Below are 144,179 nucleotides of genomic sequence, written 5' to 3'. Positions count from 1 at the left end.
TTCAAACTGAGCAAGGCAGGGAACATGAGCTAACTGTTTTTATCTCCATTATTTGATGAGGAAATTGAGGATAAGGCTGAACCATAACTATTAAGTTTAAATCCTATCCCAGGTTGAGCTGAATCCTGAGGTCACGCTCTACCTAGTCAGATAGCCTGCTCTTTTATTAGTATGGTGAATGATCACTAGTAATTATTGTACTTTCTTCAAAAGAAAATGAAATCTTTGTTTTTGAGTCAAAGGAATAAGATGCTATTTAATGTTTACCATTTCATGAATTAATTGCATGTTTTGAAATAGTGCACTATAATTTCCTAAAACATTCTTTCACTTCCATAGGACGCCTCTCCATCTGGCCTGTACCATCGGCCATGCTGACATGGTAGATTATCTTGTAGAGATGAAATGCAAGCTTGACCTCTATGATGGAGACTATAGGACTCCTCTAATGAAGGTGTGTGGTAGCAGCTGTGTCTGCCTGAGATGGATTTGATTTAATTACTTAGAATGAAAATTTATTACAATTAAATGTACCTAATTAGTTGTAGCATGCTTGCTTTAATTCCCAGAATTTACACTCTGTTTCTTGGGATACTACTGACAGGCTGTACAATACCAGGAAGAGGCATGTGTAACTACTCTTTTAGAACATGGTGCTAATCCAGATCTTACGGATAAGTTTGGCAATACTGCCCTCCACTATGCTGTTGCTGGTGAGAACACGTCAATAGTAGAGAAGCTGATTTTATACCATGCAAATATTGAAGCAAGAAACAAGGTACATAAACATTATTTATAAAGTATTTGAAATTTTAAAACATATATGTATATATAAATTTTTTAGCTACAAAACATTTATTTACATATTTATTCATATATGTAATAAATAATAAATACTGAATTCTATCATCAAGTCATATACCATGGAAACAACTCCAAAGCCAGGGCAGGGAGGACTAGAGAACGATGAAGCCCACGGAAAGGGCAGAGCTCTGTTTCCCAGCCACTCTTCCACCCCAGAAGGAGAATATTCCCATTAGTGTTTGGGAGTGGATGGTGGGCTCAGAGCCCACAAAGGCTTGAAGGCCTGAGGGGAGTGAGGTGATGATGGAGGCTGGGTGGTGTGCAGGGACTTAGGAAATGGGTGCTGCTGGGAAGGGGTGGGAGACCATGACCCAGTGGGGTAACTTGGGTGAGTGTGAGTGGGAGGAGAAAGCAGCAGGTTGCAGGCCCCGGGCCCTCCAGGCCCCAAGGTTCTGAAGATGAGAGCAAGGGGATCGGGTCATGACATCCTCCAGGGGCATCTACTTGTGCTCATAGCCACTCTGCCTGCCATGTCCCACACTGGGGTCTCCCATTTCACAGAGTAGTTCCTGCTTAGCATTGTGTAGGTCCTCAGGGGGTAGTAGCTGTGCATGGGGAGTCAAGGGGGACTGCACTCACTCTTCCATTTGTTATTTCTTTGACATGTCTTACCTCCTACCACTGCCCTTAAGGAAGCACTGTTGATTGACATAGATAGGGTCAATTTTTCATAAATAGAATCTCGAGCATTCCCTGAATGAAAATACTTTGAAATAACTTCATTGTCTAAGATTTCACTTTATTTTTATTTTTTAATTTTTTTTCTTGAGCTTAATTTTTGGAAATACATTTTTTTTTAGGGACTGTAAAGAAAGAAAGCAGGAAGAAAGCACATATGCAGACTTATAAGAAGAGAAGCATGTTCTTCACATAGCAGGAATTTTTCTGTCTTGACTTCTAGTAGTAGTTCTAATTTTACATGGAATATGCCTTATTCTGCTCTAAGACCATGATTTAGTTATAGGGATAGGGAAGTGATCTATGTTTCTAAGATTCAGTTGATATTAATACTAGTCTTTGATACATTTTCATTCTTAAATGCAGCAATTATCTACAATTGATTATAGTTATAAAGTTTTTGTTGCCCCAAGTGTTGGTTTTCTTCAAGTTTTGAAAGAGGCCGGCTTTGGCTAACAGTGCTGTAAACTGTCAAGTTAGTTATTCAAAGTTTTAAGATTTCACTTTAATGAACATTTTTTAAAGAAAGATCTTATGTATTTGAGAGAGAACGTGAGAGTGAACACACATGAGTAGGGAGGAAGGGCATAGGGAGAGGGAAAAGTAGGGGAGTCTGATGCAGGGCTGGATCCCAGGACCCTAAGAACAGGACCTGAACCAAAGGCAGACACTTAACTGACTGATCCACCCAGATGCCTCACAGCTGCTCTTTTAATTCAGAGTCCCATCTCCTTAGTGACCCATTTGGAGCAAGAGCACTTTATGTTGACATCTGGGATCCTGATACCATTGATAGAAGAGAATCAAGCATGTTGGTATAACCTGGAGAAAAGCTTCACCTTTACTGGAAAGCTCTCAACAGTGTATCCCTGAAACTCTAATTCTGAAATGTTAATAGTTGCCATGAAAGTATTGTAAAATGGGGATAAGCAAATTTAAACCGATTTCTTTTGCGCTAGAGATAATGTGCAGTTCTGTAATATTTCTCAAACATCGAGGATCATTGAATCTTTCTATTGAGGCACAATCCTCACCTTCCAGGAAGTATATGTTCTTTGGAATATAATTTAAGAAACACTACTCCAGAGATAATCATTTAGGCTGTTAACTCAGTAAAAATACTTTTAAGCTTTTATGGCTATGTTTTAGAGTTTGGAGATACAGAGATAAAATATAGTCCCTTCCCTCAAGAAGCTCTTGGTTTCGATGGGTGCAATAAAATAAGTGGAGTATACAGTGGTAAATGCTGTGATAGAAGCCGAGATTCTTGGAACCGGTCAATGTTTGAAGTAAGATTTGGAGAATGACTACAGTTAATCTGTTGAAGAGGTGGAGGAGGGCTATTTAACTTAATTTATTTTATTATTTTCAAAAATATTTTTTTATTTGAGAGAGTGAGAGTGGGAGAGAGATGTGAGCAGAGGGGTGGGGAAGAGGGAGAAGGAGAAGCTGACTCCCCACTGAGCAGGGAGCCTGACATGAGGCTGGATCCCAGAACCCTGGGCTCGGGACCTGAGCTGAAGGCAGACCCTCAGATTGAGCCGCCCAGGTCCCCTGAGGAGGGCTATTGCCAAGAGAAGGAGCAGCTGGTGAAAGAGGGGTGTGGGGGTGGGGGTGGGTGGAAAGGTAGGGGCGGTGGGAGGGGGTGGGGAAGACTGAAGGCTTGGGAAGGTGGGGGGTTGAGAGTACTTATGTATGTGTTCAAGGTTAGAGGATCCTTTATAGGTTTTAAAATTCAGTATGGAAATATGTAATTTTGTAAATTATAAATTGGTTTTACACTTTTACAGGTCCAATTCACACCGTTTTTACTTGCTGTAAATGAAAACAACCACAAAATGGTGGAATTGTTAATTAGAGAAAAAGCAGATGTACATGTGGTTGATAAGTTTAAAAGGTACAGTAGTTGTTTTTTTTTTTTAACCTTATATTGTTCTAGGGTGGTAATAATTAAGTCAGAAAGATTAACTTAATAAGAAGAGGATTAATTTATAATTACATAGTGAAAAATGTCGACATGTCATCAGTTAGGCAGAAATCAATTATTCTGATGGGGCAACATGAAGAACAGTATACACGAAATTTATATTCTTTCATATTATTGACTGATGTGATCTGCAGTCTTTTTTTTTCTGCCATATGACTTTATGTTAGCTAAAAGGGTTTCATATTAGTTTTATTATAAAGTGTGGACTCCTTTTATTCTATGACACAATATTAAACTTCTTAACCCTTTTATAGTATTTTTTAGAAACTTCTACTTCATATACATTTTCCTTAAAAGATGCATATTAAACATAAATAGGAGTTGTTTTATCTTTTGGATGACTCCTTGCTTTAAATTTTTTTGTAAAGAATACTGATGTTATATGACCCCTAAGTGATTATTAATTACTATTACCAGATAGGGTGAGCTTATCATCCTTTTTCATCATATATATATATATAAATTTTCCATTGGTAAGGGTAGAAGGATGAAATATAACTCTAATCGAATAGATTTTTCTTTTTGTGAGGACAAATCATAGGTTGCTGATAAAGAGAAAAGAGATGGACTTTAGATAGACACAAGACTAGGTTTAATTCCTTTCCTACTTGCTGGGTATGTGACTCTGGAAACATTACTTATCATCATCAGATACGTTCTCTGATATGAAAAGGAGGATAATATATCCTTAAAGGGTTGTTGTGTGTAAATAATATCATATATATATATATATATATGTATATAGTATTTAATTTAGTGCCTAACCATGCTTATTTTAGTACCATTAACTGAAACTATGACTCTTTTATTACTGTTAGTATGAATGCTCTTATTTTAAGCCTGATAGTAGATTTTTTGTTTTTTTAATTTTAAAGATTTTTTTTTTTGAGAGAGAGAGAGAGAGGGAGCGAGCATGAGCAGGGGAAGGGGTTAGAGCAGGGAACCAGATGTGGGGCTCACATCTAGGACCCCAATTTCATGACTGAGCTGAAGGCAGACGTTTAAATGACTGAGCCACCCAAACACCCTTGCAAGTAACTTTTTTTAAAAAAGATTTTATTTATTTATTTGACAGAGATCACAAGTAGCCAGAGAGGCAGGAAGAGGGAGGGAAGGCAGGCTCCACACTGAGCAGAGAGACCAATGTGGGGCTCAATCCCAGGACCCTAAGATCATGACCTGAGCTGAAGGCAGAGGCTTAACCCACTGAGCCACCCAGGCACCCCTGCAAATAACTTTTTATACAGACCTGTCCTCTAGAAGGCTTGGAAGTACACTGAATCAGCTTATGGGGAATTCTTTTTTAAAATCTTCACTGATTCAGTTAAGTGACCTCAGCATAGTTTATTGTTCATCAAATGACTTTAAACTAGTAACTTCTACTATCATACCCAGGTGGGACAAGAGGCTTATTTTTTGTCTTTTAATTTTAGCCATGGAGGTAATTTACAAAAATAAACACTTGAATTTGCAATGGTCAATTCTGTACTGACAGGAAAGATATTAACCTGGTAAAGTATATGAAATTTGCTGTTTAGATAACCCTAAGTTCCTAAGGGTGAAGTTATGTCTCTGTTATTTTAGAACAGCCCTCATGCTTGCTGCACCTTCTAAATCTCCAGATATAGTCAGGCTTCTTCTTCAGCAAGGTGTTAATACCTCTTCTCGAGATGAACGTGGATGGACGGCAGGAGACTATGCTCTTTTTGATGGATCTGATGGGTAAGTGTTTACATTAAAATGTTAGTTATTACTAAAGTGAAGTTTAAAATAATTGACCTCTTAGTTCTTATGTAACAGATGGGAATTCATAGTTTGATTCCGGCAATTTTGGGGCTGCAGTGAGTTAGCCCATGTCACTTGCCAGAAACCAAGACAAAGGCTAGACTAATCAGCATTAGAAATGAGTGCAGGATTTTTTTTTTTTAATCTCAGAACTATTGAGACCTTTATCTTTAGGGATCCTAACTCTATCTGTTTCATTCCAAGGATAACTGTTATGCATGGGGTACAAAGAATGTTACATTTGTGTGTTTATTCCTTCTTGCCTCCCTCCCTTCCTCCCTCTCCTCCCTCCCTCTCCTCCTTTCCTTTCTTTGTAGATTTCATTGATAATTATTTCAGAGAGGGGCAGAGTAGAGACAGAGGAAGAAGCAGATTCCCTGCTGAGCAGGGAGCCTGATGTGGGGCTCAATCCCAGGACCCCAAGACTGTGACCCGAGCTGAATGCAGATGCTTAACCAAGTGCCAAGTGAGCCACCTAGGTGTCCCAACATCACCTCCCCCCACCCCGCCCAACTAGTTACTTGGGTCCTGAGATGCTCAGTTTAGTAGAAAATCCTATCCTTTCCCTTGACGGTTATCTCCTTTCCCCTTTGAATTTTCCAAGAACCTAAGGAGTTCCCTAAGACCAAAGAGACGATCCTCTTTCTCAAGTCATTTGGAAGGAAAAAAGGACATTCTTATCATTCCCTTGTTTCATTTGATTCTATTGCTGCAATATTGCTGTGTGGTGCCTTGGTGACTGAGTTGGTCAAGCGACTGTCTTTGGCTCATGTCATGATCCTGAGGTCCCAGGATTGAGTCCTGCAGGTGGGTTCACTGCTCAGAGGGGAGTCTGCTTCTCCTTCTGACGCCCCACTCTCTCATGTTCTCTCTCTCCCTCTCTCATTCTCTCTCTCAAATAAATAAATAAATAAATAAATATCTTTAAAAGAGATAGAAAGTAAAAAAAGAATTAATTTTTTGAAAGAGAGAGAGAGCAAGAGCATGAGCATGAGCAGAGGGAGGGTTTGAGTAGGGAGCCAGACATGGGGCTTAATTCCAGGACCCCAAGATCATGACAGAGCTGAAGGCAGACACTTAAAGGACTGAGCCACCCAGGCACCCCTGCAAATTACTTTTTATACAAACCTATCCTCCAGAAGGCAATTTTTTTCCCTGCAGTCTGGTTATGATTGACCTTTGCTCCCAGGAAGACCTTGCTGATCCGCATTCTCCAGTCTTCATGGTGACCCACAATGAGACTTCAAAGTTACAACATCTTTTAGTTTATGACATATGCTTATATGCTCAGCTGCTATTCCAAGGCACCAGCACCCTGTTCTGGCCGCCAGGCCCCCTGGCTTTAGCCACACACACCCTTCCCTTCACACTCAAAAGCCTTACATGAAGCCCATATGTTAGTGCAGACCTTCATAATGAAGTACCGCTTGAGGATTTTCCTTGTCTATCCTGCTAGCAGATGATAGTTGGGACCCTTCTAAGCTGTTAAAGAGGTTCAAATAATGCTACAGGAAGAGCCTGGACTTTCCTTTCTCCTTTGTTACTAGGCCTGTATCTCAAGCCTGATTAAAATCCCGCAGAGTGCCTTTTCTTATGAGGTGATGAAAGGCCTCATACTGACCTTCCCAGAGTGGTGGGCATCACCTTTCCCGAGAGGCCATGTTTAGGTATAATATTTCATTAAATCCTCTTAACAACATTGTGAAATAAGGCAGTAAGATGCCTGTTTTATAGAGGAAGACTTGGAGACAGAGAGAAGTGGCTCCTCCAAGAGCAAATAGCTGTGATTATAGTTAGGACCACTGAGTTCAAAACATGTTCCATTATGGCAAGCTAACACTACTAATTGCTAAATTACTACTTCATGACTAGTTCACCTTACTTTAAGTATATAGGGTAATTTAAGTTTTGATATTAGCTCTGATATTATTTCAAATACACTTATGAATTTGATATATTTGGTAAATGTTTTTCATATCAGTATTAAAATAGTAACATTGTTTATCACCCTTCTTATATGTAGCAATCACCAAATAATTGCCAAACATACAGAAGAAAGACTTAAAAACTTTTCGCAAAATAACAATCCAGGTAAGACTTTTCAGAGTGAAGTACTTTTCGTGGTCACATAGATGAAGTCAGAGTAAAAAAGTTTTGATAATGAAAGAATAGTGGGGGAAAAAAAAAACAAAACAAAACCGTAAATGTAAATTGTTAAGTTCATTTTCTTGCATTCTTTCTCTTTCTCTCTCCCACCTCTTGATTTTACTTATTTGACACAGAGGAAAAGTGAGAGAACGCAGGCAGAGGGACAGGGAGAAGCTTATTTCTCACTGAGCAGGGAGCCCAATGTAGGACTCAATCCCAGGGTCCAGGGATCTTGACCTGAGCTGAAGGCAGATGCTTACCCAACTGAGCCACCCAGGGGCCCTTATTTTTTTTTCCTTTCTTAATATCTTTCTATTATTTTTTAAATTTCTTTTCAGTGTAACATAATTCATTGTGTAAGCACCCCACCCAGTGCTCCATGCAATACGTGTCTTCCATAATACCCACCACCTGGATCCCCCAACCTCCCACCCCCTGCACCTTCAAAACCCTCAGATTGTTTTTCAGATTCCATAGTCTCTCGTGGTACATCTCCCCCTCCAATTTCCCTCAACTCCCTTCTCCTCTCCTTCTCCCCATGCGTTCCATGTTATTTGTTATGCTCCACAAATAAGTGAAACCATATGATAACTGACTCTCTCTGCTTGACCAATTTCACTTGGCATAATCTCTTCTAGTCCCATCCATGTTGCTACAAAAGGTGGGTATTCATCCTTTCTGATGGAGGCATAATACTCCGTAGTGAATATGGACCACATCTTCTTTATCCATTCATCCATTGAAGGGCATCTTGGTTCTTTCCACAGTTTGATGACCGTGGCCATTTCTGCTATGAACGTTGGGGTACAGATGGCCCTGATTTTCACTACATGTGTATCTTTGGGGTAAATACCCAGTAGTGCAATTTCAGGGTCATAGGGAAAGCTATATTTTTAATTTCTTAAGGAAACTGCACACTGTTCTGCAAAGTAGCTGCACCAACTTGCACTCCCACCAACAGTGGAAGAAGGTTCCCCTTCCTCCACATGCTCTCCAACACACGTTGTTTCTTATCTTGCTAATTTTGGCCATTCTAACTGGTGTAAGGTGGTATCTCAATGTGGTTTTAATTTAAATCTCCCTGATGGCTAGTGATGATGAACACTTTTTCATGTGTCTGATAGCCATCTGTATGTCTTCATTGGAGAAGTGTCTGTTCATGTCTTCTGCCCAGTTTTTGATATGGTTATCTGTTTTGTGTGTGTTGAGTTTGAGAAGTTCTTTATAGATCCTGGGTACTGTCATTTGCAAATATCTTCTCCCATTCCGTGGGCTGCCTCTCTGTTTTGTTGACTGTTTTCTTTGCTGTGCAGAAGCTTTTGATTTTGATGAGGTCCCAAAATTTCATTTGCACTTTTGTTTCCTTTGCCTTTGGAGACATATCTTTAAAGAAGTTGCTGTGGCCAGTGTTGAAGAGGTTACTGCCTATGTTCTCCTCTAGGATTCTGATGGATTCCTGTCTCATGTTGAGGTCTTCTATCCACTTCGAGGTTATCTTTGTGTATGATGTAAGAGAATGGTTGAGTTTCATTCCTCTACATATAGCTGTCCAATTTTCCCAGCACCATTTATTTTATTTTTTATTTTTTTATTAAGATTTTAATTTATTTATCAGAGAGAGAAAGAGGGAGAGAGAGCAAGCACAGGCAGAGAGAATGGCAGGCAGAGGCAGAGGTAGAAGCAGGCTCCCTGTTGAGCAAGGAGCCCGATGTGGGACTCAATCCCAGGATGCTGGGATCATGACCTGAGCCGAAGGCAGCTGCTTAACCAACTGAGCCACCCAGGCAGCCCTCCCAGCACCATTTATTGAAGAGACTGTCTTTAAGCCAGCATTAACCTGACCCCCAAAGCTGGCAAAGACCCCACCAAAAAGGAGAATTTCAGACCGATATCACTGATGATTATGGGTGCTAAGATTCTCAACAAGATCCTAGCAAATAGGATCCAACAACACATTAAAAAGATTATCCACCAGATTGTTTTTCAGATTCCATATTCTCTCATGGATCACCTCCCCTTCCAATTTCCCCCAACTCCCTTCTCCTCTCTATCTCCCCATGTCCTCCATGCTATTTGTTATGCTCTACAAATAAGCTCTGCTTGACTTATTTCACTCAGCATAATTTCCAGTCCCGTCCATGTTGCTACAAAAGTTGGGTATTCTTCCTTTCTGATGGAGGCATAATACTCCATAGTGTATATGGACCACATCTTCCTTATCCATTCATCCCTTGAAGGGCATTAGTATCTTTCTTTATAGTCCAGTATTCAGAATTATTTAAGAATTTGTATACTGTCATGAACAATAGGAACAAAGCCATGAGAGAGACTGGACTCCAGGAAATAAACTGAGGGTTATGAAAGGGAGGGGCTTGGGGTATGGGGGAACTGGGTGATGAGTATTAAGGAGGGCACGTGTTGTGGTGACACTCGGTGTTATACACAGCTAATTAATCATTGAACACTACAACAGAAACTTACGATGTAGTGTATGCTGTCTACTGAACATAATTAAAAAAAAAAAGTACCTCAGTGTGAACAACAACAAAAAAAGAATTTAATTGTAGGCAATTTAAAATATAAGGCATTATTGTCTGAAAAGAAATTCATTATTATAGTCATGACCCCTAAAATCCCTTGTATCTTTGTGTAAATAAGAGAAAGATTTTAAGTAAGTATGTTTCATACTTCCTCTTTAAGCATATTAAAACAAATTGAACTTGTTATGAAAATGGATCTTTTAATTTTTACAAGTGGATTACATTTAGTAAATATTATTACATACTGATTTGTCTCATTAAAAAAGGAGCTATCCTTAAAACTGGGGACTCTACAATATATTCCTGGTACCGTAAAGAAATGACAAAAAATACGAACTGGAAAACTTAGCTAGTATGCAGCAATACCAGTGAAACTGTGTTTTTTTTTTTTTTTCTTTAAAGGTAACTGTCTATGGTACAGAAATCAGAAAAGAAACGCCTTGAGGAGCATAGGTTGTTTTACATATTGTTGTACCAACAAGATCTCACCTTTAACAACTATTTAGTAATTTCTCATTAGTAAAAGAGAATGAGATATGTTGACTTTATTAGAACAATGTTTTCTTCTGTTTGTTGCATAATTGTCATAATAGTGTAATTTTTTAAAAAGATTTTATTTATTTATTTGACAGAGAGAAATCACAGGTAGGCAGAGAGGCAGGCAGAGAGAGGAAGGGAAACAGGCTCCTTGCTGAGCAGAGAGCCCAATGCAGGGCTCAATCCCAGGACCCTGGGATCATGACCCGAGCCAAAGGCAGAGGCTTTAACCCACTGAGCCACCGAGGCGCCCCAGGATAGTGTAATTTTGTTAGAACAAGATACTCTGTTGCCATTAGTAAAGAGATTATCATAACAAAAATTCAAATGGGGAAACTGAGGCTCAACAGATTATAATCAAAGCACAAAAATGGTTCACAATAACAAAAATGCTACCATTGCTTCCTAGATGTGGCACCTAGTGCATTGTACAATCTGAAATGTATGAAGAAACATTTAATTTAGTAGACTTTTATCAAAGAAAACTGTAGGTTGGTTTGGTTTTGCAATTTACTCATTTTCATTTGTTCACTTAGCAAATAAATATCAAGTGTCTTTTAGCTACTGTTACTCTGATGTAGAATATAAACATTCAAAAAACACAATCCTTGCCCTCCAGAAGTTTGTTATTATCATTGTCATTTTTATTATTTACTCTATTTTCACTATTTTATTTTTATTATTTAGTTTATTCCATGCTTAGTATGTGCCAGAGTCCCCTAATGTTTATAATTCTCATTGTTATGTTTTTATTGGTATTTAATATGTAAGTCGATAGTATGCAGACTGAGTAGTAAGTTTGCCAGGTAAATAAGCAGAAAAACCATGTTTGGCAGGAGGAACGTCCATCAAGATTACATGTTTTGCAGAGGGAACAGCAGTGCGGATGCTCAGATGTATGAATGAACTTCGAAGCACTTAGGAGCAGTTCAGTTTTGCTGGTGCAGAAAATGTGCTATGGGAATGGTTGGAATGAGTGAATACTTAGCTAAGGCAAGCTAATGAAAGTTTTTCAGTACCATGGAAAGGTGTAGATCTTACCCTTTAGACCTTGGGAAATTTATCAGATCTAATGCTTTTAGCTGCAAATAACAGGTGACTTATAATAGTGACTAAAATGGGCCCACCTGGGTGGCTTATTCATTATGCATTGACTCTTAGTTTCAGCTCAGGTCACAGTCTCATGGGTCATGAGATCAAGCCCAACATCCCACAGGGCTCTGTGCTCAGCATGGAGTCTGCTTGATGATTCTCTTCCTCTGCCATTCTCCGATTCGTGCACTCTCTCTAGTAAGCGTTCACTCTCTCTCAAATAAATAAATCTAAAAAAAGCAAACCAAACAAAACAGTGACTAAAACAGTAGGAACCAGAATCGTTTTGATGGATCAGTGATGACTCCAGGATCCCAGTTGTCTCTTTTCAGCTGTGAGGTTGGCAATATTTCCTATGCCCTTTCCTGATTGGCTAATTAGCAACAGTTAGAGGCATATTCTCACATGACAATATCCATTGACTGGAAGGACTGTTTTTCTTTATATGTTTCTTTTCTTTTTTTAAAATATTTTGTTTATTTATTTGACACAGAGAGACAGACAGAGAGGGAATACAAGCAGGGGGAAGCGGCAGAGGGAGAAGCAGGCCTCTTGCTGAGCAGAGAGCCTGATGTGGGGCTGGATCCCAGGACCCTCGAATCATGACCCGAGCCGAAGGCTGACGCTTAACAACTGAGCCACCCAGGCACCCCTATATGTTTCTTTTAAATAGGAAGAAAACTCAGAGGCTTGCAGCAATTTTCCTCTAACATCTCATAAGCTTGGTTATATCACATGCTTATTCCTAAACCAGCCACTGGTAAACCAAGTACTGTGATTAGCTTAGAATAATCCTTTTTCCTTTTGAAGCTGGGGTAAGGGCACCTTCTTTGTGTTTGGGACAATAAATATCCAAATAAAGTTGTGGTTTTCCAGCAAGAATGAAGACTATGGCACGGTTATTGGGGAGGGAGCCAGCAGTACTTGATGCAGAGACTCACTGGAGAATGTGAAGCAGAAGGGTAACAAGATTAGATTTGAATTAGGGCCTTCTGGTTGTGGCACAAAATAGTGATCACCAAGCTTTTTCTCTAAAGGGCCAGACAGTGAATATTTTAGGCCCTGTGGTTTTTCAACTACAAATACCACTATAGTGTGAAAGCAGCTGTAGCAATATGTAGGTGAATAGCAAGAGCCAACCATCTGGTTCTGTAAATAAAGTTTTATGGGGGCACAGGCATGTTACTGGTCTGACTTGGCCTGTGGCCATAGTTTGGTCACCCCTCATGTGGAGGATAGATTGGAAAAAAAACACATAAAGATACTGGAAGATAAAGGACGCTTATATTTCCTTAGTCTAGTATCAGTCCATTATGAAATGTTCACTCCTCTATACTGAAAAAGTCAGGAGGCTCAATTCATTTAATTTACAATGTTGTTCTTTTTCTAGGTCTTATCTTTCTGACTTTTTAAAAATTTAAAACTTTTCAAAAGATTTTATTTATTTGAGAGAGAGCAGAAGTGGGGCAGAGGGGCAGAAGGAGAGGGAGAAGCAGACTCCCCATTGAGCAGGGAGCCTGGTATGGGGCTTGATCCCAGGACCCTGAGACAATGACTTGAGGTAAAGGCAGATGCTTAGCTGAGTCACCTAGGTGCCCCCTTTCTCATTTGTTTTGCTTAAAAACTTTTTATTCATTTAAGAAATAACATTAGTTGGTGGCTTTTTTTTTCTTCTGGAAGTCATCAGTTAGGAGCTCATGTTTGTGTAGGGCAGTGGCAGGGGAAATATAAAGCAATGAGAGAAAAGAAGTATAGTTAATACAGTTTCATGATTATTGAATGTAGAAAGAGGAGAGAGGGGAATGCCTGGGTGGCTCAGTCATTAAGTAGCCGCCTTCAGCTCAGGTCATGATCCCAAGGTCCTGGGATAAAACCCCACATTGGGGTCCCTGCTCCATGGGAAGCCTGCTTCTCACTCTCCCACTCCCCCTGCTTGTGTTCCCTCTCTCTCTGTGTCTCTCTGTCAAATAAATAAATAAAATCTTTAAAAAAAGGGGAGGGGGAAGAAGAAATCTTAGAAGAGTCATACATTTCCAGGTTGTGCACTAACATTTAAACTGGCCATGAAGAATGAGTAGGACTTTATCGGAGTGCATTGGGAATAGGGATGACCAGGTATTTTCTGTATATGTTGAATTTGATGGAATATCCATGTAGTATATTTTTAGTAATTGGATAATTGAATACTAGGAGTTTCTAGCTGGAGATAGAGCATCAAGTTTGGAGGTGCTTATTTGAAATAAACTGATTAGAATTATTAGGCAAAGTCATAGCTTGGACAAAGATTGAGCTTGTCCATGATGGAAAACATATAGAAATAGACGAAGACCAGTGAACAAAGCCTGGGAATACCAATATATAAAGTGTGGATGGAGGTGTAAGACTTGGTAGAGAAGACTGAGAAGTGGCTGGGGAAAATTAGGATGAGGAATTAGAGGAAATGTTATTGAAAAATTTGAAAAAAAAATTTCATGGAGTATTAATTGTATCAAATAAAATCACTAAAAAAAGTTGGATTTAACTTTTAAAAGTTCTTACCAAAAATGGTAAAAGAACCATTTTTGAGTTGTAAGGTCTGTTATTTATGTGACCGGTACATTCTGTGTCCAAATATGGAAAAATAACACATCAAGTAAGGTCTTCCCTAACTTTTTCTAACTGCAGTATCTACCTGGACAGGGTCAAGGGGAAATGGTCTAGCCTGGTGAGTAGAGTGGCCAACATTTTCCCATAATTGTCAAAACCTAGGGGTCAAGTGTGAGGAAAAGTGTTTTCTTTCTTACCTTTTTTGTTTAGAGGTACTTGAGCTTTTCTTCAAGTCCCTGGGACATTCTCCTGGATGAATACTAGGGCCACAATCTGGAAGCAATAGGCAGGAAGTCACTGTCAGGCCCTATCTCTGAAATGGAATCACGATGCAGCTGTTTTTGACAGTTTTAAATTTTGATCAGAAATATTTTACACAGACCAGCAGTTTGGGAGAAACTGACCCTTTCTAAGTATTTTATTGCAGAAAATTAGTATAATATCAAGTTGGAAATATAAGGTGATATGCTGACTATACTAGTTCTCACTTGCCAGGGATTCTGTGTTAGTAAAAAATGTCAGTACTGGACTATTTTTGTTAGTGCTGTCTCTCTCCATCCTCTTTCATTTGCCTTCTTCTGATATCTCTACTTTTACTGCTCATTTTTTAAAATTTATTTTTTATTTATTTTCAGAAAAACAGTATTCATTATTTTTGCACCACACCCAGTGCTCCATGCAATCCGTGCCCTCTATAATACCCACTACCTGGTACCCCAACCTCTACGCCCCCCCACCACTTCAAACCCCTCAGATTGTTTTTTAGAGTCCATAGTCTCTCATTGTTCATCTCCCCTTCCAATTTCCCCCAACTCCCTTCTCCTCTCTAACTCCCCATGTCCTCCATGCTATTTGTTATGCTCCACAAATAAGTGAAACCATATGATAATTGACTCTCTGAGCTTGACTTATTTCACTCAGCATAATCTCTTCCAGTCCCGTCCATGTTGCTACAAAACTTGGGTATTCATCCTTTCTGATGGAGGCATAATACTCCATAGTGTATGTGAACCACATCTTCCTTATCTATTCGTCTGTTGAAGGGCATCTTGGTTCTTTCCACAGTTTGGCGACCGTGGTGGCCATTGCTGCTGTAAACATTGGGGTATAGATGTCTCTTCTTTTCACGACATCTGTATCTTTGGGATAAATACCCAGTAGTGCAATTGCAGGGTCATAGGGAAGTTCTATTTTTAATTTCTTGAGGAATCTCCACACTGTTCTCCAAAGAGCCTGCACCAACTTGCATTCCCACCAACAGTGGAAGAGGGTTCCCCTTTCTCCACATCCCCTCCAACACATGTTGTTTCCTGTCTTGTTAATTTTGGCCATTCTAACTGGTGTAAGGTGATATCTCAATGTGGTTTTAATTTGAATCTCCCTGATGACTAGTGATGATGAGCATTTTTTCATGTATCTGATAGCCATTTGTATGTCTTCATTGGAGAAGTCTCTGTTCATATCTTCTGCCCATTTTTTGATATGATTGTCTGTTTTGTGTGTGTTGAGTTTGAGGAGTTCATTATAGATCCTGGATATCAACCTTTTGTCTGTACTGTCATTTGCAAATATCTTCTCCCATTCCATGGGTTGCCTCTTTGTTTTTTTGACTGTTTCCTTTGCTGTGCAGAAGCTTTTGATTTTGATGAAGTCCCAAAGAATTTCATCTGTAAAGAAAGCACTAAGGAAAACTGTCTTGGAATCTATCACTATTGGAACATATTTCTACCATATGTATATTTCCTTCAAAGGTAACAGGCTACCCATCTAAAATGTATTTCATATTTTGTTGTTTCTTATGGTAAACTTCTTTGTACCTGTACCACAGTGACAGAGTTAGTGATGATATTTAGCCAAGATTGAAAGCATTTTCTGGATTATCGGAAATTTTAATGTGACATGCTTTTGTATTTTTTCAGAATTTGGTAAACTGTGGCTTAACAAGAATATGTGGCCAATTAGATTTACAAGTTTTTAATCACCTATGTATATAAGATAACTCACTTTGTTTTCCTCCAAATGAGTTCTGTTGATCTCTAATGATCAAAACCACTATTTTCAGCCTGGAGTGGATAACTCATCCTACATTTTGACTGTAGTATTTCTGAGTTTTTGAGCAGTTTGTCAACAACTGCCTTTAATAGGTGAACTGTTTCTAATTCTATAAGAAATTAAGAAAATGAGTGGAAACAAAAAAACTCTATAACCAATAGTGTGTTATTATACTGTGTATGATAGTTATATATTTTTCTATAATTATCCCAGTTACCTTATCGATTCATAACTACAATAGAAGTGAATTAAGCCTTATTTAGTTGCAGGAAATTTATGTGACCTTTTAGTTTTTTTTATAGGAACTTTTATACTGTAGGACATATTGGTAATCATCAGAATTCTCTTTTTTTTTCCCAATTAAAGTACGATTGTTGCTTGTTTCACATTATTTTCTGACATTATTTCATCTATTCCTTTTATGCCTTTATTCAAATGGATATAGAAATACAGCAGTCTCCCAGGCAAATACTAAGAAAAACAGATTCAAGGAAAGGTGTTCTATGAATTAACCTTCTAACTGTAATCGTGTCTTAAAACATCAACCTTAATCATAAAAATTGCATATAATGCATCGGTATTAGAGGCTCCCAAAATGACAACCAGGTTTGGTTATTCACTGGAGGAACTCGCACATCTCGGCATATTTGTACACATGCCTGTGGTTTATTACAGTGAAATGATACAAAGCAAAATCAGCAGAGAAAAGGTGCCTGGAGTGAAGTCTAAAGGAAGCCAAGTGCAGGCTTCTAAGAATCCTCTGCCTATGGGTGTGCTTAATTCCTCCAGCATCAAATCATGACAACTCGTGTGAGATGTTGTCTGCCAATACAAGAATCTTATAGATACTCAGTGCCTGAAATTTTCTTTGAGTGATAATCATGTAGGCATCTTCTCCCTAGCATATATCAAAATTCTGGTTCCCAGAAGGAAATCAAGTAATAAGTACTTGATAAATCACCTGGTTTGTACCAACACTTAGCAGTCTCAATGGATACCTTTTGTTTTTTTCCTTCACAGTAAATATTATTTTTTACAGCATTTTCAAGTTTATTGCACAATATAGCAGAAAGTACAGAGAGTTTCCATTTACCGCATGTTCCTCTACACACGTAGCCTTCCTTATTGCCAACATCTTCAACCACAGTGGTACATTGTTATATTTATATTAACTTATCTTTATTGTCCACAGTCCATAATTTACATCAGAGTTCATTCTTGGTGTTTTACATTCTATGGGTTTTAACAAATGTGTGATGACATGTATCTATCATGTGGTATCATATAGAATATTTTCACTGCCTTAAAATTTCTCTGTGCTGTGCCTGTTCCCCTTGATGCAACCCTTAACTCCTAACTTAAAAAGTTTTACTTTTACCAGAATGTCATATAGTTGCAATCATACAGTGGATATCTTCTTGAATTTTTTAAAAATTAAAATTCCAAGGTAATTGAATATAGTGATTCAAGATAATCTTTGTCCTTTGTTATGTTCATCAGTGTAGGATTGATGACATATGCCTTACACACTGAAAAAGTGTGATTTCTACAGACGTTTGTCACATAGTGGGGAATGTTGAGAACAATGACATCATGTCCTGCTACCTAGCCAAATCACTGGTACCATTCTGGTCTAAGAGGTGGATCCAGATAGACTCTCCAGCAATGAAAATAGGTCATCTCAAGAGAACCAGAATCATTAAAATCACTAAAAGCTTTCATACTTACCTTGCAATTGGAAATAAGGCCAGAGAGAGTCTGTTTGCTATGTTTTGCCATGCTGCAAAGTAGAGTGGCTGTAGACCAAACTTTGTGATGAGGTGTTTCACCCCAAACTTAACAGCCCCTGCTGGAGATCTGGAGAAGTTCTGTTGTGTTACAGCGAAATAAGTATAGTGTCTTTTAACTGCGCCTCATAGTGAAAGTCCTGAAGAAACCAGAAGAATCCTGACATTGTCAGTCTATGATGATGATTCTGCTAATGACACCATTTTCTGTCAGTCTCAAGGGTTTGGTTAAAATTATGGTCATTATAAACATCCACTTGTAGGTATCAAATTCTGATAAATAGCATTCTTTTCTTCCATTTGGTAAATGTAGAGGAGAAAGTAAGATTTCTTAGCGAGTTAACTGCCTACCAATAGTATAATTAATATTCACTCCAGTGTGGTTACCAGGTATAGTCCTGAAGAATACTTTTTAACACAACATCAGTCTTAGACTTTGAATATTCTGTATTTCTCTGTTGTTGATTTAAAATGTATTTTGCTTTTTTCTTTACAGCGAATAAGACTTCTGAAGAAGACTTTATAATCAGGTAGGATTTTTGTGGATTTTTTTTTTTTTTTACAAATTCTGTGTTAAGGGAATGCAGAGAAAAGCATTTGTTGAGAGTTCTACTGTGTGCTAGGCCCTATATTATGTGCTTGACATTTATTACTTATATAGTCATTACAATAGCATCACGAAGTAGATGTGCTGTTACAGCCTATTTTTTTATTAATTAGTAAGCTGTGGTTCAGGAACACTGATTAATTGACCTATGATTCTATAGTTAAAGAGTAGCAGACCCAGGAACCACCACTGCTTCTAACAAGAGCTTGAACACTGTGAATTTTCAGTCTTGGAGGGGGCCATGGTGCCCCCCTGAGGCATAAGAAACTAGTCAGTTACTCACAGTTGAAAATTCTGGCAGCGATGATGACTTTGTTTCCGCAACCACACCTTTGAATAAGAAGCCCAGAACAACACCAAAAGAGTTAATACTAGAAACAAGGAAACCTAAATTGAAGAATCTCCAGAAAGAACATATCCCACTACAAGAGAAAACCCCTAAAAAAGGATGGCTTTAGGTGACGAACTCTACCAGCCAGACTTAGAAGTGGCACTAGCTTTATCAGTGAAGGAACTTCCAGTGGTCACCATTGATATGGGAGAGGCTCAAGATACAAGCACCAAAAAAATGTGGCAGCAGCGAAATTGGGACAATGACTAAGGCTCCCCATCTCTCCGATTGCAGTGTAGCCAGTGATGATTTAGATTTGGATAAGCTTACCGAGGAAGATGATGTGTGCAGTGCTCAAGGGAAAAGAAAAGCAGCATCAAAAGCTGTGGTACAACAGAGGAAGATTCTTTTGGAAGGCAGTGATGGTGGTAGTGCTGATGACTCTGAACCTCTGGTGGAGAGTCTGAGGATGAGTCTGATTTTAGGGAGAGTGAAGATGATGATGCAAACTTCACTCTGGGAGAAAAAAAGTGGAAGAAATTAAAAAGAAAGAAGTGAAGGTAAAATCCCCAGTTGAAAAAAAAAGGAGAAGAAACCTAAATACAAACGTGATACTTTGGAAGTGATTTCAAGAGACTCTGCTCCAGCTGCCCTGAAATCAGAATCTCAGCTTTCACCAAAAAAGGCTTTATCAGGGAAGAGGCCATTTGGAAACCACTACAAATATGCAAACCTTCCAGCTGAAGCTGGAAGCAGAAAACCTAAGTAGATGCCACCAGCGCTGTCTGGAAGCAGCAGCAGCAGCAACAGCAGCAGGAGCCCACTGGCAGGGGTGTCTGTTAAGTCTCCAAATCAGAGTCTCTGCCTTGGCTTGTCCAGATTAGCACAAGTGAAACCTTTGCATCCAAATGCTGCTAGTGGCTGAGTGTGGTAGTCAGCGAAGGTTTGATTAAGAGAAAAAGAGTTTTACAAGTGTGTTTATGTTTGAATTGTGTTTCTATTTAAGGAGGGTATCATACTATAAAGGAATCCTTTAATGTAAAAAAAACAAAAACAAAAACGAGTAGTAGACCCATGATTTGACTGTCAGCCTGGGTGGCTCCCACATCGATTCTTTTGTCACTCAGCAGCACTGGGGTTAAGGTACAGATCCTAGTCAGATCAATTCAGAGAGTCAAATTTAGTTATGTGTTTGCTTATTTAGCATTTTCCTAAGAGACCAGGTTAGTCCAAGCATTTGTCCTAATATATTTGACAACAAGTGATAACTAGGGGTAATTAGTGCAGTGGCAACTGGTCTCTTGTTTTTACTGTCAGAGATTTTAGGATGACTCTCATTACCTATGGCCATAGTACATAGCTTTTATATAAGCAAGACCTAATCAGGCAAGTTCTTAGATATAGAGATGTCTGCTCTCCTTGAGATGAATGATTTTCCAGAAGTGATGTATATGTAATTTAGGTGTAGGCCTTGATACATTAATTAATTTTATCATCTCTTTAGAGGATATTTCTAAATGATTCTCTGTTTACTGACTTCCCACTCTAGTTTTTCCTTTAGGCTAGTTCCCTTGATCTTGAAGCTTTTTCTTTTTTTGTAGATTTTTTTCCCTTTTCTCTGTTGACTTTTCTATAATCTTTTCTTGTTATTTTTCTTTTTTCTTTCTTCTCTGCTTTTCTTGGCATTTCCTTTATTCCATTTTTTCCCTTTCTGCCAGGTAAGTATTCTCTGTTTTTCTGTAGACAAAATCAAAAGCACATAGAATTTCAGGATTTTAGGACATCTTAGAGATGAACTAATCCAAATACTCTCTGGTACTACAACCTGTGTTTAACATCCTCACCAAGTGATTATTTAAATGGAGAATTTGAAATGCAAAAGAGATTAAAGTAACTTATTTGGATATAAGTGACAGAAATGAGATTTACATTTAGGTTTCCCCTTTTTTTCTCATCTTAATAGGTGAATGTTTTAATAATAGAAAGATGGGGAGTTGGTCTAGTGAACACAGTGAAGGTGCGTAAGGAAGGAATTGGCAGGAGAGGCCAACTTTCAAGAATAACAACACTGGGTTGGATAGGAATAAGAATTTTAGAAAAGATGTCAGACTATTTGGGCATATGATAAGTTAGATAAAGATGGATTACAGAAATGAAGGACACACACACATGGGAAGGAATGAAGGACACAGGATATTGGGAGTTGTTTAGAAAAGCATATTAAAATAGAGGGTTCAAGAAAATCACGAGCAATTTTTTTGATGATTTGTTTAATTGAATGAACTAGCATACTTCAGGTTTTCTTTCTTTCTTTTTTTTTTTTTGGTTCTCTTATTTATTTATTTATTTTTAATTTATTTATTATTTCTTTTCAGCATAACAGTATTCATTATTTTTGTACCACACCCAGTGCTCCATGCAATCCGTGCCCTCTATAATACCCACCACCTTGTACCCCGACTTCCCACTCCCCGCTGTTGAGAGGTTTTAAAATCATTTGAGCCATGAGGAAGGCTTTTTACAGCATATAGGAATGTGATATCATCTACTTGCAGCCCAATCTTGGCTAAGATCCTCTTGAGTATCTAAGGGGGAATGGAGATTCTGAACCACACAGATATATGGCCCAAGGTAGGGGTCTCCTCACTCCACCTCTTTTTCTAATTCTTTGATGTCTTTCCCATGTACATGTAGGGTTTGGTGGGCTAGGACTGGCTGTCAGATCAGTAACAGAGCTTCATTTTGGTAGTTGGTAACATGTCTACATTGAGATGATTACATGGATGACTTTCAGTTTCGCTTGTCTTCCAGGAGCAGGACATGGCTCCTACTCTTGGCCATTTGAAGGTATGCTTGTTTTGGGAATCTGCTTTCATAGGCTAAAGATTTAAAAGGTTGGAGGGTACAACTGAGCCCTGCAAAAGAGTGATCTAAGAGCTCACAGAAAGAAAACATTAGGTGGTGTATAGGGAAATAGAGGCACAGCTACCAGGACTCTATTTTTATAGCAGTCTTTCTTCTTGGGTATCTCAGTGCTTTGAAGGTTCAGGTAGACCTAAATAAGGCAGGACCTGTGTAGTGAAAAAGTTGGACCTTATAGTTTTTAACCTCTCTGGGAACAGTATTCCCACTAATAACATAAATTTGTTCTTTAACATGTGTATATTTGTTTGTTTATTTATTTAAATTGAAGCATAGTTGACACTTAATGTGATGTTGTGTTTCAGACAATTTAAGAACTCTGAATGTTACACCATGCCTACCACAAGCATAGCTATCTCTTACTGCATGATGCTATTACAATACCATTGACTGTATTTCCTATGCTGTACCTGTATCCCTGTGACTTACTATAACTGGAATCCTGAACCTCACATTCCCCTTTACCCATTTTGTCCATCCTCCCACCCCCTTCCCTTCTGGTGATACAGAATTCTCTGTATCTCTGGGTCTGTTTCTGTTTACTTTTGCTTTTACTGCTCTTGCTTCAGGAGCAAGTTGGGACTACATCAAAATCAAAAGCTTTTGCACAGTGAAGGAATCAATCCACACAAGAAAAAGGCAACCTATGGAATAGGAGCAGATATTTGCAAATGATATAGCCAGTAAAGGGTTAGTATACAAATATAAACAATTCATAGAACTCAGCACCAAAACACCCAATTTTTAAATTTTTTAACCCAATTTAAAAATTATCAGAATTGAGCACTGGGTGTGCTATAAAAATAATGAATACTGTTATGCTGAAAATAAATAAAAAAACTGGGTATTTACCCCAAAGATACAGATGTAGTGAAAAGAAGGGCCATCTGTACCCCAATGTTTATAGCAACAATGGCCATGGTCACCAAACTGTGGAAAGAACCAAATGCCTTCAATGGACGAATGGATAAGGAAGATGTGGTCTATATACACTATGGAGTATTATGCCTCCATCAGAAAAGATGAATACCCAATTTTTGTAACAACATGGACGGGACTGGGAGAGATTATGCTGAGGGAAATCAGTCAAGCAGAGAGAATCAATTATCATATGGTTTTACTTATTTGTGGAGCATAACAAATAGCATGGAGGACATGGGGAGTTAGAGAGGAGAAGAGAGTTGGGGTAAATTGAAGGGGAGGTGAACCATGAGAGACAATCTGGATGGTTTGAAGTGGCGGGAGTGGGTTGGAGGTTGGGGTACCAGATGGTGGGTATTAGAGAGGGCATGGATTGCATGGAGCACTGGGCGTGGTGCAAAGATAATGAATACAAATTAAAAATAAATTTAAAAAATATATTAAAAATTATAAAAAAGTAGATGTAAAAAAAATTATCATAAGACACGAACAGATATTTTTCCAAAGAAAACATACAGATGACCTACAGACACCTAAGAAGATACTCAGCATCGCTCATCATCAGGCAAATGGAAATCAACACTACAATGGTATCTCTGCATACCTGTCAGAACGGTTAAAAGAAAAAAAAGACAAGTAACAATGTCAGCAAGTATATGGAGAAAAAGGAATCCACTTTGATTATTGGTGGGAATGCAAACTAATGCAGCCACTGTGGAAACAGTATGGAGTTTCCTCCAAAAGTTAAAAATTGAACTACCCTACAATAAGGTAATCACACTATTGGATATTTACTCCCCAAAAGACGAAAACACTAACTCAAAGGGATACATGTACCCCTGTGGTTACAACAGCATTAGTTAACAATAGTCAACCCAAGTGTCCATTGCTAGATGAATGGATAAAGAAGAAGTGACATATATATATACAATGGAATATTCAGCCATAGAAAAGAATCAAAATTTGCCATTTGCAGTGAAATGGAGGGAACTAGAGAATATTGTGCTAAGCAGAGTTGTCAGAGAAAAACAAATACTATAAGATTTCACTCATGTAGAATTTAAGAAACAATAGAAATGAGCAAAGAAAAAAAATAAAAAATGAGAGACAGACAACCAAGAAACTGACTCTTAAATATAGAGAACAAGTTGATGGTTACCAGACGGGAGATGGGTGGGGGGACGAGTGAAATAGGAGCTAAGGGTTAAGGAATGCACTTGTCGTGATGAGCACTGGGTGATGGGATTACCAAATCATTATATTGTATACAAGAAATAATACAGCACTGTGTGTTAATGATACTGGAATTAAAATAAAAAATAACAAAAACAGAGGTCAAAGTTCAATTACATCAAGAAACTTCATTTAATAAGTAGATAGCTGACTTTTAACTCAGTTCTTCTTTTTCATGAACTTGTTTTTGTTGTGTATTTTTGCTCTAAAGTATTTCCATTAAACCTGGTGATGATGATGCTTCATGGCCTGCATCAGGTGTTGAAGACTTAAGTTTGAATACAAAGGTAATGTACTCTCTTGTGAAATTAATTTTCCTGCTCTGAATTTAGTTTTGTGTATTATTTACTCTTTTTTTTTTTTGCAAACTTAAAGTGGCTTTTATTTTTTGTATTTTTGTATTTTTTTTAATTTTTTATTTTTTATAAACATATATTTTTACCCCAGGGGTACAGGTCTGTGAATCACCAGGTTTACACACTTCACAGCACTCACCAAAGCACATACCCTCCCCAATGTCCATAATCCCACCCCCTTCTCCCAAACCCCCTCCTCCCAGCAACCCTCAGTTTGTTTTGTGAGATTAAGAGTCACTTATGGTTTGTCTCCCTCCCAATCCCATCTTGTTTCATTTATTCTTCTCCTACCCACTTAAGCCTCCATGTTGCATCACCACTTCCTCATATCAGGGAGATCATATGATAGTTGTCTTTCTCTGCTTGACTTATTTCGCTAAGCATGATATGCTCTAGTTCCATCCATGTTGTCGCAAATGGCAAGATTTCATTTCTTTTGATGGCTGCATAGTATTCCATTGTGTATATATACCACATCTTCTTGATCCATTCATCTGTTGATGGACATCTAGGTTCTTTCCATAGTTTGGCTATTGTGGACATTGCTGCTATAAACATTCGGGTGCATGTGCCCCTTTGGATCACTACATTTGTATCTTTAGGGTAAATAACCAATAGTGCAATTGCTGGGTCATAGGGCAGTTCTATTTTCAACATTCTGAGGAACCTCCATGCTGTTTTCCAGAGTGGCTGCACCAGCTTGCATTCCCACCAACAGTGTAGGAGGGTTCCCCTTTCTCCGCATCCTCGCCAGCATCTATCATTTCCTGACTTGTTGATTTTAGCCATTCTGATTGGTGTGAGGTGATATCTCATTGTGGTTTTGATTTGTATTTCCCTGATGCCGAGTGATATGGAGCACTTTTTCATGTGTCTGTTGGCCATCTGGATGTCTTCTTTGCAGAAATGTCTGCTCATGTCCTCTGCCCATTTCTTGATTGGATTATTTGTTCTTTGGGTGTTGAGTTTGCTAAGTTCTTTATAGATTCTGGACACTAGTCCTTTATCTGATATGTCGTTTGCAAATATCTTCTCCCATTCTGTCAGTTGTCTTTTGATTTTGTTAACTGTTTCCTTTGCTGTGCAAAAGCTTTTGATCTTGATGAAATCCCAATAGTTCATTTTTTCCCTTGCTTCCCTTGCCTTTTGCATTGTTCCTAGGAAGATGTTGCTGCGGCAGAGGTCGAAGAGGTTGCTGCCTGTGTTCTCCTCAAGGATTTTGATGGATTCCTTTTGCACATTGAGGTCCTTCATCCATTTTGAGTCTATTTTTGTGTGTGGTGTAAGGAAATGGTCCAATTTCATTTTTCTGCATGTGGCTGTCCAATTTTCCCAGCACCATTTATTGAAGAGGCTGTCTTTTTTCCATTGGACATTCTTTCCTGCTTTGTCGAAGATGAGTTGACCATAGATTTGAGGGTCTATTTCTGGGCTCTCTATTCTGTTCCATTGATCTATGTGTCTGTTTTTGTGCCAGTACCATGCTGTCTTGATGATGACAGCTTTGTAATAGAGCTTAAAGTCCGGAATAGTGATGCCACCAACGTTGGCTTTCTTTTTCAATATCCCTTTGGCTATTCGAAGTCTTTTCTGGTTCCATATAAATTTTAGAATTACTTGTTCCATTTCTTTGAAAAAGATGGATGGTACTTTGATAGGAATTGCATTAAATGTGTAGATTGCTTTAGGTAGCATAGACATTTTCACAATATTTATTCTTCCAATCCAGGAGCATGGAACATTTTTCCATTTCTTTGTGTCTTCCTCAATTTCTTTCATGAGTACTTTATAGTTTTCTGAGTATAGATTCTGTGTCTCTTTGGTTAGGTTTATTCCTAGGTATCTTATGGTTTTGGGTGCAATTGTAAATGGGATTGACTCCTTAATATCTCTTTCTTCTGTCCTGCTGTTGGTGTAGAGAAATGCAACTGATTTCTGTGCATTGATGTTATATCCTGACACTTTACTGAATTCCTGTACAAGTTCTAGCAGTTTTGGAGTGGAGTCTTTTGGGTTTTCCACATATAGTATCATATCATCTGCGAAGAGTGATAATTTGACTTCTTCTTTGCCGATTTGGATGCCTTTAATTTCCTTTTGTTGTCTGATTGCTGAGGCTAGGACCTCTAGTACTATGTTGAATAGCAGTGGTGATAATGGACATCCCTGCCGTGTTCCTGACCTTAGCGGAAAAGCTTTCAGTTTTTCTCCATTGAGAATGATATTTGCGGTGGGTTTTTCATAGATGGCTTTGATGATATTGAGGTATGTGCCCTCTATCCCTACACTTTGAAGAGTTTTGATCAGGAAGGGATGCTGTACTTTGTCAAATGCTTTTTCAGCATCTATTGAAAGTATCATATGGTTCTTGTTCTTTCTTTTATTGATGTGTTGTATCACATTGACTGATTTGCGGATGTTGAACCAACCTTGCAGCCCTGGAATAAATCCCACTTGGTTGTGGTGAATAATCTTTTTAATGTACTGTTGAATCCTATTGGCTAGTATTTTGTTGAGTATTTTCGCATCTGTGTTCATCAAGGATATCGGTCTATAGCTCTCTTTTTTGGTGGGATCCTTGTCTCATTTTGGGATCAAGGTGATGCTGGCCTCATACAATGAGTTTGGAAGTTTTCCTTCCATTTCTATTTTTTGGAACAGTTTCAGGAGAATAGGAATTAGTTCTTCTTTAAATGTTTGGTAGAATTCCCCCGGGAAGCCATCTGGCCCTGGCCTTTTGTTTGTTTGGAGATTTTTAATGACTGTTTCAATCTCCTTACTGGTTATGGGTCTGTTCAGGCTTTCTATTTCTTCCTGGTTCAGTTGTGGTAGTTTATATGTTTCTAGGAATGCATCCATTTCTTCCAGATTGTCAAATTTATTGCCGTAGATTTGCTCATAGTATGTTCTTATAATAGTTTGTATTTCTTTGGTGTTCGTTGTGATCTCTCCTCTTTCATTCATGATTTTAATTATTTGGGTCCTTTCTCTTTTCTTTTCGGTAAGTCGGGCCAGGGGTTTATCAATTTTATTAATTCTTTCAAAGAACCAGCTCCTAGTTTCGTTGATTTGTTCTATTGTTTTTTTGGTTTCTATTTCATTGATTTCTGCTCTGATCTTTATGATTTCTCTTCTCCTGCTGGGCTAAGGGTTTCTTTCTTGTTCTTTCTCCAGCTCCTTTGGGTGTAGGTTTAGGTTGTGTACCTGAGACCTTTCTTGTTTCTTGAGAAAGGCTTGTACCGCTATATATTTTCCTCTCAGGACTGCCTTTGTTGTGTCCCACAGATTTTGAACCATTGTATTTTCATTATCATTTGTTTCCATGATTTTTTTCAATTCTTCTTTAATTTCCCGGTTGACCCATTCATTCTTTAGAAGGATACTATTTAGTCTCCATGTATTTGGGTTCTTTCCAAACTTCCTTTTGTGGTTGAGTTCTAGCTTTAGAGCATTGTGGTCTGAAAATATGCAGGGAATGATCCCAATCTTTTGATACCGGTTGAGTCCTGATTTAGGACCGAGGATGTGATCTATTCTGGAGAATGTTCCATGTGCACTAGAGAAGAATGTGTATTCTGTTGCTTTGGGATGAAATGTTTTGAATATATCTGTGATGTCCATCTGGTCCAGTGTGTCGTTTAAGGCCTTTATATCCTTGCTGATCTTTTGCTTGGATGACCTGTCCATTTCAGTGAGGGGAGTGTTAAAGTCCCCTACTATTATTGTATTGTTGTTGATGTGTTTCTTTGATTTTGTTATTAATTGGTTTATATAGTTGGCTGCTCCCACGTTGGGGGCATAGATATTTAAAATTGTTAAATCTTCTTGTTGGACTGACCCTTTGAGTATGATATAGTGTCCTTCCTCATCTCTTATTATAGTCTTTGGCTTAAAATCTAATTGATCTGATATAAGGATTGCCACTCCTGCTTTCTTCTGATGTCCATTAGCATGGTAAATTCTTTTCCACCCCCTCACTTTAAATCTGGAGGTGTCTTCGGGCTTAAAATGAGTTTCTTGGAGGCAACATATAGATGGGTTTTGTTTTTTTATCCATTCTGATACCCTGTGTCTTTTGACAGGGGCATTTAGCCCATTCACATTCAGGGTAACTATTGAGAGATATGAATTTAGTGCCATTGTATTGCCTGTAAGGTGACTGTTACTGCATATGGTCTCTCTTCCTTTCTGATCTACCACTTGTAGGCTCTCTCTTTGCTTAGAGGACCCCTTTCAATATTTCCTGTAGAGCTGGTTTGGTATTTGCAAATTCTTTCAGTTGTTGTTTGTCCTGGAAGCTTTTAATCTCTCCTTCTATTTTCAATGATAGCCTAGCTGGATATAGTATTCTGGGCTGCATGTTTTTCTCGTTTAGTGCTCTAAAAATATCATGCCAGCTCTTTCTGGCCTGCCAGGTCTCTGTGGATAAGTCAGCTGCCAATCTAATATTTTTACCATTGTATGTTACAGACTTCTTTTCCCGGGCTGCTTTCAGGATTTTCTCTTTGTCACTGAGACTTGTAAATTTTACTATTAGGTGACGGGGTGTGGGCCTATTCTTATTGATTTTGAGGGGCGTTCTCTGAACCTCCTTAATTTTGATGCTCGTTCCCTTTGCCATATTGGGGAAATTCTCCCCAATAATTCTCTCCAGTATACCTTCTGCTCCCCTCTCTCTTTATTCTTCTTCTGGAATCCCAATTATTCTAATGTTGTTTCGTCTTATGGTGTCACTTATCTCTCAAATTCTCCCCTCGTGGTCCAGTATCTGTTTGTCCCTCTTTTGCTCAGCTTCTTTATTCTCTGTCATTTGGTCTTCTATATCACTAATTCTTTCTTCTGCCTCATTTATCCTAGCAGTTAGAGCCTCCATTTTTGATTGCACCTCATTAATAGCTTTTTTGATTTCAACTTGGTTAGATTTTAGTTCTTTTATTTCTCCAGAAAGGGCTTTTATATCTCTCGAGTGGGTTTCTCTAATATCTTCCATGCCTTTTTCGAGCCCGGCTAGAACCTTGAGAATTGTCATTCTGAACTCTAGATCTGACATATTACCGATGTCTGTATTGATTAGGTCCCTAGCCTTCGGTACTGCCTCTTGTTCTTTTTTTTGTGTTGAATTTTTACGTCTTGTCATTTTGGCCAGATAAGAGTAAATGAAGGGGCAAGTAAAATACTAAAAGGGTGGCAACAACCCCAGGAAAATATACTTTAACCAAATTAGAAGAGATCCAAAATCGTGAGTGGGGAGAAAGGGGATAAAAAGAGGTTCAAAAAGAAAGAAAGAAAAAAAAAGAAAGAAGAAAAGAAAAAAAAAAAGAAAAGAAAAAAAATTTTTTAAAAAAAGAAAACACCTGAGAAAGATGTAAAAAAGAAAAAATATATATATTAGATAAACTTTCAGAAATTGGTTGTTTTTCTGTTTCCAGAATTGCTGTTCTTCTTCTCTTCGATATGCCGATGGATTTTCAGGTGTTTGCAATCTTTAGATAAGCTATCTAGCTGATCTCTGGCTAGCTGAAGCAGTCTCAGCTTGCTACTTCTCCGCCATCTTGACTCCTCCCTATTATTTACTCTTAAAATTTAACAGTGGTCTGCCTATCATCATTTTATGTTTGAAGTGGAAAGTTGGTCAGAACAAACCATTTTATAGAAATATGACAGGTTGAATTTTTTTTTAACTCCGTTAAATAACGAAGGTGGAAAAAATAGGCTGGAAATGTATCACGACAGAAAAATTATATTGGAAAAAGCTTTCCCATGATGGAGGAAATAGGACATTTGATCAAGGATAAGGATTCTTACTGTGAGTTTTAAATTATAGTATCATGACTTTTCTGTCTTTTATTTTTCTTTTTCTTTCTCTCTTTCTTTTCTTCTAACATGACTTTTATAATACTCATGCCTAAATGAAACTTTAGTGGACCAGTTATTTATTGCAAATTGTTTTTTCTTGGATATGTGTCTGTTTTTGTGCCAGTTGCATGTGTTCATCGTCATTAGCCATCAGAGAGATTCAAATCAAAAACACATTGAGATACCACCTTACACAAGTTAGAATGGCCAAAATCAACAAGACAGTAAACAACAGGTGTTGGAAAGGATGTGGAGAAAGGGGAACCCTCTTACACTGTTGGTGGGAATGCAAGTTGGTGCAGCCACTTTGGAAAACAGTGCTACCCTATGACCCTGCAATTGCACTACTGGGTATTTACCCCAAAGATACAAGTATAGTGAAAAGAAGAGCCATCTGTACCCCAACGTTCATAGTAGCAATGGCCACAGTTGACAAACTGTGGAAAGAACCAAGATGCCCTTCAACAGATAAATGGATAAAGAAGATATGGCCCATATATACAATGGGGTATTATGCCTCCATCAGGAAGAATGAATACCCAACTTTTGTATCAACATGGACTGGACTGGCAAAGATTATGCTGAGTGAAATAAGTCAAGCAGAGAGAGTCAATTATCATATGGTTTCACTTACTTGTGGAGCACAAGGAATAACATGAAGGACATTGGGAGATGGAGAGGAGAAGTTGGTTGGGGGAAATAGTAGGGGGAGACAAACCATGAGTGCTGTGGACTCTGAGAAACAAACTGAGGCTTTTGGAGGGGAGGTGGGTGCGGGGCATTGGTTGAGCCTGGTGGTGGGTATTACGGAGGATACCTTTTCCATGGAGCACTGGGTGTGGTGCATAAACAATGAATTTTGGAACACACACACACAAAATAAAATTAAAAATTTTTTTGATAAAAATTCCTCAACTTTTTTTCTTTAACCCCATTTGTGTCCCATTAGATATATCCTTCCAATATATATATTTCTCCTTAGAATTCTTATTACCAATTCTTTCTTCATGTGAAAGCTGATGTATTAGAAACATTTCTTTTCCTATTTTTTCTCTTGAGAGATAATTATGGCTTTCAGGTAGCGATAGATGGCCACTAATTGAGCAAATTTACTTTATAGCCAAAAAATTAAATTCTTTACTATAGTATTTATAAATAAATAATTGTAGAGTGAGAAAAGTCAGTAGTATTAGGGATATACTCTGAAAAAAACCTCTGTTTTGTATGTATTTATAATATATATATATATATATATATATATATATGTAATTGGAAAAAATTTTAAGAGACTTCTGTTTATGGTATATCCATAATCACACTTACATATAGTGAAAAGTATGTTTTTTCTACATATCATTTTTTAACTTACATTTTTCCTCTTTTTCTTGTCTTACACTCATGCTTTATTGATTGGTCATGTCTTATATTTTTCCTTTTTTCTTCCTTTCCCTCCAAAGCTTTTTTTTTTTTAATGACTTATTCCTACCCTAATTTTTCCTTGCAGAAAACTTTAGTGTATATTGTTTCAGTCCATCTCTTTCTGTCTCCACTGTCAACATATTTGGTTATGACTTTCTGTTTTGTGTGTGTGGTTTTTGTTCATGAATCATGCCCCACAAGGTATATGATGATTTTTTTTCTCTTTTCTGGAAGGAACTAAATTTAAACAATCACTTGTCAAAAATATTTATTTGATAGAGACTGCACATGCGGGGAGCAGCAGGCAGAGGGAGAAGCAGGCTCAATGCTGAGCAATGAGCCCAATGTGGGACTCTATCCTAGAATCCTGAGCCAAATGCAGATACTTAACCGAATGAGGCACCCAGGTGTCCCTGTCTTTAGCATTTTGGCAAACAGAAGCAACTTAAATTGTTTGCAATTCCAACTAACCTAACTAAGATACTACTAAAAACTAAATTTTAATATTTCCTCCTGTAAGAGATATTCATGCAAATGTAAATCATGCAAATACATTTTAAAAACAATTAAATAGTTAACATTTCTTAATGTTAGTTTTTTTTTTCAATAATACTTTTAATTACCTAGGAATAAATTTTATTTTAGGTTACTTTGGTAAAGAAAGTATTTAAACATTTTTGAAATTTCAATTCCATTTATTTTACATATACTGTATTATTGGTTTCGGAAGTAGAATTCAGTGACTCATCAGTTGTGTACAACACCCACTGCTCATTAATTCAAGTACCCTCTTTAATGTCCATCACTCAGTTATTCCACTCCCTCGTCATCCTCCCACTCCCAACCCACCTCCCTCCAGCAACCCTCAGGTTCTTTTCTATAGTTAAGAGTCTTCAAGGGGGATGGGGTTATGGACATTGGGGAGGGTATGCGCTTTGGTGAGTGCTGTGAAGTGTGTAAACCTGGTGATTCACAGATCTGTTCCCCTGGGGATAAAAATATATGATCATAAAAAATTAAATTAAAAATTAAAAAAAAAAAGAAAGTCCTTTACGGGGATTAACTTAAAAAAAAAAAAGGAACGGCGATATAAATGTAAACTTGCAGAGTTGAGTGATTATTATAAAAACACAATAGCAGTTGTGGGGCTATGGGAGAGCAAATACTCTACATCATAAAATATGGTAGAAATTATTTTAAGTGCAAATTAAGAAAATGAAGGCAGGTAATTAAAAAATGCTCAGACTCCTCTGAATGACTTACAGCTTATTTTTATGAAGAAGTGGAAGAAAATTTTATCCTTACCTTTAAGTTGATAAAGTGTGATATTGTATATTTAATTTAGCAAAACCTGTGTTTATAGATAATGCAAAGTGAAATCTATTTTAGGCCTTACTCAGATTTATTATGAACTTTGAGTTTTGGCCATTATCTTTCTTGTTTTTTTTTTAAGATTTTATTTTTATTTTTTCTGTATGTGTAAGAGAGAGAGAGAGTATAAGAGGTGGGAGAGGGGCAGAGGAGAAGCAGGCTCCCTACTGAGCAGGGAGCCTGAAGCAGGATTCAATCCCTGGGATCATGACCTGAGTTGAAGGCAGATGCTTAACCAACTGAGCCAACCAGGTGCTCTTTCTTGTGATTTATAATTTATTTGCCATGTGGTATAATCTTGGTAAGTTTTTAGATCTTTTTGAGAATAAAGAGAGGAGATAAGTAAACACTTTATGTAGTCTTTTCATTACTTAAAACTGAAATTTATGACTATGTAAGTGAGGTTCTTAATCTTTATCCATTAAATAAAATAAATTTTAAGCTGAAACAATCTTAAAGAAAAAATATAAAATTTTGTTTCTTTTTTTTAAGAGTTTATTTATTTATTTGAGAGACAGAGATCACAAGTAGTCCGAGAGGCAGGTAGAGGGGGTTGGGAGGGGGATCAGGCTCCCTGCTGAGCAGAGATCCTGATGTGGGGCTCGATCCCAGGATCCTGGGATCATGACCTGAGCTGAAGGCATAGGCTTTAACCCACTAAACCACCTAGGTGCCCCTAACATCTTGCTTCTTGATTCTGATTGATTTTTAATTGTATCTGAATATTATAGATACATACACACACAATTGCTTTTTTATGAATGAATGAACTCACAATTTATAGTTTTTTCCTAATATGAACTATTTGTCATTATAGAATCATAAGGAAGGAAAGGTTGCTAACAGAGTATACAAAATTATTTCTGGAAGATGACTTTTACTTTTTCAAATATCTCCAATTATGGATACATTTTATATTATCATGAAACTATAGTATTCATAGCTATTAGTTTTGGGGGGGGGTTCTTTTTAGATTTAAAAAATTTTATGTAATCTCTCTACCCAACATGGGGCTTGAACTCACAACCCTGAGATCAAGAATCACACATTCTTTTTTTTTTTTTTAATCTGACAGAGATCACAAGTAGGCAGAGAGGCAAGCAGAGAGAGAGGAGGAAGCAGGCTCCCTGCAGAGCAGAGGGCCCGATGTGGGGCTCTATCCCAGGACCCTGGGATCATGACCTGAGCCGAAGTCAGAGGCTTAACCCACTGAGCCACCCAGGTACCCCAAGAATCACACATTCTTGATTGGAGAAGTGACTGTTCAATTCTCCAATCAAGACATACAAATGGCTATCAGACACATGAAAAAATGCTCATAATTATTAGCCCTCAGGGAGATTCAAATGAAAACCATAATTAAAACCACCTTACACCAGTTAAAATGGCCAAAATTAACAAAACAGGAAGCAACATGTGTTGGCGAGGATGTGGAGAAAGGGGAACCCTCTTCCACTGTTGGTGGAAATGCAAGTTGGTGCAGCCTCTTTGGAGAACAGTGTGGAGATTCCTCAAGAAATTAAAAATAGAGCTTCCCTATGACCCTGCAATTGCACTCCTGGTATTTACCCCAAAGATACAGATGTCGTGAAAAGAAGGGCCATCTGTACCCCAGTGTTTATAGCATCAATGGCCACGTCGCCAAACTATGGAAAGAACCAAGATGCCCTTCAACGGACAAATGGATAAGGAAGATGTGGTCCATATACACTATGGAGTATTATGCCTCCATCAGAAAGGATGAATACCCAACTTTTGTAGCAACATGGACGGGACTGGAAGAAATTATGCTGAGTGAAATAAGTCAAGCAGAGAGAGTCAATTATCACTCATTTGTGGAGCATAACAAATATCATGGAGGACAAGGGGTGTTAGAGAGGAGAAGGGAGTCGGGGTAAATTGGAAGGGGAGGTGAATCATGAGAGACTATGGACTCTGAAAAACAATCTGAGGGGTTTGAAGTGGCGGGGTTGTGGGAGGTTAGGGTACCAGGTAGTGGGTATTATAGAGTGCACGGATTGCATGGAGAACTGGGTGTGGTGAAAAAATAATGAATACTGTTTTTCTGAAAATAAATAAATTGGAAAAAAAAAAAGAGAATCACACATTCTTCCCACTGAGCCAGCTAGGAGTTTACATAGTTGTTAAATTTAACTTGTGAATTCTTTCATATCTGAAACTCAGAAATACTGGTGATTTGATTTTTTTTTTGTCCCTTTCTTCTTTCCTCATGTGAATATTGGGTCTTGCTTGATAATGACACATGTATTTGGAGACTTTAAAACCTTCAACTTGGATGATCATGATTATTTTTTAATACTAGATTCTTTCTCTGGTCCTTATCTACTGGTAAAATATGCTGTTCACAGTGGAATAAGAAAACCATGTGAATTTTAAAATAGAGTTTTATATTTTTCTCATACATTATAGTAGTACTTAAAAATGCCTCAGAATTCTAAAATCCCATATTTCTCTTATATAATTTAAATCTTTTATGATTAATTTTTAAAAATGAGTATTCTTATAAAAATCTTGAATTGGTGTTTTGCAATTAAATCTTTATTAATCTTAAAAATGATATTCATTACAGAAATGAATCTTGCTTATATATTTTTTTCTAAAGATTTATTTATTTCAGAGCAAGGGAGAGAGAGAGTTGGGGGTGGAGGGACAGAGAAAGAGGAAGAGAGAGGGAAAGAAGCAGACTCCCTGCTGAGCAGGAGAGTGATGTGGGAATCAGTCTCAAAAACCTGAGATCGTCACCTGAGCCAAAATCAAGGGTCAGATGCTTAACCAACCGAGCCACCTAGGCGCCCATTAACTTGCCTACGCTAATAAAAATATATTTTGTATCCTTGAAACTAATGTTGAAGTATATAATTGAAATATTGGATCCCATGGGTTTTTTCCTCCCTGCTTTTATTTATATTTTTTTTAATATTTTTTATTTTTTATAAAAATATATTTTTATCCCCAGGGGTACAGGTCTGTGAATCACCAGGTTTACACACTTCACAGCACTCACCAAAGCACATACCCTCCCCAATGTCCATAATCCCACCCCCTTCTCCCAAACCCCCTCCCCCCAGCAACCCTCAGTTTGTTTTGTGAGATTGAGTCACTTATGTTTTGTCTCCCTCCCAATCCCATCTTGTTTCATTGATTCTTCTTGTACCCACTTAAGCCCCCATGTTGCATCACCAATTCCTCATATCAGGGAGATCATATGATAGTTGCCTGCTTTTATTTTTATTCGGAAAATTTCAAGAGTTCTGTGTAGGTTTACATTATTTAATTATATCAGATTAGTATATTTTAGTATATCTATATTTAGTATATATATTTATCTTTTCTTTTTTAGATTTTTATGCTTTTGTTTGACAGAGAGGCAGGAGGCAGAGAGACAGGCAGAGGGAGAGGGGGAAAGTAGGCTGCCTGCTGAGCAGACAGCCCCATGTGGAGCTCAATCCCAGGACCCTGAGATTATGACCTGAGCTGAAGGCAGAGTTTCAACCCACAGAGCCACCCAGGCACCCAATATTTATCTTTTAACATTATGAGTAATGTCATTTTTCCTACTCCAAATGTATTTGTCTAGAACTTTCTTCGTATGTCTTCTGGGTGCTTCAGGATGTCTGGTGGCTCAGTCAGTTAAGCATCTATCTTTGGTTCAGGTCATGATCCCAGGGTGCTAGGATTGAGTCCTGCATTGGGCTTCTTGTTCAGTGGGGAGCCTGCTTCTCCTTCTGCCTGCCCCTCCCTCTACTTGTACTCTCTGTCTCTGACAAATAAATAAATAAAATCTTTAAAAAAAATTCTCCTGGGTGCTTCAAATTTGGTATGTCCCAGGTTGAAGACATTGTTTCTGACCCTTTCTTCTTCCCTGACTTTTTGTAATCTGCTCTGTCATTTGTTTTCCCCATCCTAGTAGATAGCACCACTGAAACACTGAAGTAGAAAAATCCTGGACTCCAAACTTCCCTGAAATTACTACATCCAGGGGCACTTTGGTGGCTTGCTCAGTTAAGCATCTGACTGTTGGTGTTGCTCAGGTCATGATCTCAGGGTCCTGGTATGAAGGCCCTGATCGGGCCCCATACTGAGTAGGGAGTGTACTTGAGGATTCTCTCTCTTCCTCTCCCTCTGCCCCTCCACCTGCATACACACCCTCTTTTTCTAAATAGAAATAAATTAAATCTTTTAGAAAAAAATCATCACATCTCTACCTCTGAAATAATACATTATATGCTAATTAATTGAATTTAATTAGAAAAAGGGGCACCTGAGTGGCTCAGTCGGTTAAGCATCTGCCTTCAGCTCAGGACATGATCCCAGGGTTCTGGGCTTGAGTCCCTCGTTGGGCTCCTTGCTCAGCGAGGAGTCTGCTGATTTCTCTGCCTGCCGCTCTTCTTGCTTGTGCTCTCCCTCTCTCTGACAAATACATATAAAACCTTTAAAAAATATTTAAATAAAATCACCACATTTAGTCACACTCTGCATTCATTATTTTGTACCTGCTTCCCATTTTCATATCTTACTATAATTCCCTCTCTCACCTATAATTTTGAGATCCTCTTCTGGCTTGGGTTCCTTTTTATTTCTTTCTTTTATTTATTTATTTGACAGGCAGATCACAAGTAGGCAGAGAGGCAGACAGAGAGAGAGGAGGGAGCAGGCTCCCCCATGAGCAGAGAGCCTGATTGGGGCTTGATCTCAGGACCCCAGGATCATGACCTGAGCCGAAGGCAGAGGCTTTAACACATTGAGCCACCCAGGTGTCCTTTGGGTTCCTTTATGTTCATCTCTACATTGCTGTCAGAGTGACCTTTCTAGAATATATTTGTGGTGATGTAACTCCTCTGCTTCTTTAGTGGCTATCCATTACCTGAAGGAGAAAGTTCATATTCCTGCATGACACTTGCCTTTTTGGTTTCAGTCCTGATTTTCCAATTCTATCTCTCTATCCCACACCCCAAAATCGTGTTCCAGTTTTGCCACCTTCTGTAGCTCTCGTCACTTACGGTGTTATTCCATACGTCGTCCTTTTGCTCATTCTACCTTTTCTAGAATGCCCTTTGCACCGTCTTTGTGTTCTCTCTCTCTCAAAATACAGCCCTATCTTCGCAGCATTTCCTGAGCTTCCCATATACAACTGTTTTCCCCTTTGTGCCTTCACTGTGCTTTATTAACTTCACCTGTAGAACTAGTAAATGATACTCTGTTCTTGTTTTTGTCCATCTCTACCCCTACTAGTGTATATGGCAGTCTCTTTTATTTATATTTCCAGTTTCTCCAAAGATAGTGCCTATGACTTGACAGAAGCCTTTGTCTTTCTGAGTGAGTGGGTGAGCACATGAATTGATGTGATGTTTTCTGAAGTTGGGTTTTTGGTTTTTGTTGTTTTTATAGGAAGGAGAGGAGAGGCCAGCAACTGGAACAAAGGACGATGGTATCGCTGAAAGTGTTCCACAAGCGCAAATAGTTAATGACTGTTTGACTTCTGCTGACAGGGCAGATAAAAATAATAGACATGGTAAGTTAGTGAACATCCATAAATTTTTTTCTAGGCTTAAATGCTAGTATAGAAAATATCACAGTATGTAGATCCAGTTATGTTACCCATTTCTTTAAGATATTTTTCTTTTTCTTTTTGCTTTCTTTCTTTTTAAGTATCCCGACTGCTACCAGCTTTTTCTTCCTGAAAATATTTCAACCCTCTGAAAATCTTTACTGCTTTTACTTTTATTTTATCGAAGTAGTCATGAAGGGGGATAGGCTTGTATACACATTTAAAATACATAATACATGTTCTCATTAATGTATCTGTGACTGTATTTTATAGTTACGCTGTCAGCATTAGCATTCACAGAACAAACTGAAGAATCACCTTGGGATTCTGAGGTACTGTTTTATTATTATTTTAAAATAAAAGCATGGAATGATGTTAAAATGTAAAAGGGATACTTAGACTTTACTCTCTCATCTCTGCATTTGCCCATAAAAACTTTTTCCTTATACTTTTTACCTGTAATTGATAAAATATTTATGTGCTAAATGTAATAATCCAGCATAATACAGTTCTATTATTTTACAAACTTAACCTAATGAAAGCTGTGTAGTAGTATTGCAGAAAACGGAGGCTTAGACGTGATAAGGAATTAGCTTGTGTTTTGAAATTAAGTTATTTAAATAACCAAAGAATTACTCCAGGCCAGATTATGGCCAGAAATATAATTCTGTGGTGTATATGGATGTGCAAAACCCCTAATGAGATCTAGAAAGAGTTTGGATTTTTAGTTTTTTACAACTTGGAACTTGAAAAGATAATGCCTGGGACTTGAAAGTCTATCTACATATCTATCATCTCTCTATCTATCTATCTATCTATCATCTATCTATATGTATGATATGCATATGTATATGTATATTTTTTTAAATATGTAGTTTATTTAAGTATTTGAGAGAAAGAGTGAGTGAGTGGGAGGGAGAGGGAAAATCTGAAGCAGACTCCAGTCTGAGCACAGAGCTCAACTGAGCCATCAGGGGGCCCTGAAACTATTTTATTTGGATTGTTAAGTAAATTTACAAGGAGCATTGGGATTATAATAAAAATTACAATAATATAATGGTATTAGTGGTATTATTGGTTTAGTGGTGTTTTGTTTATTTTTTAGAAGATTTTATTTATTTGAGAGAGAGAGAAAGGGATCATGAGTGGGGGGAAGAGCAGAGGGCAAGGGAGAAGCAGGCTCCCTGCTGTCATGTGGGGCTAAATCCCAGAAATACCCAGGCATCGCTGGTCTATTGGTGTTTTCAATAGGTAAAAACTATTTTGGATAGTTAAAATAGTATGCCTTGAGTATCTTTGTGGCAACCATACTTGTAGAAGCATGAGTGTAAAGTAATGATGACCTTTTCTAAGGTGATGGGCTATGGAAGGAGGTAAAAAGGGCCTGATCTCTTAGCACAGGTAGGTGCTACACAGTGCTGCAAGCACCGTGTTTGAAGTCAAAAGATACAGTGGCACCCAGGTTCTGTCACTTGGTAGCTGTGGGATCCCAGAAAAACTTGTTTAACCTGTTTGAATGTCACAGACCTCATTCATAAAAATGGTTCTAATACCTACCTCTCAGGTATGTGTAAAGAACAAATGTGAAAACACTTTGTAAACTGTTAAGGGCACTATAGAAATACCAGACAAAAATGATCACAGCAGTGTTTAGTGATTTACTAAATATCGAGGACACTTTTTTGAAATGTGAAGATTTCTGAAGGACAATAAAATAAATGGCAGTAGTGTCAAGAAAAGAAGGGGAAAGTTAGAATGGGCAGGTGGATTTCTAATTTGGGCTATGTTAAATTTCAGTGACATTGCATAGGTATACAGTTGACCCTTGAACAAGATGGGTTTGAATTGCTTGTCCACTTACACTCAGACTTTTTTTTTGATACAGTACAGTACTGTTAATGTATCTTCTCTTCATTATGATTTTCTTAATAACCTTTTCTTTAGTTTATATTGTAGGAATACAGTATATAATATATAGGACATACAAAATGTGTTAACTGACTTTACGTTATTGGTAAGTTCATCATTAGGTTATAATTTACTTTGACCTTCTGTGCTCAGTTTACAGAGTCAATGGTCAAATGAGGATTAAGAAGTAGATTAGATCTAGAGATCTAATGATCTCTACTCTAGAGATAAAAGGTCTTCTATTTCAATATTTTGGTTTTTAATATACACTTTTGCTGTTTTTAAGTCTAACTGCTTTTGAAGTAGGAAGTTCAATAGGAGATTAGTAAAGTTTGGGGGGAATCCAAAGTTATATGTGGAGTTTGGACTGCATGGCTATCAATGCCCTTAACCCTTGCATTGTGCAGGATCGATACCTAGTATAGTGACTTGGTACTTGAGACCTTCTCAGTGAGATTGTTATTATTGTTTTTTAGAGAAAGAGAGAGAGAGCATGTGAGGGGGATGTGGAGGGGCAGAAGAAGAGGGACAGAAAGATTCCCAAGTAGGCTTCATGCTCACCATGAAGCCCAACATGGGGCTTAATCTCCCAACCCTGAGATCATGAACTGAACTGAAATCAACAGTCAGTTGCTTGACTGACTGATCCATATAGATTCCCCCTCAGTGAGATTATTTTAAGTGTTTTGACCTTAAATATATTTATTATTGAATACCAGCTATGTACCAGGCTGTACAAGTTGAGGGGTTAGGCTGTAGTGGTTGAAGCAGAAATATGAGGAAACAACAACGCTCTGTAAGTCACTGTTAGTGGTTCATATAAAGAAAATGGAAATGTTAGGTTAGGGAATAGTGGGGGAGTTTGCAGTTAGAATGGGGATGAGAACACGTATGGAATTTTGTTGGTCAGAAACAATCTCTCTGAGTGTGGCAAGAACTGCCAAGTAAAGGATGAGAAGGACCAGTTGTATGAAGGTCTTGGAGACCTTCTAGACATTCTAGACAGACAGAACCGTGGATCACACCTGTTCATCATTTCACTCTAATGTCTTGGAATGCCCAGGAAGCAGGAAGATCCCCCCAATTGTCATAACTATTGGTATTATTGTTGTTTGTATAAATGAAAATGGGTATACTAAAATAAGTGCCTGGTACCTTTTAGGTAATTAATAAATAAATGTTCTTATTATTCCCTTATGAAAGCTTATTATACTTTTTGGAGAGTTTCATACCTATATATAAAACTTTTTGCTATTATTTAAACATAATTTCAAGAAAAGTTTTTCTTCCTACTTTGCCATTGCCTTTAACCATTATCCTGTCAATAAAGTTTCCAAGCCTTTGTTTATCCAAATGAAGCAGCAGTTACCACACTGTACTCTTTATACTCAACATGGTCTACTCCAAGGTTTCTTATGTCAAGTGTCCTATTTTAACATGGAAAAAAGTTCTGCTGTTAGGAACAGTTTAAATTTGTAGCAAATATACTTATTAAAGAATTTATTTAATACATATTTTTAATATCCTTTTATTTTGGTGGGGAATGCAAAGGAGAGTTAGGTGTTTTGTTAGTTTCTGTGGAAATGTACATATAAGTCCGTGTTCTGTCCAAGAAAATATTTACTCTGGCATTTGATGTTCAGTTTACAGCCGGTGGCCAAATGAAGATTAAACATTATATTTAATTTAGAAAGCCATATATGAGTTTTTCAAATGTTTTGCTTTTCTTATTTGTGAGTCTGATTACTATTACTTATTTTCAAATGTATATGCTTTCCTTATTTGTGAGTCTGATTACTATTAAAGTAGGAAATTCAGATATTATCTTAGAAAAGGATTAGGGAATCTTTATGCAACTCATTTTTGTTGTTCATTTTAACAGAGTAATTCTGAGAGTCTTCCAGAATCATACGTTGTTCATTTACCTGGAAATGCAGATCAGAAGGGGGCAAGTACATTAAAAGAACAAGTGGAAGGTAAGAATTGTATTTTATTAAAAAGTCATTTGATAAAATACTGATGTAAAATGGGAACACTGATATATTTAAATATCCAAAGCAAGTCACCTATTGAATTAGAGATAAAGAGGAGAAAGATTGAAAAGGAGATAAGTTGAAGTCTTATCAGGTGTCAGTGTCAGTAACAGATGAAATTGAGGGTGCCAAAAAGGAGATTAATTAGTGGTTCCATTTCAATATACTCTAAGACCAAAGGAACATCAGGAAATAAGTGGAAAGGATAAAACGAGTGACTGATGTGGAAAGAACCAAGATGCCCTTCAACGGATGAATGGATAAGGAAGATGTGGTCCATATACACTATGGAGTATTTTGCCTCCATCAGAAAGGATGAATACCCAACTTTTGTAGCAACATGGACGGGACTGGAAAAGATTATGCTGAGTGAAGTCAAGCAGAGTCAGTCAATTATCTCATGGTTTCACTTATTGTGGAGCATAATAAATAGCATGGAGGACATGGGGAGATAGAGAGGAGAAGGGAGTTGGGGGAAATTGGAAGGGGATGTGAACCATGAGAGACTATGGACACTGAAAAACAATCTGAGGGTTTTGAAGGGGCGGGGAGTGGGAGGTTGGGGTACCAGGTGGTGGGTATTATAGAGGGCACGGATTGCATGGAGCACTGGGTGTGGTGCAAAAATAATGAATACTGTTATGATGAAAATAAATAAAAAATAAATTAAAAAAAAAAGAAAGTCAAGAATACAGGGAGTAAATGAAGGACAATAAGCAGCTCTTAAAGTGGAAGGTGGTAAAGTAAAACAATTCTTTATTTTTTATTTTCTTTTTAATATTTTTTATTTTTTTAATTTACATATAATGTGTTCTTAGCTGCAGGGGTACAGGTCTGTGAATCTCCAGGTTTACACACTGCACAGCATTGACCATAGCACATACCCTCCCCAATGCCCATAACCCCACCAAAATAATTCTTTTAAATGAGGAGCAGACTATTTGAATTGCAAGAATAATATCAGGTGAGCTTCCAGTACCAAAACCTGTTAGAGTAGGATACCAAAATTTTCCTGCTCTTACTTCTTTCCTCATGGTTGGGAAGACATTCAGGACTTCCCTGGTTGATGATGCAGAGCTATGTGTGTATCTTAATGGCATAAAAATTGTGGTACTTCATAAATAGTATCATTGAGTGCAAAGAAAGAGTATTGGAAGGAAGAAGGGAGGAGGGTCAGTTCAGGAGAAATCAAGGAAACTTTAGCCATGATAAAAAGTCCATTAGAGACTTTTGCAAGATGGGAGAAGTAGCAGGCCAAGACTACTTCAGCTAGTCGGAGATCAGCTAGATAGCTTATCTAAAGATTGCAAACACCTGCAAATCCATCAGCAGATTGAAGAGAAGAAGAACAGCAATTCTGGAAACAGAAAAACAACCACTTTCTGAAAGGTAGGACAGGCGGAGAAGTGAATCCAAAGCCACGGGAAGATATACCCTGGGGGGAGGGGCCGGCTCCCGGCAAGCGGCGGAGCAACCGCGCACAAAATCAGGACTTTTAAAAGTCTGTTCCGCTGAGGGACATCGCTCCAGAGGCTACCCGGGGCAAAGCACACATGGGGTCAGCGTGGCCTCAGGTCCCGCAGGGTCACAGAAGAATCAGGGGTGTCTGAGTGCTGCAGAGCTTGCGGATATTGGAACGGGAAAGCTGGCTACAGAGACAGAGCCGACAGTAAGCTCGCAGCTCGGGGTGACCTTGAACCGGTTGCAGGCTCGGTGAGCTCGGAGCGCGGCCGGAGGTTAGGCAGACGGGAGTAACTGAGCGCGGTTCTCTGAGCGCGCACTGAGGAGTGCGGCCCTGGGCTCTCGGCTCCTCCGGGCCCGAGACCAGGAGGCCACCATTTGTATTGCTGTCCTCCGGAACTCTACGGAAAGAGCTCAGGGAACAAAAGCTCCTGAAAGCAAACCCAAGCGGATTACTCACACCGGCCCCAGGTAAAAGCGGTGCAATTTCGCCTGGGGCAAAGACACTTGAGAATCACTACAACAGGCCCCTCTCCCAGAAGATCAACAAGAAATCCAGCCGAGACCAAGTTCACCTACCAAAGAGTGTGGTTTCAATACCAAGGAGAGCAGCAGAATTCTAGAGGAGGAGAAAGCAAAGCACGGAACTCATGGCTTTTTCCCTGTGATTTTTTTTAGTCTTGCGGTAAATTTAATTTTTTTCTTTTTCATTTTTTTTTTTCTGCCTTCGGGTAAAATTTTTTTTTAACTGTTACCTTTTTCTTTTTTAACGATTTTTTACTAGTTTATCTAATACATATATTTTTTCTTTTTTATATTTTTCTTAGGTGTTTTCATTTTTTTAAAATTCTTTTCTTTTTTTTTTTCTCTTTTTTCTTTTTTTTTTATTTCTTCCTTTTTGAACCTCTTTTTATCTCCTTTCTCCCCGCTCACGATTTTGGATCTCTTCTAATTTGGTTAAAGCATATTTTCCTGGGGTTGTTGCCACCCTTTTAGTATTTTACTTGCCCCTTCATATACTCTTATCTGGACAAAATGACAAGACGGAAAAATTCAACACAAAAGAACAAGAGGCAGTACCGAAGGCTAGGGACCTAATCAATACAGACATCGGTAATATGTCAGATCTAGAGTTCAGAATGACAATTCTCAAGGTTCTAGCCGGGCTCGAAAAAGGCATGGAAGATATTAGAGAAACCCACTCGAGAGATATAAAAGCCCTTTCTGGAGAAATAAAAGAACTAAAATCTAACCAAGTTGAAATCAAAAAAGCTATTAATGAGGTGCAATCAAAAATGGAGGCTCTCACTGCTAGGATAAATGAGGCACAAGAAAGAATTAGTGATATAGAAGACCAAATGACAGAGAATAAAGAAGCTGAGCAAAAGAGGGACAAACAGCTACTGGACCACGAGGGGAGAATTCGAGAGATAAGTGACACCATAAGACGAAACAACATTAGAATAATTGTGATTCCAGAAGAAGAAGAAAGAGAGAGGGGAGTAGAAGGTATACTAGAGAGAATTATTGGGGAGAATTTCCCCAATATGGCAAAGGGAACGAGCATCAAAATTCAGGAGGTTCAGAGAACGCCCCTCAAAATCAATAAGAATAGGCCCACACCCCGTCACCTAATAGTAAAATTTACAAGTCTCAGTGACAAAGAGAAAATCCTGAAAGCAGCCCGGGAAAAGAAGTCTGTAACATACAATGGTAAAAATATTAGATTGGCAGCGGACTTATCCACAGAGACCTGGCAGGCCAGAAAGAGCTGGCATGATATTTTCAGAGCACTAAACGAGAAAAACATGCAGCCCAGAATACTATATCCAGCTAGGCTATCATTGAAAATAGAAGGAGAGATTAAAAGCTTCCAGGACAAACAACAACTGAAAGAATTTGCAAACACCAAACCAGCTCTACAGGAAATCTTGAAAGGGGTCCTCTAAGCAAAGATATTTCCTACAAGTGGTAGATCAGAAAGGAACAGAGACCATATACAGTAACAGCCACCTTACAGGCAATACAATGGCCCTAAATTCATATCTCTCTATAGTTACCCTGAATGTTAATGGGCTAAATGCCCCTGTCAAAAGACACAGGGTATCAGAACGGATGAAAAAACAAAACCCATCTATATGTTGCCTCCAAGAAACTCATTTTAAGCCCGAAGACACCTCCAGATTTAAAGTGAGGGGGTGGAAAAGTATTTACCATGCTAATGGACATCAGAGGAAAGCAGGAGTGGCAATCCTTATATCAGATAAATTAGATTTTAAGCCAAAGACTATAATAAGAGATGAGGAAGGACACTATATCATACTCAAAGTGTCTGTCCAACAAGAAGATCTAACAATTTTAAATATCTATGCCCCCAATGTGGGAGCAGCCAACTATATAAACCAATTAATAACAAAATCAAAGAAACACATCAACAATAATACAATAATAGTAGGGGACTTTAACACTCCCCTCACTGAAATGGACAGATCATCCAAGCAAAAGATCAGCAAGGAAATAAAGGCCTTAAACGACACACTGGACCAGATGGACATCACAGATAAATTCAAAACATTTCATCCCAAAGCAACAGAATACACATTCTTCTCTAGTGCACATGGAACATTCTCCAGAATAGATCACATCCTCGGTCCTAAATCAGGACTCAACCGGTATCAAAAGATTGGGATCATTCCCTGCATATTTTCAGACCTCAAGGCTCTAAAGCTAGAACTCAACCACAAAAGGAAGTTTAAAAAGAACCAAAATACATGGAGACTAAACAGCATCCTTCTAAAGAATGAATGGGTCAACCGGGAAATTAAAGAAGAATTGAAAAAAATCATGGAAACAAATGATAATGAAAATACAATGGTTCAAAATCTGTGGGACACAACAAATGCAGTCCTGAGAGGAAAATATATAGCGGTACAAGCCTTTCTCAAGAAACAAGAAAGGTCTCAGGTACACAATCTAACCCTACATTTAAAGGAGATGGAAAAAGAACAAGAAAGAAACCCTAAGCCTAGCAGGAGAAGAGAAATCATAAAGATCAGAGCAGAAATCAATGAAATAGAAACCAAAAAAACAATAGAACAAATCAACGAAAGTAGGAGCTGGTTCTTTGAAAGAATTAATAAAATTGATAAACCGCTGGCCCGACTTATCAAAAAGAAAAGAGAGAAAAGAGAAACGGAGGGAGAGAGCAAAAGCGTGTGAGGGGAGAGAGAGGAGCGAGAGAGGGAGGGGAAAGGGTGGGAGGGAGGGAGAGAGGGAGAGAGAGAGAGAGAGAGAGAGAGAGAAGTGCTGCATGCTTCATCTTTGAGAGGAGGGGAAAACAAAAGACCTCAGCGGCAGTTTTGTTGCTGTGTCTGGCTTAAAGAGAATTCTGGACATCCATGCTGAAAAAAGCAAAGCTCAGCTGAGACTACTTCTATCAAGAAAATTATATTATCTGAGAATGGGTTGGATCAGTACAGGTGGTTTGAGAAGACACTGACTGAGGACCATGGAAAGGTGGGAAAGGACGTGCGGCTTCTCTGCTTCCTTTGAACGGAGCTCTAGGCACCACAAGGCCACATAAGGAGGGTGAGGTCCCTGGAGTGGACTACATTTTCATCACCGTTGAAGATTTTATGGAATTGGAGAAAAGCGGTGCTCTCCTAGAAAGTGGGACTTATGAAGTTAAAGCATATTTTCCTGGGGTTGTTGCCACCCTTTTAGTATTTTACTTGCCCCTTCATTTACTCTTATCTGGCCAAAATGACAAGACGTAAAAATTCAACGCAAAAAAAAGAACAAGAGGCAGTACCAAAGGCTAGGGACCTAATCAATACAGACATCGGTAATATGTCAGATCTAGAGTTCAGAATGACAATTCTCAAGGTTCTAGCCGGGCTCGAAAAAGGCATGGAAGATATTAGAGAAACCCTCTCGAGAGATATAAAAGCCCTTTCTGGAGAAATAAAAGAACTAAAATCTAACCAAGTTGAAATCAAAAAAGCTATTAATGAGGTGCAATCAAAAATGGAGGCTCTAACTGCTAGGATAAATGAGGCAGAAGAAAGAATTAGTGATATAGAAGACCAAATGACGGAGAATAAAGAAGCTGAGCAAAAGAGGGACAAACAGCTACTGGACCACGAGGGGAGAATTCGAGAATTAAGTGACACCATAAGACGAAACAACATTAGAATAATTGGGATTCCAGAAGAAGAAGAAAGAGAGAGGGGAGCAGAAGGTATACTGGAGAGAATTATTGGGGAGAATTTCCCCAATATGGCAAAGGGAACGAGCATCAAAATTCAGGAGGTTCAGAGAACGCCCCTCAAAATCAATAAGAATAGGCCCACACCCCGTCACCTAATAGTAAAATTTACAAGTCTCAGTGACAAAGAGAAAATCCTGAAAGCAGCCCGGGAAAAGAAGTCTGTAACATACAATGGTAAAAATATTAGATTGGCAGCTGACTTATCCACAGAGACCTGGCAGGCCAGAAAGAGCTGGCATGATATTTTTAGAGCACTAAACGAGAAAAACATGCAGCCCAGAATACTATATCCAGCTAGGCTATCATTGAAAATAGAAGGAGAGATTAAAAGCTTCCAGGACAAACAACAACTGAAAGAATTTGCAAATACCAAACCAGCTCTACAGGAAATATTGAAAGGGGTCCTCTAAGCAAAGAGAGAGCCTACAAGTGGTAGATCAGAAAGGAACAGAGACCATATACAATAACAGTCACCTTACAGGCAATACAATGGCACTAAATTCATATCTCTCAATAGTTACCCTAAATGTGAATGGGCTAAATGCCCCTGTCAAAAGACACAGGGTATCAGAATGGATAAAAAAACAAAACCCATCTATATGTTGCCTCCAAGAAACTCATTTTAAGCCCGAAGACACCTCCAGATTTAAAGTGAGGGGGTGGAAAAGAATTTACCATGCTAATGGACATCAGAAGAAAGCAGGAGTGGCAATCCTTATATCAGATCAATTAGATTTTAAGCCAAAGACTATAATAAGAGATGAGGAAGGACACTATATCACACTCAAAGGGTCTGTCCAACAAGAAGATTTAACAATTTTAAATATCTATGCCCCCAACGTGGGAGCAGCCAACTATATAAACCAATTAATAACAAAATCAAAGAAACACATCAACAACAATACAATAATAGTAGGGGACTTTAACACTCCCCTCACTGAAATGGACAGGTCATCCAAGCAAAAGATCAGCAAGGAAATAAAGGCCTTAAACGACACACTGGACCAGATGGACATCACAGATATATTCAGAACATTTCATCCCAAAGCAACAGAATACACATTCTTCTCTAGTGCACATGGAACATTCTCTAGAATAGATCACATCCTCGGTCCTAAATCAGGACTCAACCGGTATCAAAAGATTGGGATCATTCCCTGCATATTTTCAGACCACAATGCTCTAAAGCTAGAACTCAACCACAAAAGGAAGTTTGGAAAGAACCCAAATACATGGAGACTAAACAGTATCCTTCTAAAGAATGAATGGGTCAACCGGGAAATTAAAGAAGAATTGAAAAAAATCATGGAAACAAATGATAATGAAAATACAACGGTTCAAAATCTGTGGGACACAATAAAGGCAGTCCTGAGAGGAAAATATATAGCGGTACAAGCCTTTCTCAAGAAACAAGAAAGGTCTCAGGTACACAACCTAACCCTACACCTAAAGGAGCTGGAGAAAGAACAAGAAAGAAACCCTAAGCCCAGCAGGAGAAGAGAAATCATAAAGATCAGAGCAGAAATCAATGAAATAGAAACCAAAAAAACAATAGAAAAAATCAACGAAAGTAGGAGCTGGTTCTTTGAAAGAATTAATAAAATTGATAAACCCCTGGCCCGACTTATCAAAAAGAAAAGAGAAAGGACCCAAATAAATAAAATCATGAATGAAAGAGGAGAGATCACAACTAACACCAAAGAAATACAAACTATTATAAGAACATACTATGAGCAACTCTACGGCAATAAATTTGACAATCTGGAAGAAATGGATGCATTCCTAGAAACATATAAACTACCACAACTGAACCAGGAAGAAATAGAAAGCCTGAACAGACCCATAACCAGTAAGGAGATTGAAACAGTCATTAAAAATCTCCAAACAAACAAAAGCCCAGGGCCAGATGGCTTCCCGGGGGAATTCTACCAAACATTTAAAGAAGAACTAATTCCTATTCTCCTGAAACTGTTCCAAAAAATAGAAATGGAAGGAAAACTTCCAAACTCATTTTATGAGGCCAGCATCACCTTGATCCCAAAACCAGACAAGGATCCCACCAAAAAAGAGAGCTATAGACCGATATCCTTGATGAACACAGATGCGAAAATACTCAACAAAATACTAGCCAATAGGATTCAACAGTACATTAAAAAGATTATTCACCACGACCAAGTGGGATTTATTCCAGGGCTGCAAGGTTGGTTCAACATCCGCAAATCAGTCAATGTGATACAACACATCAATAAAAGAAAGAACAAGAACCATATGATACTTTCAATAGATGCTGAAAAAGCATTTGACAAAGTACAGCATCCCTTCCTGATCAAAACTCTTCAAAGTGTAGGGATAGAGGGCACATACCTCAATATCATCAAAGCCATCTATGAAAAACCCACCGCAAATATCATTCTCAATGGAGAAAAACTGAAAGCTTTTCCGCTAAGGTCAGGAACACGGCAGGGATGTGCATTATCACCACTGCTATTCAACATAGTACTAGAGGTCCTAGCCTCAGCAATCAGACAACAAAAGGAAATTAAAGGCATCCAAATCGGCAAAGAAGAAGTCAAATTATCACTCTTCGCAGATGATATGATACTATATGTGGAAAACCCAAAAGACTCCACTCCAAAATTGCTAGAACTTGTACAGGAATTCAGTAAAGTGTCAGGATATAAAATCAATGCACAGAAATCAGTTGCATTTCTCTACACCAACAGCAAGACAGAAGAAAGGGAAATTAAGGAGTCAATCCCATTTACAATTGCACCCAAAACCATAAGATACCTAGGAATAAACCTAACCAAAGAGACACAGAATCTATACTCAGAAAACTATAAAGTACTCATGAAAGAAATTGAGGAAGACACAAAGAAATGGAAAAATGTTCCATGCTCCAGGATTGGAAGAATAAATATTGTGAAAATGTCTATGCTACCTAAAGCAATCTACACATTTAATGCAATTCCTATCAAAGTACCATCCATCTTTTTCAAAGAAATGGAACAAATAATTCTAAAATTTATATGGAACCAGAAAAGACCTCGAATAGCTAAAGGGATATTGAAAAAGAAAGCCAACGTTGGTGGCATCACAATCCCGGACTTCAAGCTCTATTACAAAGCTGTCATCATCAAGACAGCATGGTACTGGCACAGAAACAGACCCATAGATCAATGGAACAGAATAGAGAGCCCAGAAATAGACTCTCAACTCTATGGTCAACTAATCTTCGACAAAGCAGGAAAGAATGTCCAATGGAAAAAAGACAGCCTCTTCAATAAATGGTGCTGGGAAAATTGGACAGCCACATGCAGAAAAATGAAATTGGACCATTTCCTTACACCACACACAAAAATAGACTCAAAATGGATGAAGGACCTCAATGTGCAAAAGGAATCCATCAAAATCCTTGAGGAGAACACAGGCAGCAACCTCTTCGACCTCAGCCGCAGCAACATCTTCCTAGGAACAACGCAAAAGGCAAGGGAAGCAAGGGAAAAAATGAACTATTGGGATTTCATCAAGATCAAAAGCTTTTGCACAGCAAAGGAAACAGTTAACAAAATCAAAAGACAACTGACAGAATGGGAGAAGATATTTGCAAACGACATATCAGATAAAGGACTAGTGTCCAGAATCTATAAAGAACTTAGCAAACTCAACACCCAAAGAACAAATAATCCAATCAAGAAATGGGCAGAGGACATGAGCAGACATTTCTGCAAAGAAGACATCCAGATGGCCAACAGATACATGAAAAAGTGCTCCATACCACTCGGCATCAGGGAAATACAAATCAAAACCACAATGCGATATCACCTCACACCAGTCAGAATGGCTAAAATCAACAAGTCAGGAAATGACAGATGCTGGCGAGGATGCGGAGAAAGGGGAACCCTCCTACACTGTTGGTGGGAATGCAAGCTGGTGCAACCTCTCTGGAAAACAGCGTGGAGATTCCTCAAAATGTTGAAAATAGAACTGCCCTATGACCCAGCAATTGCACTATTGGTTATTTACCCTAAAGATACAAACGTAGTGATCCAAAGGGGCACGTGTACTCAAATGTTTATAGCAGCAATGTCCACAATAGCCAAACTATGGAAAGAACCTAGATGTCCATCAACAGATGAATGGATCAAGAAGATGTGGTATATATACACAATGGAATACTATGCAGCCATCAAAAGAAATGAAATCTTGCCATTTGCGACAACATGGATGGAACTAGAGCATATCATGCTTAGCGAAATAAGTCAAGCGGAGAAAGACAACTATCATATGATCTCCCTGATATGAGGAAGTGGTGATGCAACATGGGGGCTTAAGTGGGTACGAGAAGAATAAATGAAAGAAGATGGGATTGGGAGGGAGACAAACCATAAGTGACTCTTAATCTCACAAAACAAACTGAGGGTTGCTGGGGGGAGTGGGTTTGGGAGAAGGGGGTGGGATTATGGACATTGGGGAGGGTATGTGTTTTGGTGAGTGCTGTGAAGTGTGTAAACCTGGTGATTCACAGACCTGTACCCCTGGGGATAAAAATATATGTTTATAATAAATAAAAAATTATATTAAAAAAAAAGTCCATTAGATAGCTTATGGCTTTTAAGACATTTCCACTTTCGAAGAATTGATAGTGATGCACATAAGGCTTGTTTCTAGAAGGTGAAGTTAAGGTAAAGGAATGTGGTAGCAGACACAGTATGGACTAGAATTTCTCCAACTTTAGTAATCAGAGACCTTACTAAAAATGCAGATTGTGAGCAGCAGGTCTGGGATTCTGCTTCTTACCTCTCAGGTGATGCCAATGTCTGTGGTCCCTGTGTCATGTGCTCTGTAGCAAGGGGTTTCTGTAGAGATATCTGGAAGGGCCAGTGATTAGTTCAGGACACCATGGGATCAAGGAGAAGTATTATTTTGTTTTTATTTGTGAGCACGTTTTTAGCTAGAGGGAAGCAAGGAGATGCAGAAAGAGATTATAGATGTGAGATACTAGTGCTAAATAAAGAGGAAAGAAATGGTGAAGATGAACCCTAGTAAAATGGGTGTAAAAGCAGAACAGTCAAGACCATAGATCCAGAAATAATTCTGTTTTAAGGATTTCTTTCTTTATTTATTTTAGGGAGAGAGAATGAGAGAGACAGTGAGTGATTAGGGGGATGGGCAAAGGGAGAGGGAGAGAGATGCCTCAAACAGGTTCACTTCTGAGACTAGATCCCGATGCAGGGCTCAATCCCAAGACGGTGCCATCATGACTTGAGCCAAAATCAACAGTTGGATGGCAAATCCGCTGACACCCAGGCGCCCCCAGAATTACTTTTGGAGAAGAGGGACAGTGACAGGAATGATGGAAAAAGGAAGGGCACGTTAGCTGGGAAATTTTGGAGTTGAGGAGGAAACTCCAGAGAATTCACTTGAGACGGCTTGAGGGTATTTGCTCTAAACAGATTAAATCACAGAAGCTCTACAGAGAATACTGAAAGCAGATGGAGTGCTAGACATGGGGTAAATCATAGCCACGTATTCATCCTCCTCAGGTCTACTGGACATCAAAGATATATGTTAGATTTATATTCATTATTTAAATGAGATACGGAAGCTATAGCTTTTTATTTTTTTAACATAGGTAATTTATTGATATTATTGCTGATTGAAAACCCCTGTAAAAACTGACATTATCTGTTTATATCTTCTGCCCATTTTTTTATATGATTGTCTGTTTGTGTGTGTTGAGTTTGAGGAGTTTTTATAGATCCTGGATATCAACCTTTTGTCTGTACTGTCATTTGCAAATATCTTCTTCCATTCTGTGGGTTTTTTCTCTGTTTTGTTGACTGTTTCCTTTGCTGTGCAGAAGCTTTTGATCTTGATGAAGTCCCAAAAGTTCATTTTCACTTTTTTTTCTTTTGCCTTTGGAGACATATCTTGAAAGTAATTGCTGTGGCTGATATCGAAGAGGTTACTGCCTATGTTCTCCTCTAGGATTCTGATGGATTCCTGTCTCACGTTGAGGTCTTTTATGCATTTTGAGTTTATCTTTGTGTACAGTGTAAGAGAATGGTCAAGTTTCATTATTCCACATATAGCTGTCCAGTTTTCCCAGCACCATTTATTGAAGAGACTTTTTATCAATGTATATTTTTATCTGTTTTGTGGAAGATTATTTGACCATAGAGTTGAGGGCCCATATCAGGGCTCTCTACTCTGTTCCACTGGTCTATGTGTCTGTTATTATGCCAGTACCATGCTGTAATATAAAAAAATGGGCAGAAAATATGACCAGACCCTTCTCCAATGAAGACATACAAATGGTTATCAGACACATGAAAAAATGTTCATCATCACAGGCCATCAGGGAGATTCAAATTAAAACCATATCGAGATACCACCTTACACCAGTTAGAATTGCCAAAATTAGCAATACTAGAAGCAACATGTGTTGTAGAGGATGTGGAGAAAGGGGAACCCTCTTACACTGTTGGTGGGAATGCAAGTTGGTGCAGCCACTTTGGAGAACATTGTGGAGATTCCTCAAGAAATTAAAAATAGAGCTTCCCTATGACCTTGCAATTGCACTCCTGGGTATTTACCTCATAGATACAGATGTAATGAAAAGAAGGGCCATCTATACCCCAGTGTTTATAGAAGCAATGGGCACGGTCACCAAACTGTTGAAAGAACCAAGATGCCCTTCAACGGATGAATGGATAAAGAAGATGTGGTCCATATACACTATGGAGCATTATTCCTCCATTAGAAAGGATGCATACCCACCTTTTGTAGCAACATGGATGGGACTGGAAGAGATTCTGCTGAGTGAAATAAGTCAAGCAGTGAGAGTCAATTATCGTATGGTTTCACTTAGTTGTGGAGCATAACAAATAGCATGGAGGACAAGGGGAGATGGAGTGGAGAAGGGAGATGAGGGAAATTGAAAGGGGAGGTGAACCATGAGAGACGATGCAAAACAACCTTCTGAAAAACAGTCTGAGGGTTTTGAAGGCGTAGGGGGTGGGAGGTTGGGGGAACCAGGTGGTGGGTATTATAGAGGGCACGGATTGCATGGAGCACTGGTTGTGGTGCAAAAACAATGAATACTGTTACTCTGAAAAGAAATAAAAAATTAAGAAAAAAACCCTGACCTTGTCTACCAAGTCAAACTACTTTTGGAAACAAAAGTACTTATAGGGTTTGTTCCCTACATGCTAAAATTGCTAGTATCAGTAAGTATGACACTGATTCTGAAATACAAAAGATTTTCAGTGCCTAAGTATTCTGTGGCAATTAAATAGCATTCTTCCATTTTGATAGTCATATTTCCATATTGAAAGCTTATTGTACATTGTTTCGTAGATGTGTTTTATATATCTTCTTGCATGAGTGGATCAAGAAACTTTAAGATGGGGACACCTGGGTGGCTCAGTGGGTTAAAGGCTCTGCCTTCAGCTCGGGTCATGGTCTCAGGGTCCTGGGTTTGAGCCCCACATCTGGCTCTCTGCTCCGCATGGAGCCTGATTCCACCTCTCTCTCTGCCTGCCTCTCTGGAGGAGACCAGCTTCCAAGCCTGGAGGCAGATGTGAGACTCTATCCAGGGACCTTTCAATCATGATGGGAGCTGAAATCAAGAGCCGGATGTGCAATCCAAGGCTCCGTTCATGTGTCCCCAGAAATTACTTTTTTTTTCTTTTTTTCAGTAATTACTTTTGAGGAAGGGGACAGTGATGGGAACAAGGGGAAAAAAACAGCTCGTTAGCTGAGAATTTTGGAGTTGAGCAGGAAAATCCAGAGAATTCACTTAAGATGGTTTGAGGGTATATGCACTAGAACAGATTTGATCACAGCAGCGCCAAAAAGAATACTGAAAGCAGATGGAGTGCTAGACATGGGGTAAACCATAGCCACATATTCATCCTCCTCAGGTCTATTGGATATCAAAGATACAGGTTATATTGGTATTTATTATTCAAATGAGATACGGAAGCTATGGCATTTTTTGGTAAAGATATTTAATTTTTTGATTTGATAGCTGTTTCCAAAAACCCTTAAAAGACCGATATGATCTACCAAATCAAACTCCTTTTGGAAATTATAGAATTACAGTATTGGTTCCCTAAATGTTAAAATTTTTATTATCAGTAAGTGTGACACTAATTCTAAAATAGATATTTTTTTAAATTTTAATAAGTAGAATCTTTTTTAAAAAAAGAATTAGGAGAAAATAATTTTTTTAGGCTTTTTTTTAGCATTTACTTTAGAGTGGGTGGCAGGATTATATTTAGATGCTTGTGCCCAGCTGGGAATACTAGGTAGAGGTCTAAAGATTGCTTATTGAAAACAAAGTTTCTTAGCCTTATTTTTATACCTTTAAATTCACAAGTATTGGTCAAATTATATTCAATGTAACTAGAAAAAGCAGCTTCCCATGCGAAATATTAGAACATTTCCTATATTCTCTATGACTTTATTTTAGCGTTGGCTTTCCCAGCCATAATGGGAATCACTGAGAATTTACTATATAGTACCGTCTTCTCAATTATGTACACATTGTCTATCTCCTTGTTTTATTATTTTTATTTTTTCTTAGAGAGCAAGAAAGTGGGGAGGGAGGGATGGAAGGCAGAAGGAGAGGGAGGGTGAGAACCCTAAGCAGCAGGATTCACGCTTAGCATGGGGTCTGATGTGGGGCTCGATCTCATGATCATGAGATCATGAACTGAGCTGACATCCAGAGTCAGACACTTAACTCACTGACCCACCCAGATGCCCCTTTATTATTATCATTATTATTATTGTTATTATTACTTAATGATTTTATTTATTAGAGAGAGATTGAGAGAAAAAGTGGGAGGAGGGGCAGAGGGAGAAACAGACTACCCACTGACCTGGGAGCCCGATGCAGTACTCCATCCCAGGACCCAGTCATGACCTGAGCTGAAAGCAGCCGTTTAACTGACTGAGCCACCCAGGTGCCCCCCTTCATTAATTTTGATGAATAGGTGGAATATTGGTTTTTAGGAGTACTATATCATTTAAAAATAATATTCTCCTGATACTCAGTCTATTGATTAAGCATTTCTAATTTGTGCTCTACTTAATGTACCAGTTAACTCAGGGCCTTTCATCAGTCATATGATCAGATTGGTACTAATAAATTGTACAGTACTTTTTTCACCCCTGTAGTTTTATGTTCTTTCTTTCCTTGTAGAACTAACGCTATATTTTCAAAAGATTTTCAATTAATCTCCTAGAGTAGTGAATACAGACAATAAATTCAAAGTTATTTACCTATACAAGTGATTTGCTCCTGTTACTTCCTCATGAGCTTGGTGGATCCAAGAAGCAGGACTTTTAAAACAAAGCACCTACAGGTTCCTGTAACACAGGAAGATATGGAACAGAAAAATTATAAAATAAATACATGCAACTTAAAACAGTTCATGTAGAATAATTCCCACTAGATTCCTTTTGTAAAGTAATGAGCAGAGTTGGTTGCTAAGGACCCAAGATTGTGTGTTTATTCATTTAGTATAGATTTATTCTGTCCTGGCCCTGATAATTTTATATCCTCAATATTTCTAGAACGAGTCTGTCAGTTCAGGTGTGCTTCATCTTTATTTTGCATCAGTGCCTTCTCATTCATCTCCCATCTTATATTAAAATGCCCCTCAAATTCATCCCTCCCCACAGCATTGAGAGTGACCTGTCTCAAATGCCAATATGACTGTGAACCATTGCTGAAAATATGTTTGTGTCCAGGTATCTTAAAATTACATATAAAGCTTTCATAATTTTGAGTTGTGCTAAACTCTCCAACCCTTTCTACTGTTTGCCCTTTTCTCTGCCATTCTGAACTGCTGGTGATGTCTTCCTCTTTGATTCCTGTATTATAGATATTTACCCTGTTGTGTGCTTCTCTCCCTTGTCTTATTACGGGCTTTTATACTCCCCCCATTTTCTGCCTTCTAGCCCCTTTGAGATGTTTGTATGCCTTTAACCTAGTGACATTTAGTATTTCCCAAATGGTTTCCTGAAATTTTTGTTAATTAAAAGTATTTCTTAAATTAAATTTTCATCTAAAGATTAAGTTTATTTTAAACTCTTAATTGATAAGATATTGTTTTCTATCTTTATGAAGGTTATAGCTTTTATCTAACCATTCTAATTTGTCCATTTTACTAAAATATTTAGATTTTTCAGGAGAACTAGACTTAGAAATGACAACAGAAAAAGAGGAAGAAAGTTGTAATGAAAGTGAAAATAAACACCTGCAGGTATATACAAATTTAAATTTAAATTTCCAATTTTATATTGTTTTCCCTGCTTTAAGAACGTAACATAGTTCAATTGAAATTATCTTCTGAACAGAGCATATTGAAGTTGATGGATTATAATTTAATATTTAGTTTTTATAAAATTTTACAAGTTACCAAATTTAAAATATTGTTAGAATTTATAGTAGCTTATAGTTAAACTTTATCCTTGCAATTGGACCGAAAAAAAATCCTGAATATTGTTTACTTCTTCCATTTTTGTAAGTTTTTACATGCTAAAAAGGTAACATCAAATACTGAACCGTATGTTTAAGCAGTTGAAATTATGAGCAGTATAACAATGATGACTACTGACTTAGACTCATGTAGAAGGAGTGGTTCTTGGTGGTTCTTAATGTGCAGTTCTCAGTGGTTCAAAATGTGCAGTTCTGTATTGCCTGTCACTAATGCCAAGATTAAAGATTTATTTTGCCTTGTGATCTCTGTGTAGTTGACTTCAGAGAGTAGGGTCATAAAATCAACACAATTGCCTATTGTAGAATCACACCTTCCAGGATGGGACCTTTGTAGTTGGGTAATAAACAGGCACATTTTCAGTTATTTCATTTCAGTATAGGGAATCTGTAAATATTATTAACATTTTTTCTTACCTACTCTCAGTGGACATTACAATAGCTGCATACAGGCAGATAATTTATAGTGATATATAATACTATCATAGTATATAATTTGAATTAAAATTTAGGAATTTATTTTTCTTTTCTGATTGATGTTTATTGATTTCGGCTCCTAATAATAAGTTTGCCTATTCTCTAGTTATTAATCTTTAAAAAACATCATCAAATGCACTATTGGGGCTCACTGTTTAAGGTATGGTAAGATAAAATGTTTTTAAGTTTGTAACATTGAAAATCATGTAATTCATTTTTTGGTAGATATAACATGTGATGAATTGTTTAGCTTAAAAAACTGACAAAATTAAGTTTATGGATTTGTGTTTTTCTTCTATTTCAGGCTAGGGCAAGTTATTTTTCGCTTCTTAGTTACAATCCAGTGACTTGGGAGCATCTTAACATAGATTAAGGAATTTAACAGTTAAATTTTAATTATTTTCTAATTTTTCCTTTGTCCATACTCGATTACTTAAGGATAAAGTTATTTTATAAACATGCATGCTAACAGAAGGGACATCTGAAAATCAAATACAGCACTTTCACTTTCCATTTTTGTATCTGTCAAAAATGGCCCAAGAACCAGGAATGAAGAAGGAATGTGATAGAGAGGATGATATATTTTTATATTCAGAACATCCCTCTGTTCAAAAGTGTGAGGACATGTGGACCAAACAAGACAAATTAGAGTGGAAAAATAAGTTAAACCTCATCACCAGAGACTTAAAGCAGAAGTTTGGTGAAATTTGTGAAAAACAAAAACAAAAACAAAAACAACATTACTGCTTATCCTAAGGAAGAGTCCCTACATGGTCCCTTTACAGAAGGAGAAGACTTAACGGAATAACCTTCTAATTTGACAAATGATAGATTTTATTGTGAGAAAAAAGATGCATTTGCAGTGCCTGTCTTTGTCACACTTCGGGCACCACCTGAACAGGAAGAATCTAGACTCTAAAATGTCGTTCTTTCTCATTCATCCTCGGATTGTAGTTGCCGGTCATCTTCTGATCTTTCCTTAAGTGAAAATAAATCAGACTCTGAAAATGATAACAAATCAGACTCTGAGCAGATTTTTAACAAAAATGAGTTTTGATAGTGACAGAGAATATAAAAAAGTAAGGAACCCATGGGTTACGTTTGAAGTGAAAGAAGACCAAGAGTTTGACATGCAAATGGCAAAAAAGCATAAATCAAACTAGTTATTTTAAAGATTTTATTTATTTGTCAGAGAGAGACCGAGAGATAGAGAGAGTAAGACAGCATGTGCACACAAGCAGGGGGAAGTACTGGCAGAAGAAGGAGGCCTGAACTCTGTCCCAGGACTCTGGGATCATGACCTGAGCCCAAGGCAGATACTTAACCAAGGAGGTACCTATGCGTCCCAATTCCTCTCTTTTTATTGAAATAGAAATGAAGCAGAATTTATAAATATTGCAGTTACTTGTAATGATAAACATAAAATATTTTTATCAATTAAAATTATGACAAACTAAGAGTCAAATGATATAATTAATGAAAAAAGTTCTGGGATGCCTGGGTGGCTCAGTTAGTTAAGAGTCTACTTTTGGTTTGGGTCATGATCCCAGGATCCTGGGATGGGGTCCTGCATTAGGCTCCCTGCTCAGTAGGGAGCCTGCTTCTCCCACTGCTGGCACCTCCTCCTCCTTGTGCTCTCTCTCACTCTGATGAATAAATAAATAAAATCTTTAAAACATGTATAATTGATAAAAAAGTTCATTTTAATGAATAAACTAGTAACTATTATCCTTCGTATCAAACTTCTATTAAAGGTTGAAGAAACGGAGAAGCACCAAAATGATGAAATGGCAGTATTAGAAAGCATATATTCTTCTGCTGCTGCTGGGCTAATGCATCCAATAGGGAGTGGAAAAACTGATAACAACTTATGTCCTATTACGGAAAATGAAGAATCTCATGGGTAAGCCTATAGCAATATTTAAATAGTAGGTAATTTTTATTTTCCTATAAAACAAATTCTAGTTGGAGCTAACATTCATGATTAACAAATTTTATATTTTTTAGTAAGGCTATTTCATCTTGGGTACTAATCAGAAAAATTTAAATACTGAGATACCATTTTTTGCAATCATAATGATAAATATTTTATTAAAAAATTAACAGCAAATGTGAAGAAAAGGGCATTCTTATACACTGTTGTTAAATAAAATTGGTAAACCTTTTCTGAAGAGTGATTTAGCAGTGTGTTTCAAAAGTTTACATTAGCCCTCAGGGAGATTCAAATTAAAACCACATTGAGATATCACCTTACACCAGTTAGAATGGCCCAAGTTATCAAAACAGGAAACAACATGTGTTGGCGAGAATGTGGAGAAAGGGGAACCCTCTTACACTGTTGGTGGGAATGCAAGTTGGTGCAGCCTCTTTGGAGAACAGTGTGGAGATTCCTCAAGAAATTAAGAATAGAGCTTCCCTATTACCCTGAAATTGCACTCCTGGGTATTTACCCCAAAGCTACAGATGTCGTGAAAAGAAGGGCCATCTGTACCCCAATGTTTATAGCAGCAATGGCCACGATCACCAAACTATGGAAAGAACCAAGATGCCCTTCAACAGACGAATGGATAAGGAAGATGTGATCCATATACACTATGGAGTATTATGCCTCCATCAGAAAGGATGAATACCCAACTTTTGTAGCAACATGGGCGGGACTGGAAGAGATTATGCTGAGTGAAATAAGTCAAGCAGAGAGAGTCAATTATCATATGGTTTCACTTATTTGTGGAGCATAACAAATATTATGGAGGACAAGGGGTGTTAGAGAGGAGAAGGGAGTTGGGTAAATTGGAAGGGGAGGTGAATCATGAGAGTCTATGGACTCTGAAAAACAATCTGAGGGGTTTGAAGGGGCGGGGGTGTGGGAGGTTTGGGTACCAGGTGGCGGGTATTATAGAGGGCACAGATTGCATAGAGCACTGGGTGTGGTGAAAAAATAATGAATACTGTTTTTCTGAAAATAAATAAATTGAAAAAATTAAAAATAAAAGTTTTAAATATTCTGACCCCTTATCCCAAGAACTTCATTGCCAGGACTAGATCCTACAGGAAAATGTGACTTGTGTAAACACACACATACATTATAAGGACATTTATTATACATTTTATATATATAAAATATGACATATGTTAAGGATATTTATTATAGCATTATTTTCATATTAAAAAGTTAGAGATAGTCTTAAGTATCTGTCAATAGGGAAGGAAATTTTTACCCCTGTAAAACAATGTAGTATGTGACTGTTGGAAAAAATGAGTTTAAGTCTACATAGTACTGATTGTTTAACAAAGTATATTTAAAGTTTTTAGTTTGATGTCATGTTTTATGCAAATTTTAGAATACTTTTATTTACTTATTTATTTTTCTATCCCAGCATTTCTTCTTCTTTCTTTTTTCTTCTTCTTCTTTTTTTTTTTTTTTTATTATGGTATGGGAGTCACCATACAATACATCATTAGTTTTTGATGTAGTGTTCTGTGATTTGTTGTTTGTGTATAACACCCAGGGCTCCATGCAATACATGCCCTACTTAATACCCATCATTGGGCTCACTGAACTCTCCAACCTCATTACCCTTTAAAATCCTCAGTTTGATTCCCAGAGTCCATAGTCTCTCATGGTTCATCTCCCCCTCTGATTTTACCCCCTTCGTTTTCCCATTCTTTCTAATTCCTCCATGCATTTCCTTTATTTTTTTTATTAACATATAATGTATTATTAGCCCCAGGGGTACACGTCTGTGAATCGCCAGGTTACACATTTCATAGCATTCACTATAGCATATACCTTCCCCAATGTCCATAACCCAACCACCCTCTCCCTACCCCCCCCTCCAGCAACCCTCAGTTTGTTTTGTGATATTAAGAGTCTCCTATGGTTTGTCTCCCTTCTGATCCCATCTTGTTTCATTTATTTCTTTCCTACCCCTCAAGTCCCCCATGTTGCCTCTCAACTTTCTCATCTTAGGGAGATCATACAATCATTGTCTTTCTCTGATTGACTTATTTTGCTCAGCATAATACCCTCTAGTTCTATCCATGTCATCGAAAATGGCAAGATTTCATTTCTTTTGATGGCTGCATAGTAGTCCATCGTGTGTGTGTGTGTGTGTGTGTGTGTGTGTGTGTGTATCACATCTTCTTTATCTATTCATCTGTTGATATCCATTCATTTATCTTGAAAGAACATCTAGGTTCTTTCCATTGTTCAGCTATTGTGGACATTGCTGCTATAAACATTCAGGTGCCTGTGCCCCTCCGATCACTACTTTTGTATCTTTAGGGTAAATACCCCGTAGTGCGATTGCTGGGTCATAGGGTAGCTCTAGTTTTCCCTTTTTGAAGAATCTCCATGCAATTTTCCAGAGTGGTTGCACCAGCTTGCATTCCCACCAACAGTGTAGGAGGGTTCCCTTTTCTTCGCATGCTCACCAGGATTTGTCATTTCCTGACTTGTTAATTTTAGCCATTCTGACTGGTGTGAGGTGGTATCTCTTTATGGTTTTGATTTGTATTTCCCTGATATGGAGTGATGTGGAGCACTTTTTCATGAGTCTGTTGTTCTGCACATTTTTTGACTTGATTATTTGTTTTTTGGGTGTGGAGTTTGGGAAGTACTTTATAGATCTTGGATACCAGCCCTTTATCTGTAGTGTCAGTTGTGAATATCTTCTCCCATTCTGTTGGTTGTCTCTTTGTTTTGTTGACTGTTTCCTTTGCTGTGCAGAAGCTTTTTATCTTGAGGAAGTCCAAAAGTTCATTTTCACTTTTTTTTCCTTTGCTTTTGGAGACATGATCTGAAAGAAGTTGCTGTGGCTGATGTCAAAGAGGTTACTACCTATGGGCTGCTCTAGGATTTTGATGGATTCCTGTCTCACATTGAGGTCTTTCATCCATTTAGAATTTATCATTGTGTATGGTGTAGGAGAATGGTTGAGTTTGTGAAAAATAGAATACATTTAAAATCTGATGTGTTGCAAAAGGAAGTTACCTGCTATACTGGGACTCTTATTACCAACAAAATTGCTAGTCACTAGGTTTTGGTTTTGGTTCCTAGTGCATGAGTGCTCAAATGTTGGACCCTCAAATTGATCTGAATATTACCAAGAGATTTCATATGGCAACTTGTCCCATGTTCTATACAAACATTTCATTTGATCCCTGTGCTATAAACTAAGATGTTGCTAATGTGTTGAATCTTCTTAAGGTACGATGCATGCATGCTATTATCCTTCCTTTTTAAAGAGAATCTATTTCTACATGCACCCCACCAAAATTTTCAATAGTAACTTCATATTATAGAATTTATGAGAATTCAATTTACAAAGTAGGAATATTTTCTACATTCTAAACCCCTTGTACTTTCCTTAGAGAATTTTAATCTGACTAATGATTTTGTATAGTAGAAGATATCCTAGAGTTAGATGAATTTTATCAAGCATGAAATACTGCTGTTGGAGCTTAGAGTTTTTCTGTGGTCTTTCTAAGCATGAGAAAAATGATAATCAGGTTATATAATATATATATAGAAAATTTTTAAGGAGTCTTTTGCTTGTATAACTTCATGAATTATTTAATGCCTTGGTCTGGCTTTTTAAAAAGATTTTATTTGTTTATATTATAAAGAGAGTTGGGTTTGAGGTGCGGTGGTGGGGAGAGGGACAAGCCGGCTTGGCACTGAGAGCAGAGCCCTGTGCAGGGCTTGATCTCACAACCCTGAGATCATGGCCTGAGCCAAACCAAGAATCAGAGACTTAACCAACTAAGCCACTCAGGCGTACCCTTGGTCAGACACTTAAAAAAAAATATTGCTACATGTATGCAATTTAAAAAACTTCAAGATATTACAAAAATACTACGTCATTATTATGTAAGGATTGAACTAAACAAGAAAATTAAGTCATCTATAATCATTCCACTTAGCTATGAAATCCTTAAAAGAACCATGTACACTCAGTGATCCTTTTTTCCCTCCCATTCACTATTGAATTATCACTAGTAATTTTCACTCCCATTACTCCAGAATTGATTTTTCAAAGGTTACCACTGATTTTCATTTTAATAAATCTAGACATAATTTCTTAGATCTCATTTTATTTAACCTATCAGCAATCTTTGACCAATTGGAAAACTCTCTTCTCCAAAATTCTGTCTTCATTTAGCTTTCAGAATATCACTCACTCACCTGGTTTCCCCCCTGCCTTTCTAATCTGTACATCTCAGCCCGATTTGCTTCTTTCTCTTCATTCTCCACGTCTTCCACATTGAAGTCTTCCAGGAATCAGTCCTTGATCTTCCTTCTCTTGACTTTTACTATCTTGTATATTCTAATGATCCTTAAGGTTGTATCTCCAGCCCACATCTCTCTGTGGAATTCCAGACCTACATCTGAAACTGCCTATTTGATATTTCTTTGGGATAGTTATTGGGTATTGCAAACTTAACATGTCCAAAATTGAACTACTGATATTCTTTCTTATACCTTCCCTTCTTGTCTTTCCCAATTAAGTTAATGACAATTCTTCTAGTTGCTCTGCCAAAAAACTTGGTATCATCTTTGATTCCTGTCTTTTTCTTTTTCATACATGTCCCATCTACTCTGTCAGAAAATCTTGTCAGGTCTTTCTTCAAAATATATCCAGAAGCCAAGCACATCCTCCATGACCAAGCCACTGTCATATGTTGTCTGTATAAGTGTAATTATTAACTAATTGGTCTTCTTGTTTGTTTGTTCTTTTGCCTTTTCTTTTTCCATTTATTCTAAACACAGTGGATCTTTTAAAACACAAGTCAGATTATGTCTTCCTCTGCTCAAACCCCAATTGTCTCTGATTTCACTCAGAGTATGTGCCGAAGTTTTTTCTAACACTACAAGGCCTTGTATGATCTATTCATCTAGGGTCTCTCCCTATTGCTTACCACCTCTCCTTGATTTGAACTCCTATTTTCTGTCCTTTTCACTCTGTTGAGGCACACTGAATGTTTTTCTTTTTTTTTCTTGTTTGCTCTCTATAAACACTTTGAGCATACCTCTCTACTTGCTGTTGACTCTGGAGTGCTTTTCCCATCAATACTCTCTTATGGCTTGCTTGCTCCTTGCTCCTTCCTTTTTTTCTTTTTTTTAAGATGTGCTTAAAAATTAAGGCCTTTCGGGGTGCCTGGGTGACTCAGTGGGTTGAATCTCTGCCTTCAGCTCAGGTCATGATGCAGGGGTCCTGGGATGGAGCTCTGCACAGGACTCTCTGCTCAGCAGGGGGCCTGATTCCCCCTCTCTCTCTGCCTCTCTGCCTACTTGTGATCTCTTTCTCTGTCAAATAAATAAATAAAATCTTAAAAAAAAATTAAGGCCTTTCTTGGTTATCCTATATTTCAGGAAATATCCTGATTTCTTAGTTATCCTATAGCACATCAAAATTTGATTTCTCTGCTTTAGTTTTTCTCCTCTACTACTGGCTATTTTGCCTGTGTAGCTTATTGTTTATTGTATTTACTTCACTCATGAGTAGGATTAGAGTTATCTGTTTAACAGTTTTAAAACAATAATTGCTAGCTTTGTTTTTGTTTACAGTGCTCTTAGGGGCTCATGCTCAATTCCTAAATTAATAATCTCTTGTGGGAAATTTAGTCTTTTTGTGAGTTTATGTAGCTATATGCTAATAATATTCTCTTGCATGCATTTAGTCCATGAAAAAGTAATTATAATTTTGTATTAGTAAGTCTAGCTTTTATATTAGGATTAAATAGTAAGCTAAAAGTATACAAAAGTTACCAAATCATTTTCTTTAAGAAAATTAAAAAGAAATTATTTGTGAGAGAGAGAGTATGAGAAGGAGGGAGGGGCAAAGCGAGAGGGAGAAGCTCAGTGGGGAGCCTGATTTGGGGTTCGATCCCAGGACCTGGAGATCATGACCTGAGCTGAAGGCAGACCTTATCTGACTGAGCCACCCAGGCACCCCCCAAAAATTTTATTTTCAAACAAAATTAAGCACATTAATGCTATTTTTGACATCTGAGTATTGTTGAATTTTGTCCAGATTTTTTGAGGTATAATTGACAGATAACTGTGTAAATGTAAGGTATACCTGTATTACTTTAATATACTTTTATATTGTAAAATGCTAATAGTGTTAATAGCTCTATCACCTCACATAATTATCATTTCTTTTTTAGCAACTCCTTTAGCAACTTCTAAATATATAACAGTATTATTAACTGTAATCACCATTCTGTACATTAGATCCTCAGATCTTACTCTTCTTGTAACAGGAAGTTTGTACCCTCTAGCCAATATCTACCCATTTCCCACAGCTTCCTACCTTTGGCAACCACAAATCTATAAATGTGTGTTTTTTTTTCAAGGTTCCATGAGTAAGTCAGATCATAGAGTATTTATCTTTTTGCATGACTTCCTTCACTTAGCTTAATTCCCTCAAGGTTCATTCATGTTGTTGCAGATGGCAGGGTTTCCCTCTTTTTTTTGTGGCTAAAAATATTCCATTGTAAGTGTATACCACATTTTTTAAATCAGTGGATCCACTGATGGGCACATAGGTCGTTTCCGTGTCTTGGCTGCTATAAATAATGCTGCAGTAAATGTAGAGGGACAGATACCTCTTTGAGATACTGATTCATTTCTGTCAGAATGTTCCCAGAAATGGGATTACTGGATATTCTGATAGTTCTATTTTTTCGTTTGTTGAGGAACCTCCACACTGTTTTGCACAGTGGCTGTACCAGTGTACAGTCCTGTAACAGTGTGTAAGGATTCCATTTTCTGTACATCTTTGCCAGTGGTATCTCTTCCCTTTTTGATGTAAGCCATTTTAACAGGTGTGAAGTGATAGATATATCATTATGGTTTTGATATGCATTTCCCTGATGAATAGTGATGTTGAGCCCATTTTTTGGTCCTGTTGGCCATTTGAATATCTTCTGAGGAAAGCTGTCTATTAAGATGCCTTGCCCAGTTTTTAATTGAATTTTTTTTTGCTGTTGAATTGTATGAATTTTTTATATACTTTACATATTAACCTTTTTTCAGATAGTGTGGTTTACATATATTTTCATCCATTCTGTATGTTGCATGTTCATTATGTTACTTGTTTCTGCTTTGTTTTTTAGATTTTATTTAAATTCAACTTAGTTAACATATATTGTATTATTAGTTTCAGGGGTAGACTTTAGTGATTCATCACTTGCATGTAACACCCAGTGCTCCTCACAAGTGATGAGCCCACCACACAGTTAGACCATCTTCCCACCCACTTCCCCTCCAGCAGCTCTGTTTCTTTTCTCTAGTTAAGAGTCCCTTACGGTTTGCTTCCATCACTGTTTTTATCTTATTTTTTCCTTTCCTTCCCCTATATATTCAACATAAGTGGAACTAGAGCATTGCTCATTTCTTTTGCCGTGCAGAAACATTGCTTGTTCCACTGTTTTTGCTTTTGTTGGTTGTACTTTTGATATCACATCCAAAATCATTGCCAACAATGTTGGCAATATCAGGGAGATTTCCCCCTGTTTTCTTGTAGGAGTTTTATGGTTTAAGGTTATATAATTAAGTCTTTAACCCAGTTTTGGTTAATTTTTATGAGTGGTGTAAGTTAGGGGTCCGGTTTCATTCTCTGCATGTGAATATCCAGTTTTCTCAGGATCATTTATTGAAGAGATTATCTTTTCTTCCTTGAGTGTGCTCAGCTCCCTCATCAAATTTTAGTTGACTACATCCATGGGTTTATTGTCCAGTTCTTGATTCTTTTTCTTTGGGTTTTGCGGTTTGTTTGTTTTTTTTTAAATAAACGGTCATCCTATTTTGATTTTTATACCTTTGTAACAGTTTGAAAACAGGAAGTGTGATGCTTCCAGCTTTGTTCTTTCCCAGGAATTATTTGCTTATTTGGGGTGTTTTTTGTTCTATATAAATTTAAGTATCCTTTTTACCTATTTCTCTGAAAAATGTCCCTGGAATTTTGACAAGGATTGCCTTGAATCTACAGATGGCTTTGAGTCATGTGGATATTTAATGTTGATTTTTCTAAGCTATAAATAATGAGTTATCTTCCTATTTGTGTGTCTGATGTTTCTTTGATCAAAGTCTCAGTTTTTAGTGTACATATCTTTCACCTCGTTGGTTAAGTTTATTCCTAAGTATTTTGTTCTTTTTGATGCTTTTGTGAATGGTAGTTTTAAATTTCTTTTTCAGATTTTTTGGGTTAATGTATAGAAATGTAATGGATTTGTATATGTGGATATTGCATCCTTCATCTTTGCTAGTTCCATCTTTGCTAGTGGTATCTTCAGGATTTTCTATATGTAAGATCATATCCTCTGCAGACAAAGACAATTTGATTTCTTCTTTTCTGATCTGGATGCCTTTCATTTCTTTTTCTAGTCTGATGTTGAATACGAGTGGTAAGGTGAGTGCCTTTGTCTTATTCTTGAACTTAGAGGAAAAACTTTCAGTGTTTTGCCACTGAGTATGATGTTAGCTGTGGGTTTTTCCTGTGTGGTGTTAATTATGTTTAGGTATGATACTTTGGTACCCACTTTATTGAGAGTGTTTATCATGAAAAGATGTTGAATTTTGTCAAATGCTTTTTCTGCACGTATTGAGATGATCATGTAATTTTTTTCATTCTGTTAATGTGTATCAAACTTACTGATTTGATTTGATTGATTTCTATAGGATAATTTTGCTCAGTAAAGTATTCTTGGTTGGCAGTTCTTTTCTCTCAGCATTTTTTTTTAAGATTTTATTTATTTGACAGGGAGCGATCACAAGTAGGCAGAAAATCAGGCTGCAGAGAGGGGGAAGCAGGCTCCCCCCAAGCAGACAGCCTGATGTGGGGCTCAATCCCAGGACCCAGAGATCATGACCTGACCTGAAGGCGGAGGCCCAGCCCATTGAGCCACCCAGGCGCCCCTCTCTCAGCATTTTGAATATACATTCCTATTCTTCTCCTGGCATATAAGGTTTCTGCTGAGAAACTGCTAATAGCCTTATGAGGGCTCACTCGTAGGTGACAAGCTTCTTTTCTCTTGCTGCTTTTATGATTCTCTCTTTGATTTTGATTTTCGATGGTTTTATTATAATGTGTTTTGGAGAAAATCTCTTTAATTAGTTTTTTTGATGACTGAGCTTCATAAACTTGGATTCTAAATGTTTCCCCAGGTTTGAGAGTTCTCACCCATGACTTCTTTAAGCTTTATGTCTTTTTCTCCCTTTTCCTCCTTCTGGAACTGCAGTAATTTACATGATGTTTCTTTTAGTGGTATCCCACAATCACATAGGCTTTTCTCATTCTTTTCTTTCTTTTTTCTTTGTTCTCCACTGATTGGATAATTTGAAAGTTCTAAAATTTGAAAACTTTAAACTCACAAGATTTTTTTTGATCCATTTTCCTCTCAGTGATTTCTTTTTCTCTCTCTCTCTCTCTCTTTTTAAAAAGATTTTATATTTATTTAATTGACAGAGAAAGAAAGATCACAAGTAGGCAGAGAAGCAGGCAGGGAGAGAGTGGGAAGCAGGCTCCCTGCAGGGAGCCTGATGACAGGCTGGATCTAAGAACCCTGAAATCATGACGGGAGCTGAAGGCGGACGCTTAACCAACTGAGCTACCCAGGCGCCCCTTGTCAGTGATTTCTATTGCTTTTTTCCGTTTCATTCACTATATTATTCAGCTCCAGAATTTTTTAGTTATTTTTTAACTATTTCCAGCTCTTTTAAAAAATATATATTTTATTTATTTATTGAGAGAGAAATTGAAAGAGATCAGGTTGGGGGTGGGACAGAGAGAGGGAGAGAGAATGTCAAGCAGACCTGGGGCTCAATCCCACAATCCTGAGCTAAAACCAAGAGGCAGACACCTAACTGACTGAGCCACCCAGGTGCCCTTCCAACTCTTTATTAAACTTCTCATTTTGTTCTTCTAGTATTTTTCTCATCTTATTGAACTGGGCTTTTTTTTTTTTTGTTTGTTTGTTTTTTAAGATTTTATTTGTTTATTTATTTATTTTAGAGAGAGCATGTGTGTGAGCCAGGTGAGTGGGAGAAGGAGAGGGACATGCAGACTGCACTGAGCATAAGTCCAATGCAGGGGTGCATCTCATGACCTTGTGACCATGACCTGAAACAGAATCAAAGGTCAGGTGCTTAACAGACTGAGCCACCCAGGCACTCCTGAACTGGCTTTTTGTGTTTTCTTTTTTTTTTTTTTTAATATAATTTTTTATTTTTTCTAAACATATATTTTTATCCCCAGGGGTACAGGTCTGCGAATCACCAGGTTTACACACTTCACAGCACTCACCAAAACACATACCCTCCCCAATGTCCATAATACCACCCCCTTCTCCCAAACCCCCTCCCCCCAGCAACCCTCAGTTTGTTTTGTGAGATTAAGAGTCACTTATGGTTTGTCTCCCTCCCAATCCCATCTTCTTTCATTTATTCTTCTCGTACCCACTTAAGCCTCCATGTTGCATCACCACTTCCTCATATCAGGGAGATCATATGATAGTTGTCTTTCTCCGCTTGACTTATTTCGCTAAGCATGATATGCTCTAGTTCCATCCATGTTGTCGCAAATGGCAAGATTTCATTTCTTTTGATGGCTTCATAGTATTCCATTGTGTATATATACCACATCTTCTTGATCCATTCATCTGTTGATGGACATCTAGGTTCTTTCCATAGTTTGGCTATTGTGGACATTGCTGCTATAAACATTCGAGTACACGTGCCCCTTTGGATCACTACGTTTGTATCTTTAGGGTAAATACCCAATAGTGCAATTGCTGGGTCATAGGGCTTTTTGTGTTTTCTTGTAGCTCACTGAGTTTACTTAAAACTGCTATTTTGAATTCTTTTTTGGATAAACTACTGATCTTCATGTGTTTGAGATCAATTATTGGAAGATTATTGTGATCATTTCGTGGTATAATATTTCCTTGACTTTTTATATTCTTTGAAGTTTTACATTGTTGTCTTTGCATTTGAAGTAGTCTTTAATGACTAACTTTCCAGTGTATCCAAACCTGTTTTGCTTTGTTTTTGCTCTAGTTGTGTGCTGGAACTTTACTGTAAGAAATTTAGTTTTCCAAAACGGCTCTCTCTTCAATGGGTGAATATCTAAGTGTGTTCCAAGGGTTCCCAGATGTGGTTGAGAGGAAGGGGCTGGAGCCAGTCTGTGGACTATTGCTGGCTCTATAGCTGGGACTTTAGTGAGTGTGTCTGTTATCTGATGCATGGGTAGGCAAGAGTTTTCCTAGGTCCCTTGGTTCATGATGCTTGGTTCCACAGCTCCTACAAAGAGGTCCACAGTTGTTTTGTTGCCACAAAGACATTGTATTGTAATTGTATATTTATCAATCTTTGAAGCAAGGGATGTGCTTATATATGGTTGGACTTCATAACTTTTCTGTGAACTAATAAATGAATTGAGATGGCTAGCAGAATTTTACAAAAAACTGGTTTTTTATTATTTACCAGTAAAATTATTAGAAAACATCAGTTTATTAAATCTTTTAAAAATATTTCAAAGGATTTTTTAGAATTTAATTTTTTCTCAGTGCTCCAATATTTATTGATTATGGACCACACCCAGCACTCCATGCAATTTGTGCCCTCCTTAATACCCACCACCAGGCTCAACCAACCCCCCACCCCAACCCCTCCAAAACCCTCAGTTTGTTTCTCAGAGTACACCACTCTCATGGTTTGTCTCCCCCTCCGATTTCCTCCAACTCACTTTTCCTCTCTATCTCCCAATGTGCTCCATGTTATTACTTGCTCCACAAATAAGTGAAACCATATGATAATTGACTCTCTCTGCATGACCTAGTTCACTCAGCATGATCTCATCCAGTCCCGTCCATGTTGATACAAAAGTTGGGTATTCACCCTTTCTGATGGAGGCATTATATTCCATTGTATATATGGACCATATCTTCTTTATCCATTTGTCTGTTGAAGGGCATCTTGGCTTTTTGCACAGTTTGGGGATTGTGACCATTGCTGCTATGAACATTGGGGTACAGATGGCTCTTCTTTTCACTACATCTGTATCTTTGGTGTAAATCCCTGTAGTGCAATTATAGGGTCATAGGGAAGCTCTATTTTTAATTTCTTAAGGAATCTCTGCACTGTTCTCCAAAGTGGCTGTACCAACTTGCATTCCCACCAATAGTGTAAGAGAGTTCCCCTTTCTCCACATCTTCTCCAACACTTGTTGTTTACTGTCTTGTTGATTTTGGCCATTCTTACTGGTGTAAGGTAGTATCTCAATGTGGTTTTGCTTTGAATCTCCCTGATGGCTAGTGAAGATGACCATTTTTTCATGTGTCCATTAGCCATTTGTATGTCTTCTTTGAAGAAGTGTCTGTTCATGTCTCTGCCCATTTTTTGATGTGATTTTCTGTTTTTTTTTTGTGTTAAATTTGAGGAGTTCTTTATTAGATCTTGGATATCAGCCTTCTGTCCGTAGTGTCATTTGCAAATATTTTCTCCTATTCCATGGGTTGTATCTTTGTTTTGTTGATTGTTTCATTTGTTGAAATTTTTTTTCTTGAGGAGGTCCCAAAAAGTTCATTTTCAATTTTGTTTCCTTTGCCTTTGGAGACATGTCTTGAAAGAAGCTGCTGTGGCCTATGTCGAAGAAATTACTGCCTATGTTCTCCCCTAGGATTTTGATAGATTCCTGCCTCACATTGATGTCTTTGATACATTTCGAGTTTATCTTTGTGTGTGGTATAAGAGAAATGTCGAGCATTTATTTAAGAGAGAGGGATAGAGAGTAAGAGAGAGCACAAGAGGGGAGAAGGCCACTGAGCCAAAGGCAGTGGCTTAGCCAACTGAGCCACCCAGGCTCCCAAAAATATTAGCTTTTGTTTTTTTAAAGATTTTATTTATTTATTTGACAGAGAGAGAGAGAGATCACAAGTAGGCAGAGAGAGAGGAAGGGAAGCAGGCTCACTGTTGAGCAGAGAGCCCAATGCAGGACCTGATCCCAGGACCCTGGGGTCATGACCTGAGCTGAAGGCAGAGGCTTTAACCCACTGAGTCACCCAGGCACCCCCATTCCTTGATAATTTTAGATATTCAGTGCCTTTGATAGTATCATGAATGGTTATGGATTTATTAGGGACTTTGAATTATCTGGTTATATTTACTTAATATTTGTTTAGATTCTGGGGGAAGGGGGAAGATTTTATTTATCAATCTATCATAGATTATTACTTTTGGCTTATAAAGTTCTAAATTACAAAAGTTGAAGATTCCTGTACCAACAGTGTCATTGACACATATATAGTATACTCAATAAGTGTCTGTTTGGGAATAAACAGTTAAATGAATAAATGAATGCCCATTGATCAGCTTCTGTAGAAGAAGCAAATCTTGAGTTGTTTGAAAGTAGATTTTCAATATTGCCTACATATGTAGTCTTTTTATTTAAAAAAATGGTTAAGATTTATGAATTATTATTACAATTATAGCTAAAATTGGAATACTAGTAGATTCATTTGCTATCCGATTACTTAAAAACACTTAAATATTACTTTCACCATATGTTGTAAAACACGTGTTTTGAAGGCACATTTCCTGGATTTGAATTCTGGGTCTACTCCTGACCACCTGAACTAGCTGTGGGAAGTTACTTTTTTCTGTGCCTCATTTTCTTCCTGTGTAAAATATCTTATATAATTACCTATGTTTTGTAAGATTGTTGTGAGGCTTAAAATAGCTCTGAAACATGTGAAGTTTTCATAAAAATGCATAGTATTTACACAATAGATCCTCAAAATACTAATATCATGATTATTTAAAGAGGGTTTCTTCCATATCAGAACTTAACTTGAAGTTTACAAATAGTTTTTAGAACCAGTAAAAGCTTTATTTATTGAAAATGACAACAAAAAATGTGGTATAATTCTTCGTATCAAATAATGCAAGTTATGTTATGATTTTCCTTTGCTCAGTTTGATCTGAATTTAGTGCTTTGTTAACATTATTAATAACATAGTTTAGATATGATTTAGATATTCCTTATATTTTAAGTATTTAGTATTTGCCTGAAAAGAATTGTTTTTTTTTTTTTAGATATTCAAAGAAAACTTCTAGTGACAAGGAAGAGGTAAATACATATATAGAAAATTTTTTAATTTATTAATTTTTAAATTTTTATTTTATTATGTTATTTTGATAAATAATGTTTATCAGGAATATTATTCCATGATATAAAATTACTTTAGGAAAGGTATAGTGAAAAAAGAGAAAATCTGCCTTTGTTGTACAGACATATACTTTGAAAAAGTTGTTCAGAAACACTAGCTATTGATAAAGGTCACTTTGATAAAAATCAGTCCTTTTGAAAGTACCTTTTTTTTTGCTCTTATAAAGAGATATGTGTATTTATCATCTCTCTACACTCAGTATATTTTATCAATATTCAGGGAACATTTTGAAGTAGTATTATTTATTTGTAGGTCAAAGAAACAATTGATTCTAAGGATGACTTCAATGACTTAACTTTGCCATCTGAAAGAATTTCGGAGGTTTTCCACATGCCTGACTGTCATCATATGGCTTGCATGTTGCTAATTGATCAGCATGGTATGTATTGTAAAGGTCAGACCATTGTGTAAATATGAAGCCTTTGTATGTACATTACTATAGTAATATGTGCACTTCTTGTCTAGTGCTGTACCATACAACACTGATGTGTTATAGAGCTACTCATCTCAGAAATACATTTTATATGAAAATAGAGAAATGTTGAATACTCTTAGCAAAGAGCCATAATTTCCACTATACTTTTCATTATGGGAATGGCACACCTGACGTGTGTTAACTCTCCTCTTCTGTGCCTCCACCCAAGGTCAGGTTACCACTATATTTGTTCTAGAATACTGAAACAACCTCAGGACTGTTTTCCTTGTCATGCCTCCTCCCAGAATCTTGGTCTACTCTGCAACCATAGTTACCATATATTTTTTAAAAATTTATATTTCATCATGTGACCCCCTTGCTTAAAGCTTAGCTATTACTTCTCATCATTCTGGGATGAAAGACCACAGTTCTCAGCCTCATCTTGGATTGTTTCATATCCTTCTGTCCATATCTCAGCCACTGTTTTAGATATTTTTCCTTACAATAGAGCTTTTTTTTCCCGTCAACAGCTTAAGTTAGGACAACTGCACATGTATAAAGTGTATAATTTGATAGTTTTGACATATGTATATGCATATGAAACCATAACTGTAATTCGGGCAGGTAAATAACCCTTAAGTCTCGTGTCTCTTTGTAATCCCCCATTATGAAACTGCCGAATGGTTTTCTAAAGTAGTTGCAACATTTTCAGTTCCCACCAGCAATGTCTGAGAGTTCTGATTTCTCCCTGTATATTCATAACACTTAGTATTGTCAGTTTTTTAAATCTCAGATGTTCTGATGGGACTGTAGTATATGGATCATTATGGTTTTAGTATACATTTCCCTAAGAACTTATAATGTTGAGCATATATTTGTGGGCTTATTTGCCATCTGTATATCTTCTTTGAACTGTCCAAATCCTTTGTCATTTTAAAAATTGGGTTTTCTTACCTGTTGAGTTTTGAGAATTCTTTGTATATTCTAGATATAGTTCCTTTATCAACTGTATTTTTTTTTTTTTTTTTTGCAAAATTTTCTTCCGGTCTGTGACTTTTCATTCTCTCAGCAATATCTTTTGAAGAACAGTTTTTCTTTTTTGATGAAGTCCAGTTTATACTATGTTCTTTTATGAATTTTTGCTTTTGGTGTTCCTATATGAGAAATCTTTGCCTAGCACAAGGTCAGAGGTTTTCTCTCTGCTTTCTTTTAGAAGTTTTGCAGTTGAATAACAAAGTTTTATAGTTTTAGGTCTTACATTTCGGTCTGTGATCCATGAGATCTAGTTTGTATTTTTTTTTTTTAAGATTCTATTTGTTTATTTATTTATTTGACAGAGAAAGAGAGCATGAGCAGGGGGAATGGCAGGCTGAGGGAGATGGTGAAACAGTCTCCCAGCTGAGCAGAGGGCTGGACATGGGGCTTGATCCCAGGACCCGTGAATCATGACCTGAGCTGAAGGCAGCCACTTAACTGACTGAGCCATGCAAGCGCTCCCATTTTGAATTCTTTTTTTATTTATGATACTGGGTATGGGTCCAGGTTTATTCTTGAACTTAGTAAGTTTACTTATTAGTTTTAGTAGCTTTTTAAAAAATTCTGTCAGATTTTTCTACATAACCAAAGTTTATCAAACTTTTCTTTAACTACTATTTTACTAATTATTCTTAAGGTGGAGCCAAAGGTCATCAGTTTGAGGCTTTTCTTCTTTTTTAGTACATACATTCAGTGCTATAAATGTTCATGTGAGTGCTGCTACTGCAGGATTCCAGAAATTCTTATGTGTTATATGTTCACTTCCATTCAGTTCAGAATATTTTTTAATTTCTTTTTTCTTTACTTCTTTGACCTGGGGGTTATTTAAAATTTTATTTATTTGAGAGAGAGAGAGAGAGAAAGAGAGAGCATGAGCTGGGAGGGGGGAAGAAGACTCCCCTCTAAGCAGGGAGCCCAGTGTGGGGCTTGATCCCAGGACCCTGAGATCATGACCTGAGCCTAAGGTAGACACTTAACTGACTGAGCCACCCAGGTGCCCTGACCCAGGGTTTATTTAGATGTGTGTTAATTAGTTTGCAAATATTTGAGTATTCTCCAGAGATATTTTTATTCTTGATTTCTAATTTGATTTCTTTGTGGTCATAAAACACACTCTTATGACTTCAGTTCTTTTGACTTACTTCTCCTATTATAATTTATTTTATGATCCAGAATATCGTCTCTTTTGGTAAGTGTTCCATGGATGCTTGAGAAGAAGAGTCGTGTTCAAGTCTACTATGTCCTTGCTGATTTTCTGCCTACTGAAATCTGAATATAATTGTGAATTTGCTTGTTCCTCTGAAGTCCTGTCAATTTTACTTTATGTATTTTGAACCTGTTAATAAATGCATAAATATTTAGGTTTATTATGCCTCCTTTAGTTGACTGTTTTATCATTATTAAATAAACTTATTTACTGCTGCTAATGTTTTTTGTTTTGAAATCTATTTTGTGTGGTATTAATGTAACCGCTCAGGCTTAGCTTTCTTTTGCCCAGTGTTAGTGTGGTCTGTCATGTTTCTGGCCTCTTAACACATTTGTAGTTTTTACATTTAAAATGCATTTTTAATAGGTGGCAGATAGCTGGGTCTTCCTTTTTTATCCATTTTGATGTCTGCCATTTCATTGGGGCTTTTAGAGCATTTTCATTTAATGTGATTATTGATGTAGTCGATTTGAATCTGTCATCATGTTGTTTGACTTCAATTTTTCCTTCCGATCTTCATTCCATTCTCTTATTTTCTGATTTCTTTCAGATTGAGCAAGTAATTTTTATGATTTAGTTTTATTTATGTGTGTGTGGGTATGTGTATGTATGTATTTTTCTTACTAGCTGTAACTCTGTAGTTTTGCTATTTTGGTGATTAGAGCCTAAAGTATATGACCTAAGCATCATAGTCCTCCATCTAGTAATGTTATAACAGATCATATGTCCTTTAAGAAAATTATAAAGTTTTACTTCCTTTTCTTCACTCCTAGCAAGATCCTTTTGAATCTGTGGGTTTGTAGTTTTCATTACTTTTAGAAAGGTTTTGGCCATTTTTTCTTTTCTTTTTTAAAAAAATATTGTATTCATTTATTTGAGAGAGAGAAGGAGAAAGAGAGAGAGTGCACGAGCCAGGGAGGAGTGGCAGAAGGAGGGGGAGAATCAGACTCCCCTCTAATCAGGGAGTCTAACACTGGGCCTGATCCTAGGACCCTGAGATCATGAGATCATGACCTGAGCTGAAGGTGGAAACCCACTGACGAATCCACTTAGATGCCTCCATCGTTTTTTCTTCAAATATTTTTTTTCTTGTTCCTTTCCTCTACCTCTTTGGGGAACAGTATATTAGTTACTTGAAGTTTTCTCACAGTTTTCCTATGTCAAATTTCAGTCTTTTATTTTGAGCTGTCTAATATGTGTTTATTCCAATCCAGTGTGTTTTTCATGTCTGACATAATTTACATCTCTGTAAGTGCTATTTGGTTTTTCAAAAATTAGCTTCTACGCCTCCACTTACCTTTTTTTGCTTTATTTGGAGTTCTAGCTCAGTTAATGACAAACAGTTCGATCCTTTCCCATCCTGCTCTTATGAATTGTTAGGTGAATCCAGAGTAGTGTTCAGCCTAGAGCTCATAATTCCCCACTGCTGAGGCATGACCTACTTAACTCTATTAATCGTGCTGCGGGTTATGAGTTTTTCCAGCATGGCTAATGGGGATAGATACTGCCCCTAGTGCCATGTGAGCTCCAGGAATGGTTTCCTCTGCTCTTTCTAGATGGATCTTTCCCCCAGTGGCAGGAGATTTCCTTTCGGCCATGCATTGGTTATTACTCTTCTGATCTCCAGGGTTCTTTCTTGGTTTGGTTTCTCCTCACCAGGGCTTTGACCTCTGATCTCATCTGTCTTGGTTTCACCAGACTCAGTTTCATCACCTCAACTCAGGGAGTCTGGTGAAGTCTATCAGTTTTTTCTCCTGTGTCATGGCCTGGAAATTGTCCCAAGGCAGTGAGCTCAGGTATGTGTTAGGCTAACTTCCTATGTTTACAGGGATCATTGTCCTTCATTGCCTGAATTCCTTTTCCTTGAAAATGATTTTAAAGTGTATTTTACCTGTTTTTGATTGGCTTTTTTCAGGTAGGAAGATAAATCAGTACCTGTTACTCCATCTTGGCCAGAAGCAGATTGCAATAGAACTTTGGCACATACTATAGACTGTCTTTAATGCTTTCCTTCCTCGTTTGCTCACATGCTTCCTGCTCCTCCTTCATTTCTCAGAATAGTTCCTCAGGGAAATCTTCCTTTCTTACTATAGATCAAGTTATGTTATGTGATCATAGAACTCTTTTATTAGAGGAACTATCTGAATTTATAATTGTGTTCTCCTTCCCTAGACTTTAAGCTAAATAAAAGCCAAAGATCTGCAGAGCTTAGTGTAATATGTTTTGCTTTTTTAAAAATTTTTATTTATTTAAGAGACAGAGTGCATAAACAGGGGGAGGGGCAGGGACAGTGGGAGAAGCAGACTCTCCACTGAGTAGGGAGCCCAATGTAGAGCTTGATCCCAGGACCCTGGGATCATGACCTGAGTTGAAGGCAGATGCTTTACCAACTGAGACACCCAGGCATCCCAGTAATATATTTGATATTGAAATCGTTCAATATATATTTGTTTAATGTATGAATGAGTGAATGTGAAAGCATACAGTCTTTTATATGCAAAAAGTACTCATGTTTTGTTTATTTTTCTTTTTTTATATTTAATTAATTTATTTGAGAACAAACATGACTGGGGGTGTGGGAAAGAACAGAGCAGGAGGGAGGAAGGGTGGATAGAATGTCAAGCAGACTCTGTGCTGAGTGGAGCCCAATGCAGGGCTCGATACGACGACTCTGGGATTATGTATGACCTGAGCTGAAACCAAGAGTCAGATGCTTAACCAGCTGAGCCACCCAGGTGCCCTATATATTTTATTTGTTTTTGTTTTTTCTCTGATGTAGATTTTGCCAGTTTATTGAAAACCCAGAATGCGGTTCTTTCAAATGAAAGACAAATAGAACGTAAAAAAGATCAATGTGAACAACTTAAAAGAAAAAATAAAGAAATGGAAAATCTGGCTAAGGGACTACAAAAAAATCTATCAAAAACAAAAGAAATAATATCTAAGTTGGAGCTTCAAAAAATAAAATGGGAGGATAAACTCTGCAGTATGAGGTAGGATATCTTGGTTTTAAGGAAATACTTGTACTATTTACCTTGTGTGTTTTTTTTTTAATAGGCTCCATACCCAATATATTTAGGGCTTGAAGTCAAGAGTGATATCAAGAGTCACATGCTCTACCAGTTGAGCCAATGAGGCACGCCTTGTATTATTTGCTTTTATCTAGAGATGCATAGATGTTTTGAAATTGCTAACTTACCTTGGATTTTATAGGGAAGAAAACTTCTTTAGTACTGTGAAGTATGAAATTCTTCAAAATAATATAGCAAGTTCTTAACAGTGAATACTTTTAATAATTTAATGAATATTCCAAAACATAATTTTAATGACCATTTAGAAATCCACCATGTGGAAACCTCATTATTTGCCAAATTGAATTTTGGGTTTTTTACCCCCATTTTTCTATACTTTAATTAATGCTGTAAGGAATGTTTTTTATATAAATCTGTTTCTACATTTCTGGTTACTCAGAATAAATTCTTCAATGTAGTGTTGTTAAAGTATAAAAATTTTTAAAGAACATCTTTGATCCTATTTTTAAATTGTTCTCAGGAAATTTTATATTAATTTATATGCCCATCAACAGAGTAGAAAATGGCCATTTTTCTCAAGACAGAAAAAATTTTAAAAACTAGTTTTAAACATATGCGTGATTAAAAGGTGAAATAGAAAATGATTACTGCTAAGTTTTTCAGCATCTCTCTTATATGTTGATGAAATTAATTCAAAAGCCTATGCTGCAAGCACATATCACTCTTTATTATTTACTTAATATAGACCCTGTGTTCTCTATTCTGTTCCATTGATCTATGTGTCTGTTTTTGTGCCAGTACCATGCTGTCTTGATGATGACAGCTTTGTAATAGAGCTTAAAGTCCGGAATTGTGATGCCACCAACGTTGGCTTTCTTTTTCAATATCCCTTTGGCTATTTGAGGTCTTTTCTGGTTCCATATAAATTTTAGAATTATTTGTTCCATTTCTTTGAAAAAGATGGATGGTACTTTGATAGGAATTGCATTAAATGTATAGATTGCTTTAGGTAGCATAGACATTTTCACAATATTTATTCTTCCAATCCAGGAGCATGGAACATTTTTCCATTTCTTTGTGTCTTCCTCAATTTCTTTCATGAGTACTTTATAGTTTTCTGAGTATAGATTCTGTGTCTCTTTAGTTAGGTTTATTCCTAGGTATCTTATGGTTTTTATCATATGATCTCCCTGATATGAGGAAGTGGTGATCCAACATGGGGGCTTAAGTGGGTACGAGAAGAATAAATGAAAGAAAATGGGATTGGGAGGGAGACAAACCATAAGTGGCTCTTAATCTCACAAAACAAACTGAGGGTTGCTGGGGGGAGGGGGTTTGGGAGAAGGGGGTGGGATTATGGACATTGGGGAGGGTATGTGCTTTGGTGAGTGCTGTGAAGTGTGTAAACCTGGTGATTCACAGACCTGTACCCCTGGGGATAAAAATATATGTTTATAAAAAATAAAAAAATATATTAAAAAAATATAGACCCTGTGTTGTTATAAAAAGAGTTTTCAAATGATTTATTAAATGGATAATAGGGGAAACCAATAATACATTATATGTTATGCTTGAGAGTCAGTTATCATATGGTTTCACTTATTTGTGGAGCATAACAAATAGCATGGAGGACATGGGGAGATAGTGAGGAGAAGGGAGTTGAGTTGGGGGAAATTGGAAGGGGAGGTGAACCATGGGAGACTATGGACTCTGAAAAACAATCTGAGGGTTTGGAAGGGGCGGGGGGTGGGAGGTCAGGATACCTGGTGGTGGGTATTATAGAGGGCACAGATTGCATGGAGCACTGGGTGTGGTGCAAAAATAATGAATACTGTTATGCTGAAAATAAATAAAAAATAAATTAAAAAAAGAAAAAAAAAGATGTATAAATGTGTAATTTGAGTGTCACCTGTGATGAGAATTGGCAAGCTGTATATTTGAGTATACTGTTATCTAAAACTCAAAATTTGCTATAGACCATTTTCTCAAAAATAATCCATATGTTTATGTTATAGAGCTACAGTCCAAATTTGCATGTATAATCTTCAACAGAAGGCTTTTCACATACATTTTTTAATTAATTTGTTTTTTTATTTTTTATATTTTTAATTTATTTCTTATTTATTTTCAGTCCCGTCCATGTTGCTACAAAAGTTGGGTATTCATCCTTTCTGATGGAGGCATAATACTCCATAGTGTATATGGACCACGTCTTCCTTATCCATTCCTCCGTTGAAGGGCATCTTGATTCTTTCCACAGTTTGGCGACCGTGGCCATTGCTGCTATAAACACTGGGATACAGATGGCCCTTCTTTTCACGACATCTGTATTTTGGGGGTTAATACCCAGTAGTACAGTTGCAGGGTCATAGGGAAGTTGTATTTTTAATTTCTTGAGGAATCTCTACACTGTTCTCCAAAGTGGCTGCACTAACTTGCATTCCCACCAACAGTGGAAGAGAGTTCCCCTTTCTCCACATCCCCTCCAACACATGTTGTTTCCTGTCTTGCTCATTTTGGCCATTCTAGCTGGTGTAAGGTGGTATCTCAATGTGCTTTTAATTTGAATCTCCCTGTTGGCTAGTGATGATGAACATTTTTTCATGTGTCTGATAGCCTTTTGTTTGTCTTCATTGGAGAAGTGTCTGTTCATATCTTCTGCCCATTTTTTGTTATGATTGTCTCTTTTGTGTGTGTTGAGTATGAGGAGTTCTTTATAGATCCTGGATATCAACCTTTTGTGTGTACTGTCATTTGCAAATATCTTCTCCCATTCTGTGGGTTGCCTCTTTGTTTTCCTGACTGTTTCCTTTGCTGTGCAGAACCTTTTGATTTTGGTGAAGTCCCAAAAGTTCATTTTCACGTTTGTTTCCTTTGCCTTTGGAGACATATCTTGAAAGAATTTGCTGTGGCTTATATCGAAGAGATTACTGCCTATGTTCTCCTCTAGTATTCTGATGGAGTCCTGTCTCACATTGAGGACTTTTATCCATGTAGAAGAATGAAACTCGACCATTCTCTTACACCATACACAAAGATAAACTCAAAATGGATAAAAGACCTCCGTGCGAGACAGGAACTTCTCTTTTTAAATATTAACTAAATTATCTTTTCTAATGGAGGAGTAATTACGAGTATGTGGAAAAAACAATAATTTTCCATTCTCTCTTGAATAATTTCAAAATTCCTTTCCCTAATGTATCTCCCAGAGATGTCTCCCAGAGATACTAGTACTAAGCAGCATAATGCTTTTTCATTGCTTCTTTTCAACTATATATGTCTTTTGGAAGAGATTGAAGTGAGAAATTACAAACATGAGCCCTAGAAAGGAAAATAATTGAGAACATAGAAATTTCATTTGGATAATAAACCAGCATATGTGGCACCAGATCATAACATGAGCTTTTTATTGTTTACAAAACAAATTTTAAAATAAGTACATTTATTTGCAGATTTACTCTAAAACAAGAACAACAAAAAAGAATAAATGCTGAAAGCTTATATGGAAAGATTCAGGAGGAACTAACAAAAAGAGAAGAGCAGTATAAGAAAGAAGTTGAAATGAAACAAGAACTTGAATTTAATCTTAGAGCACTAGATATGGAATTGAGGACTCTAAGAAATAATGTCAATCAGGTAAGTCTTTGATAAAAATTGCATATTTCCATCACTATTATTTATAATATCCCTTTGATTTAATGTGTATTACTTAGGTATAAAATAGATAAAAAATTTAGTTTTATACTAATAGGAACTATGATATTTATAGCTAAAATCATTAATTTATTGGAATTCTATGTGTATTTTCTGAATGAAGGGATGGAGGGTAAATTGAAATAAATATGCATGTTGGCTATCTTTTAAAGAATATTTTATTTATTTTTAGAGAGAGAGAGCATGAGTAGGGGATGTGTAGAGGGGGTGGGAAAAGGAGGGATAAGAATCTCAAGCAGACTCTGAGTGAAGAGCCTGACTCAGGGTTGGATCTTAAAACCTTGAGATCATGACCCGAGCTGAAACCAAGAGTAGGACACTTAACCAACTGAGCTACCCAGGCACCCCAGTTTTGGATCTTTTATATTAAAATATAGGCTAAATCACCTTGAGACTATGATGGAATTAGTTAAGTGTTTTGTAAAGAAATTTTATTTCACATACTATATCTACCTGTATATCTATGACAAATTTAGCTGTCATTTTTATTAAAATTTGTGTTCATGTAGGATAAAAATCCTTGTATTTAAAAAGGCTACTTCTTTTGAACATTTTTTTTAAGTTCTCTTAAACTTTTACTTTTTTAAATATATATTTATAAAATATAAAATAAAAAAATATATATTATATATAAAATATATGTATATATGTATATGTATATATGTATATATATGTATATATATGTGTTTGTATATATATATTTTCTCCATGTATATATGTATATATATTTTAAAAGCCAACACTGCAAACATAGAGGATTTTTAAAGCATGCATATTTTGAAATTGAGATTCAATTAAGTGGATTAACTTGACAGTTAGCTCCAGATTTCCCAAGTGAACTGAATAAAAAGTACAGTATCTCAGTACTTTTTATCCATATATACAAGTATATATTTATAAGTATAAATATATGTATATATGTATATACATATATACTTTAATATATGTGTACATTTATGCAAACTATACATAGTACCTTTATATACATTTTAGGTTGGCTTGATTTTATTATTTATGTAAATTTGAATTTTTAGTCTGAAATCGTGTATCCTTATGACCTTTCAATCCTTTGAAGGCCCTTCCTTTTCATTAAATCATAATTTGGGGCAATTGTGATGAGCTTTAGCAAAACTATATTTGATTTAATCTTCCCACTGCTATTTATAATTTTTTAAGCTATTTTACAAATAATTTGCTCATTTCAAATCTCAGTTACTATCATTTGGGCCTAAGTTTATCCAACAGAAAGAGAATTGTATCTCTGTAATTTATTAACTGGGCATTGGATCTCCATTTTCAGATTAATGAGGGGTGGCAGAATTCTTGTGTAGCAGGAATGGAGGTCAGGGAGAGAGGTGAAAGCCAGGTCATCTAGGGTCTTGAAGGCCATTAGAATGACTTCACTTATGTTCTGAGATAGTTATCTATTAAAAGGATTTGAGCAGAGGATTGAACATGTGAGGAACTCTGACATTAATTGAAGCCTCTAATAAAAAAGAAGGAAAACATTTCATACTGTAGAATTTACCAATGCTAGTCCCACCTATATACCCATTTCTTTTTGAGACTTCAGTCGATTGGGAAGCTTTGGGAAAATTCACCTACAAGGAAAGGGTAGTGGGGCTGAATTAATTAACTAAGTAACATAATACTGACTAGGCAGATAACATCTTTTTGTGTATTTAACCAAATTCATTAAACAGCCATAATGTGTACATGTTAGGAAAAGGAGATGAATCGATGTTTGTAGTGAAATTTTCCAGGTAAATAGGTTAAAGTTATATATTGTTAACATATCTTAATAGTAAGATGATTTATAAAACCAGTAACAGAAATGTCTTATTAGGCTTCTATGAGACAACTTCAAGAAGAACTGGCCAATACCCTAAAAACACTGTCTATGTCAGAGGCTTCACTGGAGGTGAAATCACGTTGTTGTACGAATTTAGAAGATGAGGTAAAAGACTTAAAGGAAAAACTGGCTCAGAGTAAGAATCAGGTATGTATGAAATGTAACATGTCAAGTTAATCTGTAGTTGGTTAAATAATATGAAGTGTTTTAGGATGCTTATTTCCATGGATCACTTCCTTCTCTTTTTCATTATAATTAATTTAGTATAATTTTAGTATCTTCACAATATACTTATTTCTTAAACTTTGACTTTCATTCTGTTATTTGTTTTATACATGTTTTTCTTATGGTAGTTACCCTTAGGAAAGTTGAAACTTATACATCATTCTTCACAGAAATTGGGACTTTTTTTCCTACTAAATAATTTTTTTAAAGACTTATTTATTTATTTATGGTGGGGCGGTTGGAGAGGCAGAGGGAGATGGAGAGAATTTCAAGCAGACCCCTGCCCAGCAGAGAGCCCCAAGCTGGCTTGATTCCATGACCCATAAGATCATGACCTGAGATAAAATCCTGAGTTGGATGCTTGAACAACTGAGCCACCCAGGTGTGCTAAATAATGTTTTTAAATGATCTCTCTGTTACCATCATGAGCTAAGCCACGTAAAAGCAGAAGATAATGTTTAATAGAATGTTTCAGAAAATTGTCTTATTTCTCATCTTCTTTTTTTGAATGGATACAGAATCTGTACTGATTTCAGGATAACTTGTACAGAAAAGTGATTTCACAAACCAGTTGAACTTAGGCATTTCCTTCATTTTCTTTTCCTTTTTAATATATAATAAATGCACAGAAATATTTAGATCATGTATACTATATATACCCAAAAGAGAGAATTAAGAAAATTATCTTGGCCTTGCGATTGGATTTTTTTAAAAGCTGTATTGAGATGGAATGCACATTCCATACAGTTCACCCATTTAATATTTGTAGTTCAATGTTTGGGTATATTGATAGAGTTGGGCAACCATTACTGCCATCAAGTAGAACATTTTAATTACCCTGAAAAGAAACCCTTAATCCTTGCCCCCAGGCTCAGGCAACCACCAGTCTACTTTCTGCCTCTATAGAGTTGCCCATTCTAAATATTTCATATATGGGGAATCACACAATGTGTGGTCCTTTATGACTAGCTTCCTTCGCTTAATGTTTTTGGGGTTCATCTGTGTCATAGCATATATCAGTGCTTCATTCCTTATTATCAAACAGTACTCCATTGTGGGCTAAAACTGTTGTTCATTCATCATTTGATGCACCTTTGGGTTGTTTCCACTTTTTGGCCATTAATAATGCTTCTGTGAACGTTCATTTAGTTATTGTCTGGACATCTCTTTTTATTTTCCTGCCATCACATTTTATCCTCTCAGTTAATTGGGTTGATTTCACCATCACTCAGTCCTTTTTTTTTAATTAACATATAATGTATTATTTGTTTCAGGGGTACAGGTCTATGGTTCATTAGTCTTACACAATTCACAACATTCAGCATAGCATATACCCTCCCCAGTGTTCATCACCCGGCCACCCCATCCCTTGCACCTCCCTCTTCACCAGCAACCCTCAGTTTGTTTCCTGAGATTAAGTTTGTTTCCCTCCCTGGTCCCATCTTGTTTCATTTTTTCCTTTCCTACTCCCCAAACCCCCCAAGTTGCCTCTCAAATTCCTCATATCAGAGAGCTCATATCATAATTGTCTTTCTCTGATTGACTTATTTCACTCAGCATAATACCCTCCCTCTAGTTCCATCCACGTCATTGCAAATGGCAAGATTTCATTTCTTTTGATGGCTGCATAGTAGTCCATTGTGCGTATATATTTTATTTTATTTTATTATTATTTTTTTAATATAATTTTTTATTTTTTATAAACATATATTTTTATCCCCAGGGGTATAGGTCTGTGAATCACCAGGTTTACACACTTCACAGCACTCACCAAAACACATACCCTCCCCAATGTCCATAATACCACCCCCTTCTCCCAAACCCCCTCCCCCCAGCAACCCTCAGTTTGTTTTGTGAGATTAAGAGTCACTTATGGTTTGTCTCCCTCCCAATCCCATCTTCTTTCATTGTGCGTATATACCACATCTTCTTTATCCATTCATCTGTTGATGGACATCTAGGTTCTTTCCATCATTTGGCTGTTATGGACATTGCTGCTATAAACATTTGGATGCACGTGTCCCTTTGGATACCTACATTTGTATCTTTAGGGTAAATACTGAGTAGTGTGGTTGCTGGGTCATAGGGTAGCTCTATTTTCAATTTCATGAGGAACCTCCATGCTGTTTTCCAGAGTCGCTGCACCAGCTTACATTCCCACCAACAGTGTAGGAGGGTTTCCCTTTCTTTGCATCCTTGCCAACACCTGATGTTTCCTGACTTGTTAATTTTAGCCATTCTGACTAGTATGAGACGGTATCTCAGTGTAGTTTTGATTTGTATTTTCTTGATGCCAAGTGATGTTGAGCACTTTTTTATCTGTCTGTTGGCCATTTGGGTGTCTTCTTTGCAGAAATGTCTGTTTATGTCCTCCGCCCATTTCCTGATTGGATTATTTGTTCTTTGGGTGTTGCATATGATGAGATCTTTATAGATTTTGGATACAGCCCTTTATCTGATATGTCATTTGCAAGTATCTTTTCCCATTCTGTCAGTTGTCTTTTGGTTGTGTTGACCATTTCCTTTGCTGTGCAAAAGCTTTTGCTCTTGATGAAGTCCCAATAGTTCATTTTTGCCCTTTCTCCCCTTGCTTTTGGGGAAGTTTCTAGGAAGAAATTGCTGCGGCTGAGGTCAAAGAGGTTGCCGTCTGTGTTCTCCTCAAGGATTATGATGGATTCCTGTCTCACATTGAGGTCTTTCATCTATCTGGAGTCTATTTTTGTGTGTGGTATAGGACGATGGTCCAGTTTCATTCTTCTGCTTGTGGCTGTTCAATTTTCCCAACACCATTTGTTGAAGAGACTGTCTTTTTTTCCATTGGACATTTTTTCCTGCATTGTCGAAGATTAGTTGACCATAGACTTGAGGGTCCATTTCTCAGCTCTCTATTCTTTTTCATTGATCTGTGTGTCTGTTTTTGTGCCAGTACTACACTGTCTTGATGATGACAGCTTTGTCATAGAGCTTGAAGTCTGGAATTGTGATACCTCCGGCATCAAGCCCTGCATTAGGCTCCCTGCTCAGCAGAGGGCCTGCTTCTCCCTCTTCGTCTGCAACTCCCCCTGCTTGTGTTCTCTCTGTCTGTCAAATACACAAACAAAATATTAAAAAAACCCCACAAAAACTTAATTATGTTGAGCATCTCATCTTTTTATGTGTGTTATTATCCATTTCTATATCTTCCTTATAGACTGAATCAATTATTTTGCCCATTTCTTTATTGGGTTATCTTTTCATTATTGTAAGAGTTATTTGTGTATCCTAAATACAGATCCCTTATCAGATATAAGATTTTCAAATCTTTTCTCTTATTCAGTAGCTTGACTTTTCACTTTATTGATGGTGACGTTTGAAGCAAAGACGTTTTTAATTTTGATGAAATATACTTAATCATTTTTTGTCTTTTGGTGTCATATCTAAGAAACTGTTGCCAAATCCAGTCACAAATGATACACCTATGTTTTTTTTCTGAGAGTTTTATAGTTTTAGCTCTTATGTTTTGAGTTAATTTTGTATATATGTTATGAGGTAGAGTTCTAATATTATTACTTTGCATGTGGATATCCATTTGTCCTAGTACCACTTGTTAAACATGGGGGCTTAAGTGGGTACGAGAAGAATAAATGAAAGAAGATGGGATTGGGAGGGAGACAAACCATACGTGACTCTTAATCTCACAAAACAAACTGAGGGTTGCTGGGGGGAGGGGGTTTGGGAGAAGGGGGTGGTATTATGGACATTGGGGAGGGTATGTGTTTTGGTGAGTGCTGTGAAGTGTGTAAACCTGGTGATTCACAGACCTGTACCCCTGGGGATAAAAATATATGTTTATAAAAAATAAAAAATTATATTAAAAAAAAAAGACTATTCTTATTCCATTTAATTGTTTTATACCCTCATTGTACATCAGTTCACCATAATGTAGCATTTTCTTTTTATATGGTCAATTCTAATACAATGATCTATATGTCTATCCTTATGCCACTGTCCAATCAAATTTTATGAGACATCTTCCCTAGTCCTCTTGCAAATTACCACTCACTTATGTAATAATAAAAATCACTGTAGTAGAACTTAACCTTACTCCTGTAGACATTTTTTGCTTCTTAAAAAGGAGAATTTTACCAACTTATGCCTTGCTGACTCCATGATCCGATGAGAAGTTAGGCTCAAAAAGCTAGAGTCTTGTTTCTTTTCTCCATTCATATCTTCAGTCTCTCATTCAGTGCCTCCCATATCCATTTTCATCAAATCTTGGTTGTAGGATCTACTGTCTACTATTTACTTCATTACGTTTTATGAACTTGTTATAAAGTGTAGACTCATCCATAAATTTCACCATCTAGGAAGGAAAAGATGAACTCTGGGCCTTTAACTTTCCTGTTTTGAAATCTTGCTAATCCAAAATTGCAACTCACAATTAGATACTCTTTTGACCTGGTTCTTGTGTATAACACTGGTGTTGATCCTGTTCTCGGCACAGATCCTACATTCTCAGAAAACACAGTTGCCTTTACCCGTCTTCTTTTAGTTTAAATAGAAAGATATGTACTTTAATAGCTCAATACATAATTAATGGAATAAACATTTATTACATTATTTCAAGGATAGAGCTGTAAATTATCAGGTTTTATTTAATGGAGTTCTCAGAGACAAATACTAGATAATCAGTTTGAATAAATTCAAAGCCTGTTTGTTTTATATGGGAAAGCTTTGTGGCACAACATAAAGATGAGATGGTCTTACTTACCTCCCCACATAAATAAGCTTGGAGTAAGATAAAGGAGAAGTTATACTCAATTTAAATAAAGCCAAAGGACAGTACCTTTGGTTTTCTACTGAAAAGATTAAAAATGATTCCATAATGTTCTCTTTATTTCCTCACTGATGAAATAAGAATAAAGATTGAGTAGTAGATTGATTAAAAACTACTCAAAGCTGTCTATTTCTTTTAGAATTTCAGTTAATGGAAATCAGGTAAAAGGTCAAATTTTGGTTACTGAACCATTTCTAGTTTTTCAGCTATTATACTTCAAATCATATCGTCTCTCTGCTTGCGAGTTTTTCTTTTCCCCTAACTTGAGGGAGAAATCTGAAAAGGTGTTCCTGCCAGTTGTAATAATTTGTAATTGATGGGAAACTTAGAAAAATATCTCAAGAGTAAAGAAGATGGTGGCAGAGTAAGAGAAACCTAGGTTCACCTAATCCCCGAAGACTAAGAGAACAAAGTCCACTATTAGAGAGGAGGCCACACCAAAGAAGGTAGGAAGTACAGAAATGTGGTTTAGGAGAGAAACAGATCCTGGCTGCTGCAGAGGAGAGGGAGTCATGGTCATGGAGAAAAGCAGGAGGGAGACACGGGACTGTGCAAAAAGAATGCTTTCCTGTAGCCACTGGCTACACTGGAAAGTGAGAGGAGCTTAATTTCATGAGTTCTTACAACTAGGGGGGCTTAAAACCTGGAATTCTACAGGTCATTGGCCTTGGCTGTGATAGAGCTTGTAGTGCACTGTGATGCTCTTGGAGAAAAGGCAGGCAAACAACCTGGGAGCATACACCATGGAAATAATGATCTGAACAGTGTCTGGGGTATACGGTAGGGAAATTACTCACTCTTTTCAGAGCATTTCCCTGAGAGGAAGTGTTCACAGAGACAACTCTCTAGTAACAAAGGAACCAGCTGGTACCATTTCCCTCCAGTGCCCCTCAGCACAAGCACAAGAGCCACCTGAGCGAAGCAGTGCAGCTCTTACACTGGCTGCCTAATCTGCCTACACTGAGCAACATCCCCTTGCATTCCAGTGGAACTGCCCTGCTCAATCATTCTTATTGAACTGAGGCAAGCCTCAGTTCCACCACAGCAGGCCTTTCCCCCAGAAAATCAGCACAAGCCCCTGCCCACACCCCATCTGACAAGATTCAGGAGGGCCTCAGTACCAGTGGAGGTGGTGACAGGTCTCATTTCACAAGCACACCAGGGCACACCTAGGTAAAAGTTGCTACATTCAGGCCAGGTACAAAACACTGCCCACAGCAGTGAGGGAGAGCCTCTGCAGATGTCTGGCCTGAAGGATAGAGCAGCCAGAACACAACAGCAGAGTGCATGCTGCACACACTAGATATACTCCCCTAAGCACAAGACCCTGGGTGCTACATGACGTCTTCTGTCATAAGTCCATTACTTTTGGGAGCAGATGACATAACTGGCTTTTCTAACACAGAGAAGCTGGTAGAGACTTAGATAAGATGAGAAAACAGAGGATTTTATCTCAAATGAAAGAACAGGATAAAGCCACGGGTCCAGAGATTGAAGTGAGACAGATGTAAATATCACGGCTGATGGAGGATTTAAAGCAGTGATCATAGGGACACTCACCAGACTTGAGAAAAGAACGACAACATCATTGAGACCCTTACAACAGAGATAAAAGAGTTAAAAAAGAATCATAGTTGAAGAGTGGAATAAATGAGTTAAGAAACACACCTAATGCAATGAACAGCAGGCTGGAAAAAACAGAAGAACAAATTAACAACTAAGAAGTCAAAGTAATGGAAAGCAATGAAGCCAAAGAAGGGGGAGAAAGAAGAATTATGCAGAGACCAGACCTAGGGAACTCAGTGACTCCATCAAATGTAATAACATTCATGTTATAGGAGTCCCAGTAGAAGAAGACAGAAAAAAGGTGTAAGAAAACTTGTTTCTAGAAATATAGCTGAAAATGTCCCTAATCTAGGGAAGACAACAGACATCAAGATCCAGGAGACACAGAAAACTATCAACATCAACAATAGTAGACTAACACTAAGACCTATTGTAATTGAATTTTCTAAATATACTGATAAAAAAAAACATCTTAAAAGCAGGAAAGCAAGTCAGTAACTTCCAGGGGAAACCCCTTAAGGCTAGCAGGAACTTTTTCAGCAGAAACTTTGCAAGCCAGAAGGGAGTGGTATTATCTATTCAACGTGGTGAATGGGAAAAATCTGTAGCCAAGAATACTCTATCCAGCAAGCCTATTACTCAGAATAGGAGAGATAGAGTTTCCCAGATAAAAACTAAAGGAGTTTGTGACTACTAAACTAGCCCCACAAGAAATATTAAAGGGGACTCTTTGAGTGGAAAGAAGAGACCAAATGTGACACTATAAAGGCAGGAAACACAAAAGTAGCAAAAATGAACATTTATATAAAAAATAAGTTTAGGAACTCAGGAAAAACGGATATAAAATGTAATACTTTACCTAAAGCATGGGGAGAAGTGAAAAGAATGGGCTCAAACTTAAAGACCAGCAGCTTAATATAGACTGCTATATGCAGAAGAGGTTATATACAAATTATATATCAAAACCCACTAATAGTGGTGCCTGTGTGGCTTAGTTGGTTAAACATCTGACTTGATTTCAGCTCAGGTCATAATCTCAGGATTGTGAGATTGAACCATGCACTGTACTCTATTCTGGCCATGGAGTCTGCTTAAGATTATCTTTCCCTCTCCCCACTCCACTCATGCCCTCTCAAAAAAAAAAAAAAAAAACAAACCACTGATAAACACTCAAAGAGGAGAAAGAAATCCAAATATATCACTAAAGAAAACCAGTAAAACATTGAAGACACAAAAATGATCAGAGAAAATCTCCAGAAACAACCACAAAGCAAGTAGTAAAATGACAAATACATATCTATCAATAATTACTTTGGATATAAATGGGGTAAGTGCTCCAATCAAAATACATAGGATGTCAGAGTGGATTAAAAAAAGGAAGAAGAAGAAAAAACAAAAAAAAAACAAGACCCATGGTATAAGCCACTTGCAAGAGTTTTATTTTTGTCATAAGGACACCTGCAGATTGGAAGTCAGGGGATGGAAAAAACATGTATCCTACAAATGGATATAAAAAGAAAGCCAGAATAGTAATACTTATATTGGACAAAATAGAATCTAAAAGAACGACTGCAGTAAAAGACAAGAGCACTATATCATAATGAAGAGGACAATCTGACAGGAAGAAGAACTATTGTAAATATTTATGCATCCAATATGGGATCACCCATGTACATAAAACAATTAATGACTAACATAAAAGATAATAATACAATAATAGTAGGGTCCTTTAATTTTATTATATATGTTTTAAATGAAATTCATTTCTTTTATTCCCACTTGCAAAAGTATCCATGAAGACAATGTACAATTCGGATATTTTAGGAAGGAATAGAAATAATCAATAGTTGGGTACTTTAACTCACCACTTACATCAATGGACAGATCAGAAAGTCAACAAAGAAACAGTGGCTTTATATGATGCACTGGACTAGATGGACTAAGGAGATATATTCAAAATATTCCATCCTTAAACAACAGAATAACACATTCTGGAACATTCTGTAGAATAGATCGCATGTTAGGCAACAAAACAAGTCTTTTTTTAAAATTTAATTTTTTTTCAGTGTTCCCAAATTCATTGTTTATGCACCACACCCAGTGCTCCATGCAATACGTGCCCTCCATAATCCACAAAAGCGGTCTTAATAAATACAAGAAGACTGAAGTCATACCATGCACCTTTTCTGATCACAATACTATTAAATTTGAAGTCAGCCATAGGTAACAATCTGAAAGACCACAAATACATGTTGGTTAAGTAACATTCTACTAAACAATGAATGGACCAACAAGGAAATAAGAGAATAAATTTTTAAAAATACATGGAAGCAAATGAAAATGAAAACACAATTGCCCAAACTTTTGAGATACAGTAAATATGGTTCTAAGAGGGAAGTATATAGATAGCAATGCAGGCCTACCTCAAGAAATAAGAAAAATCTACAACAACCTAACCATCACCTAAAGAAGCTAGAAAAAGAACAACAAATGAAGCCTAAAGGCAGCAGAAGGAAGGAGATAATAAAAATTAGAGCAGTAGTAGTAGTAGGTAGCTCAGTTGGTTAAGCAGCAGACTCTTGATTTCAGCTCAGGTCATGATCTCAGAGTCCTGGAATTGAACCCTGCTTTTGGCTCTGTGCTCAGCAGGGAGTCTACTTGAGGATTCTCTCTCTCCCTCTCCATTTGACCCTCTTCCCGCTTTCTCTCTCTCTCAAATACATTAAAAAAAAAAACTAGAGCAGAAGTAAACACTATAGAAACCTTAAAAAGACAAAAATAGGAGAGATCAATGAAACCAGGAGCTGGTTCCTTGAAAAAATTAATAAAACCGATAAGGCTTTAGCCAGAGTTATCAGAAAGAAGAGAAAAAGGACCCCAATAAAATCACAGATGAGAGAGGAGAAATAACAATCAACACCACAGAAATGCAAACAATTATAAAATCATATTATGAACGACTATATGCCAACAATTTGGATGATGTAGAAGAAATGGATAAATTCCTAGAAACATATAAATTACCAGAACTGAAACAAGAATAGAAAATTTGAACAGACTGACAACCAGCAAAGAAATGGAATCATTAATCCAAAAACTATGAACAAACACAAGTCCAGGACCAGAGGCAAATTCTACTGAGCATTTTAAAGGAAGAGTTAGTACCTATTCTCAAACTATTCCAAAAAGTAGAAAAGGAATCTGAGAGTTTTGAAGTGGTGGTGGGGAGGGAGGTTGGGGTACCAGGTGGTGGGTATTATAGAGGGCACAATTGCATGGAGCACTGGGTGTGGTGAAAAAATAATGAATACTGGTTTTCTGAAAATAAATTAATTTAAAAAAACCTTCAAAAAGTAGGTTTAGAAGGAATATACTTCAACATAATAAAGGCCATATATAAAAAATGCACGGGTAATGACATCCTAAATGGGGGAAAACAGAAAGAAAAACTTCTTAGGTCTTGCTTCTAGTTATGGGCGTCTTCTCATTAGCACTGTTTGTCATTATTAAATTAATCTTAGGGCCACCTCGGTGACTAAGATGGTTAAGTGTCTGCCTTCGGCTCAGGTCATGATCTCCCGGTCCTGGGATCGAGTCCTATTTCAGGCTCCCAGCTCAGCAGGGAGTCTGCTTCTCCCTCTCCTCTGCCTCTCCCCCTGCTGGTTCTCTGTCTCTCTGTATCTCTCCCAAATGAATAAATATTTTAAAATTAAAAAAAATTAATCTTACCCTTCTTTTACTTCCCACTTAAATGGAGACCAATTTCTAATATATAAATTATGTATCTTATTAACTCTTTTTGCATTCCATTTTTCTATCTGTTTGTTTTTTCTTAACAAACTCCCCAAAGTTTAGTGGCTTAAATAAATAACGTTTATTTTGTTCACAAATCTACTGTTAGGAAAAGTGTGGCTAGGACAGCTTGTTCTCTTCCCCTAGCTTCAGGTGGGGCAGCTGAAAGGCTTGGGGCTGGAACTGTTTGAAGATTTGTTCACTCATATCTGGTGGTGTTGATGCTGGCTATTGTCTAGGACTATAGTTGGGACAGGCAGCCAAAACACTTACATGGGCACACCTAGACACTTTGTGGCCTGAATTTTCTTACAAGATGGGGGGCTAAATTCCAATCCAAAAAAGCTGCCTGAACTGCAGAGCAAGGCAGAAGCTCTATTGTCTTTTGTAACCTAGCCTTGGAATACACAGAGCATCACATTCACCATATTCTGTTAGGAGAAAGTCACAAAGGTAGGCCCATGGTCTTTTTTTTTTTTAATGGGATGAATATTTAAAAAGCTATGGACACATTTTAAAAGCAGCATGATTTAACCACTGGCCACAATTTTTTGTATTCCTCCCACATGAAAAATACACTCGCCTCCCCCCTCCCATACCTCCCACAAATCTCAGTTCTTCATTGGGTTTGGGCTTGAGTCCAAGATCTTACCATCTTCATCAGGTACAGCAGGGATAAGGTGCCTGAAGTGTAGTCCCTTGAGTGCAAGTCCCCTCCATCTGAACACTTGGGAATTAAGGAAGACAGTTCTCTACCACTCAAAATGGAACACTCTGGTAACCTGTTAAGGACTCTCCCATTGAAAGAAAATGGGAGGCACACTAGTCCATAGCAGTTTTGAAATACAGCCTGAAGCATGCTGTCAGTTCTTCAGTGAGGACTTAGTCCTAACCATGGGAATGCTTCTCCATGGTTGTTTGCTTTACTTTTTGAGCTCTCGGTTCTGTCCTTTTCATGAGGAATGACCTGCTTTTTCAGCCTTCTTCCTCCTGGTGGGAATTCTAAGACTCAAGGCCTATTTTTAGTTTGTACTATCTTGGTCTCTTTTAGTCCAAGCTCGCAAACAGTGTTTTTGCTACTATAATTCTCTTAGTTTTTTGAGTTTTCCATGAATACGATTTGATTTCATGCCATTAGAAAAGCCATTCTCCTGGGTCTTTTGAAATAAGCTTTCACCTCAGGTTTCCTGTGCAGCTCTCATTTGACAATGCCTTTCAAATTCTCACACTCTTAAGATCCTTAAAGAAATTTGAGGCACACCTTAAGTCCTTCTCAAGTCTTAATAAAGGGTTTATAGTTTTGGTTTCATCCATAGGCCATGTCTACCTGGATTTGCTTTTAACCCAGAAACCATTTCTTTATTTTAGCATTATTTGAGAATACAGCATGTGGAGAGGCTATAAATGAGGGAACAGATAGATGAACCCAGTAAGTCCTGGTTCCTTCATATTAGCTTTATCTTTAGCTTATCTCTCCTACCAGATTTACATTCATGTGGTTTGTGGCACAAGTTCCTTTTCCCTCTAGTGTCATTTTCTTCACTTGTCTAGAAGCCTTTGCTGTAAGCCCCTTCAAGGGACATCAGGTTTCCACTCACAGTCTCTTGGAAACCCGTTTGGTTTTCATTCTTACTCTTCTCTACTTCTCACTCTTACTCTTCTTTCAGGTTCCACCCACCTCCTGGTTCAAAGAAGGTTTAGTTTCAGTTTTTTGGTTTTCTTTTTTAATGGCAGCACCCCATTTTAATGTCAGTATCTGTGCCAGTTATTTATTGCCATATAATAAACCATCAAAAAACCTAGTGGCTCAAAACAGCATTTATCTTGTTCACAAATCTTTGGACAAGGCTGAGTAAGACCAACTCATTTCTTCTTCATTTGGCATCACCTAGGATGACTGGAAACTGGGAACTAGAATCATCTAAAACCTTGTTCATGCACATGTTTGGCTGTTGAGGCTGGCTTTTGGCTAGGATGTTAGCTTGGGCAGTCTCAGCTGGAATATTTGCATGAAGACTCTCTAGGTACCCTGGGCTTTCCCACAACAGCTGGATTCTAAGGGGGAGGTTTCCTAGAAGAAGAAAGTCATATGGAAGCTATATCACATTTTCTTACCTCACCTTAAAAATCACACAGCAGCTCTTCCATATTCTGTTCACTAGGAACCAGTTACTAAGGCCAGCACATATGAAAGGGAGGGATTGTCACGGGAGAAGTGTCAGTTTATAAACCCACCACATCCACTTGTCTTTCCATTCATATTTAAAGGAAAGGAGTTCTTCCCAACTCAGCATCACTGAAACTCCAGCAAGTTTTTTGGTTGTTTTCATTGCTTAGTATATTCTCTTAGTTTGTGGGAAGTATCAAAGGATTGTAACACTGTCGAGTTAAAGAATATTTTTTAATCCAAAAATATATGAATCATCTCACTAAATTTTTCCCCACTACTATTTTTCTTTTTTACTGAGAGATGTGATTTCTTAATCTTGTGAATCATTTCTCCTCAGAATGCAATTCAAATTAGCATAAGACATTTGTAATTCAGAAAAAAGGCTTATGGCAATAGAATCAGCATTTATAGATTCATTAATTAGAGTCTTATTTTCAATGTCTTATTTTGGTAAGCATTTATTGGCTCAGACCTACATAAGTCAATATGGTATTCCTAAAACTTCTTTAAAAATTATGGAGTACATGGGCACCTGGGTGGCTCAGTTAAGTGCCTTTGGCTTGGGTCGTGATCCTGGGATGCTGGGATTGAGCCACATGCTTGGCTTCCTGATCAGTGGGGAGTCTGTTTCTCCCTCTCCCTGCTCTTGTGCTCTTGCTGTCTTGCTCTCTCTCCCTCTCAAATACAGATATAAAATTTTTAAAAATATTATGGGGCATTAAGATGAGGGAAGGGTTAAGAGACTTTCTACTAAGACGTGACTTACAGTTATCTTATGGAGGAAAAATCTGAAACAATCAGAAAAATAAAAGTATAACAATTAAATAGAAATGTGTGGCAAAGAGGATGACAGCAGAGATCGATTTTAGCAACTCTTAGTGGTTTGAATTTTGTTCTTCATTTTCTGAGTTATTTGAGGTTCTGCATTCCAAGACTGTACTACAATATAGATAATGTTTTGTTGAAAATGAACTTATTTTAAGATTTGAGCACCTGCCCGGAGCAGTCAGTAATGTATGTGACTCTTGATCTTGGGGGTGTGAGTTCAAGCCCCATATTTGGTGCAGATATTTAAAATCTTTGAAAAAATTTTGGGCTCTTAGTTTTGCATTAGACTCTTTTCACTTTACTTCCAAACTGTATTATTTTATTCATGCAGGTGGATGATCTTACAGCAAGAAACCAGGTTCTTTTTAAGGAATTATCATCTATGAAAGAAATACAAACAAAATGTGAAGAGCTAGAAAAGAATAAAAAGAAGTTGGAACAACAAGTAGTAAAGCTCAGAAGTTGTGTAGAAGTCAACATGTTAAAATATAGTGAAATGGAACAATATAAACGGGATTTTGAAGAAACTACAAGATTGAACGTAGCAGAAAAATTAAAAGAAGTTGATCTATTTTTAGAGGTTAATTTATTTGTCTATAAAATGTTTTAATTCATTTAACTGCAAATTACATTTTGGTTATATGCAGTGTAGAGTTTTCCTCTACTTCCTTTATAGCAATTTGGTAAATTTCTGGAATCATTTGTTCCTTCCCTTTAAAATTTTTAGTTTTCATTATTATTCACACTAATTGATCTTTCAGAATGATTCACTGTAGAAAGTCATTTTATTTTTTAAGACCAGTTAGTATAAAACAAGGCGATTGAGAGGAAAAGAAAAAACTGTGCTTTAAAAATTTTGATCATGTGGTACATGGGTGGCTCAGTCAGTTGCTTGTTTGGGCTCCATTCTGGGCATTCCTACATAAAAGAAGAAATGGTACCATACTTGGATTATTCCTTTTTTTAAAATATTAATTATCTTATTTACTTATTTGGAAAGCAGGAGTGGGGGATGGACAGGTAGAGAGAAAATTCCAGGCATATTTCATGCTGAGTAGGACACAGGGCTTTATCCCAGGACCCTGAGAACACTAGCAGAAACCAAGCGTCAGGCACTCAGATGACTGAGTCAGCCAGGCACTCCAGGTACCTCTCTTATTCTTAAGTTGTATTGTTCACTTTTTAAAAATTTAAATGATTTTATTATTCTTTGAATTATCAGATTGCATGAGCTCTAATGTAAGAATGAACATTATTCACATTTAATTCAGGTTCACATTAGTGATAAATATTTTACATTTCAGCTTTTTTTTTTTCACTTTAAAAATTTCTCTCTGAATCATTGACACAAAACTAAAAGAAAGAAATATACTGTAATTACCCAGGTTGTAACAATTTTAAAACTATGCTTTTGATTTGCTTTAGATGCAAGTAGCATTTCAAGAAAGCTTAGCACAGGTAAGAGAAAAAAATTATGCTTCAGGAAGACGTCAAATGGAACTCAGAATTAAAGAGCTGGAATTTGAATTATCCAAAATGAAAAATTCTCAAGATGCTACTCAAACAGAATTGGACTTATACAAGCACCTCTACCAAGAAGAAGTAACACATCGAATGTCATTGACAAATGAACTGAACAAGTAAGTTAAAACAATCATAGAAAGTAGAGTTAGCTTATTAATTTGCCTCTAAACCATACTTTTTATGGAGCCATGTTAATGAGATCAGTAGTAAGTGAAAGCCAACTAGATAGTATAATTTTGAAAAATGATGTTTGTAAATGAACTTATTGTCGAAATGCTTGTCCAAGTCAGTTTGAATTTCTCTCTCTCTCTCTCTCTCTCTCTCTCTCTCTTTTTTTTTTTTTTTGGTTTTAAATGATTTTATTTTTTTCCGTTGCATATTTTCAGTTAATCTGATCTCCTAGTCTTTAAACTAATTGTTGGAAGGTTTATAATTTAGACAGCATATTATTACAAAATTGTCAGAATTACCCTAAATAGAAATGAGTTTATTAATAATTATTTATCAATGTTAGTTTATTTTTGGAAGAGTACATCTTTAACCCAAAATGTCAAGATGGAAATGGTAGATTCCACCCCCAGTACCTTGGTATCTGTGTTATAACCTAATTGCCTCTGGAGCTGTTTCAGTTCTTTCTGATCACAACCCTGCCATCTACTTGTCCTCTAGCAATTGTTCATCTAAATTTTTCCTCAGTGCCAAATGCTCAATCTCTCTGAGGTAATGTGTGAAATGTACAAGAGTGGTGAAAGCCAATGCTTGAAAAATGTCTTTGAGGGATTTTTAAAATTTTTATTTTCCTTTAAATATTTTACATATTTATTTGACAGAGAGAGAGAGAGCAAGTGAGCACAAGCAGAGGGGAGCAACAGGCAGAGGGTGAGGGAGAAGCAGCTCCCTCAAGCAGGGAGCCCAGTGTGGGGCTCAATTCAAGGACTGTGGGGTCCTGACCTGAGTTGAAGGCAGATGGTTAACTGACCGAGCCACCCAGACCCCCAGGATTGTTTATTTTTGCAGCTCTAAACTTGTTTACTAAGTATAAGTATGTATCATGGCATCCCCAAGAATCTTTTAAGTACAACCATTCCAGAAGGCAGCAGGTATAACCTGTTAGTCCATGAACATCACTGATAGCCATTTCTCTCCCTCCTTAATTTGAATTACTTGTTAGTTAGGAACCCTAGAAATATATGTACTTCTTTAGAACAGTTTTAAACCTATAATTTTACATAGTGGGTCTTCTCTGTCACATTTACCATGTTAAAACACTATTTAATGGCACATTCTGTTTACTATTATGGAAACTTAAAAAATGCAAGTAATTTAGGACTGATTCGGGGAGAAATGAAATACTAAGCATTGTGTTTTGTTATCTGAACAGGACTAGTGCGGTCAATATGAGGCCAGCCCCATATCTGCCTTATGGCATAAATGTTAATAATAATAGCTCGCTATTCAATAGAGATTTTTCTCTAAGAGAAAACATGGTGATTGGTACCTCAAACTCAAGGCGTTCAAGTAATGACATCGATACTTACATCACCAAGGTTAGTTATATTATTTTTCCTTTTTTTCCTTGGGTTTCAGATTCCTGATATAATTTTTGTTTTTAATTTGGTAAAATTCTGAGTTGTTTAGCTAACTAATACACACTAAGTAAAAGTCATAATTATTTGTGCTAATAAAGAAATGAGACAGAAATTTTGATTTTTTTCTTAGATCCTGGAACTCTTACTTTCAAGAGATACCTATTATAACCTTTATCAATAAATATAACTAAACTGACATTTTATTTTTTTTCAAGATTTTATTTATTTTAGAGAGAGAGTGTACAAGAGGGGGAGAGAGTGTGAGATTCTCAAGCAGACTTCCTGCTGAGTGTGGAGCCCTCCATGGGGCCCAGTCTTACAATTCTAAGATCATAACGTGAGCCAAAAACAAGAGTCAGACACTTGACTAAGTTACCCAGGCACCCCAAAATGGACACATTTTAAATTTATTAAAAACCTACATCTAAATTCGATTTTAGAAAGTAACTTTTATTGCTCACTAATGAAATTTATACTTAGATGCTTTGATTAATTTCCTGGTTGGCAATGGTTCATAACAATTGTATAGTTTGCTATTACCCATTATTCCCACCCCTATGTATAAGTGAACAATAAGAATCCAAACACATAATCACATATGGATATTTATTATTTAAAAGAGCCTATGATAAGTCCTTTTTATGAATAAAATAAAATAAAATAAGAGATTAATTTTTCTTTTTCAGTTGTAATTGCTGTCATTTTCTCACCTGAGAGTACATCCTTAATTGTTGTGTTACTTGGAGCATTTTTTAAAACTTATAACACTTCTATTTCAATTTTTACAAAATGTCCTGCTGAGCAATTGGTAGAGCATTTTCTAAATCGCTAAATCAAATCAAACAGATACAGGATTCTTCTTCTCTCTCTCTCTCTTTTTTTTTTAGAGAGATAGAGAGGGTGAGAGAGAGTACATGCAAGCTGGCAGTGGGGGGTGAGGTGCAGAGTGTAAGCAGGCTGCATACTCAGTGCAGAGCCTGATGCAGGGCTCAGTCTCAACAATCCCGAGATCATGACCTGAACCAAAGTCAAGATCAGATCCTTAACTGACTGAGCCACCCAGGTGCCCCACAACTGGAATTTTAAAAATGAAGTTCAGAAATATCTACCTTGGCATCACTTGAATGACTGATGACTAAGATGGGAATAATAGGGAGTCTTTAAGTAGCAGCTGGTTTCCATTGTGTATCATTGTTATTAAAATATCCATTTCAATCAATGTACATAGGTTTATGGTTTTGAAAGTATATTCATGGTCTTACTAATGTAGACAAAAGTAGCATAGGCTCATGGTAAGTGAGGCCTCAATCTTGTTTTTTCATTTGGTTTACTTATTGTCTTGCTCTCATCCCTCCTAATTTGAGGACTTTCTTTAGTGATCACAATGAAGTTCATATATAACATCCCATGCATATAGAAGTCTTTAAGTTGATGGTTACTTAAGTTCAAACACATTTTAAAAACACTACATTTTTCCACCCCACCTTGTTTTATGTATTTGATGTCTTAGTTTACATCTTTTTATTTTGTGTATCTCTGAACTAATTACTGTAGATACAATTGTTGTTACTACTTTTGTCTTTTAACATTCATACCGACTTTATAAAACTGATCTATTACTTTTATTGTATGTTTGCATTTACTAAGAAAACTCTTTCATAATTTTCTTATTTCTAGTTATGGCCTTGTCTTTCTTTCTTCTTTCTTTCTTTTAATCTATTTTTGAGAGCAAGCAAGAGAGAACACAGATGGGAGGGGAGGGCCACAGAAAGAGGGAGAAGCAGACTCCCTGAGCATGGGGCCTGGTGTGGGGCTTGATCCTAGGAGGTCCCTTAACCTGTCCTCATTTTAAAAATTTTCTTGTCTTTTTGTTTTTTGGCTTGGATGGCTTCTGCTGCCCTGTCCCGTAGATCACTGATCTGTTCATCTGCAGCTTTTAATCTGCTGTTGATTCCCTCTGGTGTATTTTTTCTTTTCAGTTATTGTATTTTTCAGCTCTGATTGGTTCTTCATTATATTTTCTCTTTGTTGAGATTCTCGCTGAATCCATCCATTCTCCAAAGTTTGCTGAGCATTTTTATGACCATTTCTTTGAACTCTTTATCAGGGATATTAGTTATCTCTGTTTCATTAGTTATTTTTCTGAAGCATTGTATTGTTCTTTCATTTGGAACATATTCCTCTATCTCCTCATTTTGTCTTACTTTCTGATTATTTCTTAAATTGTTCTTTTCAGCTTTTTTCCCTCTTTAACGTATGTTGCTTTGAATAATGAATGTTAGGTATAAAGTCAAGGAAGAAGAAACCATTTCTAAGTATTGTCTGATCATTTTTCTTGTTGGAACTATTGTGGAGTAGGTGGCAGATGACATTGCTCTTCTTTTTCTGAGTTGAGAACACAGGAGTCAGGCAGCTGGAGACAAGCTTAGTGACTTGAATACATAGTAACAACTTGGAGGATCTGTCTTAGGTATGTAGCCACAGCGAACTTCCTAATACTTTATTTCAAATTAGGCACTTCCACACAGAGTTGTAAATGGAAGGAACAGATGTTTGATGCCCATCCCACAAAGATGAAAGGCAGACCTCAATTCATGTTACTATGGCAGGCATAGTTTTACAAAGAAGAGATTTGGAAGCACATAGCATTGCTTAGTGCCTTCTCCCAAATTCACCCACTAGGTAAATCTCCTTTCCTGTCATGAAGAAGGTAAAGAAGTGTTCTCACATGGAAATGAAGGTTTACCTATAATTTCTGAGTGGATTTAATTTATAATTAAAGTTAATCGTGTCTTTTGTACATATGAACTAATGGAGAAGCTAGATGGCAAAGAGAAATCTGTTCAGTGTTTTAAATTTTGCTATAAATAACTCACAACATAGGTAACTCATTTGTTGATTGATTTTGATAAACCAAGTTTTATTTGAAGGAAATGAATAATTCTTTCAAGGAAGAATTTCCTCAGTTTCAGGTTCTTTCATTCAATTAAAGATTTTCTTCTTCAAGTTCTGTGTCCCTTCAAGTTAAAAAAAATTGTGCTTATAGGGCACCTGGGTGTCTCAGTGGGTTAATCCTCTGCCTTCGACTCAGGTCATGATCCTGAGATCATGATCCTGAGGTCCTGGGATTGAGTCCCACACTGGGCTCGCTGATCAGCAGGGAGCCTGCTTCTTCCTCTCTCTCTGCCTGCCTCTCTGCCTACTTGTGATTTCTCTCTCTGTGTGTCAAATAAAAATCTTTAAAAAAATTTATGCTTATAAATTGAATATATTGACTGTTACTAATAGGAGTTAAGGTAACTTCCTTCCTTTATTTCTGTTCATGACTGTAAAAAATTATGGTTAGAAAGCTGTTTTCTGCCTAATGCTTTAACTTTATTGAACCACATGACAAAGGTTTATGTATTCATTTTCTTTGAGTTCTAGTTAAAAATGCATGTATTTTTCCTGAATATGAGAAAAGAACTCTCATAAAACACTAGGCTCAGTAAGAACTAAAACACATGCCTGGCTTGCAATGAGGTGGTTTTTTGACCTCAGGCAAACTACAATCTTTCTGAAGCCTTTTTGTCTCTTATGTAAAATTAGGGACTTTGACTAAGTTAGTGACTTTTATACTGCTGGGGGAAAATTTTTTTTTTAAAGATTTTATTTATTTATTTGACAGAGAGAGATCACAAGTAGGCACAGAGGCAGGCAGAGAGAGAGGAAGGGAAGCACACCCCCTGCCGAGCAGAGAGCCCAATGCAGAACTCAATCCCAGGGCCCTGAGATCATGACCTGAGCTGAAGGCAGCAGCTTAAACCACTGAGCAACCCAGGTGCCCTGGGGAAAAATTTTTTTCCCAAAGAATAGAACTTAGCTTTAAAAAAATATATATTTATTTTCAGCATAACAGTATTCATTGTTTTTGCACCACACCCAATGCTCCACGAAATCTGTGCCCTCTCTAATACCCACCACCTGGTTCCCCCAACCTCCGACCCCCCGCCCCTTCAAAACCATCAGATTGATTTTCAGAGTCCATAGTCTGGGTATTTACCTTAAAGATAGAGATATAGTGAAAAGAAGGGCCATCTGCACCCCAATGTTTATAGCAGCAATGGCTACGGTCGCCAAACTGTGGAAAGAACCAAGATGCCCTTCAATGGACGAATGGATAAGGAACACATGGTCCATATACACTATGGAGTATTATGCCTCCATCAGAAGGATGAATACCCAACTTTTGTAGCAACATGGACGGGACTGGAAGAGATTATGCTGAGTGAAATAAGTCAAGCAGAGAGAGTCAATTATCATATGGTTTCACTTATTTGTGGAGCATAACAAATAGCATGGAGGACAAGGGGAGATGGAGAGGAGAAGGGAGTTGAGGGAAATTGGAAGGGCAGGTGAACCATTTTGCATTAAACTGTATTATATAAAACAGAGACAAGTAGACCTGTTTAGCTAAAGGAGAAAGGAGACTACACCTATAGACTTCCTTGTCCCTCAATCCTGCTATGTCCCATTGGACCCTAAGATTTCTATGAGCCATAGTTTGAAAACTAACAGTTATGAGAAAATCCTTCTAGTTAATAATTCTTTGAATTAAAATTTGCTGATACATTGAACATTGTTTTTCTGTGTATGATTTTCTTACCCTCCTAATTTTTTGATAAATGGAAAAGTATAAATAAAATTGCAAATGCGTTCTCCTTATTAGTGGACTTCAAGCTATTTCTACATCTAAACACAGTTCTCTCCAGGAAATAAAGGTCACAGAAGTAAATATTTAGGAAATTATGGGGGAAAAGATAGTAACATTACATTGGTAATTCCTTGTCATGTCATATAAAAATATTTTATATTTTACATAGTATTGATTAATGGTATTATAAAATTGCTTCAATAAAAGTTTTTCCCATCAAGTGGTATTGAGTTATTAGTTTTAAAAGGCTGTCTAGTAATATTGTCAGATTATTAATTTTATAAGGCCTGAATAGAATGGTATTGTCAAAAAATGTTATGATTCCTCAAAAAATTAAAAATAGAAATGCAGTACAATTCAGTAATTCCACTACTGGGTATTTACCCAAAGAAAATGAAAACACTAATTTGAAAAGTTATATGCACCCCTATGTCTTTTGAAACATTATTTACAATAACCAAAGTATGGAAGCAACCTCAGTGTCCATCAATAGATGAATAGATGAATAAAGAAGATGTGATATATATATATATATATATATTCAGCTATAAAAAAGAATGGGATCTTGCCATTTGTGACAACATTGATAGACCTAGTATTATGCTAAGTGAAATAATGCAGAGAAAGGCCTATACCATATGATTTCGCTTCTGCATGGAATCTAAAAAACTAAACTACTAATAGCCTACTGGTGACTGGAAGCCTTACTTATAACATAAATAGTTCATTAACACAGGTTTTGTACATTACATATATTATATACTATATTCTCACAATAAAGCTAGAGAAAAAATGTTAATGAGAAAAACATAAGAGAAAATACACTAAAATACAGTATCAAAAAAAGTCCATGTGTAAGTAGACCTGCACCATTCAAACCCATGTTGGTCAAGAGTCAGCTGTATATTATAAGTATTCCCATTTAGAATTTTCTTACACATGAAAGGTATCCTCTCTCTGAATGCCCAAGATGTGGTCTAATGTAGGGTACCAAGCGGTGCCTGGGTGTCTTACCTGGTTAAGTGACTGCCTTCAGCTTAGCTCATGATTCCTTGGTCCTGGGATAGAGCCCCACTTCAGGCTGTCTGCTAAGTGGGGAGTCTGCTACTTCCTCCCCCTCTGCCTCTTCCCCAACTCATGCTCTCTATCTCTCATTTTGTCTCAAATAAATAAATAAATAAATAAATAAATAAATAAATAAAATTGCTGGCATAAACATTGGTGTTCAGGTGCCCCTTTGGATCAATATATTTATATCTTTGAGATCAACCCATAGTAGTGCAATTGCTGTGTCGTTGGGTATCTCTATTTTCAGCTCTTTGAGGATCCACCATACTGTTTTCCAGAGTGGCTGTATCAGCTTATATTCCTACCAACAGTGTAAGCGGTTTCTGCTTTCTCTGCATGCTTGACAACATCTGTTGTTTCCTGACTTGTTCATTTTAGCCATTCTGACAGGTGTGAGATAATATATCATTGTGCTTTTAATTTGTATTAATTTCCCTGATGCCAAGTGATGTTGAGCATTTTTTTCATGTCTGTTGCCCATTTGTGTGTCTTCTTTGGAGAAATGTCTGTTCATTTCTTCTACCAATTTCTTGACTGGATTGTTTGTTTTTCGGGTGTTGAGTTTGATAAGTTCTTTATGGATTTTGGATACTAGCCCCTTATCTAATATGTTCAATTGCAAATATCATTTTCCATTCTGTACGTCATCTTTTTATGTTGTCAGGTGCTTCCTTTGCTATGCAAAACCTTTTTATCTTGATGAAGTCTTTGTTTCCCTTGCCTTTGGAGATGTTTGTAGCAAGAAGTTGCTTTGGCCAGAGTCAGAGAGAATACAACCTGTGTTCTCTTTTAGGATTTTTTTTTTAATTTTTTCAATTTATTTATTTTCAGAAAAACAGTATTCATTATTTTTTCCACCACACCCAGTGCTCCATGCAATCCGTGCCCTCTATAATACCCAACACCTGTTACCCCAACCTCCCACATCCCCGCCACTTCAAACCCCTCAGATTGTTTTTCAGAGTCCATAGTCTCTCATGATTCACCTCCCCTTCCAATTTACCCCAACTCCTGTCTCACATGTAGGTCTTACATTCATTTTGAATCTTATTTTTGTGTGTGGTGTAAGAAGATGGTCCAGTTTCATTCTTCTACTTGTGGTTGTCCAGTTTTCCCAACACCATTTGTTGGAATGACTGTCTTTTGTTCCATTGGACATTCTTTCCTGCTTTGTCACAGATTAGTTGACCATAGAGTTGAGGGTCCATTTCTGGGCTCTCTATTCTGTTCCATTGACCTGTGTGTCTGTTTTTGTGCCTATACCATACTGTCTTGATGATGACAGCTTTGTCATAGAGCTTGAAGTCCGGAATTGTGATGCCACCAGCTTTGGTTTCCTTTTTTGACATTCCTTTGGCTATTTGACGTGTTTCCTGGTTCCATACAAATCTTAGGATTATTTGTACCAGTTCTGAAAAAAATGCTGATGGTATTCTGATAGGGATTGTGTTGAACGTATAGATTGCTCTGGGAAGCATAGACATTTTAACAGAATTTGTTCTTCCAATCCATGAGCATGGAAGGTTTTTCCATTTCTTTGTGTCTTCCTCGGTTTCTCTCGTGAGTGTTTGATAGTTTATCGAAGAGGCAAGTACCGATCCCTTGCCTCTTTGGTTGGGTTTATTCCTAGGTATCTTAATGGTTTTTGGTGCAATTGTAAATGGCTTTGACTGCTTAATTTCTCTTTCTTCTATCTCATTGTTGGTGTATAGAAATATAACTGATTTCTGTGCATTAATTTTATATCCTGCCACTTTGCTGAATTCCTGTAGGACTTCTAACAATTTTAGGGTGGAGTCTTTTGGGTTTTCTACATAGAGTATCACATCATCTGCAAAGAGTGAGAGTTTGACTTCTTGCTGATCCAGATGCCTTTATTTCTTTTTGTTGTATGATTGCTGAGGCTAGGGCCTCTAGTACTATGCTGAACAACAGTGGTGAGAGTAGCCATTTATGCCGTGTTCCTGACCTTAGGAGTGAAGCTCTCAGTTTTTCCCCATTGAAAAACAATACTCGCTGTGGGCTATTTGTAGATGGCTTTATGATGTTGAGGTATGTTCCCTCTATCCCTGCACCATGAAGAGTTTTAATCAAGAAGGGATGCTGTACTTTGTCACGTGGTTTTTCTGCCACTATTGAGAGTATCATATGGTTCTTGTTCTTTCTTTTATTAACATATTGTGTCACATTGATTGAGTTGTGGATGTTGAACCACCCTTGCAGACCAGGAACAAATCCCACTTATTCATGGTGAATAATCCTTTTAATGTACTGTTGGATCCTGTTGGCTAGTATCTTGGTGAGAATTTTTGCATCTGTGTTCATCAGCAGTATTGGTTTGTAATTCTCATTTTTGGTGGGGTCTTTGTGTGGTTTTGGGATCAAGGTAATGCTGGCCTCATAGAGTTTAGAAGTTTTCTGTCCATTTTTATTTTTTGAGACAGCTTCAGAAGAATAGGTGTTCATTCCTCTTTAAATGTTTGGTCGAACTCTCCAGGGAAGCCATCTGTCCCTGGAGTTTTCTTTGTTGGGAGATTTTTGATGACTGCTTCAGTTTCCTTGCTGGTTATGGGTCTGTTCAGGTTTTTCTGTTACTCTTTCTTCCAGATTGCCTAATTTGTTGGCAAATAGTTGTTCATTATACGTTCTCAAAATTGTGTTTCCTTGGTGTTGGTTGTGATCTCTCTTCTTTCATTTGTGATTTTGTTAATTTGGGTACTTTCTCTTTTCTTTTTGAAAAGTCTGGGCAGGGGTTTATTGATCCTATTCTTTCAAAGAGCCAGCTCCTAGTGTTGCTGTGTTCTACTGTACTTTCCGTTTCTTTTTCATTGATTTCTGCTCTGGTTATTATTAATTCGCCTCTCCTGCGGGATTTAGGCTTTCTTTGCTGTTGTTTCTCCAGGTCCTTTAGGGGGAAGGTTAGGTTGTATATTTATGACCTTTCTTATTTCTTGAGAAGGCTTGTATTGCTCTATACTTCCCTCGTCAGGACTTCCTTGGCTGCATCCCAAAGATTTTGAATGGTTGTGTTTTCAAATTCCTTTGTTCCATGAATTCTTTTACTTGTTCTTTAACTTCCTGGTTGACCCATTCATTCTTTAGTCGGATGCACTTTAACCTCTGTGTATTTGAGTTCTTCCCAAATTTCCTCTTGTGATTGAGTCAAGCTTGAAGCGACTGTGTTCTGGAAATATGCAGGGAATGATCCCAAACTTTTGGTACTGGTTGAGACCTGATTTGTGACCCAATATGTGATCTCTACTAAAGAAAGTTCCCTGTGCACTGGAGAATATGTATTCTGTGGCTTTGGGATAGAGTGCTCTGAATTTATCTGTGAAGTCCATCTGGTCCAATGTGTCATTCAAACCCCTTGTGTCCTTGTTTATCTTCTGCTTAGATGACCTGTCCATTGCAGTGAGTGAGGTGTAGAAGTCCCCTATTTATTGAATCATGCTCGATGTGTTTCTTTAATTTTGTTATTAGTTGGCTTATGTAATTGGCTGCTCCTATGTTAGGAGCAAAAACTCTTGACAATCGTTAGATCTTCTTTTTGGAGAGATCCTTTAATTATGATAGTGTCTTTCCAAATCTCTTATGATGTCCTTCGGCTTAAAATCTAATTTATCTGATAGAAGGATTGCCACCCTGGCTTTCTTTTGATGTCAACTAGCATGGTAAATTGTTTTCCACCCCCTCGCTTTCAATCTGGAGGTGTCCTTGGGTCTAAAATGAATCTCTCGCAGATAGCATATTGATGGGTCTTGCTTTTTTTATCCAATCTGATACCCTATGTCTTTTGATTGGGGAATGTGGCCCATTAATTTTCAGGGTATTATCGAAAGATATGAATTGAGTTGCCATTGTATTACCTGTAATGTCATTGTTTCTGTAGATTGTTTCCTTTCTAGTGTATCTCACTTTGAGGCTCTCGCTTTGCTTAAAGGATCCCCATTACTATTTCTTGCAGGGCTGGTTTGGTGGTCACAGTTTTTTTAGTTTCTGTTTGTCCTGGCAACTCTTTATCTTTCCTTCTATTTTGAATGAGAACCTTGCTGAATAAAGTATTCTTGGCTGCATATTGTTCTGGTTTAGCACCCTGACTATACCTTGCCAGTCTTTTCTGGCATGTCCTGAGCTGCTTTCTGGATTTTCTCTTTGTCTCTGAAATTTGCAAGCTTCACTACTATATGTCGAAGTGTTGGCCTATTCTTATTGATGTTGAAGGGGGTTCTCTGTGCCTCCTGGATTTGAATGCCTTTTTCCTTCCCTGGATTATGGAGGTTCTCTGCTATAATTTCTCTGATATACCTTCTGCCACACCTCCTTTCCTCCTCTTCTGGGATCCCAGTTATTCTAATATTGTTTTGGTTTATGGTGTCACTTATTTCTTGAATTCTCCCCTCGTGATCCAGTAATTGTTTATCTATCTTTTTTTTTTATCAACTTCTTTATTCTTCATCATTTTGTTTTCTATCTCACTAGTTCTTTCTGTTTCGTTTATCCTACCCGTTAGAGCCTCCAATTTTTTAAATTTGAAATAGTTAATATTTATTAGTTAATTATAGCTCAGTAAGTCTATAAAAGATAAGAAGTGTTTTATTTCACCATTACCCATTATGTATGTGATGAATTTTTAAAATTTCTATTCAGTTAGCTGATACATGATATATCAGTTTCAGATATAATGTTCAGTTAACCATCAGTTGTATATAATACCCAGTGCTTTACACATCACCTGCCCTCTTTCATGCCCATCACCCAATTACCTACCCCATCCTACCTCCTCTTCAGCAAACATCTGTTTTATTTTCCTATAGTTGAGACTCTCATGATTTGTCTCCCTCTTTGATTTCTTCTATTTAGTGTTCCCTCCCTTCCCTTATGATTCTATGCACTGTTTCTTATATTCCCCATATGTATGAAACAATAAGATAATTGTCTTTCTGTTATTGACTTATTTCTCTCAGTATAGTGACCTACATTTCCATCTACATCAATGTAAATTGTAAGAATTCATCCTTTTTGATGGCTTTGTAATATTCCATTGTATTTATATATACACCACATCTTCTTTATCCATTCCTCTGTTGATGGACATTTGGGTTCTTTCCACAGTTTAGCTATTGTGGAGATTGCTTCTATAAACATTGGTGTCCAGGTGCCCCTTCAGATCAGTATGTTTGCATCTTTGGGGTAAATACCTTGCAGTACAATTACTGGGTCATATTTTTAACTTCTTGAGGAAACTCCATACTGTTTCTGGAGGCAGAGCCTCCATTTTTTTTATTGCATCTCCTTAATAACCTTTTGATTTCAGCTTGGTAATATTTTTGTTCTTTTATTTCTGCAGAAAGGGATTCTCCAGTGTCTTTTGTGCTTTGTTCAAGCCCAGCTAGTATTTTCATAGTTGTTATTCCATGTTCTAATTCTGTCATCTTACTTATATCCATACTGATTAGGTCCCTGACAGTCAGTAGTACCTCCTGTTCTCTTATTTCAGGTGAGTTTTTCCATCTAGTCATTCTGTCTAGAGAAGAACAGAAAACGAGAGAACAAAATACTAAAATAACAACAACCCCAGAGAAATAAAATTTTACCAATCAGAAGAGACCAGAAACCAAAATAAATAAATAAATAAAATAAAAATTAAAAAAGAGAGAGAATATAATCAGGTGATGAGAACAGAACAATACACTAGATTCTGTGTATATTTTAGTCTGTTTGCTGGAGGAAACTACATCCCAAAATTGTAAAGAAAGAAAAAAATATATATAATCAAAAATAAAGTTAAACACTATGAAAGGATAGAATGTAACTATAAAAATTGAAATAAAAAAATTTAAAAACCCGAGTTGATAAAATGAGAAATTAGTTGAAATGGAAAAAAAAAAAAAAGAAAATTAAACTAGAAAGATTAAGGAGCCATGAGTCCTATATAGTATTTTCCCCCAGCACTAGAGTTTTGGAGTTCTCTATGATTGGTTAAAGTTGATCCTAGCGCTAAGTTCTTGCTGATTTTCTGGGGGAGGAGCCTTTGAACTTTAGCTGATTCTTGGAGGTCTTCACCCTGGTGGTATTGCACTGCCCTTGCCAGGGGGCAGGCTAAGTAAGGGCTTCCTGATTCCTCTTTGTGGCTTTTGTTCTCTGATGGTTTTCCACACCACTTGAGAGGATTAGAATGAAAATGTGAGCCTCCCAGTGTCCAGCCCTAGAGCTGAAAGTGGGCACACTCCACTCTTCAGGGTGCCCTCACAGAAAATCTGTCAATCACTCTTGTCTCCCTGATTTCTGTATTCACTCTCTGCATGCTCAACCTTTGAACATTTTTATCTCAGCCATGCTACCCCCTTTGGAGTTTCCAAACTTTTTCAGTCTCCTGTGGCAAGCCTTCATGCTGCTCCTACAGGGGAAGGGAGGGAGGTCTTGCCCTGGCTTTTCTGTGTGTTGGGCCCTTACCCTAAGAGCAGTTACCCAACGGGATGTGGTTTGTGGTTAATGGCAACACTGAGCTGAAAGCCCCCTCCTCTGCTCTTTGATTGCATCTGGCTTCCCTGCTAAAACACCTGGGAACTCTCCCATACTCAGGCACCCCATTCTTTCTGTGACCCCAGGGATCCTGAGATCAGGCAGTTCTACCAAGGATTCCGACCTACTTCTCCACCTGAGTGCTTTTCAAACAGGGATGTCTCTCATCAGATTAGACTTATAAAAGTTTCAGTTTGCATGCCACTGCTATATCACTTTCTGATAAGCGGTTTATGCACCCCACCCCACCAACAGTTTATCTTCCCATGTATCACCTTGGATTCACTTCTCCATGCCACACCTCCTACCTTGCAGAACATGGTCACTTTTCTATTTGTAGAATTATAACAGTTCTTTTCTTAGATCTCAGGTTGAGTTCACAGGTGTTCAGAATGATTTGAAAACTCTAGCTGAATTCCAGGGACTGGACAAAACTATGGTCCCCTACGCCTCTGCCATATTCCTCCACTTCCAGAAATTTTGTATATTTAATAGACCAGTATTAATTGTACTTTTTATCAGATTTATCTAAATAGCATTACCTGTATTTCTTCTGTTACCTAAGATTAAAAAACGTAGGGGTTTATTTTATTTATGTGATTATCTTTCTATTTAAGCAATCCCTAACTTAGTCTCTAGTAGTGGTTTTTTTTTATATTAAATTTTTTTTAATTAATTTCTTTTCAGTGTAACAGAATTCATTGTTTATTCACCATACCCAGTGCTCCATGCAATCCATGCCCTCCATAATACCCACCACCTGGCTCCCCCAACCTACCACCCCCAGCCCCTTCAAAACTGTCATTGTTTTTCAGAGTCCATAGTCTCTCATGGTTCATCTCCCCTTCCAATTTCCCTCAACTCCCTTTTCCTCTTGAGAGTCCATTATCATATGGTTTCACTTATTTGTGGAGCATAACAACATGGAGGACATAATAGTGTTATTTTAAGTTCACATTTCATAAGATATATATAATTCCTACAGTAAAGTCTCTTGTTTAACTTGAACATTATAAATAATATTTGACTAATTTCAGGCGCTGCAGGAGTTTGACGAAACTCTAACTAGAGCAGCAAAGGAAGGTATGTTGCCAAATTTCTGAATTAAGGTGGTCATTGATTTCTGAAGTAAACTATGAATACTAAATGGCATTGTTTTTTATTGTTTGGATAATGGTACTATGTTAAAATTTTTAATATATATCTAATAAAATGTAAAACATAAACATAATGAGATATATATTTATTCCTCATTTAGTCATTGTTTCAGACTTAAAAAAAATCTCCAAATGCCTATTTATCTGTTATTTCAAGCTGTAATCTTCCTTCACTTTGGCCATCCCTCTGGAACTGTAAACCTAAATATGTGGGCTTTCTCAAATCCTTGTTTCTGCTAATGATATAAACATCCTCCCCCCCAAAAAAAAGAAGTCTTGTCTTAGGTAATAGTTAAGCAATTATAGTTCAAATAGCTGTCACTTGACAGATGACATTTAAATCTTCAGTCATTGATTTTGTCATTGATTTATCATTTGCCATTGGGTAAAATTCCAAGCTCCATACATGGAATAAAAACACCCAAATCAGTTTGGTTCTTGCCAGATTTTTCAGCCTTCTCTATTTCTAACATTTACCCTACTCTGCGGCTTTGCTCTCCCACCTCTTCAGCATCAACTACTTGCAGTTCCACAAGTGTTCTTTCTCACTCTCTGTGTACATTCTTTGTATATGCATCTTCCCTCTACCTACATGCTTCTTCCCTGTCCTTCAGGTATCAGCTTACATATTCCCTCCACCAAAAAGCAGACAATATTGATAGAAAACTAGGATTTTCCTTCTGTGAGTTCTTATGTTCAACGCTGAAACTTGCCTGCTTGATTTTTCAGTCTGTCCTATATGATCTGCTCTGTTATCATCTTGTAATGAGAAAAACAGAAGCTCTGATATTTATCCACAATAGCTATTACCTCAGTGGGCAACCATGAGCAAAATATATTTAAAAGTGATCTTGTAGAAGCAATCAGGTGGCTTGTTGGTCTGGAAGGTTCCCCTCTCTTCCTAAAGACAGGAGACTTTTCTGCTGGTCGTGACCATAAAAATCAAATGGGCCCTGCCATACTTGACCACAGAGATAAGAATAGATGAATGAGGTAAGCAGGATGGCTGGGAAGTAGGAGTAGGCGCCCTTTCAACCTGTATCCTAAAGTGAGCTGATTACCTTCCAAAGAACTCCAATCACCCACAAAATCAGCCTATATCAGAATTATACACATCTGGATCTCTACCGGAGCAGAAGACGCTAGTGGGCAGTCTTTTTGTTTATCTGTTTTTGTTTGTATACTTCATCAATCTTACCTTGGGGCCCATTTGGGCTGAACCTTCTCTTTTATCTTCCCTTTCTTCCCTGTCTCTCTTTCTCTCTCTTTCTTTTCTTTTCTTTTCTTTTTTCTCTCATTTGGGTAGGGAATCCTGATTGCTCAGAAGCGTTCCCGGGTGCACCTTGACTGCACCACGGTCAATACATCCAGCTACATCCATTCAGCCATCTCTCACCAAGATGACTAGGAGGAGGAATGCCCAACAGAAGAAAAATACAGAGGATGAGCCTTTTGCAATAGAGCTAACAGCTATCAACATAGACAATATGTCAGAAAGAGAATTCAGGCTAACAATTATCCAGGCATAGTTAGGTTGGAGAAAGCCATGAATGATCAAATGGAACCGATTAGGGCTGAATTGAAAGCAAAGAGAGATCATGTTTTCAATGTTAGGGAAGAGCTGAAAGCTACAAGGAATGAGCTTCACAATGCTCTCAATGAGTTCCAATCTAATCTAAATTCTCTCTAAAGCTAGGGTAACTGAGACAGAAGACAGAATTAGTGATCTGGAGGACAAACTTAGAGAAAGAGTCAGGAGGAAGCCTGGAACAAACAGCTTAGAAGCTATGAAAACAGAATCAGGGAAATAAAGGATGCCATGAAACATTTCAATGTCAGAATTATTGGAATCCCTGAAGGGGAGGAGAAAGAAAGAATTCTGGAAGATATAGTGGAACAAGTTCTTCATCAAAATTTTCCCAATCATGCTAATGGAACCAGCATTCATGTACTAGAGGCTGAACGGTCTCTACCCGACTATAGATTCCAGAAAAACATCAAGGCACCTGATAGTCAAATAGAGGAATCATAAATGTAGATATAATCTCTAGAAAGCCGCTAGGTCAAAAAGGCTCCTTACGTACAAAGGAAAGCCCATCAGAAAATGTCAGACCTGTCCACAGAGACCTGGCAAGCCAGAAAGGGCTGGAAAGATATATTCAGGGCACTAAGTGAGAAGAACATGCAGCCAAGTATACTTTATCCAGCAAGAGTGACATTCAAAATGGATGGAGAGATAAAGAGTTTCCAAGACCGGCAAGTCTTAAAAGACTATGCAACCACCAAGCCAACACTGCAGGAAATATTAAGGGGGTTCTGTAAAAGCAGAATGAACCTAAGAATAGCATTGAACAGAAATATAGAGACAATCTACAGAAAGAAAGGCTTCAAAGGTAACACAATGTCAATAAAAATGTATCTATGAATAATCACTCTCAATGTGAATGGCCTAAATGCACCCATAAAATGACACAGGGTTGCAGATTGGATAAAACAACAGGACCCATCCATATGTTGTCTACAAGAGACCCATTTTGAACCTAAAGATACACCCAGACTGAAAATGAAGGGATGGAGAGGCATCTTACATGCCAATGGGCCTCAAAAGAAGGCCGGGGTAGTGATTCTCATATAAGACAAATTAGATTTTAAACTAAAGACTGTAGTCAGAGATACAGAGGGACACTACATCATTCTAAATGGAGTATCCACCAAGATGATCTAACAATTGGAAATATCTATGTCCCCAACACGAGAGCAGCCAATTACATAAGAAAACTGTTAATCAAGATAGTCATTGATATGAATACACTAATCGTAGGAGATCTTAACATGCCTCTCTCAGAAATAGATCATCAAAGTGGAAAATCATTAAAGAAAAAAGAGCATTGAATGACACATTGGACCAGATAGACCTCATAGATATATACAAAACATTCCACCCTAAAACAACAGAATACACATTCTACTCAAGTGCACATGGAACCTTCTCCAGAATAAACCACATACTGGGTCACAAATCAGGATTCAACCGATACCAAAAGACTGAGATGATTCCCTGAACATTCTCAGATCACAATGCTTTGAAACTGGAGCTCAATCACAAGGAAAAGTTCCGAAGGAACTCAAACACCTGGAAGCTAAAGACCACCTTGCTTAAGAATGCTTGGATCAACTAGGAGATCAAAGAAGAACTGAAACAATTCATGGAAACCAATGAGAATGAAGACACTTCACTCCAAAACCTATGGGATACAGCAAAGGAGGTCCTAAGGGGGAAATACATAGCCATCCAAGCCTCCCTCAAAAAAATTGAAAAATCCAGAACACAGCAGCTGTCTCTACACCTCAAAGAACTGGAGAATCAACAACAAATTAAACCAACTCCACACAAAAGAAGGGAAATCATCAAGATTAGAGCTAAAATCACTGAGGTAGAAACCAGAGATGCAGTAGAAAGTATCAATGAAACTAGAAGCTGTTTTTTTGAAAGAGTCAATAAGATCAATAAACCACTGGCCACAGTAATCCAAAATAAAAGAGAGAAAGCTCAAATTCATAAAATTATGAATGAAAAGGGAGAGATCACAATGAATACCAAGAAAGTGGAAACAATCTTCAGAAGTTATTAGCAACAGTTATATGCCAATAACCTAAGCAACCTAGATGAAATGGATGCATTCCTAGAAAAATATAAACTCCCAAAATTGAACCAGGAAGAAATTGAGAACCTGAACAGACCAATATCTAGTAATGAGATTGAAGCAGTGATCAAAAACCTCCCAAAAAACAAGATCCCAGGACCTGACAGATTCCCTGGGGAATTCTACCAAACTTTCAAAGAAGAAATAACACCTATTCTTCTGAAGCTGTTTGAAAAAATTGAAGCAGAAGGGAAATTTCCAGACTCTTTCTATGAAGCCAGCATTACCTTGATCCCCAAACCAGGCAAAGACCCTACCAAAAAGGAGAATTTCTCAACAACATTCTCAACAAGGATCCAACAGCACATTAAAAAGATTATCCACCATGACCAGGTGGGACTCATACCTCGGCTACAAGGATGGTTCAACATTCTCAAATCAATCAATGTGATAGAACAAATTAATAAGAGAAAAGAGAAGAACCACAAGGTCCTCCCAATTGATGCAGAAAAAGCATTTGACAAAATCCAGCATCCGTTCCTGATTAAAATGCTTCAAAGTATAGGGATAGAGGGAACATTCCTGAACTTCATCAAATCTACCTATGAAAGACCCACAGCAAATATCATCCTCAATGGGAAAAAGCTTGCAGCCTTCCCTTTGAGATCAGGAACACAACAAGGATGCCCACTCTCACCTCTCATGTTCAACATAGTATTAGAAGTCCTAGCAACAGCAATCGGACAAGAAAGAGAAAAAAAAATGCATCCAAATTGGCAATGAAGAAGTCAAACTCTCTCTCTCTTTGCAAATGACAAGACTCTTTATATGGAACACCCAAAAGGCACCACCCCCAAACTACTTGAACTCATACAACAATTCAGCAATGTGGCAGGATACAAAGTCAATGTACAGAAATCAGTGGCTTTCTTATACACTAACAATGAAAATACAGGAAGAAAAATTAGAGAATCGATTCCATTTACTATAGCACCAAGAACCATAAGATACCTGGGAATAAACCTAAGCAAAGAGGTAAAGGATCTGTACTCGAGGAACTACAGAAGACTCCTGAAAGAACTCGAAGAAGACATAAAAAGATGGAAGACCATTCCATGCTCTTGGATCAGAAGAATAAACATTGTTAAAATGTCTATACTGCCTAGACCAATCTATACTTGTAATGCCATTCCGATCAAAATTCCACCAGTATTTTTCAAAGAGCTGGAGCAAATAATCCGAAAATTTGTATGGAATCAGAAAAGACCCTGAATCGCTAAGGAAATGTTGAAAAACAAAAATAAAACTGGGGGCATCACATTACCTGATTTCAAGCTTTACTACAAAGCTGTGATCACCAAGACAGCATGGTACTGGCATAAAAACAGACACATAGACCAGTGGAACAGAGTAGAGAGCCCAGATATGGACCCTCAATTCTTTGGTCAAATAATCTTCGACAAAGAATGAAAAAGTATCCAGTGGGAAGAAGACAGTCTCTTCAATAAATGGTGCTGGGGAACCTGGGAAGCAATATGTAGAAGAATGAAACTCGACCATTCTCTTACACCGTACACAAAAATAAACTTAAAAAGGATAAAAGACCCCAACGTGAGACAGGAATACATCAGAATTCCTAGAGGAGAACATACGCAGAAACCTCTTCAATATCAGCCACAGAAACTTCTTTCAAGATAAGTCTCCAAGGGCAAAGGAAACAAAAGTGGAGATGAAGTTTTGGGACTTCGTCAAGATCAAAAGATTCTGCACAGCAAAGGAAACACTCAACAAAACAGGGTTCTCGGAATGGAAGAACATATTTGCAAATGAACGTACAGACAAAAAGTTGATATCCAGGATCTATAAAGAACTCAAACTCAACACACACAAAACAATCATATGAAAAAATGGGCAGAAGATATGAACAGACACTTCTGCAATGAAGACATACAAATCACTATCAGACACATGAAAAAATGTTCATCATCACTAGCCATCAGGGAGATTCAAATTAAAACCACATTGAGATACCACCTTACACCAGTTAGAATGGCCAAAATTAACTAGAGAGGAAACAACATGTGTTGGAGGGGATGTGGAGAAAGGGGAACCCTCCTACACTGCTGGTGGGAATGCAAGTTGGTGCAGTCATTTTGGAGAACAGTGTGGAGATTCCTCAAATTAAAAATAACCCTGCAATTAAAAAATGACCCTGCAATTGCACTGCTGGGTATTTACCCCAAAGATACAGATGTCGTGAAAAGAAGGGCCATCTGTGCACCAATGTTTCTAGCAGCAATGGCCACGGTCGCCAAACTGTGGAAAGAACCAAGATGCCTTTCAACGGAAGAATGGATAAAGAAGATGTGGTCCATATACACTATGCAGTATTATGCCTCCATCAGAAAAGATGAATACCCAACTTTTGTAGCAACATGGACGGGACTGGAAGAGATTATGCTGAGTGAAATAAGTCAAGCAGAGAGAGTCAATTATCATATGGTTTCACTTATTTGTGGAGCATAACAAATAGCATGGAGGACAAGGGGAGATGGAGAGGAGAAGAGAGTTGAGGGAAATTGGGAGGGGAGGTGAACCATGATAGACTATGGACTTTGAAAAACTATCCGAGGGTTTTGAAGGGTTGGGGTTGGGAGGTTGGGGGAACCAGGTGGTGGGTATTGGAGAGGGCACAGATTGCATGGAGCACTGGATGTGGTGCAAAAACAATGAATACTTGGGCACCTTGGGTGGCTCAGTAGGTTAAGCTGGGAACTTCGGCTCAGGTCATGATCTCAGGGTCCTGGGATTGAGTCCCGCATCGGGCTCTCTGCTCAGCAAGGAGCCTGCTTCCTCCTCTCTCTCTCTCTGCCTGCTTCTCTGCCTACTTGTGATTTCTCTCTGTCAAATAAATAAATAAAATCTTTTTAAAAAAATAAATACTGTTATGCTGAAAAAATTATGAAAAAAAGTACGCAGGAGAAAATAAAAATAAAAGTGATCTTGTATTTTATATTGTAGTTGTATTAGACATTTTTCATTCTTCATAACACTCATTAGGCTTCAACTTTGTTTTTTTAGTGACTTTTAATTAAAAATGAATTATTATAGATAAAGACTGTAATTCTTTTTCTTTTCAGCTGCTACTGAATTTGAATTAGGCTTACCTGGTGAGGCCACCTCTTTAGAATCTACTTTTGAAAGACATACAGATTGTGACGACTTAACGAAAGCATACAGAGAGTACTCAGAGTTTCTGAAGCAAAAGTATAGCATCTGAAAGATAAATAGTAAAAATTTATTTACTGGATGTTTACACAACATTTTAATTGTTTCCTATTAAATGTATGATATGCAAAAATCTTTAATAAAGGAAAATATTTCTGGACCATGTGTGTAATGAAAGTTTATATAATATTTTAAGCTATGTTTCTCAGCAGCTAATTAACTTTTAAGCAGATTTTTTATGTGGAAATCAGCATTATGGGTTTTACATGCTCCAGGCTGCCCAAATACAAGCTTTCTTTTTTTTTTTTTTGGGAGACACTTTTCAATTGGTTGCTTACATTTCTGCATTTTTTTAAATTTTTTATTTTTTATAAACATATATTTTTATCCCCAGGGGTACAGGTCTGTGAATCACCAGGTTTACACACTTCACAGCACTCACCAAAGCACATACCCTCCCCAATGTCCATAATCCCACCCCCTTCTCCCAAACCCCCTCCCCCCAGCAACCCTCAGTTTGTTTTGTGAGATTAAGAGTCACTTATGGTTTGTCTCCCTCCCAATCCCATCTTGTTTCATTTATTCTTCTCCTACCCACTTAAGCCCCCATGTTGCATCACCACTTCCTCATATCAGGGAGATCATATGATAGTTGTCTTTCTCTGCTTGACTTATTTCGCTAAGCATGATACGCTCTAGTTCCATCCATGTTGTCGCAAATGGCAAGATTTCATTTCTTTTGATGGCTGCATAGTATTCCATTGTGTATATATACCACATCTTCTTGATCCATTCATCTGTTGATGGACATCTAGGTTCTTTCCATAGTTTGGCTATTGTGGACATTGCTGCTATAAACATTCGGGTGCATGTGCCCCTTTGGATCACTACATTTGTATCTTTAGGGTAAATACCCAATAGTGCAATTGCTGGGTCATAGGGCAGTTCTATTTTCAACATTCTGAGGAACCTCCATGCTGTTTTCCAGAGTGGCTGCACCACCTTGCATTCCCACCAACAGTGTAGGAGGGTTCCCCTTTCTCCACATCCTCGCCAGCATCTGTCATTTCCTGACTTGTTGATTTTAGCCATTCTGACTGGTGTGAGGTGATATCTCATTGTGGTTTTGATAAATACAAGCTTTCTAAACAGCACCCAACCAACCAAGTTTTCATGAATACTTCAGTCATGTTAATTGATAACTTCTTGGTATTTTCCAATTGTTATTACTCCATATGAACGTAGAGATTTAGACAGACATTACTTTGATATATTGCTGCTAAGTTTAATGTCAATGTTTACACGTATTCTAATTTTTATAGTGCCATAATACCTATGTATAAATTTAATTTTAAATACTGATTCTGGGTTGCTTGGGTGGCTCAGTGGGTTGGGCTTCTGCCTTCAGCTAAGATCATGGGACCATGATCCTGGGATCGAACCCCACATCAGGCGCTCTGCTCAGCGGGGAGCCTGCTTCCATCTCTCTCTCCATCTATCTCTCTGCCTACTGGTGATCTCTCTCTCTCTGTCAAATAAATAAATAAAATCTTTTAAAAAATTTAAAAAATAGATAAATAAATAAATACTGATTCATAGCTCTTCCCTCACGTTAAATAAGATTTGCCTAAGGCTTTTCACCTTTTCTGTTTATTTTTTACTTTTATAGAACAGTCTTAAGATTAGAAGAAAAAAAAAGGAACTTTTACCCCAGAACCATTTGCAAGACAATTGTTAAATTATGTCTGATTACCATAGCATTTATATCCTACAAGTCAGTACATTCTGCATAACTACTGTACCACCTTGACAATCAGATAATTAATTCTAATACAGTTGACCCTTGAATAATGCAGGGGTTAAGGTCACCGACCGTTTGCAGTCAGAAATATGTGAATAACTTTTGACTCCCCAAGCACTTGAGTACTAATAATCTGCTGTTGACCAGGAAACTTACATGTACAAAAACAGTTACTTAACCTGTGTTTTGTGTTATATGTATTCCATACTATATTTTTACAGTAAAGTAAGTTATACAAAAGAAAATGTTATTAAAATCATAAGGAAGAAGTTCCAAAAGTTCATTTTCACTTTTGTTTCCTTTGCCTTTGGAGACATCTTGAAAGAAGTTGCTGTGGCTGATATGGAAGAGGTTACTGCCTATGTTCTCCATTGATCTATGTGTCTGTTTTTGTGTCAGTACTACACTGTCTTGATGATGACAGCTTGGTAATAGAGCTTGAAATCTGGAATTGTGATGCTACCAACTTTGGCTTTCTTTTTCAATATTCTTTTGGCTATTTGTGGTCTTTTCTGGTTCCATAAAAAAAAATAGGATTATTTGTTCCATTTCTTTGAAAAAAAAAATGAATGGGATTTTGATAGGGATTGCATTAAATGTGTAGTTTGCTTGAGGTAGCATAAACATTTTCACAATATTTGTTCTTCCAATCCATGAGCATGAAACATATTTCCATTTCTTTGTGTCTTCCTCAATTTCTTTCATGCCTACTTTATAGTTTTCTGAATTTATATTCTTCATCTCTTTGGTTAGGTTTATTCCTAGGTATCTTATGGTTTTTGGTGCAATTGTAAGTGGGATTGACTCCTTAATTTCTCTTTCTTCTGTCTTGTTGTTGGTGTAAAGAAATGCAACTGATTTCTGTGCATTGAATTTATATCCTGACACTTTACTGAACTCCTGTACAAGTTCTAGCAGATTTGGAGTGGAGTCTTTTGGGTTTTTCACATATAGTATCATATCATCTGCACAGAGTGATAGTTTGACTTCTTTGCCAACTTGGATGCCTTTAATTTCTTATTGTTGTCTGATTGCTAAGACTAGAACTTCTAGTACTATGTTGAATAGCAGTGGTGATAATGGACATCCCTGCCATGTTCCCGACCTTAGCAGAAAAGTTCTCAGTTTTTCTCCACTGAGAATGATATTTGTTGTGGGTTTTTCATAGATGGCTTTGATGATATTTAGGTATGTACCCCCTATTCCTACACTTTGAAGATTTTTGATCAGGAAGGGATACTGTACTTTGACAAATGCCTTTTCCACATCTATTTAGAGTATCATATGTTTCTTGTCCTTTCTTTTATTAATGTATTGTATCACATTGATTTATTTGCAGATGTTGAACCAAACTTGCAGCCCTGGAATAAATCCCATTTGGTTGTGGTGAATAATCCTTTTAATGAACTGCTGGATCCTATTGGCTAGTATTTTGGTGAGAATTTTCGCATCTGTATTCATCAAGGATATTGGTCTGTAATTCTCTTTTTTGATGGGATCCTTGTCTGGTTTTGCAATCAAGGTGATGCTGGCCTCATAAAATGAGTATGGAAGTTTTCCTTCCATTTCTATTTTTTTTTATTAGTTTCAGGAGAATAGGAATTAATTCTTCTTTAAATGTTTGGTAGAATTCCCCTGGGAAGCCGTCTGGCCCTGGGATTTTGTTTGTTTGGAGATTTTTGGTGACTGTTTCAATCTCCTGGCTGATTATGGGTCTGTTCAGTTTTCTATTACTTCCTGGTTCAGTTGTGATAGTTTGTATGTCTCTAGGAATGCATCCATTTCTTCCAGATTATCAAATTTGTGGGTGTAGAGTTGCTCATAATATGTACTTATAATTGTTTGAATTTCTTTGGTATTGGTTGTGATCTCTCGTCTTTCTTTCATGATTTTATTTATTTGGGTCCTTTCTCTTTTCTTTTTGATAAGTCTGGGCAGGAGTTTATCAATTTTATTTATTCTTTCAAAGAACCAGCTCCTAGTTTCGTTGATTTGTTCTATTATTTTTTAGTTTCTATTTCATTTCTGCTCTGATTTTTAATGTTTCTCTTCTCCTGCTGGGACTAGGTTTTCTTTGTTGTTTTCTCTCCAGCTCCTTTAGGTGTACGGTTAGGTTGTGTATTTAAGACCTTTCTTATTTCTTGAGAAAGGCTTGTATCGCTATATATTTTCCTCTAGGACTGCCTTTGCCATGTCCCATAGATTTTGAACCATTGTGTTTTCATTATCATTTGTTTTGAATTTTTCAGTTCTTCTTTAATTTACTTATTGACCCATTCATTCTTTAGAATGGTACTGTTTAGTCTCCATGTATTTAGATTCTTTCCAAATTTCCTCTTGTGATTGAGTTTTAGCTTAAGAGCATTTTGGTATGAAAATGTGCAGGGAATGGTCCCAATCTTTTGATATGGGTTGAGACCTGATTTATGACCCAGGATGTAATCCATTCTGGAGAATGTTCCATGTGCACTAGAGAAGAATGCGTATTCTGTTGCTTTGGGATGCAATGTTCTGAATATATGTGTGATGTCCATCTGGTCCAGTGTGTCATTTAAGGCCTTTATTTCCTTGTTGATTTTTTGCTTGGATGATCTGTCCATTTCAGTTAGGGGGTGTTAAATATTGTATTATTGTCTCCTATTATTATTGTATTATTGTCTATTTGTTTCTTTGAATTTATTATTAATTGTTTTAATAGTTGGCTGCTCCCATGTTAGGGGCATAGATATTTAAAATTGTTAGGTCTTCTTGTTGGACAGACCCTTTGAGCATGATATAGCGTCCTTCCTCATCTCTTATTATAGTCTTTGGCCTAAAATCTAATTGATCTGATATAAGGATTGTCACCCCAGCTTTTTTTTTTGATGTCCATTAGTATGGTAAATTGTTTTCCACCTGGGACAAGGAGTCTTAAGCAGACTCTGCATTGAGTGCAGAACATGATGCAGGGCTCCATCTCATGACCCTGATCATGACCTAAGCCAAAACCCAAATCTGCATGCTCTACCAACTGTGCCAGCCAGGCACCCCTGTCTTCAGATCTAGTAGCATTTGCTTAATATATTTCGGTGCTCTCGTGTTGGATGCATATATGTATTTATGATTGTTGTATCTTCTTGATCAGTTGACTCTTGCATCATTCTATAATGGCCTTCTTTGTCTTTTGTTACTACTTTTGGCTTAAAGTCTCTTTTGTCTAATGTAAATAAAGCTACATCAATTGCTCTTTTTCGGTTTCCACTTGCATGGAATATCTTTTTCCATCCATTCACTTTTAGCCTATATGTATTAAAGCTGAGGTGAGTCTTTTGTAGAAAGCATATATGTGGGTCTTATATATTTTATCTGTTCAGCCACTCTGTGTTTTTTTCCTGGGATAAATTAGTGCATTTTCATTTACAGTAATTATGGATAGATAAAGATTTACTTATGCCATCTCATTGTTTCCTAGCTGTTTTATAGTTCCCTTATACCTTTCTTCCTCTTTGACTGCCTTCCGTTCTGAATTGATGATTTTCTGTAGTGGTATGCTTTGATTCTCTTCCACGTATCATTTGTGAATCTATTGTAGGTTTCTGCTTTTTGGTTACCATGAGGCTTACATGAAACATCTTATATGTATAGCGGTCTATTTCATACTGATAATAATGAAACTTCAATCACATGAAAACTCTACCCTTTTACTCCCTTTTATATTTTTATATTATAAATATAAATATATATATATATATTTTGTATTATATACTATATGTTATATAGTATATATATATATTTTATATTATATACTACCCTTTTATATTTTTGATGTCACAGTTTACTTCTTTTTATATTGCATACCTATTAATAAATGTAGCTGTAGTTTTTATTTTATTTTACTTTTTTTTAGTGTTCCAAAATTCATTGTCTATGCACCATGCCCAGTGCTCCAGGTGATATGTAGCCATAGTTATTTTTAAAAAGTTTTGTCCTTTAACTGTGAAACTAGAGTTAAATGGTTAGCATACCAGTGTTGTGTATTTTCATGTGTTTTCATGTTTCTAATTATCATCCTTTCATTTCAGTTTCAAGTACTCCTTTCAGCATTTCTTTTAAGGCTGTTCTAGTGGTAGTGAGCTCCATCATCTTCCTTTTTTTGGGGGGGAAGTCTTCATTTTGCCTTCCTTTCTGAAGGCAGCTTTGCCAGGTTAAGTATTCTTGGTTGGCAGTTTCTTTCTCACAGGATTTTGAAAATATCATTCTATTCTTTCCTGGCCTGCAAGGTCCCTGCTCAGAAATCTGCTGTAGCCTTATGGAGCTTACCTTGTATGAGAGAGTTTTTTTCTCTTGTTGCTTTTGAAATTCTTTCTTTGTCTTTGATTTAGTGAGTTACATTACAATACATCTTCTAGAAGATCATTTGGGGTTAAAATTTTGTGGTGACTTATTACCTTTATTAACTTAGTTAACATTAACTTCCAAATATCTCCCCCAGGTTTGGGAAGTTCTCGGCCATTATTTCTTTAACTAGGCTGGCTCTTCACCACATTTTTCTCTCCTCTTTCTGGGACTCCAGCAATCCTTACATTGTTTTTTGTTTTCTTTTGTTTAGTTTTGATGGTGCCTCATAATTTTCATAAGTTTTCTTTATTCTTTTTCATTCTTTTTCCTTCTAGTTCCCCTATTTGGATAATTTCAGTTAATCTCTCTTTTACATCACTGATTCTTTATTCTGCTTTGTCAAGTCTGATATTTAAGCTCTCTATTGAACTATTCAGTTACTGTATTCTTCAGGTCCAAAATTTCCGTCTGGTATTTTTAAAGAATGTTTTCTCTTGGTTGAACTTTTCATTTTTCTTCTGTATTGTCTTCCTGATTTTGTTAAGTTGTTTATATGGTTTTTTTTAATAGTTTCCTGAGCATCTTTAGAATAACTGTTTTGAATTATTTGTTGAGCAATTCTTGGATCTCCATTTCTTTGGGGCCAGTTACTAGAGGTTTACTCTATTCCTTTGGTGGAGTCATGTTTTCCTAATTCTTTGTGATTCCAATAGCCTTTTGTAGATCTATGCATTTGAAGTAGTCACCTGAACTTTATGGCCTGACTTGGGTAATATAAGACTTTGATCTCAGAGTGGGGGCATGCTGATGCAGGGCACCAAGTGTGGGGTGTGGGTGGCATGGTTCTCTTTGGCTAGGGCCACTAGGGTTTACAGCATTGACAACACTGTTGTCCTTGGTAAGCATTCAAGGGATCCACAGTGACTTCAAGGGTAGTTGGGGTCCTCAGTGACACTTCCAGGTACAATGGCTAGGGACAAGGCATGTAGTGATGATGGTCAGAGCTCACGGTGGCATACTTGGCTTCAGAGTCTAGCTGCAAGTGCCTGTGTCATGTCATGTCAGTTGGCCACATCATGCAGTGGTGGGGTTATGGAAGGCAGCAAAGGGCAGGCCCAGCTACAGGCTCACTGGCATGCACTACTGTAGCTGTTGGGTATTGCCATGTGTGTATAGTAGAGTAGACCATTGACAGGATTCAAACCTGGGATGTGTGGGTACACAGTCAGTGGTGCTAGTGACAGAATACAGGGCCTAATCCAGGCCCACAAGCAATTACAGAATCCCTGGCTGTTGGTGTGCTCTTCTACGCCTCCACAATCTCACTCCAAGGCCTGCACACTTCAGCAGAGGCCAGTGACAATTGTCAGGCTTGCCAGGCCTGCAGTGTGCAAGTTCACAGGTAGTTGGGCTAGCCCTAAGTGCACACATGGTGGTGGGGTAAGTGTCGGGGGTCTAGACTGGCATCTTACGCTTGTGCAACAACAGAGGACTGGGCTAGCTGCTGGTGCAGTTTCCAGGCTCTTTTTGCAGCCAGAGAGGGGAATTAGAGGGAAGAGACCCCGACAACAGGTGTCAGCAAATGCCAATACCTGAAAGCTGGTGAAAACTGCAGGTTTTCATCTTAGTAAAATTTAGTGAAACTTACTTCCATGGAGGCTAAGTTGGTGGTTGATTTCTTCACTGACAAAACCTGCTGGGCTTCACTGCAGTGGGTCCTGCTATGTGGCTGCTATTAGTAGCTATTGTGTTTCTTGTTGTTCCTAGCCATCTATGCATATCTCACATTTTTTGGTCTCTGGGTGGGGTAAAACTGAAGTGGGACCTTTGTGCAGTATCCTGAAAGCCTGGAGAAGCTGGTCCCTCACTCTGCTTTTCCTCTTCTGGTAAGTGGAACTCTTTCTGGCTGGGGACTCTTGGCACTGAGCAGTGCCAGCTTGAAGGGTGAGATATGCAGGCAAAATGAAACATTTTTCTCTTCTTCTGCAATTATTCTCAATTTTTTTGTTTCACTGTGTTGCTAAGATTTCTTAAGAGGACTCCTAAGCTCTTCCAGAGCCATTTTTGTTCACGGATAGCTTTCTGATTATTGATCTTTGTGAAGGGATGGAGGTCTCCTACATCATTATTTTGGTAATGTCACTCCCACCTTTCCCAGATTTTTAAATGTACTCCAAAATTTGTGAATAATTGTGCAAGATAGTAAAGGAGGGAGAAGTCAAGAACCATGTTTTATTGATCCCAGGTCAGCACAATTCCTTATATTGACAATCATTAAAAATTTATCTTATTTACTCATCACTGTTACCCTTAGAATTAATTTTGGATTTAAAAGCTATAACATTTTTATTATTTTCTTTATCAAGCTCTAGAAGGCCATCCCACAGTCTGGGGAGTCATCAGTGCCATCACTGTCCATCAAAGTCAGCTACTTTCATCACTAGACCATCTCAGAAGAGTGGGGGAGGTCCCTACAGAGCATCTATTTGACTCATGTTGACCAATTGAGAGTACAGTACAAGACTAACCATGGGAATGTCTGCTGGAGATCCCACTAAAGTGGAGACCTTGGCAAACACCATTGGAAGAAATAAGCAACAGGGGACTCCTGCTCTGAAGGTTGGTCAGTGAAAGGCAGCAGTGGCCACACTGAATCTGCAGGGGGAATAATGGGCCTCATTAAGCAGCAGTATGTAGAGATCCTTCCATATTTGCACTATTTAGATAGTGTAAACTGCATAAACACTAATAATTTAAATCTGTCCATTGCAGCAAGCCTGGAGGCTTGCAAAGAGTCCCAAAAATTTATCAGGGGAGCTAGGGTTAACAATTTCAGATTTGGGGGGAACCAATGTTCATGTTGTCATTAGTTGTCATTAGATCATGGGTTGAAGCAGTAATCCCAGAATCTTAGGAGTCTAAATGAAAGATTTCTATAGGCTACAGGTTCCAGGAAGTCCCTACAGCTCCCAATGGAAGACATGGCTTATTATCTGGGCCAAAGAATTTGGATGCATCCTTAATTGGCCATACTTTTATGGAGGTTTGAAACAACTCCAATAAATTATCTAAAATATTGGTTTGATCAAAAGAATCTTAAGACTTATTTAAAAAGTCTTCAGTTTATCACAAAAGTAAAAGGGGAAAGTGCAAAGATCTGAGGTAACAAAGAAATAAAAAAATATCAAATATATGGATATATAGTAGAAGATGAAATTGTAAACTAGATCATACAGGGTGCTTTGTAGACTATCTTTAAAAATGTCTGTTTTAAGTATGACGACATCACTGAAAGATTTCTTTTTAAGATTTTATTTATTTATTTGAAAAAGAGAGAGAGAGAGTGAGAGCACAAGCAGAGAGGAGAGGGATTGTTTTATTTATTTTTTTGGCTGTTATGCATAATGTTATGAACATTTTTTTCAAAGATTTCATTTATTTATTTGAGAGAGAGAAAGAAAGAATTAGAGAGAGAGAGAAAGTCTGAAAGGAGAGGTCAGCGGGAGAAGCAGACTCCTCACCAAGAAGTGATCCTGATTCAGGACTCAATCCTAATGTTCCAGGATCATGATTTGAGCCGAATGCAGTCACCCAACAAAAAGCTACCAAGGTGCGCTGCTATGGACATTCTTGGGCAATCCTAACTGGTTTTTGGGGTCATGATCATGGGCCCCAGACAAGCAACATATGTTGACTAGTAAAGTTGAAAAAATATTTTTCAGATACTTTTGAGTTTCTACTATGACTTTTGATGACACTAAGTGCTGAGATTTGGAATATAATTATGTTTGGGTTAACTATCCTAAGATTTGGGGATTGTTTTATTTTTGTTAATGTGTAGGTGTGAAAAACAATTGCTATGCAATTTTATATGCTGTATACCCTTCATAGTGAGGCTGCTGAGCTGTGTGGCAAGCAAACAGACACAAAATCTGAGGTCCTGAACTGCAGCCAGACTAGAGAAAATCAGTCCAGGCTGCAGCTGCATAAAGAATGAAGACATGGGGTACCTGGGTGGCTCAGTGGGTTAAAGCCTCTGCCTTCAGCTCAGGTCATGATCTCAGGGTTCTGGGATCAAGTCCCATATCAGACTCCCTGCTCAGCAGGGAGCCTGCTTCCCTCTATCTCTCTGCCTGCCTCTCTGCCTACTTGTGATCTCTCTCTGTGTGTCAAAAAAAAATAAATCTTAAAAAAAAAAAGAATGAAGACATGAAAAATTCATTTAACTGAAATTGAGCAGAATTAGCAGTTGAGGAAAATGATAATTTAGACTTTAAACTGGAATTGGGGACTTTAATTTCTTGGATTCATAATGCACAGGGAGAGCAGAATTTTTTCACGCTTTAGCCCTTTGGGACTTCAGCTAAAAGATTTTGGATTTTAATTTCTTAAGATTTATATATTTTAATTATGCCACTAGGAAATTAACAATGGGAGGGTTTTTTAATTGATTTTAGGACTATCACAGTATGTTGATATATGATTTTTGGAATATTTTAATTTAATTTGGAAGATTTAATTTCATTTTAATGTTTTAGTGTTGTTATTTAGCCTCATTGCAGAAACTCTGAGAGGCTAAGTTGGGCAATATAGCTGGACAAAATTTGGAATAGGAACTAGAACAGAAGTGAACGTTCATCTTTAAATTCAGAATGGCCACTGAGATCATTCAATTAATATACCATTCTGTCCCATTTCAGAGCTTAGAGCAAAATCTAATTCTATTAGCAGTAAAAAAGGTTCTAGAAAGTCCTAGAGAGATCCACAAATGAGTATGAAAGGGCCATTATTTTCTTATAGCAAATATTTTCTTTACTTTGGTAAATGCATATTAATTCTATGCTAATAATGCCTCATGGACTGATTTTTAGAAGATATCTAAATAAACAGTCAGAAACTCACATTTAGAATAAAATTTTTTAAAAACACCCCACAAGATAACTCTTCTATGCAAAGGTAAAGGAAAATACAAGGAATGATGATTGTATTATCACTTACTCGTCCATCTGGGAGATGGAAAATTTCTTTTGTTGTAGATTTTTTAAGCAGTTAGATGACAGAGACATTCAAATGTGAAAAAAAAAATAGTTCTGGATTTTCCTTTCTTACCTGAATCACTGCTACTTTCACTGCCAGGAATGAAAAATGGTGATTGCACTTTGGCCCCTTAGCTTTTTCTCCTTGGGCCAAAGTGGAAGATAAATTTGACCATTCTTCCAAGTGTGGGCCTTGAGCCCTTTTTTGCCAGCTTGGGAAAGAGGCTAGCAACCAGCTATGCTCTTTCTGCTCCTGACCTGTCAGCACTGAGGGTTTTCCAGAATTTTCCCACTTGCTAGTACTTTGCATATTTTTCTCTGGAAAGGAAGTCCCTTTTCAATTCCTGGCATTATATCTTAATTTGGTGCAAGGTTGTGTTATAAGATTGGACCTTTTGTTGGTTTGTTTGTTTCATCATGAAAGATCTGTTCTTTACTGTTTTTATTTTTTAAGTTCATGTCATTCACTTTCAAGAGTGATTTCGAAAGGGATTTCAAGAAGGCCACCTGGGTGGCTCAGCTGGTTAAGCATCTGACTCTTGATTTTGGCTCAGGTGGTCATTGCATGGGTCGTGATCTCATGGGTTGTGGAACTGGTCCCCATGTCAGGCTCCATGCTCAGTGGGAAGTCTGCTTGAGATTCTCTCTCTCCTTCCCTCTCCTTCTGCCCCCACCCCCTTGCATGCATGCTTGCTCTTTCTCTCTCTCTCTTTATTTATTATTAAATAAATAAATCTTTAAAGAAAGAGATTTCAAAAATTTGTGCATATATGGCCATTTTATCCTGACTTTAAGATACTTAAAAATGTTTCACTATCTCCTTTAAAAAAAAAAGTCGGGAATATTTGTTTAGTTAATGTATGGACACCATGCGAGGTTCTGAAGCAGAATGTCCTATACATTAAAAGCCATCTCTGGAATTTTGAAGTTAGAGAAAAATTCTGCAAAATATCCCATCTAGCTATCTAATTCTAGTAGTGTTAGAAGCTTACCTACTTTTTTTTTTCTTTTTCAAAGATGATTAAATATTACACAGTCAGAATTTCACATTTTACCTGGCATATGATGAGTGTTCAACAAATGCTTTTATTATTACTACTCTTTAATTTGCTCAACAACATGTGGTCATCACACAACATTTTACCCTATGCTTATGTAATACCTTTTTACTCTCCTTCTCTCTTCCCTCCCTGGCTCTTCCATTCTTCACTTTTTTTCTTTTCTTCTTGCTCTGTTAAGCTCCACAATCATCCTCTAAGTCTGCTACTATTTCTATTCTCATTGTTTCTATCAATAACTCCCATCAGGCAAATAGTGCAAATTCTTATGTTTACTTAAAAAAAAGATTCTATTTATTTATTTGAGAAAGAGAAAGAGAGCACATGAGTTTTAGGGCGTTGGGACAAGGGAGAGAGAGAAGCAGGCTCCTGGTTGAGCAGGGAGCCTGACATAGGGCTAGATCCTAGGACCCTGAGATCATGACCTGAGCTAAAGGCAGATGCTTAACTAACTGAGCCACGCAGGCTCTCTTGTATATTTACTTTCTAGTACTATAAAGTACAAATGTGTTTCTTCTTTTTTTAAAGATTTTATTCATTCATTCATTAATTCATTCATTCATTTGACTGAGAGAGACAGCAAGAGCAGGAACACAAGCAGGCAAAGTGGGAGAGGGAGAAGCAGGCTTCCCAAAGAGCAGGGAGCCTAAAGAGGGGCTCCATCCCAGGACCCTGAATTCATGACCTGAGCCAAAGGCAGATGCTTAATGACTGAGCCACCTAGGTGCCCACAAACATGTTTCTTATTGAGGTATATTGTTAATTTAAACATAAATTATTTAAATTACTGTATCAACTTATACTAGGAGGTCCTATATGTTAGTATAAATGCAGAACACCCAAATATTATTACTTATGGGGATATCCTTTTAGTCTTCATGGACTGATGTGAAGTATAGGAATGCCTTTATAATGCAGAAGAAGGTCTGCTTCTGGTTGGCACCATTTTGTATTCAAAGTAAGGATGCTTGTTAGTTCATGGCATTTCCCTTTAGTCTATAAGATGTGCAGCATTTGGGAGGACATTTAACTCATGCTCATCTTATGTCTTTGGTCACTCCAGACAATTCTGGGAAGAAGGATTTTAACACTTTTCATAGCGTTACATTTTCTGGAAGTCAACCTATATTTTCATGGACTCTTAAAAAATCCAGTCATATGTTGTTTCCAGCGCTTGGAATCATCTCTCAAAGACATTTGCTGATTATCGTGTTAATGCCTAAAACATGTCTTAGAGCTCTTTTCCATGAATGCATTACCTTAGCATTCATAATTAAGATCTGTTTCTGATTCAAAAATCAAAGTATAATCATGGAAACTATTTTTTCAGGAAATTAGATTTTTCTGGCTGAGATAGCAATAAGTCTGATTGACAAGGAAAACTCTCCACATGAACAATATTCTAAAGTAGGAATAAAAGGTTTTATCTGGGAATTTCAGAACACCGAGAGAAACAATTGTTTAAGGTGGCCCTGATTTTGGCAATGATTCTTTAATATATTGAAAAAGTAAGATAAAATTTTTTTTTTAACTTTTTATTTTTTATAAACATATATTTTTATCCCCAGGGGTACAGGTCTGTGAATCACCAGGTTTACACACTTCACAGCACTCACCAAAGCACATACCCTCCCCAATGTCCATAATCCCACCCCCTTCTCCCAAACCCCCTCCCCCCAGCAACCCTCAGTTTGTTTTGTGAGATTAAGAGTCACTTATGGTTTGTCTCCCTCCCAATCCCATCTTGTTTCATTTATTCTTCTCCTACCCACTTTTTATTTTTACTTCTTTGTAACCACCAGATGGCACCAATTTCCTATTTTTAAACGTTTGGCGCTGCTATTTTTCATTTTTTATGTTTTTTAAAGATTACAAGCTGTTTAGGGACATTTGGTTATAACTTTCCCTCAAATATGGGCTCATGGACTGTAAGGCTAGAGTTACGGTATTAAATAAGAATTTGTAGGTGGAATAAGACTTATAATATGCATCGCATATGCACGGGATTAATTGGTTTAAATGGTTGGAATCTCAGCCCAAGGGAAAGGAGTTTCTCTGGGGGTGTTGTAAGTGAAAGGGCATTGGGCAACTTAAACTGGGATACATCACGAGAAGTCAGATGTGAAGTGGTCTTGGCCCGGAGTTACCTGTCTGGTTCAAGGGTATGAGTTGGCTGAGAATATAGGCAGGAGAAGAAGGAGGGTAAGAATGTCAGCTGTGCTGAGAGTTGAACTCTCCTAGAAATGATATTTTGATATCAACCTTTTGTCTGTACTGTCATTTGCAAATATCTTCTCCCATTCCGTGGGTTGCCTCTTTGTTTTCTTGACTGTTTCCTCAAACTCAACACACACAAAACAGATAATCATATCAAAAAATGGGCAGAAGATATGAACAGACACTTCTCCAATCAAGACATACAAATGGCTATCAGACACATGAAAAAATGTTCATCATCACTATCCCTCAGGGAGATTCAAATTAAAAGCACATTGAGATATCACCTTATACCAGTTAGAATGGCCAAAATTAACAAAACAGGAAACAACATGTGTTGGAGAGAATGTGGAGAAAGGGGAACCCTCTTACACTGTTGGTGGGAATGCAAGTTGGTGCAGCCTCTTTGGAGAACAGTGTGGAGATTCCTCAAGAAATTAAAAATAGAAATTCCCTATGACCCTGCAATTGCACTCCTGGGTATTTACCCCAAATTTACAGATGTCGTGAAAAGAAGAGCCATCTGTACCCCAGTGTTTATAGCAGCAATGGCCACAGTCGCCAAACTATGGAAAGAACCAAGATGCCCTTCAATGGACGAATGGATAAGGAAGATGTGGTCCATATACACTATGGAGTATTGTGCCTCCATCAGAAAGGACGAATACCCAACTTTTGTAGCAACATGGACAGGACTGGAAGAGATTCTGGTGAGTGAAATAAGTCAAGCAGAGAGAGTCAATTATCATATGGTTTCACTTATTTGTGGAGCATAACAAATATCACGGAGGACAAGGGGTGTTAAAGAGGAGAAGGGAGTTGGGGTAAATTAGAAGGGGAGGTGAATCATGAGAGACTATGGATTCTGAAAAACAATCTGAGGGGTTTGAAGTGGTTGGGGTACCAGGTGGTGGGTATTATAGAGGGCACGGATTGCATGGAGCATTGGGTGTGGTGAAAAAATAATGAATACCGTTATTCTGAAAACAAATAATTAAATTTAGAAAAAAAAAACTACATTGAGATATAATGTTACACCAGTTAGAATGGCCAAAATTAGCAAGACTGGAAACAACATGTGTTGGAGAGAATGTGGAGAAAGGGGAACCCTCTTACACTGTTGGTGGGAATGCAAGTTGGTGCAGCCACTTTGGAGAACAGTGTGGAGATTCCTCAAGAAATTAAAAATAGAACTTCCCTATGACCCTGCAATTGCACTGCTGTGTATTTACCCCAAAGATACAGATGTAGTGAAAAGAAGGTCCATCTGTACCCCAGTGTTTATAGCAGCAATGGCCATGGTCGCCAAACTTGGAAAGAACGAAGATGCTCTTAAATGGATGAATGGATAAGGAAGATGTGGTCCATATACACTATGGAGTATTATGCCTCCATCAGAAAGGACGAATACCCAACTTTTGTAGCAACATGGATGGGATGGGAAGAGATTATGCTGAGTGAAATAAGTCAAGCAGAGAGAGTCAATTATCATATGGTTTCACTTATTTGTGGAGCATAACAGAAAGCATGGAGGACATGGGGAGTTAGAGAGGGTTTGGGGTAAATTGGAAGGGGTGATGATGAAAGACCCGCGTATCCCCTTACCCAAGAATCCAACACTGCCACTGGATGCAATCAGCAAGAGGTTCTTTATTGTTACGCAGGCGCCTGCGGGTGGTCAGCGCGCGCCTGCGAGTGGTCAGCAGCTCCTGCTAGCTGAGCACACCTGGCTGGGGTGGTGCAGGATTTTTATAGACAGGTGCAAACAAGTTTTGGGTGGGGCGCAACTGATTGGTGGACAGTTTGAACTTTTGAAAAAGGCATATGTGGAGTTTGCTGATTGGCTTTGGGGACCCGCTCGCGCGGAAGAGAGAGGCGGGAAGGGGGAACAAGAAGGGGGAAGGTAGGAATGCCATCATGGCGTCTTCTATTAATTCTATAAGCGAAACAGTTACAGAAGGGCAAAAGAGCAATTAGTCACGCAATTAATAACCTAATCTACGCCTAAAAGCCAGCGGTTCACAGAAAAGCAAACAAGCGGTTAGTTATCCTATCTATCTTCCAGGGGAGGGGACTTTCCAGGGCAGGGGTCTTTCAATGACTCATGAGAGACTTTGGACTCTGAAAAACAATCTGAGCGGTTTGATGTGGCCGGGGGTGGGAGGTCGGGGTACCAGGTTGTGGGTATTATAGAGGGCATGGATTGCATAGAGCACTGAGTGTGGTAAAAAAATAATGATACTGTTATGCTGAAAATAAATAAATAAAAAGAAATGATATTTTGAAGTGAGGGGAGTACTGAAGTTGTGTCTGAGGAAGGAGAAGGAAGAGATCGGTGTGCCTAAGCATGCCTAAAGCAGAGGCAAAAAGTAGAAGGCAATTCCACCCACTTCTCAGTTCTGACCTAACTCTGTTAACATATTCTGGTTTAGCAAACTGTCTTTGGCCTACAAAAGACAAATGAAGCGGAGACAAGATGGCGGGGAAGTAGGAGGAGGCGCCCTTTCAACCTGTACCCTAAAGTGAGCTGATTACCTTCCAAAGAACTCTGATCACCCACAAAATCAGCCTGAGATCAGCATTATACAAGTCTGGATCTCTACCAGAGCAGAAGACGCCAGTGGACAGGTAAAGTGGAGTGGGAATGTCAGACTGACATTGGAAGATAAACAAAAGGGGGAAGGAGCCACCAGAGGTGACCCATTGGAAAGTAATATCCCACTACGAGAGTGCCCTGCCTCTGGGGACCAGCATTAACTTGGGAGTCTGGTAGAAAGCACTCAAAAAGAGCAAAGGATCACGGTGGGGGGGAGATTGTGGGAATCAGGGTGTTAGGGACAGGGGCTTAAGTCCCCAGACCCAGGACAGCCACCCCTGGTGCAGAGCCAGAGAGAGTGCCGCAGAGGAACCAGGTCTTGGTCCAGGAGCCATTAGAGTGCCTGAGAGCGCCTGGGGCCTGGCTCCGGTGAGGGGTTGGGAGCCTCCCCAGCCAACCTAAGCACAACCTTTTTGCAGTCCCCACTCAAGTGCCCTGCCCTGCTATCAGAGTCCAAGTGCCTTCCCTTGAGGGAGGTGTGCACAGGCGCCAGCCTGGTGCTCTCTGACTGGAAAGACCAGGCACTCCCAGCCCCCAGCTGGGGCGAGTGGGAAAATCTTAGTATGTGATCACTGCTTGGAACTTTTCTGGCAGTCTGGAGCTGCCCAGACAGCCGCCTCTGCCATGGATTTGGGTACAAGCAAAAAATCCTGTGTCCCCAGGGACCGCCACAGGGAACCGGTTCTGCCAGCAGCCAAGGGGGGATTTATTTGGGCTCTGCAGCCAGACTGAGGCTTCTCTCTGAGAGGGAGGTCAGGGTACATTTTGCTTTCCTCTAAACCTAAGAAAACTATCAAAAGCGGTCAAGGTGAGAGAGAAAAACAAAAGTGAACAAAGGGAAGGCATGTGCTTTGGTGAGTGCTGTGAAGTGTGTAAACCTGGTGATTCACAGACCTGTACCCCTGGGGATAAAAATATATGTTTATAAAAAATAAAAAATTAAAAAAAAAAACCTCCAGAGAACAAAAGCCTGAAAAAACCAGTTTCCTCAGAGCCCTCCGTCTTGAGGGGGGTGGGAGGACTTAACTCAGAGAACCTCATTGACTGAAAAATCACATGTCAGGACCCTCCCCCAGAAAACCAACCAGGAAAGGAAAAAAAAAAAGATGACAAGAGAACAACCACCACTACTTCATAGAACAACTTTTAATTTTAATTCGTTCCCACTATTCTGGCTCATTTTTTTTTTTAATATAGATAATTTTTTAACCTATTTACCAGCACAGTGAGATATCCAGTACATCAAATTCCATAATAACCCTCTAACCTGAACTTTTTGTTACATACACCTGTGTTTTACTCTTGCATTTCTATTTTTTAAGTTTCTTTTTTTTTAACTTTAGTTTAGTCTAGTTTATTCCTTTTTTTATTTTCTTTTTTAGTTTATTTTTAATTTATTTTCAGCATAACAGTATTCATTATTTTGCACCACATCCAGTGCTCCAAGCAATCTGTGCCCTCTATAATACCCACCACCTGAAACCCTGACCTCCCACCCCCCACCCCTTCAAACCCCTCAGATTGTTTTTCAGAGTCCATAGTCTCCCATGGTTCACCTCCCCTTCCAATTTCCCTCTACTCCCTCTCCTCTCCATCTCCCCATGTCCTCCATGCTATTTGTTATGCTCCACAAATAAGTGAAACCATATGATAATTGACTCTCTCTGCTTGACCTATTTCACTCAGCACAATCTCTTCCAGTCCCGTCCATATTGCTACAAAAGTTGGGTATTTTCTAATATTCATATAGAGTTAAATTTTAAGATATTCCCCTTTCCCCAATCAATGCTACCCCTATAGGTAAACCAATTTTTAATCCCCCTTTATCTTAGGGTAGTTGAGTCCTTTACCAAAAATATCAAGATACATCCAGGAAGAATCAAAACAAACTTCCTTGCCCACACTGAGAATTTGTAACCAATCTTCCATCTTTTTCTTCCACCAGTGTTTCTGTTTTTGTGTTTGTCCTGATAGTATATAAATCTTACACTTGGGTTCTTTTTGACAAGGTACTTCCTTTATTTGCTTATATATATAATTTTTTCTCTTGTCATATACATTTATCAGTATTTTTGTTTGTCTGTTTTTGTTTGTTTACTTCATAAATCTTACCTTGGGGGCCATTTGGGCTGAACCTTCTCTTTTATCTTCCCATTCTTTCCTCTCTCTCTCTTTTTCTTTTTCTTTTCCTTTTTCTCTCATTTGGGTGGGGAACCCTGATTGCTCAGAAGCATTCCAGGGTGCACCTTGACTACACCATCATCGATACATCCAGCTACATCTGTTCAGCCATCTCTCACCAAGATGACTAGGAGGAGGAATGCCCAACAGAAGAAAAATACAGAGCATGGACCTTCTGCAACAGAGCTAACGGCTATCAACATAGACAATATGTTGGAAAGAGAATTCAGGCTAACAATTGTTCAGGCAATAGCTAGGTTGGAGAAAGCCATGAATGACCAGAACTGATTAAGGCTGAACTGAAAGCGACCAGAGATCATGTTTTCAATGTTAGGGAAGAGCTGAAAACTACCAGGAATGAGCTTCACAATGCTCTCAATGAGTTCCAATCTAATCTAAATTCTCTCAAAACTAGGGTAACTGAGACAGAAGATAGAATTAATGATCTGGAGAACAAACAGATAGAGAGAAAGGATCAGGAGGAAGCCTGGAACAAACAGCTTAGAAGCCACGAAAACAGAATCAGGGAAATAAAGGATGCCATGAAACATTTCAAAGTCAGAATTATTGGAATCCCTGAAGGGGAGGAGAAAGAAAGAAGTCTAGAAGATATAGTGGAACAGGTTCTTCATGAAAATTTTCCCAATCTCGCGAATGGAACCAGTGTTCATGTACTAGAGGCCGAATGGTCTCCACCCAAGACTATAGATTCCAGAAAAACATCAAGGCACCTGATAGTCAAATTGAGGAATTATAATTGTAGATATAATCTCTTGAAAGCCGCTAGGCCAAAGAGGCTCCTTATGTACAGAGGAAAGCCCATCAGAATAACGTCAGACCTGTCCACAGAGACCTGGCAAGCCAGAAAGAGCTGGCAAGATATATTCAGGGCACTGAGTGAGGAGAACATGCAGCCAAGTATACTTTATCCAGCAAGACTGACATTCAAAATGGATGGAGAGATAAAGAGTTTCCAAGACCGGCAAGGCTTAAAAGAAAGCCTTCAAAGGTAGCACGATGTCAATAAAAACGTATCTATCAATAATCACTCTCAATGTGAATGGCCTAAATGCGCCCATAAAATGGCATAGGGTTGCAGATTGGATAAAATGACATGACCAATCCATATGTTATCTACAAGAGACCCATTTTGAACGTAAAGATACACCCAGACTGAAAGGGAAGGGATGGAGAAGCATCTTACATGCCAATGGGCCTCAAAAGAAGGCAGGGTAGCAAATCTCATATCAGATAAATTAGATTTTAAACTAAGACTGTAGTCAGAGATAAAGAGGGACACTATATAATTCTTAAAGGGACTATTCACCAAGATGATCTAACAATTGTAAACATCTAT

The 144,179-nt window shown here is 37.5% G+C and overlaps 1 protein-coding gene, 1 long non-coding RNA gene and 1 pseudogene across 3 annotated transcripts; all 3 read left to right on the top strand.

The window, feature by feature from the left end:
* Positions 1 to 18,637: 18,637 nt before the first annotated feature.
* LOC309857498 (RAD51-associated protein 1 pseudogene) lies at positions 18,638 to 19,919 on the top strand (annotated as a pseudogene). The gene is made up of 2 exons: positions 18,638 to 18,672; positions 18,891 to 19,919. The product of its transcript is annotated as an RAD51-associated protein 1 pseudogene (transcript).
* Positions 19,920 to 81,119: 61,200 nt separating this feature from the next.
* LOC309857491 lies at positions 81,120 to 86,865 on the top strand. The gene is made up of 3 exons (XR_014307737.1): positions 81,120 to 81,186; positions 84,678 to 84,861; positions 86,786 to 86,865. It is a non-coding gene; the product is annotated as an uncharacterized lncRNA (long non-coding RNA).
* Positions 86,866 to 100,585: 13,720 nt separating this feature from the next.
* LOC309857497 (ankyrin repeat domain-containing protein 26-like) lies at positions 100,586 to 123,766 on the top strand. The gene is made up of 5 exons (XM_082750169.1): positions 100,586 to 100,768; positions 101,614 to 101,828; positions 103,094 to 103,259; positions 116,625 to 116,670; positions 123,529 to 123,766. The coding sequence occupies exons 1-5, from the start codon at positions 100,667 to 100,669 to the stop codon at positions 123,666 to 123,668; spliced, it is 669 nt and encodes a 222-aa protein (XP_082606295.1). The 5' UTR covers positions 100,586 to 100,666; the 3' UTR covers positions 123,669 to 123,766.
* The last annotated feature ends 20,413 nt before the right edge of the window (positions 123,767 to 144,179 follow it).

This window comes from Mustela nivalis (genome assembly GCF_964662115.1).
Source record: "Mustela nivalis genome assembly, contig: HAP1_SCAFFOLD_781, whole genome shotgun sequence".
NCBI classification, from domain to species: domain Eukaryota; kingdom Metazoa; phylum Chordata; class Mammalia; order Carnivora; family Mustelidae; genus Mustela; species Mustela nivalis.
The sequence above is the reverse complement of the archived record's forward strand: the minus strand, read 5'-3'. Positions and strand labels throughout refer to the sequence as shown.

Bases quoted from the DNA above. Each gene is read 5' to 3' on its own strand.
- LOC309857497 (XM_082750169.1), top strand. From the start codon at position 100,667: ATGTTAAAATATAGTGAAATGGAACAATATAAACGGGATTTTGAAGAA. The intron at 103,260-116,624 runs GTTAGTTATATT...GACTAATTTCAG, and splicing joins TCGATACTTACATCACCAAG to GCGCTGCAGGAGTTTGACGA. The intron at 116,671-123,528 runs GTATGTTGCCAA...TTTTCTTTTCAG, and splicing joins AACTAGAGCAGCAAAGGAAG to CTGCTACTGAATTTGAATTA.